Raw genomic sequence first — 144,179 nt, forward strand, 5'->3', positions numbered from 1 at the left:
AATCAAGTCCAAGGTGTTAGACAGCCAAGCTAGTTCCTTTACTTGTTCTAATAGATTATGTATGTTTCAATGAGGTAGTTATGTAAATTTGAGGTTAGAAAGCTTGCAATGTAAAGACATCTGAGGAATTCTTCCAATTAGGGTAAAACATTTTCATTGTAATATCTACAGTGGTGGATAGCTGGTCAGAAATGGGCCCTTACATACCTGATCATTATGAATGAGGATTGAATACAATTCTATTTGGTAACTTAGCTTGCATGCTTCATTTCTGCTCCTGATTAAATGGTAAAGTATCTCTATTTACAGAGACTACTACCACCAACTTGTCATTTCCAATTTATCTTAATTATATATCTTCTAAATTCCCATTACTCCCTTCCAGTTTTTTTGTCTGCAGCAGTTTTCAGTCAACTGTTGGGTAAAGGCCTCTTCAGAGCTGCAATGCCTTAGACACTGGCTGAATCCAAATGTTGTCACAAAATACTTTATCACAGACAACTTTTCTGTAATTAATCACAACCTGCAAAAGGTTTCTTGGTTATCTTTAAGTGGTTTCCCTTTCCATATTAAATGCACTACTTCATGAACTTTCCAACATATCCCATCATGGGATTTCTACTGATAGAGTCTGAAGTCAACATCCCATATTCTGAATACAACAGTGACAGGTGCTATAGAAAACAGAGGTAAATAGATTAATTTTACTGTCCGAGCAAGGGGCTAGATAAATTACCAGGTTAACTCATTTTCAACTAATGTCAAAGCAGGATTTAATCTGTTCATCCCTTAGGATGCTAAATTAATGTTTAAGATTTAAGAAATTTGCTTTAGATCTCCGAAATAACCTCAAAGCACTTCAGTTCTCATGCTATAGCAGGCAATGACAGATGGATTTATAGTCCGATCAGCATTATGCCATCTGGCAAATGCAGCAGATGCTTTTCTCTCTCCTTCTCCAGTTGTGTACTTTGAAAACAAAACCAGATATAGTTGAGGTAGGTTACAAAGCAGTCAGCTTGATCACAATAAAATCTTTGCTGTAAAAAGGAAACACTATCACCATCTCTCAATATATTTATTATAACTTAGAAAAGTGTCAAGTAAAAGCAGAATGTTTTATGATAATGGTTTAAAACTCATGGCAATCTCGCCTGTCTTTGGGTTAAAATGTATAGCGTACGTGATAGCACTAGGGAGGTCTGTCAGAGTTTCTGGTTCAAGTGCAGAACTGAAGAAATAGACAGCTTGCTTGCAGTGGGGATTCCATTTGCAACTGCCCTGTAGAAAAAAAGAAAAAATAGTGCACGACTCCAAGACACTAAGCAGTAATACCCTGATACTCTTAAAAATAAGAGAAAAACAATTCTTGTCACCAGTCTAAACACACAGATCAACATTAACCATTCTCTCACCTTTGATTACATCCCTGTCAACTCTTACAGGAGTGATATATTATCCATTTCCCCCACTGCAACATTTTGTATTGCACAGTGCAATGTGAAAAAGAAAACAATCTGGTCACAGCACACTTAGGGTGCGATGAAGTTAGTGAATATTTATTGTTCTTTTCCCTCAAATGTTTTGCTTTTACTGAATTAGGCAGAGCAAGAAGAATTAATCATAACTTCAAACTACAGATGGGTCTGAGCTGTGAATTTTAGCTCCAGAACTACAGGAGTGTTTGGATTTGGTTCAGACCTCTCTGTTTAAACTACTTTTTTCGCATCTAAATAGACAATTCTACTTACATAGTACTACAATGAAGTGTAATGAACAACTAAATCTAATAAAAAGCAGCACCAAGTAAGAGAGAACCAAGACTGTGTGTCCAGGAGAGGTGGGTATTTCACTGTTGTAAGTCTATAAACCTTTTCCTTCCTCTCAAAGAATACAGGTTAAATGAAATTAAGAAAATACCTTTTCATCTGAAATCTGCACAAGTCCTGTGCTCACTGAGATATCAGCAGTCAGATGATATTCCATCCATAGAACTGCTCCATGGCTCTTCCCAGCCCTTGAAAGAAATAAGTAAATTGATTCTTTTCTGATAACTTTATAGAACACTTGTACCTAAAACAATGTCTCTATTTTTTGTGAACACAGTATTTGTGTTTTATGGTATTCACCCAATCAGTTGCCTGGGGAGGAGCTGAGGAGCTGAATAGGTCAGTCATGGATGGCAACTGTATAACCAATTGCTGACCTGTAAGTCTGACAAAATGCAGGGAAACGATATTGGAGCAGGCCATGAGTGTGTGTGTTTGGGTCCGTGATAATTAAAAATGCGTTCCAGGTTAGTAGGCAACAAGGCACACATTGACAGGGAATCCTCCTCCTCCTGCCTGGAAGGTTGGGTGGGAACGGGTTTCCTCTGCCTTCATACCACATCATTTCCCCCTTTTTTTCTGAATCCTACAGATGCCTTTACCACATCTGCTGTTTCACTTCACCCACCTCCTGCTCCACAAAGCTTGGCTGGAAGAGATAAATACAGGACCAAGTCTGCATTCTATTTTCCACCGAGCCCCCTAGTGCCTCAGGGGCAATCTCTGGCAGTATGGCTACACAAATCATGCTGCCAGGGAACACAGCTGGTGCTGAAGCACAGGGAACGCACACGGAACACACATAGATGAGTCTGGCCTCTCATGGATCTCCATGATCCACAAATAACTCCCAAGTACCTGCCAGCTTTGGGGGAAGACTTTACGATCTATTCTGTAAGGTGGGGACAAACCTCATCCTTGCAATAAAATGAGAATTCCTCTCCTATCAGGGGATCCTCGGAGTCTTCTCTACCAGAGCTCCGTCCTGTGAGTTTTACCACAAGAAGGAATGATCTGGGCCACATAAGTACCCATAAAGTGTGTATCACACAGAGAAAGCCAAGTTACAGACATTTATGTTAGCATGACACAGTTTTGCCTTTAAATTTGAAGAATAGAAGTCCTGAAGTAATGGAAGTTCAAACCAAGTTTTCTTACTTACAAGTTTTTTGCACTAGTTACACAGTATTTCAGAATTATAGCCTACACTGCAGAACTATTTGAAGTTACTTCAATTTTAGAGACATGTGGCTATGAAAAGCCAGTTGGAATTAGCTCAAAATACACGCTGCATATAAATAATATTTAAGTAAATGTGAACTAGCTACCTACAAAAATTGATAATTACAGCAAAGAATGTTATATACTTACACCTAGTAAAATGAAACCACCATAATTTGGAAGATAAACTATGTGCTGGTTCAGAAAGAACTGATCAACCACAGAACAGATGGTTATATTTGGAAAGGGGAAATAAACACCCAGATCTTGGTCTGGTTGACCTAACCTATAAATTAATTCAATCAAACGATTAATATTTAACTTATGGTAACATACTCTATACCCGTTTGCTCATATCCTCCTCCTTAATAACAGTGCTATTTTTAAAATACAAGTCCTTTTTCCAAGAAATGATGTACCTCTAATCTCTGTCCCAATTCCCTTTTACTTCAGCTGACAACTGACAGATCGCTACCCACGAAGGTAAGTAAAGCCTGGGTTTGAGGGTAGGCAGCAAGAAGTTACAGTGGGGTGTAGTTCTGAGTTTCTGAGACTTTTGCAACTTTGGGTCACACGTTTAATACTTACCTGTAGTAATGTATAAAGTGTTTGAGTGCAAGCAAAGGAAAAACTCATTATGCTTTTCTTAGACAATAATTCTCACCTTAACAGATTTACAGAGCCATCTGTGCTGAGAGTTTGTTGTGGTACAGTCAGTCTGAAGTCAAATGTCATAACCTCTTGGGGGTCAGACAGTGATTTGCAAGGGTATTCCCACAATGGGTGAGGCTCTGCCTCTTTGGACTCCCTAAAATTCAGAGAATTCTGAGGAAAGAGAAAAAGCCTGGTAAAGACAATCAAGTTTGCATCTGAAAAGCACACTCCTTAATCAGTTATGCTGGGTATAATGTATGATGTGGTTTGTGTGCCTCCTAGCTAGACTACAACAACATAGATAAGCATGAAGACATCAGCCCTTCGAAGATTCCAGCTAGTATACAGAACGCTGCATAAGTCTCATCAGCAACACAGACTATTGCAAAAACATCAAACCTGTTCTTCCTTCTCTAGACTTGCTTCCCATAGAATATCAAGTTAAGTTTATGTCTGTCCCTATCTTCAAGGCTCTCAATGGCCTGGCTCAGGTTGTCTAAAAGATCACCTAAAGCTCCAGCATGAGGACTGTGGTCAATAACTCTGGTCCTCAAGCACAACAGAACTTCCAATCATAAGGGTAAAGCTTATTTTATACAGGAAGCAGAGATTTCTGAGCTTTCTTGGGTGCCAGTCTGAGGTTGTGGAACCAGCTCCCATTACAAACCTCATCACTTTCTGTCCCAAAAGCAAGGTACACTTCTTTGACCTGCATTCTCTAGCACTCACATTCCCTAGCAGCATTTCCATAAAAGTTTTAAAATGTAGCATTCCAAGACTCCATTGCACACACAATTCTCCCCTGGGAAGAGGATAAGAGAAAGAATGACCCACACATTGGTTGCCCCAACTTTTTTGTTAACTGTAAAATCTGTATTAGAAGAACCTTCCTTCCTATTCACTATACTTCATAAGAGTATTGCCAAGTTACTTATACATTCATTTAGTTTCATGAAAACTCTGCTCTTGATAGAAAGATAAAGCAACTACTGGGACCTACCTACAGAAACGCTCTCATTTAACAGCTATCGCTCCACTGCAGATGAAGTGTCTCTATAACCGGTCACGTTAGAGAGGTCTTTCAGAAATGCTTGAAAATGACCATACACAATTTTTGCAATAAAGCTGATTAGTCCTCAGGCTTTCCAAGCTCACCTCGTTACTGGTAATGGGACATGCCAGTAAAGTTGGTGTCAAAGGATTAACCACTACTAGCCACGACCGCCAGTAAAGTTGGTGTCAAAGGATTAACCACTACTAGCCACGTCTCATCGCTGGTTCTTGGAAAGCGTCTGAGTCTAAGTAACTGCACTGATTACAAGGGTGTGAGGAAAAGAAGTTAATAAAACTATTGCTAGATGATTTGATTTCCAGCATAAAACGCAATTAACTTTGAGAATACATTTTCTAATCCCTATTTTGAATCAACAAAGACTATGTTTTCTGAATGCTTGAAGACAGCAAAACAGCTTTGTCCGATCAAAAAGAAATACAAGGCTAAAAATCAAGAAAGGATTTCCCCCCCCAGGAATTACGTTATGTCTAACTGAGAATACCTCTGACATCACTTTAGGATGAAACAATGTTCTGTGTGTCACATGCACAGATGTAAAACACACATTATTCACTCATATCTTCCACTAAATTACAGCTCTTTTTCCTTGTAAAGTTAAAACTTAGCTATAATGTCACATTTTGCCTAAAGACTTTAGATGATCCCTCACTTACCTTAATCATGTCATCCATAATGTGAACATCAAACCCTTCACAGGTACCACATGGGCTTCGAATTCGCCACAAGTCCTAAGGAGGGAAAACAAGTATTCCTTTTAGGGAAGAATTTTAATTGTGAACCAAGCTCTTAACTATATACTGCAGCCAGTTGAAAAAGATAGGAAAAGTATTTTTTTTTTAAAATGTTTTCAGGCCAGTTGAATCAGGGGATTAATAATGGGACATATCACCTTCAATCTTTAGGTCGTAGGACAGAATACAGATCCCGTTCAGGAGCAACCTAAGGTTTTTACTATCTTAGTTTGTTGGCTTTTGTTAAAGAATTGGTCTCAGTTCAGTTTCCAGAGGACAAATGCCTAAATCACAAGGGGTATCTTTTTGCTGCCTAGACACAAAGGGCATGTAGACTGTTATCCTTTCAGCGGTGGATCCTCCAGGTTGAGAGGCATGCTTATGGTTCAGTGTGGAAACTCTGCATTTCTTCCACCTATGCTGTTCCATCACTGTGGATTAATACGAGACTTCAGTTATCTGGCACTTTTCAATTTATTTTTTTCCTGTAATTCTTACATAAAGACTGACAATTTAAAGTGCTGTAACACCTCCATTCAAAACTTTTTAGGGGTCTGCAAATGAAAAAAGGTTGAAAACCACTGATATAGACAAGCAGTTTTGCTAAATGAAAGAACATTTCTCTGGAGAATGTGTATTTTAGTTTTATTGTTGTAGCATAGGACTTCATTTTCATTCTTGCTTCCTATTTATTTGCTATTCAGCTATATCCTGATAAGACAAACCAAACTGAGTTTATTGAAGATAAATAAATTCTACATTAATCATATTTTGTTAACCCAAAGTATTCCAGCCTCTGAAATCAACCCACCTATATGCATCTATGAAGTGAACTTTTTTTTCCCCTTCAGCTAGACTTTTTCCATTCATGATCAACAGGAAGAAACAAACTTTTCTTAAACCACATGGTCCAAATGCCTGTCACATGAGTATTTTGGTTCATGTTTAATAACCAGAGCTACATTAATGCTAAGGCAACACTAGAATCAAAAGTTGAAGCCACTGAGAACTGGAGGGCTCCACAAGTGAACATTTTTTACTGAGTTTTCTTTTTCTGGCTGTAAAGTTTGTTGCACTATTCCAGTCACAATCATACCAAGATCATCTACAAAATTACCTATTCTAGCTGGTTGAATGCATTTGGACTAAAAAAAAAAAAAAAAATTTGTGGCAGATCTAGTTTCAAAACACTTGCCTGAAAGTTCAGAGCAGCATCTATACATTTCACCCAGGAATAAGTACACCTTAGTACCTATCCTGGATGCACTGTGAGATTACTAAAATCAGGTTTTTAAGGAAATGCATATAGTGTGTAGTAGTGTTCCTAAATGACACTGTCATCTAAAATAAACCAATATATCAATTCTATTTCTACAGCATGGAATCTGTATTACAATGATTAAGAATGATAAGCAATCCTTTTAATACAAGTCAAAATGCTACCATACAGATGAATACAAAATTATCCTGCCCGCATACTCTACCTTGCCTACTGGAAATCAGGAGGCAAGGAAAGAGGGTATACCGAAGTCAAATATTTTGGACAAGTAGACAGGGGAGTGAAACAGGTTTCTGGTAAGGTGCACTGGTCCCAAATAACAAGTTGGCTGCAGGAAAAGTGTTTTGTTTATGTAGTGGATGTTTGAAGAATTTGGGATTAATGCTCTATAAGAGATTTTTGCATATCCATTAACAGTTTTGTTTCAGAACTAAAAAAATGCTACTGTCACTAAAGGCATGGGTGTTTTTATAGTTCATTGAACTTTTATCACTGTTCAGAGCATAAAATAATAAAACACTACCTCTAAATGCACATACTAGAAACTTAACAGAGCAGATAATCAAATTGCTCAAAATATGATGTTATAGTCACAAAAATGATAATATTGCCATTGCTTTAAAACAGCGGGTGTGGCAGTTGTGCAATCCTAGAATCATAGAATATCAGGGTTGGAAGGGCCCTCAGGAGGTCATCTAGTCCAACCCCTTGCTCAAAGCAGGACCAATCCCCAGACAGATTTTTGCCCCAAATGGCCCCCTTAAGGATTAAACTCACAACCCTGGGTTTAGCAGGCCAATGCTCAAACCACTGAGCTAGCCCTCCCCAATCCTGCATGCATATCCACAACCATTCCTTCTGATGTAGGCCCTATTGAACGCTTACACAGGATGAAGCTTGAACCCCATCTTGTATCTAATAATATGGGAATGACATTTTGAGAGATGTGGCATTAATCAGATTAGAGTATGGCTCTAAATCATTAAAACCTGCATTTCTCAGATATTATGCCTTCGATAAGGCAAGATGCAGTTTGTCAATGGAATAAAAATTATCTTTTGACAATAAATGCAGCATGGTCAAACTAAACCTCTGTTTGTAATTTACCATACTACTAAGAAACCACAGAACTAGAAGCACAGGTATAGTTCTGAATCTGGTCCCCTAAGACTACATCTTACACTGCAAAGAAAAAACCCCAGTTACCGAGTGACAGCCAACTCGGGCTCACAGGGTTGTTTCATTGCTGTGTAGACTTCCAGGCTTCAGCTCTGGGACCCTCCCACCCCACAGAAAGTCTACACAGCAATGGAATAGCCCAGCGAGCCCAAGTCGGCTGGCATTGGCCAGCTGCGGGTTTTCTTTGCTGTGCAGACATATCCTCACAGACCAAAAGCTGACCAATTATGGAGCCTTTGTAGTAAATAAATCCTATTGTACTCTCTAGAATCTTGAGTTCTTCAGTCAAAAAATGTACATCTTCCACTCAGGTTGGGAGAAAAAGCATTTAAAATACCTGGGATTAAAATATTCAAAATAGATTTGTGTTTCAGAAGGAAAGGCCGATATATTAAAGCCATCAGCTACAGAATCTTTCATACAAGATGTATAGGCAAGGCTCTAAATGAAGGATGTAGGCATTATTACCTTCTCAAGCAATTACCTGCAGTTTTGCTAGCTTCGCTCTCTCTTCCCCCAATAGATTTCTTTAGAAATCTGAACTGTTTTATGGTTCCTCAAAATGGACATTAGACCACCTTTGGATGTCTGGTGAGTTTATTTTACCCATCATATAGTTCTTTGTACTCTGCATTATGAACATATATCAATATTCCCCTGGATATCTGAACACCACCACCCACTGAAGCCATGAAATTATTGTAAAGCAGCCTTTGTTATGTCATCTGCTTCTTTGCTTATTAATGTCACATTTTCCTGCGGCAGACTCCAAAACCTGATCTCAAAAGTCCTTCCGAGTTGGGGCTCTCTTTCTTTCTTCCTCACCATACTTCTCCCTCCAGTCCATTATAGTTCTTACCATAAGGGTTACCAATCCTAAAATAATTGTAATTGTAGGCTCAGACAGACATTTGGTGACAAAATCAGATTAAAAAAAACGAAGATTGGTCTTCAATGGCACAGTGAATGCAGAGATAACTGCCACTAAAATCACCTAACAGAACGTTCTGGGAACATGTCAGTGTTACAGATGAGTTGCTTCTGTACCTCATTCTTTTTCAAATTGAACTTATCTGAAGAAATGCCAAAGTTTCATAATATCCCTAACTAAAATCTGTCTTACAGCATGCATGCTGTGTACTGAAATGTTTCTGAACCTTTAAACATAACACAAATTGGGCACACGGTGCTTTGATGAAAAACGCACACTCAGACAAGCCATTACAGATGTAAGTGTTTAGTCTTCCACAGCATGATTAGCCCTTATCCTACACATCAGGTCTATTACTTCAAAGAGTAGCATTACTTCAGAAACATTGCAAACTGTTCTGTATTCTCAGAGCAGCCTAGACAGGAAGAGTAATAAGGTCCTAGGAACAAAGAACAAACACCCCTGATCATCAAAACAAAGCTGAACAGTCATTTTAGAGGTCCATGTTATCAGATGCTACAGGAAATCTGAAAGCATGAAGACCTCTACAAAACGTGAGTGCTAGTTGCACAAAGTCTTTCCAGAATTCACAAAGAACTTTTACAACTCATTATTATAACAGACAACACATAGTATCAACTGTGGATTTGCCTCATTATTTCTTCAAAGAGGAATGAGGTGGGGGGAATATGCAAGGCTCTGTGAACTGCATATAAATTTTGTCATGTTATTACTAGCCTCTCCCTTTCTTGTGGCAGGATTCTATCACTCAGACAGAGGCAGAGTTATTTCCTATGAAGGATTTTACTAGCTATAGTGCTCTCAAAATTTCCCTTCAGCAACAGTTATTGGAAGACAGCAGCTCTTATTGTATCTAATGGGTCAATGAACAGGTAGTATTTCAGTTCAATGGTCATCTATTTACAAGACTGTTGTGCCAATCTTTAGTGGAGGAGCAAACTCACCAGTTTCAGAAAGACTCATTTTATTCCCATTTATTGCTATAAACAGTTAGCTCATCAATGTTTCTGCTCACACCAGGTCTTATTCACTGAATTTCTACTTTACACAGAAGGTCACAGTTATGCCATGAGCCAGATAAAGACTGTTCTAAATTATGCTGAATGCATCAAAAGCTAGGGTAATTATGAAGCATCTCTAACCAGCCTTCTATCCAATAACCTTTAGTACATTTGAAAGGATTTAGATCAATAAGTGGAACAAATAATTTAGTGCAATTCTCTGGAATGGTGGTAAATTTCCCCCCTTTTATGACATTTGTCTTTTGGGCTTTAGATTGCTCTGGATCTTCTAGGGTTATTCAACAGGGTCAAGTATTAAGAAATGTATGCTTAACCTTTTCTTTAACTGCAGTCATCACTTAGGTTATATTTTATATAAAAACTGACCAAAGAAAGGCCTACAGAACAAATGGTTTCTGCTCTCCATTCATGTTGCAGGAAGAAAAGGCGAAAATCAGCACACTCTCTGAGGGAGGGGAGAAGAACCCCACTACTATCTTTAGCACCCTAAGATTTGTTAAATTACAGAGCTTTCTTGTACAATGAAATTTATTCAAAGCAGCTTAAATTTTCATAAGTGACTATGATTGTTGGTGCTTCAGTTTTTGAGTGTTCAACTTGACACATCATACAAGGGCCCAATTTTCAGAGGGTAGGAGCTCATCACTTTGTGAGAATCAGGCCTTTTCAATAAGTCTTGAGCTGGGCATCCAAAAATTAAGGCACCCAAAATCACTAGGAAAATTTAGGCCATGTCTATTTTAAAGCCATGCAGATACAGAATTCTAAACTAAGTAAATATTCTAACATCATGGGTTTCACTGTACATGAAAAAATATCCAAGGAATATTTACAGTATTAGTTGATTACCAAAACAAATTTGCTGCTTGACACACTTTGTTTAATCAAAAACAGACTTATGTTTCCAAAGCAGACAGCTTAGCAATACCAGTCAGGTTACATGGACCTGCCCTTCATGGATTTGTTCTCAGGAAGAAGAGCTAAACATCAAATGGCTGGATATGAAGATGAGTGTACAAGAAGTTTAAGGAGACCATCCTGCTCTAGATATGTATTTAACTGCCACTGCCAGCAAAGGGAGCTGTGCGCGCTTGTGTGTAACGAAGGAAGATATAACCCTAAGTCTGCAATGTTCTACTGTGCACCTTTATTCTTAATGGAAGAAAACTCATTTATCTATTGTTCTGTTTTGTGAGAGTGCAACACATTAATGTTTTGTAATGTTATATTTTATAACACACTATATTTGATATGACACACACTAAACAGCTCTCAACAGCTTGTCTTTCCCAGGATAAGAAACTTTTTATATGATGGAGACAAAGGCAACACTGATTAATAGCTATGGAAAGATTAAGGATCAATACAGATTATTTACACATACAAAAGACATTATACATTTTTAATGAACTACAGATGTCTTGTCTGAATGGCTTTTCTACCCTCACTATGAGTGATAGGTAAGTTTGGCTAGAGATGTACAGGGAGGTAAATACACACGTGTTGTAAAACAGGGACTAATCCCAGGTCTCCCAAGTCCTAGGTAAGTGCAAAAACCTGGACCATCCTTCCTCTGGTCTACTGTAAAGCAAATCCACATGATGATCATGCATCTCCTCATTTGATCAACTTGAAAAAGAAGTCACTTTTCTCTAAGTTCTTTTAAAAACCTATTGTGGTTACAAAGCAACACCTATGATTCCTAAAATAGAAATGGGAGAGGAGCTAGTACATAAGATAATTATTAAGATGTGGTCCATGAGATGAAAAGGTTGAGATTCACCCCTCCACTAGAATGTTGCAAACTTAACATTAAAAATTACTATAAGTTGCTGTAGCTTGCCCAGTCTTATAATTGAAAAGTGTCATTTATAGTTTAACTTACAGTTTTTCAGAACACAGCACTTATTGGCAAAACAATTTTGATTTATTTCCAATAGTTTCTCTTCACTCTACAGATCAATTTAAAAATATTCACACCCTTTAATTGTAAAAAAAAAACCCCTTCAGTTTCAAAGTGACTGAGAATCTTGGTTTCTGCTGTGCAGAGGGAATGAAAAAAATAGCAGTGTTTCAGTTGTTGAATGGTCTTTAAAAAATGCAGTCTTCCATTCTGAAGTGCTTTTAATTCTCTGAAGCACAGCTCCTAACGAATGTGTAAACCAGTGTGTGCCACGCAGACTGCTAAAAACTTAATTGGTTCTGCCAATAAAAAATAAGTTCAGGTCAAGATAAGGACTGAAATGACAACACACTACCTTCAATCTGAGATGTCAAATTGCTCTCATTGTGCTCTGTTGTGATGCTGAAAATACAAGGTGCTCAGATATGATAAACCTGAAATGTAAAATACTGTTGAAGAGAGCCAATTTGGTTCAGTTTTGACTATGTAAATATAAACTGCATAATTCCAACCATCTCACCTTGAACTCCACGACCATCATGTAAAGGGAAGCAGACTGTGGCAGGACAGTGACACCATTTGTGAGGTGGGCTGCCACCGCTGTCCTAGCATACAGAAAGTAGAGGTTGTGCCATGGTAACAGGCTTGTAGTGAAAAACGGTTCTCCAATGAGGACTGAGACCTTGACAAAAAGGAAAGGCAAAGGCATTTTAAAAAAAGAATAAAGACTCAAATAAGCAAGCAATTTACAGAACTCCTAACTTGTCATATTGCAATGTTAGTACATAAAGCATTCCAAAAGCGAGGCTCCCTTTTTCTACTGCATATTCTGTACTGCAGAATAGACAAGTGTATCTGTTTTTTAGAATTCACTGGCAAACAAAGGTATTTTCCTATAATACTAAGTGTGAGGCAAATGTAATTATGATTAGATGTGAAGAGTTTTGTAACTGAATTCTGATAATCTGTAGTATTTGAATTTAAGAATGTGAGCAAGCAACACTTCTAGACAGTCAGTCTTTGACCCTGGGTTCAGGATATTTAACTGTTCCACGTAGAGCTCATCCACATATAAAAGTTGTGCCACTTTGGCTTTAACTTATCCCCTAGTGTGTATGCAGTTCTACTGATACAGATGTGCTAATACAAGTATAGCTTATTCTCATGCAAGTATAATGTACCTTTATACCAGCAGAACTACGGCCTTGCTAGGGGTTGGTTGTACAACTCTTGTGGTTAAAAATAAATCAGCACACTAACCAACAGTTAGTATTACCATAACACCTAGGAGCCCTGCTCATGGATCAAGATCCCATTGTGCTAGATCCTGTACAAACACAGAACAAAGAGCTGGTTCCTGACACAAAGAGCTTAGAACTTATGTATAAAACACGAGATGATGATGATGAATACTGACAGGTGGAGAACCACAAGGAAACAATGAGACAATACTGGTCAGCATGAGAGGCAGTGGTCTCAGCACATCAGTCGCTTAACCAGTGTCAAGTTTTTTATGGTCATCATGGCAAAGGAAAATTTTAAAGGAGGGTTCTGAAGGGGGATGAGGTAGCGTTGCAGGTGTTTACGGGAAGCTCCTTCCAAAAATGAGAGGCAGCGTGGGAGAAAATACAAAGGTGCTTGTTTAGAAATGTAACAAGTGAGTGATGGAGGCTGGCATCATGGGCCAATCAGAGGCAGGAGTCAACTTCTCAACAGTGAATAATAGAGGATAGGTAAAGTGGGGATAGGCCATGAAGGGTCTTGAAAATGAAGACAAGTAGCTTAAGTTTGATGAAAAGGACAAGGGGGAACCGGTAGAGGGATATAAAGTGGGCATGGCACGGTGAAAACAACAGGTTAGGAAAATGATCTTTGCAGATACATTCTGAAGGGATATGAGTGAAGACCAGGCCTCATTTATTTTCCAGTGGGACAGAATCTGGACTAAATACTCACTGTTACACCACAGACATGAAGAGAATGGACAGACAGCTTTGGCTTTAACAGAATTGATTGGAGCTATTCTATCCCAATAGAAAGGAAAGGTACTTTTCAGTCTGTTTATTATAAGTGTTTTTAGTGCCAAAACAGGACAAGTGTTACTTACCTTTTTATCTTCCAAATCAGAAGCAGTCAGTAATTCAGGACGTTTCTCTATTATTTTAATTTTATCTCCTACATGGTTGGCTTTAAATATCTTAAAGAGAAAAGTAAGTCATTTATACTTTTTCCTTTAGTACAACTTTGAGTGTTTCATATTTTGGACTTTAGAATAAGCTACTATTTTAAACAACGTTCTGAAGATGGAAACCACCATCTGGAAGGTAAATTCATAAACCCAAACTAATTAGTGGTTCTTCTCACCATGTGAGCGTTCAGTAAACAAATACCAGAATATTGAAAACCTTTATTTGATATTCACAAGGGAAAATACTTTTGAAATATATATAATTTTATTTTAGTTAAGTAATGATACATCTACAGATACCTTGTTTCTGGGCATGAGTGATTAAAATTTAAGTAAAAACTATGCCACGCTAGATCAAACCACTGATATATCACATCAGTTATCTGGCCTTTGTCATGGCCTATACCTGATATTTCACTAAGACAGGAGTCAACAGACAACACTGCACCAGACTTCAGTAAGTGTTCGGTTTGTGTGGCATATGTTTATGTTGGAGACATCCTGCTGTTAATAGAAGAATCACTATATGTCTACCGCACTGTTATTTTTATATATATCTATACATATACACACTTTTGTTTAATGATCAGAATTGTATTTTGTTACCAGAACACTACATCATGGCATCACCATTAGTTTCTCATTTTTAACGTTGGAATCACAGAACTGGAAGGGACCTTGAGAGGTCATCTAGTCCAGTCCCCTGCACAGTATTTTCTAGACCATTCCTGACAGGTGTTTGTCTAACCTGCTCTTAAAAATCTCCAATGATGGAGATTCCACAACCTCCCTAGGCAATTTATTCCAGTGCTTAACCACCCTGACAGGTAGGAAGTTTTTCCTAATGTCCAACCTAAACCTCCTTTGCTGCAATTTAAACCCATTGCTTCTTGTCCTATCCTCAAAGGATAAATGAGAATCCCATACCTGGACACCACCACAGAAAACTATATTTCTTTAACACAGACACTGCAGTCTGGAAACTTTGCAAATGTGAATGGTTTCCTACGTTTTTCACAAAGTCAGAGACTTACATTTCTCAGGATCTGAGTCAGCAAGGAGATACTAGCTAGGGTTAAGGACCATATCAACACTTCATGCTTCCGGGATTAAATCGATCTCTATTAGTTATTAGGATGAGATCTTCATGTGGGGGCAGATTATCCTCCAACTACCTACTGCAGGGTTTCTTGCACCTTACTTTGAAGCATCTGGTGCTGGCCAATGTCAGAGGCAGGATACTGGACTAAGGGTTGGATCGAATATAGCAATTCCAATGGTCCCAGTGTTAACTGGAGTCACAGGCATAAACCTCAGTACAGAGATGACATTATCCCCAAATTTCTTTTCCTTATAGTGCCTCACAACCTTGAAGAGCTTATGTGAATACTGATAGCTCTTTCCATATATACCACAAACATACTGCAATACATATGAGATGCTACTATACTAGAATAATCTGCTTTATTATTAAAGGAACCTAAGCATCAGATATCAGAGGTCAATAAATCAACTGTATAAATTTTTAGACTTACTGACATCACCTGAATTCTCTTAGCCATAAGAACGGGCATACTGGGTCAGACCAAAGGTCCATCTAGTCCAATATCCTGTCTTCCGACAGTGGCCAATGCAGGTGCCCCAGAGGGAATGAACAGAACAGGTAATTATCAAATGATCCATCCTGTCGCCCATTGCCAGCTTCTGGCAAACAGAGGCTAGGGACACCATCCCTGCCCATCCTGGCTAATAGCCATTGATGGATCTATCCTCCATGAATTTATCTAGTTCTTTTTTGAACCCTGTTATAGTCTTGGCCTCCCCAACATCGTCTGGCAAAGAGTTCTACAGGTTGACTATGCGTTGGATCATGGATGAGTACAGAATGCATGGATTAATAGTCCTCCTTATACATCAAAGCCCTTTTCAAAAGTAGATGATAATAGCCACATTTTACAGAAAAAGAAACAGAGAAAGTGACTTGCCACGGTCACACAGCAAGCCAGCATCAGAGTTGGGAACAGAAACCCATCTCTCAATTCACTGGATCATACTGCCTCATCTCCTAATGTAGTAGTGCACCCGATTCTGTGAAATTCCACTCCCATTAGAATCAATCAGAATAGAGGGCGCTTATCACCTCTAAGGAGGCACTCACCCTTTTGCAGAGCCAAGGACATTAATTGCATACTGTGACCTCAGTAGAGCATTGTGGATATCATGATGAGTCCAATCACCTCACCAGGTGATTCTTTGTAGGTCATCTGACCTCTCACAGCTACAGATGGTCTAGCTCCAAAGTATCAATAATACTGCTGCCAAACACATTATTTGGTTTTGGAGGACAGATTGTTTTTGGAGTGAGGGGGATGGAGGAAAAAGATGGTCAGTTAGACACAGCTTTTGCTCAGTATGTCAGTTTTGTAACACCTGACAATTTTATTCTCACGGTTTCTACAGGAAGGGGACATTTTGAACACTGACTACTAGAAAATCTGAAGGCAAATTCAACAGACTCGAATGACTGATGCTACTTTGGTATATTACACAATTTTTCCAAGGAAGTCTTGTCAAATTGGATGATCAAATATGTTAAAGTGAATTTCATCCCTGGATTGCCGATGCACTCATGACCATCGTTATTTATCTGGCATGCCTTGTGTGCTGGACTTCATGAGACTGTGAAACCTATAGGGAGTCCACTTATTTGTTTAAGTAAAAGGATTAACTACTCACTTTCTCCATGAGACAATGGGATACTGCAGAGTTCTCTACTGTAAACACCTAGAGAGAAAACTGTACAATCAATCACACTGGCTTAATCACTCAAAATGCATTAAAATGACTTCATACCTATTCAGTGTTATGGTTTTGTGGCATGCTCATAAATATCCAAGTGAACTACACATGTTCATTTTTAGCTCATGACAGCAATATATATTTCCCTTTTGTCACATTGTCTCTACAGAATACGATTACTGCAGAACTACAAGTTAAACTTTGCTTGCACAGCTGTAAAAGGAACAAAATTTTACTGTAGAACACTGATATTTGTTCTAGTCTTTCCCACAGGAAAATCTATCTTATTTTCTTAAAATTAAATTGCAACAGAACTTCATTAATCCAAACTCTGGTTAATTGCAAATCCAAAAATCCACACTACATAGATTTCAGAATTTGCAGTTTATTGAAGCACCGACTACCAAGGTTCTGCTACAGTTGGGGTTGGGAAGGTCAGATCACACTGCCTGTGGGACAATAGATGTGTCATTATGTCAACTCCTGGTCCCACTCCAGTACTTAATGACCACCTGAAACAGGGGTAGGGCACTTACAACTGGCCATAATGCCAGTGCTCCACCCCCACTGGGTCTCACTCCTTGAGTGTGGCTTAATGGGATCCTACTGTACTAGTTGGAAATACCACTGAAATGCACTACAGCATACACACCTTTTGACTTATGGGCGCCCAGTCTAGACTTAGTCAACATTTTCCTATATTTGACATCTCATTAGTTCTCATTTTTTCTTCTTTAGAGCTTGTTATTAAGTTATAAGTGTTCTCCAAGTCTGGTGCACTTGGGAGATCTTTTCATGTGTTTAAGTATTTCAAAGGAAATGAAGCATATACCCATCCACCTGCCATGCCCAGAGGACAGCTTTACTTCACTTTGCATATCAAATTTGGACGAAATTGCCACCTGAATCCTCCATAGTTATACCACTGCTTCCATTAATAGTCATGACTGAAGAAGACACCCAACTGGACACTTCTACTCCTCAGAAGACCCTTGCTAAAAGCCTCCAGAACACCAAGATGAGTTTCTCACAAATGGAAGATAGGTGCAGCAGCCACACACCAGCCTGTTGTCAGCCCAGGATGAGTCACAAATGAAGCGATGTGCATAGCTGAATAACACCAGATCATGTGTGTAATTTGGGCTTTGAGAAGTCGTGGAGAATGGTTGCCAGCCACTTAACTCACTGAGTAGTGCAGCCATCATTTTTCTGCCAGACAAAAGCAAAATACTTGCATTCGCCTACTGAAGGACTTGTTTTGCCAGAGACCTGTGCCTAAATGGCAAAACAATATTGAATACTTTCTCTCTCACTGCATCTTTTATGATTGTTAGTTTAGGCATCAATTAGCAATAGCATGCAGCTGTGAGAATGTCTGAGCACCTAGGGCAAACCCAAGTGTTCAATATGTGTTAACTAGAGACACCAAAGTACTATTGAAGAGGGAACATTTCCTTCCTCAATCAGGGGATTACTTTTTAGAGCACAATTTTCAGAAACTACCTTAGAGACTGAAATTAATCACTGTTCATTTTTGGGTCATCATCCTTGCTGTTGATTACAAACCATTTAACTAAGTTAATTTCAACAGTTGCAAGGAAAAGTGCTGGCAATCTGGGTGTTTTGGAATCATGAGCTAGTTAGTTTATTGAAGAGTCACTGGAATAGGCTACCACATGGTTATGCTTAGGCTTAGGCTTGTCACTAGACTAGAATTTAACCTGTCAAAATCTCAGGTACAGTCAAGTAGGGTGATATAGTGGAGACTATATTGTTGTGACTGATTAGGGACTCTGCAGTTTTATTATGCACAGTCTTTTTACACTTACACTGTAGATGTGCATTTCTTAAACACTGCCCAATTATCAACTCTACAGAGCTGCATTATCTATTTTCCTCCACTAATTCACTCTCATACTTACAGATTAGTGAAGGTATTAAAAGCTTAAGTAAAAAAAACCCTTAAAAAAAAAAGAGTGAGAGAAATGGTTTGGGCCTCAATCCACACACAGGTGGATATCACAAATGGATCATCTAGCAAATAGCATAAGAAACTCATACCTGGGGCGATGAGATGTGCCCAGGAATTACATAACAAGTTCCCAGCTATTCAGTCTCAGAGTGAAGTATGTTTTAATTTGAATGACCCTGTCAGAAAATGAAACTAGTGGCATCACAACAGCCCAATTGTGGCTGGGGAGAGGAACTGGGTGAGGGAAGGGGAATGGATGTGCAACATGTAGGTAACATACATAAAATACTTTGAGTACTGGGTGCATCTCACAGTTACACTCACTCCATTTCTCACTAGAGGATAAGCCTAATCCCACCCCAGAATAGCATAGGAATGGTAAGCAACAAAAGGAGAAAGTTACCTACTCTTCTTACAGTGAAATGAACATTAACAGCAAGAGGGGTAATTCAGAAAGGAACCAATGAGGAAGCGCAGGACACAGCTGGAGCCTTTGGCTACAGTTTGGGTTATAAGTAACCAAAAAATGGCAGCTGTTCCTGCTGTCTAATGTAGAGTTTGGCTGTCACATACAGCTGAAGTTCACCTCCTCTGCTGATCTAGTGGACTGGACCTGAATATTACTAAAAAGCAACACTGAAATGTTCCAAAGGACTGAAAACATCTGTCTAAAAAATAAAGACCAGAAAACCCAACTGGAAGCAGTGAAGCATTATACCCGCTCTGCTCCAAGATACTGAGCCAGCAGAGGAAGCAGGCTGCCATCACTGATGCAGAGGCAAATACTGTCTTTTTCCAGCACCTGCAGAAAATAAGACAAGTTGTCAGCATTAGTCTTATTCCAGATTAAAAAGTTTTCAGATAGAATTTCTACACTTGCTTGTTTGTTGAAACTTAGCCAAAATTTAACACATTCCTCTAAGACGATAGGGATTTGGGGAGCTAAAAACCAAACCAAGAAATATCATCTGCAAGAGTTTTTTCCAAGCAGAAATTCAGAATATAAGATTTTAACAGAGGAGTACCAGAAGTGTTTATATCACCCCCAAAGTAGGTTGCAGAGAACTTACTACTCATCACACATGTACAAAACTCATGTTTTAGTTTCCTCTTGCAGTTACTAAAAGCCTGTCTGTGTCTCTTAGTGACTACTCTCAATAGCAGGGACTCTTTCATAAATAAATTACAGAACTAGAATGGTTTCACATTTATAAGTCTTGTGGATATCTGCAGTTCAAAATAATTTGATACTAGATATTTCATGACTAAGTCTGATTTAGTGTTTCTAGCTCAGACAAAATGCAGTGTGCATTGTGAACAAACCTAGCACATACTCCCTTCGGAAAGGAACATGAACCACCCAGTAGTAATCTATTGGAATGGAAAGATGCACATGGACACCCTGGTGGAGAGAGCAAGAGAGAGAAAGAGTTGATGTCACCATGAGTGGTGGAAGAACCGCACTCACTGTCATCAGAGCCTGGATGTACTGGTTTGTTCGATTCTGATCATTTAGCTCTCCAAAGCGTGGCCTGTTCCAAAGCAGATGAGCCTGACAGCTACAAAGAGGACTCCCAACATAAGCATCTTTTTTGTCCTCTTCATTTCTAAAATAGAATATGAAAAACCTTGTATGCAGTGTTGTTGTAGCTGTGTCAGTCCCAGAATATTAGAGACATGGTGGGTGAGCTAATACCTTTAACTGGTGAGAGAGACAAGCTTTCAAGCTTATAGCTCTGTGTAAGTTCGAAAGCTTGTCTCTCACACCAACAGAAGTTGGTCCAATAAAAGGTATTACCTCACCCACCTTGTTTCTCATGAAAAACATTGACTAGAGTATCAAATTATATGCTGTTCCAAATCAGTGAATATGTGTGTTCTAACCAATGAACATATGAAATACAGATTACAGATGGCAGTTTACTAGACATGCTTTCCTGAGGATTTTTAAATCTGTCTCTGTATTTTTGCATCCAATGTTATCAAGCTTTTAACTGGCCTTCATTTTTAAAAGAATGAGCAACCTACTGACTTCTATGGAAGAGACCAGGTGCTCAGAACTTGTGAAAAAAATCAGGCTGCTAGTTTAGGTGCCTAAATATGGAAAAAGAAGTCTAATTTTAGGCACCTGTTTTTAAAAATCTTGTCCCCTGTTGTCATTATAACTTAAATACTGAGTGAGTTCCTCTATCTTCACGATGAGGTTGATGGTCTTGCCAAATTGTGTGGGATTGACATTAGCTGTTTTCATGCTCTCTTCATGATTTACTTGACTTTCTAAACTTATTGTAAGAATTATAAATTATAAGGTCAGAAGGAACAACTGTGATCATCTAGTGTGACCTCCTATATGACAGAGGCCATAGGACTTCTCCGAATTCATTACTGTTTGAATGATTGAGCTACACAGGGTCCTGTTAGGAATTGAGAAGTGTCCAAGGACACTCTTGTTCCTGTTACAGAACACTGAAGACAGACATGCTAAGTACCAGAGACAAGGCAGGGTCCCTTAGAAACTCAAATTGTGCTCTAGCTACTGCGCATATTTTTTTACTCCAGTCCCACCAAGTGGCTTTCTGTTATTTGCTAGCATGTTTACCCTACACCATAATTTAAGTGATATTGCTATACATAAATAGGGAATCTATGATGGTGGTGAGGAACCTACAAATTCAACCCTTGACTTTGAGACCTGGCAAAGTAAGTAATGACTTTAGTTTCTTGCCTTCATCCTTCCCCAAAATACCCAAGCTTTTGGGTAGCAGCACAGACCCATAACTTCACATGATTAGTTTGAGCACCAGCTCCTCTCCCTCACATCTATAGTTACCTGGCCTTCTGGAGCTTATACCACACGGAATATTCATCACGGTATGCAGTCAGGTACACATTCTCACCCTGAAGAACTGGCTCCTCATTTGGAAGAAAATATACACACTGCATCCAATGATCTCTCCACTGGAAAGGTTTGAACAACAAAAACCCAGGTATTTGTTTGTAAGTAATTAAAAGTGATCTTCATTCAACAACAAATACTCCAGTTTGGTCCAAAGAGAAGTTATCCCAGTTCTAGTAAGCATTGGCAGGACTTTGCAATACCAGCCAGTAAATGAATGAGTGTGGCAAACACTGTTCTATTTCAATAGCACTGAGAAAGAGGTGGATGCTGTAAATGCAAATGCAGTAAGCAAATGCTTACACAGAAGATGTCTTATGCCAAATGGAATGGATGTCAGCCAATAAGCTTGCTGGATAGCTAACCATTATTCTTTAAGTAAAAAAAAAAACCAAAAAACAAAAAACCAACCCCAAAAGCCATAAAATAACACTTATAAAGTGCAAGAGAGAGCTACCCTTCTCCCACCCCCACGGCAACATACACTAGCCCAGTGGTTTTCAAACTTTTTTTCTGGCGACCCAGTTGAAGAAAAGTGTTGATGCCCGCGACCCAATGGAGCTGGGGATGAGGAGTTTGGGGCATGGGAGGGGCTCAGGGCTGGGGCAGAGGGTTTGGGTGCATGGGTGAGACCAGGAATGAGCAGTTCAGGGTGTGGGAGTACAGGGCTCTGGGCTGGGAGTACAGGCTCTGGGGTGGGGCTGGGGATGAGGGGCTTGGGGTGCAGGAAGGGGCTCTGGATTTGGGCAGGGGCTCAGGCAGGGGATTGGGGCATGGGCTTACCTCGGATGGCTAAGGCAGGCCTCCTGCCTGTCCTGGCACCGCGGACTGCGGTGCTCCAGAAGCGACCAGCAGCAGGTCCGGCTCCTAGGCAGAGGCGCGCAAGTGGCTCAGTGTGGCTCTCGCCCGCAGGCACCCCCTACCCCCAGCTCCCATTGGCCGGGAGTGTGGAGCTGGTGCTCAGGGCGGGGACAGCACGTGGAGCCCCATGGGCCCCAGCCTAGGAGCCGGACCTGACACTGGCCACTTCCGGGGTGCAGCACAGTGTCAAAACAGGTAGGAACTAGCCTGCCTTAGCCGGGCAGCATCGCCGACGGGACTTTTAATGGCCCACCGACTTTTAATGGCCCAGTCGGTGGTGCTGACCAGAACCGCTGCGACCCAGTGCCTGGGTCGCAACCCACAGTTTGAAAACCACTGCATTGTCCAGATAATGAAACCAATTGCACCACATTTTGTCATTTTGGAAATCTTCTGAAAAGGCTGTTTCAGACAACGTTTGGGTTTCAAAAATCCCTATGGAACATTGCCAGGCTTCTAAGATTGCTTTTTAACTTTCATTCCAGGTAGCTGTTTTCATTAGCCTTTTTCCCTCCATTATTGTCAGTTTGTCTATTGTCTTAATAGTAAATGTATTCCTAGAAAAGCAAGTCTGTGCTCCAATAGTGATTAATACAAATATAACTTCAACCCAATACTGGCGTATAAACTCACTACTATAACCTTAGCTAACATTATCCCTTAAAGATTTAGTACAAAGATTACGCTACAAACCCAAAACACAGGTGAATAATCCCCATCCTGGTTATAATACTATAACTAAGAAAATAAGTCATTTCAGAAAGCCTTATTTCATGGAAGCAAGAATCAAGTACCAAGAATTATAACTGAAAGGAGAGATGAATTTCTAATACTTTATATTACAAAAGTGAAGGTGGTCTTAAAATAGGTTGGTTTCTTGGTTAACATACATTTAATATGAATGTATTTAGAATCTTGCAATAAATGGAGTGCTAGTCAAGTTACTACACTTCAAGAGCCACCTGCTCAAGCACGTCACCACACCCATGTCATTGAAATAAAGAACATTACATGCCTTTATTTAAAATAATTAATTGGATGGTGGAAATTTACCAAGACCGTACCTGGACATCATTAGAGGTGGGTTGTACCCAGTATGGTGCCATAGTACATTTTATCATCCCAGAGGGGTCCATGTCAACATCCCACCAGGAGAGGATCACTTGTGCCATGCCGGATTTTATGGGCTCCAACTTCACTGTGTAATAGGTTGAGGAGCTGTTTACTTGCTTACTGAAATCCACACTGCACAGAGAAGCATCAATTGTACTCAAATATATTTTAAATGACATATATTCATTCAGATAGTTATGCAACCTTAAGAGTGTTTGTTTTGGGAAATGCAGCAAGTAGAAGAATAAATATGGGGAGAGGAGGGTTTAAGTAACATTATACAAATGGGACTGAGACAGTTTAAAAGCTGTAAAAATCGTTACACTGAAATCAAATCATACACTAAATTTCAGCAACAGAAAGAAAATAAAATGGCTTGTCAAAAATGTCACCTAAGTATTATTCAAATGTTCAATGTCAGCCCCCCCCAAACTTCGCTTGCCATCAGCTACTTCAGCTGAATAATCTGGGTTTTTTTGGAAGGCGTAACAAAGATTTTATTTAGTTTTACTACTACTAAGTCTGTCCCTCACCTGAACATAGTCACAACATCGCTGAGGACAGTGAAGTCACTCCGAGGCACCTGGTTTAGCTGGATATCATAGACCGAAGGAACACCAGGACAGTTCTCTATTTCTGAAGGGAAGACAATAATTTTCTCATCATCTTCTGCTTGGACGTGAACAGGAAATAGCTTGTTCCAGGACCACATTCTTTTGGATTCCACTAACTGGGCATATACTCTTGCCCTGTGCGGCACTGCCTCACATCCTTCCTAAGCATTTAAAAACAAAGAGTAAATGCATTCAACAAAGCTGAGTTACTAACATGCAAGGAAAATAAAATAACTTATTTTAAAATGTAGTCCAATGTAAGGGAAAAGGTGGACTAAGCACAGGATTGGTAGCCAGGATTTCTTAAACTCTCATTACTTCCTTCTTAAACCTTCCTTTTGGAGGCTTAGCCTTCAGTTTTCGGTCTGCTTCCCCACCTGTAAAACAGAACTAACGCACATCCCTACCTCATAGGAGTAGAGTTGCCAACCCTTCAGGATTGTCCGGGAGTCTCCAGGAATTAAAGATTATTATGTCATGTGATGAAATCTCCAGGAATTCGTCCAACCAAAGTTGGCAACCCTACACAGGGGTGCTGTGAGGCTTAATGAGCTAATTTTTGTAAAGTAAATACTAATGCTATTCTATGTCTAAAACAACAGACATTGTTGCCAAGCTTCAACTACATTCATGTCTTTATTCTCATACTGAAGGTATCAGATCTACCTTAACTTTTGAAGGCAAATAACCACTAAGCTATAATCATCAATATAAAACTTACAATTGCAATGAGTGCAGGGGAGAAAAATAATGACTCAAAATAAATGACAAATGTTTGTGACAAATTATTTACCTAGTTAGAAATTAATGCAGCCGACTGGTTCAGTAATATAACATACCAGGCCAAATTCAATCCTCATGCAACGCCACAGAAGACAAAGGAATTACACCAGGGATGAATTCAGCACACTATCTACAACCATTTTCTTACCTGTACAAGATATTTGTGGGCATGTTCATAGGATGGCAAAGCCCCTTCTCCTATCAGCTCTGTATCAAATAGTTCTGTTATCAGGATGTTTGCACGACACTGCATGTCTCCGTCTAAAAAAATAAGTTAATACAATGACAGCCTGTGTTATCTTAGAGACTGTATGGCCCTCCTACAAGGTGAAGCACTGAGAATATAAATCATGCAAAAGCTCATTTCTATAGTGATGTTCATCTATCCATTGGGATGCTTAAACATTAGAGTCAAGTAATTTCTCTTCGGGGGTCACACAATTCAAATGAAAAGTTCTGCTTTGTATTTCAGGTTTCCCGAACACATTCCAGATTAAATGCATTTTTTTTTTAAATTAAGCTAAATTTTAAAAAGTTACACAGAGTGTCTCCTGGCAGTTTTGAAATACTTTAGTTAACACTTGTTTTTTTTATTTGAGTTCTTCTCACCTGGCCCAACTGTGACTTCAGTGGAGTGCTTGTTGATTACCTTGATCTTGTCACTAAAGCCATTTTTCTCCACTATCTTCACTGCAGCAATAGCCATAGGCGTGAAGACCTTGAAATTATATCAAGAATGCAACATGTTTATAGGATTAACATCAGCATCTAATTACCACCACAAAATGAGTCTATTAACTAAACCTTGTTAAAGAAAATCCTTTATTTTAACCATACTTAGTCCTGTGAAAGTGTAGTACACTGTGGGAGTATTATTTTCTAAGGGTAAAATTCACCACCATGCACAGTAGCAGCATGAATCCTATGCACCATTTACACTTTCAAAACAGGGTAGAAGTGGAACATCAGAAGTTCACCTGCCTCTCTGTAGAGAAGTGAATTTCCCCTGTATGAAAAACCCACTGTATAAGTTAACACCCACTGTGGCAGTCACGCCAACTTTTCTAAGCTTTCAAAAGTGTGAGGAAGCTGTGTCGAGAAACTTTAAACAACAACATCTAAACTAAACTTCAGTTTACAAATGAGAAGTTCCTCACATGAGACCTCCCCAAGACCTAACTGAACTGGGAACCAAAATAAGACGGACACTGAAACAAAGATGTCGGTCTTGTTAAAATTTGCACCTAGCAACAGTGTTAACAGTGGCAAAATACACTGCTCTCCCTATCGACAGCTGCCATGGGAACATTTATTTTTTATTCCTGCCAGAATGTCAGCGTGAAGACAGGGATGGAAAAAACAGCAGCTGCAGCACATCACTGGGCTAAAAACGAATGTGCTTAATACACACAGATACTGTTTTAAAACAACAGTATCAATCTTTCTAACTAATTGCTATACTATAAAAGACTTTGTACTGGGAACTTTTAAATATCTGGTCTGGCTGTAGAACCCGATTGTTTAGGATTAGTCACCAGTTTTGGATCTGATCCATCATTTTCAGAGCAGGTTAATGTGCGCCTAGTTTGCGACATTAAACAAACTAAAAGGGCTGCTCCTGCTAAATTAGGTTAAGCAAATGCAAAACTTTTGGAGCTACTTAAAATTACTGAGCACTATTCCCAAATTGTGGTCTGCAGGCCACGAGTGATCTGTGGAGAGCTGGCTGGTTACATGGTGTTTCCAGCTGCTAACTTGCATCAAGAGACATTAAATATGCATTAAATAGGTTAAGAACATAAGAGCAGCCATACTGGGTCAGACCAAAGGTCCACCTAGCCCAGTATCCTATCTTCCGACAGTGGCTAATGCCAGGTGCCCCAGAGGGAATGAACAGAACAGGTAATTATCAAGTGATCCATCCCTATCGCCCGTTCCCAGCTTCTGGCAAACAGAGGCTAGGGACACCATCCCTGCCTATCCTGGCTAACAGCCACTGATGGAACTATTCTCCGTGAACTTATCTAGTTCTTTTTTGAACCCTGTTATAGTCTTGACCTTCACAACATCCTCTGACAAAGAGTTCCACAGACTGGCTATGCATTGTGTGAAAAAATATTTCCTTTTGTTTGTTTTAAAACTTCTGCCTATTAATTTCATTTAGTGACCCCTAGTTCATGTGTTATGAGGAGTAAATAACACTTCCTAATTGACTTTCTCCACACCAGTGATGATTTTATAGTCCTCAAGCATATCCCCCCCCTTAGTCATCTCTTTTCCAAGCTGAAAAGTCCGTCTTATTAATCTCTCCTCATACGGAAGCCGTTCCATACCTCTAATAATTTTTGTTGCCCTTTTCTGAATCTTTTCCAATTCCAATATATCTTTTTTGAGATGGGGCGACCACATCTGCATGCAGTATTCACGATGTGTGCGTACCCTGGATTTATATAGAGGCAATATGATATTTTCTGTCTTATTATCTATTCCCTTTTTAATGATTTCCAACATTCTGTTCACTTTTTTTGACTGCCGCTGCACATTGAGTGGATGTTTTCAGAGAACTATCCACAATGACTCCAAGATCTCTTTCTTGAATGGTAACAGCTAATTTATACCCCATCATTTTATATGTATAGTTGGGATTATGTTTTCCAATGTGAATTACTTTGCATTTATCAACACCGAATTTCATCTACCATTTTGTTGTCCAGTCCCCCAGTTTTGAGAGATCCTTTTGTAGCTCTTTGCAGTCTGCCTGGGACTTAACTATCTTGAGTAGTTTTGTGTCATCTGCAAATTTTTACACCTCACTGTTTAACCCTTTTTCCAGATCATTTATGACTACGTTGCATAAGACTGGGCCCAGTACAGACCCCTGGGGGACACCACTATTTACCTCTCTCCATTCTGAAAACTGACCATTTATTCCTACCCTTTGTTTCCTATCTTTTAACCAGTTACTGATCCATGAGAGGACTTTCCTTCTTATCCCATGACAGCTTACTTTGCTTAAGAGACTTTGGTGAGGGACCTTGTCAAAGGCTTTCTGAAAATCTAAGTACACTATATCCACTGGATCCCCCTTGTCCACATGTTTGTTGACCCCCTCAAAGAATTCCATAGGTTGGTGAGGCATGATTTCCCTTTACAAAAACCATGTTGACTCTTCCCCAACAAATTATATTCATCTATGTGTCTGACAATTCTGTTCTTTACTATAGTTTCAATCAATTTTCCCAGTACTGAAGTCAGGCTTGCCGGCCTGTAATTGCCGGGATCACCTCTGGAGCCCTTTTTTAAAATTGGCGTCACATTAGCTATGCGCCAGTCATTTGATACAGAAGCTGATTTAAATGATAGGTTACAGACTACAGTTAGTAGTTCTTCAATTTCACATTTGAGTTCCTTCAGAACTCTTGGATGAATACCATCTGGTCCTGGTGACTTATTACTGTTTAGTTTATCAATTTGTTCCAAAACCTCCTCTAATGACACCTCAATCTGGGACAACTCAGATTTGTCACCTAAAAATAATGGCTCAGCTTTGAGAATCTCCCTCACATCCTCAGCTGTGAAGACTGATGCAAAGAATTCATTTAGTTTCTCCACAATGGCCTTATCGCCCTTGAGTGCTCCTTTAGCATCTTGATCGTCCAGTGGTCCCACTGGTTGTTTAGCCGGCTTCCTGCTCCTGATGTACTTAAAAAATTTTTTGATATTACTTTTTGAGTCTTTGGCTAGCTGTTCTTCAAAGTATTTTTTGGCCTTCCTAATTATATTTTTACACTTCACTTGCCAGAGTTTATGTTCCTTTTTATTTTCCTAACTAGGATTTAACTTCCACTTTTTAAAGGATGCCTTTTTCGTCTCTCAAGGCTTCTTTTACTTTGTTGTTTAGCCACGGTGGCTTTTTTTGATTCTCTTACTATGTTTTTTAATTTGGGGGTATACATTTAAGTTGAGCCTCTATTATAGTGTCTTTAAAAAGTTTCCATGCAACTTGCAGGGATTTCACTTTTGGCACTGTACCTTTTAACTTCTGTTTAACTAACTTCCTCATTTTTATGTAGTATAACTGAACTCAAAAAAGAATTAGGTAAGTTTATGGTCCATCAATGGTTATTAGCCAAGGTGGTCAGGAACACAACCCCGTGCTCTGGATGTCCCTAAACCTCTGACTGCCAGAAGCTGGGACTGTACGACCGGGGATGGATCACTGGATAATTGCCCTGTTCTGTTCATTCCCTCTGAAACATCTGGCACTGGCCACTGTTGGAAGACTGGATACTAGGGTAGATGGACCACTGGTCTGACCCAGTGTGGCCATTCTTATGTTCTATGCAATCACAAATAGATGGGGAAAAGGTACATATAGCAGTCTCTCTATTAAGATGTGGTGCACAAAATGAAAAAACTTGAGAACTCCTGGTCCAAGAGAAAATGAAACTTAAGAAAAGCCACAATGTGGTTTGAGAGTACTAGCATTTTTCTGAACAACATTCATTAAATCCTCCATGCCACGTATCAGTCACAAGGAATACAGAAAATACAGTACAAGAAACCTAATTTCCAACTATTCTAACTAAGATTTTTCTGTCAAGTTTAGAAAAAATTGTCCATCTAGAGAAAATTAAAACTAATTTCTATACATTCTCTTTCCATATGGTCTACTTCCTCCACCCACACCCCTATAGGTTATATTATAAAAGCTACCTTCAGACAACATGACACACAATGGCTAATGCACCCACACTACTCATTTTGTAGAAGGAACTACTGGACTGCGGCTCTAAAAGCCATATTATGCATTCACTCCTACCTACATACTGGGCCACTTCCATCTCTTGAACAGCAGGTATATGTACTGTCAATGAGGAATTGCTCACCTCAATGGCATAGCAGAAGTCTGCACCTGCTGTAACTGCCATCATGGACAGGAGTCCGGTGCCAGTCCCAATGTCTAGAACAATTGCTTTCTCACTCCTTTCTTTCACTCTGCTCACTGCAGCACGGATGCCCTGGTAATACTTCAGATTCTGTAAGAGAGACAGACCAAGATCAGCCACCCCAATGGAATTCTCTTATACCGTCAACTCTTGAGCAGAGGTCCTGCAGTCTCACTCCTTGGGAGTTTGTAGATACACCTCTACCCCGATATAACGTGACCCAATATAACACGAATTCGGATATAATGCGGTAAAGCAGTGCTCCAGGGGGGCGGGGCTGCACACTCCGGTGGATCAAAGCAAGTTCGATATAACGCGGTTTCACCTATAACGCGGTAAGATTTTTTGGCTCCCAAGGACAGCGTTATATCGAGGTAGAGGTGCATCTGCTTTTGCCTTCGTGGGGGAACAGTTAAACACCTAGGATCTAAACTGAATAAAGCACCTCAAAATGCAAGCAGGCAAAATTACTGACAAGACTATAATGATTTATAAGCATAGCGCTAAACTTTGAGCAAAAAGGTTCCTGGAAACCTGTTTGGAAAAGATAAGAATATGATGATTTTAGGGCATGTTGTTCTCCATAACTTTTCTACTCAAAAAATAAAGGATATGTTAATGAATATTTTAGGATGATCCAGGTATACTGAGTTATGATATTAAATATGAAGAAAATTGCTGACAATAAGGGTTATGTTTTATTAGTTTAATGTTGAGTTCTATTGATGTTATGTTAACAATTTATAACAACATAGAATGGAGAATGAAAAACAAATTATGAAAGTTTGGGTAAATGTATAATTGAGTATGTTTAATGATAAATAAGGTTGACTGGAGGAAAGCTAATGAATACGTGACATGGAAAGGTATACAAAAGCATTCACAAGGGCCCAAGTTGGAGAGTACTGGTGCAGAAACTGAGGCAACTATCATGAAGTGTAGAAGAGCTTCCTGGTACTCCGGTATTTGGAAACTTGGGCTCCTTCCTGTTCTGTCATATATATGTATGATGAGAAATGCTAACTCATAATGATTCTGCCTGAAAATAAATAAAGGTGAAAACTGGTTGAGCCCAAATTGATAGACTCATGCCTCACTTTCCCACATTACACTTCAAAATATAATAAAGATCAGTAGAAAGAAGTGTTCATCTGAACAACATCTGTTCCATTTACAATTGATCTACAATTAAAATAAGTTATCTGGAACTACACTGCTGCCAACTAAACCAAACAAATGAAAGCTTCCTTTGGTGATTACTACCAAATATTTTCCTTTTTTTGACAGAGAAATTTACAGTGCCAGCCACAAACTGTCCCTGACAACACCGGTGCTATATATTCCTGTTGTAGCTCATTCATTTGGGTTAGTGCACTACAATACTGTGTAGATGTGCTGGGCAGATTTAGCAACTGGCACTGCATTTTACCCAACATTAAAATATTAGAGCCTTGACAAATATTCAATACTAAAAAGGAAAGATCAGGTTTGCTCTTCGGGGACAGAAATGGGAAGGAGCTTAGGGTTAGTGGCCCATTCAGGGTGCAATATAAAACCCCATTCTAGTCCATATGATAGTAAGACTAGGGAATATGTACAAAATGCTTTCAAGTGGTGTAGCATAAGCTAGCTCTTAGCTAACAGCTCCAGTGATTTACAAAGCAGCCATTCTGTGATTTTACCACAAAGCCTGCAAAACAGATAAAATTCAAACTCTGTCATGCATTTCATTTTGTATAAATGTTAGTCGTATAACTAACTACGACAACTGGCTGCATATTCTTTGCTTCTTTATAATATCAGCTGGTATAAAGGCAAGTTTCTTTGTCATTTATTTTTAATGCAATATAACATGAGTGATAATTACATGGAAGACAAATTTGAAAGCTCTTTCTTCCTTGGCAGATGGAAGTGTTTTGGATGGGTTTATTTTCTGTACTAAGGGATGAATTTCCATTCCCAAGGTGAAAATTGAGGCAACAGATACAGACTGAAACTAACTTTCCTGCCTAACAGACAGAAGAACCTGAACCATGAGAACTTACTTAATTAGCAAAAACTAGATAATTCAGGGTGTTTTTAGTAGCCCCGTGCCCTATTCAGTACTCCTTATGTAGGCAAAACTCCAGCTGAAGTTATGGAGTTTTGCCCCAAGTTTAGAGGGATGATTATGTCTCTTGACTGTTTGAGTTGATGCGGAATGGCCATTTTCCTTCTTTTTGGAGTCTTACATTTCACAGAAAATGTGTACGCTGACGTTCGGACAGCTCCGTTGCAGGATTTTTCATTTCGATGACATCCCACAGATGTATCTTGCACCTACTATTTTACAAGAGGGAACCTGACCACTGTCTAGACTGTGGCAATCTCAGTATGACATTTGGTCTATATGTACTATTTTGGTATGGAAACGTGATAGTAATATTTACCATCATTAACAACATACATAACAAAAATAAAAAAAACACCCTATGCAAGGAAGGTTGAAACACCAAGATATACATTTAAGCAGAAATAAGCTCTTCCTACTCAAGACCTCTAATCCTCAGTACATATTGAAAACTATAAATATTGTTTAGTCAGGTTCCTGACTTGCGCCCCATTCCTCCAAAGACTTATGCTCATAAGATTAATACCACTAAAGTCAATGGGCCTACTCATGCTTAAAGTCTTTCCAGGATCAGGGCCTCAATGTTTTCACTCTGTTAGTTCACATCCATCTGTATCAGGAAAAATGGTTTTGATGCTGATAAATAAACAAAGCTTCAGCTGAATTAGGCAAACTTATTAATAGTTCTATAGTAGTTTGTGTAGGAGTATCAGCTGAGACATTCTGCTGAAGATATTATTAAGCAGGCTGGGTACATTTTAAGCAAGAAACATAAACTACTCAGATAATTTTATACTTTAGATTTTTGTAGAACGGAATTTTAACAGAAAGATGAAAACTGCATAATTTCCCCTAAAGGATCCACAATGCCTGGCCAGAGACCACTATAATTACTTTGAGAGGTTGTTGTGAAACAAGTGTGTGTAATTCAAGCTTGTAAAATTTCCTTATTTTATGTTGGAGAAAGTTTATGACTAACAGCTGGCAGTTTGTGAAAAGATAGTGTGTGCACTTAAAGTATATTGTTTAAGCAATGAATTTTGCAGAACTGTATTCGTCAACATCTTTGATTAATAGAATTATACAAACTAATCTGCAGGAGCAGGATTTCAGCTTACATGGCCGACAGCAATCCTCCCCCTATAAAAATTCCTACAACACAAGTAAACTAGTTCACAACAGAAAGAAACTAAAACACTGCCTAACCAGTCCAATCTTTTATAAAAATGGAAACCTTTGAACTGTCTTTTTTTTTTTAAATAATGCTCCTGTAAATTTACAGTCTACAAATGACACCACTAGCTTGTAAAATACTCTGCTAAAAACATTTCCCACTGAACAGAATGGAAATCTATATTTACAAATTAGAAGTTTTTCCATATACGAGAACAAACCCAGGTGACACAAAAAAGGCAGAGTTCACAGAGGCCTTGTCTAGACTAGGATAGATGTGTGATGTCAAGAATGTTATTAGAAGACTAAGACACATCATCTTTAACATGAGCTAAACTGGCAGAATTAAAGCCTAAGGGCAAGTCTAACTCTAGACGTGGAACATATTAAAGTATACACTGCTTTACTAAACTGGTTAGTTAAACCATTGATGTGTTCTAGCATCACACCTCTAAATCCTAGTCCAGGTAAGACCTGAGTGGCAAAAGTCTTCAAACCAGGCCTGTTGATTAATCGCAGGTAATTCATGCGATTAACGCAGTTTTAATCACACTGTTAAATAGAATACCAATTGAAATTTATTAAATATTTTTGATTTTTCTACATTTTCAAATATGTTGATTGAAATTACAACACAGAATACAGGGCTCACTTTATATTATTATTTTTACTACAAATATTTGCACTGTAAAAATGATAAACAAAAGAAATCATAGTTTTCAATTCCCCTCATACAAGTACCATAATGCAATCTCTTTATTGTGAAAGTGCAATTTACAAATGTAGATTTTGTTATATGACTGCACTGAAAAACAAAACAATGTAAAACTTTAGAACCTACAAGTCCACTCAGTCCTACTTCTTATTCAGCCAATCACTAAGACAAACAAGTTTGTTTACATTTACAGGAGATAATGCTGCCCTTTTCTTATTTACAATGTCACCTGAAAGTGAGAACAGGCATTCGTATGGCACTTTTGTAGCCGGCATTGCATGGTATTTACGTGCCATATATTCTATACATTCGTATGTCTCTTCATGCTTCGGCTACCATTCCAGAGGACATGCTTCCATGCTGATGACGCGCGTTAAAAAAATATCTGTTATTTAAATTTTGACTGAACTCCTTGGGGGGGGGGGGGGGGGGAACAGTATGTCTCCTGCTCTGTTTTACCCCCATTCTGCCATATATTTCATGTTACAACAGTCTCGGATGATGACCCAGCGCATATTGTTCATGCAGATTTCACTGTAGATTTGACAAAATGCAAAGAAGGTACCAATGTGAGATTTCTAAAGATAGCTACAGGACTCGACCAAGGTTTAAGAATCTGAAGTGCCTTCCAAAATCTGAGAGGGATGAGGTGTGAAGCATACTTTCAGAAGTCTTAAAAGAGCAACACTCCGATGCAGAAACTACAGAACCCAAACCTCCGAAAAAGTAAATCAACCTTCTGCTGGTGGCATCTGACTCAGATGATGAAAATGAACATGCATCGGTCTGCACTGCTTTGGATCGTTATCAAGCAGAACCTGTCATCAGCATGGATGCATGTCCTCTGGAATGGTGGTTGAAGCATGAAGGGATATATGAATCTTTAGCACATCTGGCACATAAATATCTTGCAACGCCAGCTACAACAGTGCCATGAGAACACCTGTTCTCACTTTCAGGTGACATTGTAAACAAGAAGAAAGCAGCATTATCTCCTGCAAATGTAAACAAACTTGTTTTTCTGAGTGACTTGCTGAACAAGAAATAGGACTGAATGGACTTGTAGGCTCTAACGCAGTGGTGGGCAACCTGCGGCCCGCGGACCACACGCGGCCTGTCAGGGTAATCCGCTGGCGGGCCGCCCGCAGCTCCCAGTGGCCGCAGTTCACCGTTCCCGGCCAACGGGAGTTGCAGAAAGCGGCACAGGCTGCAGGGATGTGCTGGATGCCACTTCCCACAGCTCCCATTGGCCGAGAATAGCGAACCGCGTCCACTGGGGAGCTGCGGGCAGGCATGCAGATTTAAACAAACTGTCTGGCGGCCCGCCAACAGATTCGGCCCGTGGGTCGCAGGTTGCCCACCACTGTTCCAAAGTTTTAGATTGTTTTATTTTTGAATGCAGTTTTTTTTGTACCTAATTCACATTTGTAAGTTCAACTTTCATTATAAAAAGATTGCATTACAGTACTTGAATGAGGTGAATTGAAAAATACTATTTCTTTTGTTTTTTACAGCACAAATATTTGTTGTGTATATATATATATATATATATACACATATATATATATATATATATATATATATACACACACACACACACACACACAAATATAAGTGAGCACTGTACACTTTGGGTTCTGTGTTGCAATTGAAATCAATATATTTTAAAATGTAGAAAACTTCCAAAATATTTAAATAAATGGTATTCTATTATTGTCTAACAGTGCGATTGAGATTAATTTTTTAATTGCGCAATTAATCATGATTAATTTTTTTAATCACTTGACAGCCCTTCTTCAAACCACTGTAACCTTGGAAGGGGGGGGGGGGGGAGAAACCCAAAACAGAGGGCTGTTACCACCTCCCAAATCAAGTTTTACCTTGGTAGGATACTCAAGATTTTGTTCACCCTTACAATTTGATCAAAGGCCATGAAGGGCTTTTGATGTAAATAAAATAAGATTCCTGACCCTGAAAATGGATCTCAAGCCTATGCAACAACTTCAGAACTTTACTCCTCAGACCAAAAGTCAGAAGTTCAACAAGTAGGACATGGGTCATTATCCAATAGTTCTTCCTAGAAATCAGAAGCGTCATACCACATTTCACAACAAAATCAAGTTGATGCAGTCCCAGGAACTTGGAATCCATTTGGAACCGCAGCTTCTCTTCTGTTCTACTCACTGTAGAGTCCTACTAGTGATTATTTTTTTAAATTCAAGCTTGTACTCTAACTCAAAGCTTTAAAACCTGTGGTACTGTCACACAAAACATTACCATGACCATCCACTGCTGTTTCCAAAGCTTCAATGTCATTCTCCTCCTCTGTGATCTTAAACCACTGGTCTCATCAGTGGAATTCACTGAAGCCTGCATCACATATAATTCCTTGCCAATATCCACAGAGGTATTTTTTGATTAAATCACACTTCGGGAGAGAGTTTACAGCTCTGTAAAGCCAGATGCAGATGGGCATAATTCCTAGCTAGAGGCAGAGTTTGACAGCCCATTCTGATCTATTGCCATCTACAAAAAAACCATCTTAAAATTAATTAAAGGAATCAAATTGCAAAGAGAAAATAATACATAAACTACTGAGTTATGAAACATCCCTGAATTTTGGCTTGTGAACTAATTTTTTTGGTGGGGTCGAATAGCTAAAAGGGAAAGAAAGGACAGAGTACTGATGATCCAGCACTTTGAAACAGCAGTTCATACCTCTCAGAGACATGATTTCACGGGCTCTGCAAACTCAGGCGGACATTGCTGTATGGGTTACACTCATATCACATCTTGGAGGTTTTCTTTGCAACCATACCAGCTAGACGGTTTTTAAAATTAAATCAAACTTTGATAACAATTGAGAAGTCTGTGTGCCTCCTTTACTAATCTATCACATGCCCACCCAAAGGAGAGGAAGGTGTAAGACACAGCACACCCTTTAGGGAGCACTGGGTTAAATATTCAAAACACCACCTGCAAGTTAGTTTGCCTTAGTAGAAAACCGGGTTTCAGAAATTCCAATTTTGGAAGTGGCTAAATTTCCAGAGGATGGAAGACCCATGAGATGAACATGGAAAGCTGAATGATCTGGCCTGTGTGTCTAGTTTCTCAGGGAATCTTCAACATTATCCATTTGGCAATTATGCATTTTCTTGTTCTTAACTGCATAATCCATGGGAGCCTCATGTATTCTCAATCCCACAACCACAGAATTTCCTGCAGAACCCCCAACTTGCTGCAGAAGTATGCTCCAGAATTTAAGCTTTTATAGATGCAGAATGATCTTCTAACATCAACTGAGATTAGCTGATTCAGTTTCTTCCTGAGCCTGCAAATAGTTCTGAGAAGTATAAACTGACTTTGTTAACTTTAATGAGAGTGTTAATTCTGAAAGTGAATGATGACGACATCACTACTTCACTATTTCACTTCTGAGCATTGCATCACAAACCTCCAGCAAAATGCTCATCTCAAAAATCCAGACCACTTTCTATTACTTCTTAGGTACTAAAGCTCCAAATAATCCCTGAGGTGTCAAGACCTCCAGCTTCGTCCTTAACTTCTCTAACACATTTTCAAATCAAAATACTGCAGCATATGAATATTAAAGGGAAACACAGAAGAAACTGAATGCAACATCAAATAAACTAACAAAGGGGACACTGCATTGATTCTATTAGGAAAAGGCTACACTACCACACTACATTGCCGCTGTAATGCATCTGGTGAAGATGCATTATGCTGACGGGAGAGCGCTCTCCCACCAGGATAATTATTCCACCTTCGCAAGAGGCGGAAACTATGTCAGTGGGAGAGCGTCTCCCGCCGACACAGCCTGGTGTGAATACCATGTTAAGTCGGGGGGGAGGGATAGCTCAGTGGTTTGAGCATTGGCCTGCTAAACCCAGGGTTGTGAGTTCAATCCTTGAGGGGGCCACTTGGGGATCTGGGGCAAAATCAGTACTTGGTCCTGCTAATGAAGGCAGGGGGCTGGACTTGAAGACCTTTCAAGGTCCCTTCCAGTTCTAGGAGATGGGATATCTCCATTAATTATTATTATTAAGTCAATGTAACTTACGTCGCTCGGGGAGAGGGGGAGGAGGGGTGTGTGTGTGTCTCATTTTCACTCCCCTGAGCAACGCAAGTTACATCGACTTGAGCGGTAGAGTAGACCAGCCCTGAGTCCTACATTCCTCACATTTTTAATTTATCTGAGATTGCCAAGGAAACTTCCAGTGTACTGTACTGAATACTACAGACGTCAGGTCAAGTTTGCTGCAGAGTCCGCAACGTGTACTTATGGTATTTATTAGAATAAAGAAACTGCCTTCCTCACATCTTACATTGTCTGCTCATTGCAGCGAGGTATTTACATCAGTGTATGTAAATGGGAACTGAACGGAAAGGCGTCCCCAAGCATGCGGAACATATGTACTCCACTTCTCTGCACACAGAGCCAAAATGTGTTGCAACAGACCAAAATAAATAGGCTTGATGTTAATATAACATATACAAACAAGAGAACTACCTAAATCGAATCTTCATTTTATTCTTAAATACTCAATGGTATTCATAGGCCAACATGTTTATTATTGGTAGGCCAAGTACAGTACATTGGCCCCAGGACCTACAGAACAATCCTGTATGAATAATACGTTTTAGGGCTTCTGGTAACAGGTGTGAATCTAGAGTACAATTTAAGTGTTGACTGGGTCTCCTTGGAATCATATCTACTACATTCATATCTTGTCCATTAAATCTGTTGCAGAAGTGATGCATTTTTTCCATTACAAGTGAATTACTGTATGTCACTATATTAAGAAACAGAAATTCCTGCCAAAATTTTGGCTTATTTGCGTTCATTGCTTTGAGAGAGTCTGAGCATACTCAGATTAATGCTAGGAAGATAAAGCAAAGTGCTGAAAGGCCATCTGTCCAACTGTAGTACACCTTATACAGAAGAGAGTGAACGAAATAGTGTATTTCAATTAAAAAAACATTGTAATTTTTAAGGCTTCCTTGCATACGATTTGCTAAGCTTTTACAAATAGCCTGTGTTTCTCTTACTGTCTGGATTTAACAGGGTCAGCTCTATCCTTTACCACAATCAAGCTGCATCTACACTACAGAGACTACACCAGAATAATTCATTAGCATAGACGCAACCTATTCTTCCGTCGACATAGCTGCAGTGGGGTTAGGTCAGCATAGCTATGTTGGTCAGAGATGTGGTTTTTTTCACATCCCTGATCAATGTAGCTATGTTGACCTAACTTTTAAGTGTAGACCAAGCCTCAGTTCTGCTGTGGCAATTTTGACATAATTAGAGTACAGCTATTTAACGGCTTTGTCCCACCATCTCCCTCTAAATCTTGGTATTGGAGTGCTGTTACCACTATAGGCATGTGTGACGTTATGAGTGTAATATGGAAGATGACAGGGCCAGAAAGAGTTAATTAACTCACCGACTGACCTGACCCATGGGTGAACTGTAGAAACTGGTTAGGAAGATATGTAAATGAATAGAGCTTTGAAATGCAAGTCTGCATTGTTAGAGATCTCAAGGGTAGATGTTTGCTCAGGTCTTGTGATGTAAGAAAACAAGTCTTGTCTATTGCTATAACTTTAATTCAAAGATCAAAAAAGGAATATTAACATTTATGATGATACTCGAGTGAAATAGTATTATTGTCTATATGTCTCTTTGAAGGTTGTGGTAACCTGTATCTGAACTGTTTAATGGATAGATTACCCTGTGCTAATTGCCAGGATGTTTGAGAGAAGGAGAATTAAGCCTATTGTTTTCTCAGGCCGAAAGGCTGCTGGAAATGTATAAGAACCCTGGGACATGATCCTACTGCATCTCAGATCTGCTTTGGGTTTCAAGAGGGGGAAACCTTAAGCCATAAGGATTGAGATCCCCAGTCACCGACTGGAGCCACCCTGAATATGGACATTGGACTATAACCTATAGACTATTTCTAAAAGGACTTTTGTCAACTACAAGCTCACCTCTGCTATGTATCTGAACCTCAAGAATTGAAATCAAGTCTGTATGTATATTGATCTTTTAACCAACTCTTTCTCTTTTCTTTTTTTAAATAAATTTTAGCTTAGTTAATAAGAAGTGGCTATTAGCGTGTATTTTGGGTAAGATCTAAGTTATAATTAGACCTGGGTATGTGGCTGATCCTTTGGGATTGGAAGAACCTTTTCTTTTATATGATGAAGTAAGATTTTCAGTAATCATCATCATATCTGAAAGGTGTGTCTGGACGGAGGCCTGAGGCTTGGTACTTTAAGGGAACTGCGTTGTTTGGACTTCTCAGTAACCAGTGAGGTACTACAGGAGCTGTTTTGTGCTGGCTTGGTAAACCTAAGTATTGGAATATCCACCAGCTTTTGGGGTTTGTCTGCCCCGTTTTGTTTGCAGATCACCCTAATTGAGTGACCTCAGCTGGCTCCCACGGGCAGCACCGTCACAGCATGCTCCCGGAATACATACAGTAGATAATCATAAGAATCACTTAGGAGACTATTCACCCATAGATGGAGCAGAAAGATCTCCAATCCTTTAAGGCATTTTTTTTAAGTCCTCAACTTATTTGAAGACATTTGTATTCGCCTCAACTTCTCCCTTAGCATAAACTGGAAGATTTAAGAACACAGCATAAGTGGAGGAGAATAAAAAGAACTTAGTTACAGCCACATGTAGGCAGACAAGGCTAGATGGAATTACTGCAGAAACTGAATTTTATAAGATGAGTCTAAAGTGCCCTCTGAAGGTATGACAGAAAATTACAAGTCTAAAATCAACATAACCAAAAAGCAGCTCCTCCTTTACTTTCCTGTCAAGAGAAGAGGTGACCCGTGCCTGCTGATAGGTGGGTGGGGGGAGGAAAGGGGAGTGAGGGCAGCGGCTTCAGCTGCATTACTGAGCATGCTCAGTCCATGTGAGCATGCTCAGTACAAGCCAAGCAGCAAATCTGCAGGTTGGCCGACCCTGCCCCCCCCCCCCGCCCCTTTCAGTATTTTCCCTTCAAGAGTTGAGAGCATCACTATTACTCATACAAAAGCATTTTTCTTCATTCTCTGCTCCTTAACATCAGTTCTTGCAGAAGAAACAGTGTTTCCATCTATCCTAACAAAATGTTTAGAAAAGTTCCCCACTATCGCTATATTAGCAACACTGGGAGCCCTGGAAGCAGTGGCTCATTGGATGCCAGTACAATTTTTAACACTGTTAATTAGATGTTAGCTAGCCCACCATGGTCAGGCTTGCATGGATATCATTGCAGGATTGGGGCCTGTGACCCAAGAACCCCTTAATGCCAACTGGCAGGGGGGTTATAAGAATATCCTGATTCTGGCTCACCAAAGAATGTCCATGTGAGATCATAAATGAAAGTGAAGGTCAGGTTAGTGGTTGTTAATATCGTTGGGAAATGTATGTACAGAGACTACATATGGAATTATGTATTACTCCTGGGGGCATTCTGCACCAAAAAAATAAAAATTCCGCAAAATTCTGAAAATTGTATTTGTCAAATACATGTGGAGACTCCAGCATGGCATTCGGGAGCAGAGGCCACTGGCTGCACAGATGTGAGTGATAACAGGCGCTCCAGGTGTGGGAAAGCAGGCTCAGCAAGCCAGGACCAAGTGTGGAGAGGTTTAGTGTGGGGGGGATCCAGGTGTGGATTGAGAGGGTTCTGTGTGAGGCAATCTGGGTTCGGGCAGCTCAGTGGAGGATCCGAGTGTGGGGGGCATCTGGGTGCAACGGTAATGGGACTCTGCAGGGGGGTCCAAGTGACGGTGGTAGGGGCTCAGTGGGGGGCGGTGACTGGGAAGGATAGAGCTCGGCAGGGGGGTCTGGGTGAGGGGAGCTCAATGGGGGGAGTCCAGATGCTGGGGGAGTGGGGCTCAGTGGGGTGGGGATCCAGGGGCAGCTGGTTGAGGCTCGGTGGGGTGGGGATCAAAGTGCTGGTGGCTCATCAGGGTGGTCCAGGTGCAGGGGGAGAGGGGCTCAGCGGGGAGGGTTCTGGGTGTGGGTGTGTGTGTGGAGAGGCTTGGTGGAACGGTCTGGGTATGAGGGATCTGGATGCACGGGGGTTGGGCGGATGGGAGAGCATCTCCCCATACTGTGATCCCTCCCACTGCAGCTGAAGAGCAATGGGTGCAGGAAGCGGGGGGTGAGGTGGAGGGGAGATAGGGGAAGAGTTTGCAGAGCTTCCTGCAGCCTGGGGATAAATCTTGGGGTGGATCTGACCCAGCCCTGGATGCCATGCAGGGGAATACGAAGTCCCATTCTCCCCAGCCCAGCCAGGACTAGCTGAGCCCGGCACAGGGTAGAAGCCACCAGCCAAGTATCCCCCAGCCCCGCCCTCTACCCCACTGTGATTTACCTGTGCGGGCTGCCCTAGGCACCCAAAACATACTGCCGGGAGGGTCACATGACCGCTCTTGTGGCTTCCCTTTCCTTCCCCATCAGAAAGTCATTTTTCTGCGGGGAAGCAAGGAAATCTGCACGGGACATGAATTCTGCGCATGCACAGTGGTGCAGAATTCTCCCAGGAGTAACAAGCAAGTCTTCCTCACACTGGAGGCAGGAGGTTAACAAGGTGGCTCAGAGTCCTCGGTACCCCAAGAATCATCACTGGGTCTTAGAAAATTCAGGTAGCAAAATTCTTCATCTTCCAGAGGAACCTGTACAATCATGGAGTGGGAGCTGCTGAGGGGAAGGGAACACTACATTTTTTCACCATTCAAGTTACTTTCTATACTCACTCTGTCTTTGTCATGCAGCATGTCTGCATAGCATGATCTGAAAATAAAATAGAATTTACAGATCAAAACACTGCATATTAACAATCACAATATAAATTTGTTAGCAGATATAAGAATCATCACTGTGAAGCAATTATTCCTAGTGAGTGAGTAAGTTACTGTGACACAGTGATTTGTCCATTTAAGAGGCTGTTTGATTCCCCACCCCTAGCCTCAAGAATTCAGGTCACTTTATGGTTCTGGGTTTTCCCATTTTGAGTGGCATGAGTATATGAATTAATGGGCTATGAATTAAGTGTTACATGTAGTACAATCTTTTGTTTTTTCTGTTAATTCTTGCAGTATACTCTATCTTGAGAATTCTTAGAAAAATCAGTACAGAGCAAATACAGGTTTCAGAGTAGCAAATACATGCACCTATGGGTGAGTTACTGTCAACAACTACTAATGACAGAGAATGTCAGATGCAATCGGTTAGTAATTAGGAACTAGGGAAAGAAAACTGTCCTCTTTTTATAGACAGCTCTATAGAAAGGGAGTACTAACCACAGAGGACTGGTTTGGAGCTGGCTAGTAAGTCAAAATCCTCATGCTATTTAAAGTGGTACTGATAATAGAGAGTGATTTTATAACTCTCTCTCTCTCTCTCGCACATACATAATCACTCAGGTTATTATCAGTACCAATGTAAATACTATGAGGATCTTAACATACCCGCCACTGTATTCCCCCTTCCCCCCCACCACACACACTTCCCCCAACCTGAGGAGGACAAATAAATGCATGTTTTTTTTAATTTGTCTGATTTGAACACTATTTTAAAAAAACCAATAAGCTGACCCAGTCTTTTGATCTCTTTGATCATTACTTTCAACTACTAAAAGGTTGTTACAAGAATATGATCAATGAGAAACCATTATGGCTGGGATTTTCAGAGGAGCTTGAGAGTCAGATACTTAACTCCCACTACATTTTGATAGGATTCAGACACTTATTTCACTTCAGTGCCTATCAAAATCCCAGCCTAGATAATCATCCATTAATAAAGGAAATGCTTGGGTGAAGCTACTTCAATTAGTATTTTTACAACGTTCCACTTGATATAAGTTAAGATACAGGTGAACTTAGCCTAAATGACTGTCTAAATAATGTTATTAATCCCAGGCTCCACAGGCTTTTTCTGTAAAGGTAAATTTAAGTAATATCTTAATTTCAAATTATTCTTGTTTTAACTAGTGATGCAGAAAGCCTGCTTAGAAAAGTGTTTCCACCCTCCCCTCTACTCACTTATAAAAGATACACACAATTTATTTGAAACTCTGTTATCTTCACATTGCATTCATTTTTTTACATTTCATTAATCTGCATCTAAGGAGAGTGTCAAGTGTTTTCTCCCATCATACCTTGCAATCTCCTGATGGTAGTCATAGTTCTCATCTTCCGCTAACCATTCCACAGAACCTGTGGTTGGATTGGCCCTTCCACAGAAGACCTTCATAGTTTGTATTCTTTGTGTATTGTGAAGACAGTTTTATGGAGCTGGCTTCAATTCAAATAATTGCAAATTTTTGTCCTGTTATCAGAAACCTGTTTAAACAAAATACAAGTTATGTTATGACATATACTAACTCCTCCTCCTCCCTGTTTTATAGGCTTCATTCCTAAGTATCTCATTAGTAAGGCAGCGAGTCTTTAATGGAGATCATGGAAGTCACGGATCCCATGACTTTCTGGGACATCCGTGACTTCTGCAGCAGCAGGTGCAGCTGACAATAAGGCCGCCCGAGCAGCTGATCCCAGAGCAGCAGTCCGGGAGTAGTGGCGGGTCCCTGGGCTGCCCCCAGCCACAGCAGTGGTGGCGTGCCAGAGCTCCCCACAGAGCAGCAGTAGCATTGCCGGCGCGCCCCACCCCCCTCATCCCCAGCACCTACGATTTAGTCAGAGGTATTTATGTTACAAGTCATGGACAGGTCACATGCCCTGATTTTTTTGTTTATTGCCCGAGACCTGTCCATGACTTTTACTAAAAATACCCATGACTAAATTGTAGTCTTACTCATTAGTAGCCTCCTTGCTCTTCCACCTTTTGCTTTATTCTATTACATTCTTGACACTTGTAACTTTCTCCTAATCCTTATATGCCATCTTCTCATTTATGATTACTCACTATGATGCACTTGGGGGGGAGGGATAGCTCAGTGGTTTGAGCATTGGCCTGCTAAACCCAGGGTTGTGAGTTCAATCCTTGAGGGGGCCACGTAGGGATCTGGGGCAAAATCAGTACTTGGTCCTGCTAGTGAAGGCAGGGGGCTGGACTCGATGACCTTTCAAGGTCCCTTCCAGTTCTAGGAGATAGGATATCTCACTTCTTCTGTGAACACTACCAATATGACAATCCAGAAGAGGAATAAAAAGGCTAGAAATAAAAAGGCTAGTAATAAAAGGCTATTTCTAACCTCTGTGAAGTATGCCCCTCATTCACTGTATGATGTCTTGTAATATTTCTTTATCTAATTCAGGGGTCGGCAAACTTTCAGAAGTGGTGTGCCGAATCTTCATTTATTCACTCTAATTTAAGGTTTTGCGTGCCTGTAATACATTTTAACGTTTTTAGAAGGTCTCTTTCTATAAGTCTTCAATATATAACTAAACTATTGTTGTATGTAAAGTAAATAAGGTTTTTAAAATGTTTAAGAAGCTTCATTTAAAATTAAATTAAAATGCAGAGCCCCCGGACTGGTGGCCAGGACCCGGGCAGTGTGAGTGCCACTGAAAATCAGCTCGCGTGCCGCCTTTGGCACAGGTGCCATAGGTTGCCTACCCTGATCTAATTCAAAGAATTCTTTAAAGCAGGATCTTGTCTTTTCTTCTGCTTTTTTTTTTTTACAAAGATGGAGCACAACAAATATATATATAACCTATAAAAACATGTATATGGAGAAAAAATTAGTAATTTGACACATAAGGTGAAGAGCAACATACTGTGCAAAAGGAAAATGGTTAGTCCTGACTCCTGATGGCCAGAGATTAAAGAAAATATACAAGGACTTGTAAACAGATGAGACCATTTAACCTCCAGTAGGGGATTCTTTCAAGACATGGCATTTATTCTATTCTGTATAGGTTCTTATAGTAGGCACATCACTGTAGTGTCTTGAGCACCTTCCAGATGAGCATTAAGCAATGTGACTACACTTCTGTAGTGTGTTGTTTGTTGTCTATACAATAACTGAAGAGAGATCAACGCACAAGTTCAACAATTTTGATAATATATCAAAAAGTCAATACCCTTTTTGTAACTGATCTATGGAAAACCATAAGTGGTTTCTTACGATGCATGTTTTGCGGAACTGTTTCGTAGAGCTTGCTACACTATCTGCAAATAAGATGTTAAATAAACACCAAGTTGAGCATTAAAAACAACCCTAGACATCCATTTCAACTCCTCTTTTAATTATCAAGTTTATGTTTTAAAGAACTCAACCCAAATCTCTGCGTGTATCATTTTTGAAAGACACAGAAACAGCAGCCGTGACAAACTCCGCTTGGTCACAGAACAGACAGAGAGGGAAATGGCAACAACAAAAAATCCCACTGACAGGCAACACAGCCTCAGTATCGCAGGGCTCAGGCATGCACAGGTGCTGCAGAGCAATTCAAAGCCTACCTACTTCTCATGTAACACTTTCCGCCCCCAGATCGCCAGGCCCTTGGCACAGAAAAGCGCCAGACCTGTACTGGGCTGGGGCCCAGTGGCGTTGCTCCGGCTTTGAGCAGGGGGTGGGACTAGATGACCTCCTGAGGTCTCTTCCAGCCCGGACACTCTGTGAGTCTGTGGACTTGGCAGCTGACTGGGACGCTCACGGGCAGAAACGGGGGGAGGGGCCCCACCTCAAGGCCTGGAAGATGGTGGTAGGAGCCCGATGGCTATAAGTGGTCCTAGGACAAGAGCCGGGCGCTGCCCGTTCCCGGGAGCAGGGAGGACCCGGGGACGCGTTACCGGCCCGGGGACCTGCACGGGCGGAGGCCCCGCCTTGCGACGGCGCAGGGAGCCAAGGGCAGAGCCCAACTGCGGCCCAACCCAGCCGACGGGCCGGCTCCCCGAGCCGAGCCCCGCCCCTCAGGGCCAGCGCCGCATGGCGGGGCGGCCGATCCTTACCGCCCTGTCAGGCGCGGGAACAGCAGGCCACCATCTTCCCAGACTGCATTGCGAAAAAAAAAACCGCACGCGACCGGAGAGGGGCGGGACTTCTAGTCCGGACCTTGCCCAATAGGGGGCGGGTTAGTGCATAATAAAAAGCTCCGCCCCCAGTAGTTAGAGGGCGGGGCCTAGCGCTGTCCGCGGCGGGTCTCTCTCCCAGCATGCTGTGCGGCCCGGGGGCCGGCATGGAGCGCACGGCGGTGCTGCGTGTGAAGCGGAAGCGCGGCGGGTCGGAGCCGGCCGAGGCCCTGGTGATCGCCTGCAAGCGGCAGCGCACCGAGCCGGGCCCCGCGCCCCCCCGCGACCCGGTGGAGAAGAACCTCTTCAAGCTGGTGGCCACCGTGCCCTCGCAGGTACCGCAGGGCCGGACCCAGCGCCGGGGTTCCTGTCTGCTCCGCCCGTCCGCCCCCCGCGGGCTCTGCGGGGCCTCCCCCAGCCCAGAGCGGGCTCCGTCCCTGAGATGCTCTGTGGGGAGCCCGGCCCTTGCCCACCCTCTGGGTTAGCGGGAGCCTCCAGGCTGGGCCAGTCTGCCTGACCCCCAGAGACCAGCCTGGTAGCGAATGGGCTTTGATGATAACCATTAAACACTTCCTGTCTAACCAGGGCTCTCCTGTTGGGGCACCGGACACCCCTTTGTCCTGCCCATTAAGTTCCTCTGGGTGATGACTAGGGTGATCGGACAGCAAGTATGAAAAATCGGGACAGGGGGTGGGGGTTAATAGGCGCCTATATAACACAAAGCCCCATGTATCAGGACTGTCCCTATAAAATCGGGACATCTGGTCACCCTAGTGATGCCGCTGTTCAGTCATTTAATGGTCTGCCATGTTAGCACCTACAAACAAAGCCCAGAAGAGGGGGTGGTTTCATATTGAAAACTAGTCAACCTCAAAAAGTGAATTCGATGTTGCTTTGGGTCCTCCACCTGCCTCAAAGCCCCCCTACTCATTTTAATGTTTTTTCTTCATAATTCTATTTTAAATGCATTTCTTCCCCCCATTGTCGCCTGTAAATCCTGTGCAAATACAGAGAAACGTACTGACGAGTCCTCTCTCACCTGAGAGAGGTGGTAAGGGTCCAGTGTAAAGGACTAAAATATTTGAGTCTTTCCTGGAGGGATTGACCCAATGAGTAGTGATGGGGAAGCTGTACGTCCACACTACTTGTGGACTCCCACCAAGATCAGTTCTCTCTCTGGTACTTTTTGACATCTATATACAGCCATTAGGTGAACTAGTCAGACAACATGGACTCAGATTTCCGCAGTATGTAGATGACACACAGTTCAGCCTATCCTTCCCAACATATGACCACCAAGATGGCCCAGGACTTGGATGAGCTCAGCTCTTGAATGGAAAAATAGCTGGCTAAATGAGCAAGACAGAAGTTATGCTGGTGGACAGAGGAAAGCATCTTGAAGAGTTCACAGCCATGGTGTGGTCTCATTTGATTGAAGGTATACACCCACAATTGGTCAGGTCAGTGCATAGTTTAGAAGGGCTCTTTAATTCCTCGCTGAAATGGTCATGTAGCAGTGTCCATGAGTAACACTTTATCTCCTGTGCGTGGGTGATTGTCTCATCCTGGTGCACGATGACCTCAGTTATCATGCCTTCATCACCTCTCACCTGGACTACAGCAATGCTTTGTACCTGGCCCCGAAGTCTTCAGTGCTTAGGAAATTCCAACTACTACAGAATGCTGTAGCATGTCTCCTCAGCAACACAGGCTACCACAAGTATATTGGCCCTCTCCTCTGCTCTCTATGCTAGCTTCTCCTAGAACTTCAAATAAGGGCTAGGACCTTGACTTAATTTTTAAAGTACTTCATGGCCTGGGCCCAGGATACATAAAAGACCAACTGAAACTCTGGGATGAAGACAGTGTTTGACAGCGTCACTCCTCTGGCACAATGGAACTCCCTGCAATGAGGGTAAAGCTCATCTGTGCAGAAGACAGAACTTTCTTGGGGACTAGCCTGAGACTGTGGAATGAAGTCCCCCAAGTACAAGGACCATCACAAACCTCACCACCTTCCACTTCAAGCATGTTTTTTGACCTTGTCTTCTCTAACACATGCATAGTAATAACTTTATATTCCAAACAACCCACCGTACCATAACAAGACACTCCACAGCGCACACTTCTCCCGAGTGGTGGATAAGAGAACAAACAGGACATATTCGTCATGTTGGTTAATGCGCTGCTGGAAGACATGCAGATACAATGATGTGTGGTATAAGAACCTATATAGAATAGAAATAGATTACTTTGTTCATTTGACAACAAGCTAAACAACCAGTAGTACATTTTTTTGACTTGCATCTTAGTTTACTCCAATCTTGGTAATTACTTGTAACAATAATAGGCACAAATTAAGCACTGGAATGGGTTACCTAGGGAGGTGCTGGAATCTCCTTCCTTAGAGGTTTTTAAGATCAGGCTTGACAAAGCCCTGGCTGGAATGATTTAGTTAGGAATTGGTTCTGCTTTGAGCAGAGGGTTGGACTGGCTGACCTCCTTAGGTCCCTTCCAACCCTGATATTCTATGATTCAAAGCTCTTTCAGGAAGGAGGGTGATTCTGTTTTAAGTCGGTGGTTTGACTTTTTTTCCCCCCCTTTCTCTCTCTGTCCAGAATGAGCCTGTTCAGAAGTATGTACAAGAAGCTATTACTCGAGATAAAGCAGCAGAGATTCTGCGACCCTCTTTAGGAAGCACTCAAAGAATAATTCAGGACCTTCGCTCCTCCAAGCAGGTGAAGAGGCAGGAAAACCGGTACCGCATAATAACCAGCCATCGGCCAAACTGTGCTGAAAGAGAAACAATTGTGCTTGACACAAATGGCGCGGAGACAAATGAGGGTGCCAAACTGGACCCTGAAGCAAAAAAAGACACTTCACAACAAGGAAGCACTGCTACTTATGGTAGTTCAAGTTATTTGGGGGAATTCCAGTTGTTTGATGTAGTACAAGAGGAGGAAGTAGAGAGAGACCCCAATATCACTGCAGTAGACACACAGGTTGGTATTGAGACTTCTGCACTACTGACTAGACAAATTAAATTCCATTTTGGTGCAGTAAAATTGCATAGGTGGGCATGCTGGATGTTTGCCAGTGATTTTGAATCTATACTGTTTAGACAATATAAAGGCTTTTAATTACACACTTAATAGCTGGAGGATTAAACCTAGCCTGAGCAAAATATAAAAGATACTGGTGAGGTGGGTCTTACTACGTAAGTCCTAGTGAGAAGTGCAGCCTCCTGGAACAACCTCTATGGCAGAGGTGGGCAAACTACGGGCCGCGGGACCGTCCTGCCCGGCCCTTGAGCTCCCGGTTGGGGAGGCTAGCCCCTGGCCCCTCCCCTGCTGTCCCTGCTCCCCCGCATCCTCAGCTCGCCGTGCCGTCAGCACACTGGGCGGTGGGGCTGCGAGCTCCTGCCCTGGTGCTCTGCGCGGCGGCGTAGTTGGCTCCAGCCAGGCGGCGCGGCTGCCAGTCCTGGTGCTCTGAGTGGCATGGTTGGGGGTGGGGAGTGGGGGGGTTTGGATAAGGGGCAGGGGATTCTGGGGGGCAGTCAGGGGACCGGCATGGGAGTCCCAGGGGGCCTGTCGGGGGCAGAGGTGTGGATAGGGAGCGGGGCAGTCAGGAGACAGGGAGCGGGGGGGGGAGGAAGGGGTTGGATGGGGGTGGGATCTCGGTGGAGGGCGGTTAGGGGAGGGGGCGGTCAGGGGACAAGGAGCGGGGGGGGGCAGATGGGCGGGGGGCAGGCTGTTTGGGGAGGCACAGCCTTCCCTACCTGGCCCTCCATACAGTTTTGGACCCACGATGTGGCCCTCAGGCCAAAAAGTTTGCCCACCCCTGCTCTGTGGGGTAGGGGAGGGTGCATGGATTTCTACTAGTGTCTTCTCTGTGCCCTAGGTGGGGGTTTAATCTCTCAAATAAGCCTCTGGCTAATAGATGTATAAAACACAAAGCTTCACCCTATTTAGTTGCTAGAAAGGAGAAGCTGTGTGTGCATGTCCCCAACCCTTCAGAATTCCCTGTCACCTGCAAAGAAGGCTGGTGGAGAGAAGAGGCCTCTGCTTCTTTGACTGAGCTTCCCCCTTCTGAATAACCCCAACACCTGCTTCTACAGATGCTCATAGTTCCCTCAAGCAGCAGCAAAGTGAGATTGATATGGTACTTCAGGACTTTGTTATTTTTAAATAGCAGCTGTGAAACCAGTCTGAGCCTTCTTATTTTAACTCTGCTGCTTGACAAGTCTGAGCAGCAGTAGGGGCATGGATTCTTCCTGTAGACTTAGAACACTATCTGTTTGTTTAGTTCACACTTGGAAGATTATTTTAGCAACTCTGACTAGAAATATTCCAATTTTTCTGAAATTAATGCTTTAGGCTGCTGTGCTTGACACTCTTCTCACTGAGTAGAGCTTTTTGAGCTCTACATGGTTTTAGTGTGCTGTGTTTATTTTTCTAATCTTGCAATCATCTTGCACCCATATTTTTAGTTGCAAGAATCTCTGCTCAGTTTCTGGTGGAATTCTAAGTGTGACGAAGTTGTCTGTTTCCCATGGTTGCTCTATGTACAGCACATTACGAATCTTCTAAACTCTTTCATGACTGTGGCAGGTCACAGAATATTGTGCTTTTGTGGGGTGGGAGGAGGGTGATATTGAAGGAAGCATTGTATTATAGCATATATGAGAATAAACCCATTCAGCATTTCCATTACCAATGGATCACAGCTCTGAGAAAACGAAAACCTTTCCATGTTGGGGAGAGAAGTAAACATCAGTGTGGGCAAGGAAAATGTGGTAACTGGAAAAACATTGTTTTTAAATCCATTCTACTTCCATCAGTAAAAATTGAGCAACTCCAGCTGAAAATGCTGCATCTTGATAAACAGCTGGCAGCTCAGTGCAATAATACATTGTTTTTGATTCTGAAACATTCCCATTCTAGAATGAGTGCTTGTCCAAATGACTTGTTTATCCATACACAGCATTCAATAATTGTACAACACAGCACTCAAAGTGCATGTTAGCTTCTTTTTAAAAACAAAAACATTCTGTTCAGATTAGACTACTTGCAGCTATTGCCCAACTCCAAATAAACATTGCCCATTCCCCTCAGTCAGCTTCAATCTCTTCCCCCTAATAAGCATGAGGAAAGCAAGGTGGGAAGGAGTAGTGGCTCTCAAAATGTGACTCAGCAGGATTTGCTTTTAGGAAATAGGAACTATAATGTGCAGTCAAAATCCCAGCTTGTGCTAGATACGGTCTCATCTACTTACTTGTTTTGTTCTTGTGTGTGTTTGAGATTGGACCTCAATTCAGTCTTCAGGAGCAGTAATAGCGGCACCTCTACCTCTACAAAAAGGTAGAGATGCAATCTGCTCAATTTATTTCTTTTCTCAAATACAGAAATGCTTTTAATATGGAAATATCATTAATGGTTTGGAAATGAGGCTCCACAAATCAGCTTTGTCCTTCTCTGTTGCATTTAAAAGCTCCTTTTGAATTAGAACTTAAAGATTTTTAAAATGCATAGCAGTGCTACCTGACACTGGGACTGACCAAACAGAGGTAGAATTATGGCACTACAGAAGCCCAATAGCGTTGTTACTAATAAATCTTAATTGTGAGGTGTCTAGGCAAAAAAAAAAAAATTCAAACCAGGCCAGCGTTTGCTTCATTCTCCATTTCCCTCTCCACTTTAATTTTTTCCCTTTCTGTAGAGGTTAGGATGAGAGAGACCGTCTTACTGGTTTTCCTATTCTCACCTCAGAATTGACTAAATAGTTCAGAAAGCACTTGAACTTGATGGGTGGAATTTCTCTCAAGCACCTGTTCCAGCAAGGGGAGAGTTTGTGCCAACCTAAATGGAATTGAAACAGTGGGCCTGCCAAAGCCAACAATTTGCAAATGATTCTGGCTATGGGAAAGAATCTGCCGGAAAGTTTTTTCTCCTGTGAATGTGGAACACAGAAACAATAGGGGCAGACTCAGCGGGTCCAGCAGCCTTTTCCTGTCTTTTGGACTTGTTCATTGGTCTCATATTTACAGGGGAAAACAATCTAAACTTTTGTGTAGTGTCATTTTTTTACCTATACATAACTGCACAATTCTACTACAACAGATGTTACTGTAATAGAACAGTGTCATACTGTCCAAAATATTTAACTATTCACCTTAAGCATCTGTATCCACTTGCACAACTATATGTATTAAATCCTATCTGAGGCAGACAAACCTTTGTAGTGTATTAACCATTTATTTAAAGAGTAATGTGTAAATTAGTGATCTAAGTTTTGATTATAGATTTCATGAATAAAACTGCATTTTCTTAGAAGCAGCTACCATCTTTGCAAGGTGAACTCTGGATATTTCCACTTTTTCCCCAGCAATAAAGATATAAGAATAAGACAGCATAACTGCTGGTGATCCACATTTTGAGGGGGGTGTATATATAATTTTTCCATTACTAATATGAATTTGTACATGGATGGTGGTAGTTCAGAGTGGATTATATTTTAGCCATAGAACACATCCTTATATTGTGTACAGAAATATCAATAACACAGATGAGGTTTATAGTGAACATATTAACATTTCCGTTGTAAAATACCAATTTTTAGTTGTATGTACCTTGTGCATAATTTTAGTGCTAAGATTCTTTAATATAAAATCTGTTCAGGATCAGGTTTCTTTGAGGAACAGCCTGTGCTTTTTTTTTTTTAAAGATAAAAACAAATACGCTGATCTAATATTTTGTCTTTTAACTGAAAGCAATGAGTTTTCAAATGCTTGAAAACTCTGCCTTCAACTTGCAAATGTCCAAATCACAAAGAATAAACTGGGAGCGTTTTTCATGTCAGAATGAGAAAACAAGGGGTGGACAGTGTGCCCTTGGAGCCTGTTTCTGATTATTATTTTGGGGGGGAGGTGGTTAATAGCTGCATAGATGTGAATTTAAGGCCCAAAACTTTGGAGGGGAAAGCTTTTTGAAATATTAACATGAAATTGCTTTGCAAATAAATTAAGATTTCTTGTGAGTATGGAAAACCCACCAACTTTGAACACGTGAAACCCTGAAATGGAAATTGACATCTGTTTTTGTTCTGAATGATGCAAAAAACAAACAATTCTGTTTAATATTAAGGGCTATCAGTGACACATGAGTTGATAAAGGGGGAGAGCTGATTAGAATATCTCAATAACTAAAGTTTTTATGCAGAGTGTATAGCACTGGTCTTGACCTAACAGAAACAGTCCTTGGATCCTTTTCACAAATAACGCCCTGTGCTAAAACATACATACACACTTTCAGAATTACCCATGAATAAACCAGACAAAAGACACAAGACAAGATGACTTTCCAACCCATCCAGTTTACTGTGAAGCTGATGTACTAACTCATGTTTCACCTTTAATCCGTTATCTGCTTACACAGCAAAGTAGCAGTTGCTTTCGTTTACAGCTGCCTCTAGCCTTTATTTTTAAAATGCTGTAGGAGGAAAATCACACCAGTGCTACTGCTTCTCTCTAGAGAAGACCGACCATGGCTTAACTTTCTGAGGGGGAGACTGTAGACCTTGATATAACGCTGTCCTGGGGAGCCAAAAAATCGTACCGCGTTATAGGTGAAACCGCATTATATCGAACTTGCTTTGATCCGCCGGAGCGCGCAGCCCCGCCCCCCCCGGAGCGCTGCTTTACCACGTTATATCCGAATTCGTGTTATATCGGGTCGTGTTATATCGGGGTAGAGGTGTATTTGAATTTCTTCAGGCTACAGTCGTTATTTATGGGTGATATGGAGTCTGAGTTACAGCTATATGCAAATCTTCCTGCCTAACAAATGTATGTATGAAGAGCCCTCCAGCCAAAAACAGAAAAAAACACTAATGAAATTGCTCCCTAAAATAAAATGCTAAAACTGACTGGAAACTGTTTAGTTGGTATGTGGGCCTCTGAACTACTGATGTAGATTCACTTTTCAGTGGGTTGACATCTGCCAGCAGTACACTTGGAAATGCCCATTTAAATCAGTATTTCCATTTCTAGGTTGAGGTGTTCTAAATGGACAGATTGGTGAGCTGAGCAAAATGGGTGGATTTTCTATTTAGTGTTCAATGTTTCATTTTCAAACATAAGCTGAAAGTCTCAAATTCTATTATTAAAAACTGCTGTGAACACATATCCATTAACTATACAGAAAATGTTTGGGTTATGGAAAGGCTCTCCAGTGCACCCCATCCCCCTCCCAGATAAAGTCACACTGCAGTTTATTTGGAGCATCAGCAATCTAAAGCTTTCAATAGTAAAACTTTTTAAATAACTTGCAAAATGTTTTTACTTTGCCCTATTTGGGGCATTAAGGATAAATGTTTTAGTTGTAGGTCACTTAAACTCGCTATGTGTGACTTCAATGAAATATTGGTGGTGGTTTTTTTGATAACAGAAAACTGATGATCCAGAAGTGATTCTTTGCAATGCAGTAGAAATGATCCGTGAACGTTTAACTGTATCTGAGAATGATAAAGGATTAGAACACCATGGGAAGGAAGATGATTATGTTTATGATATTTACTACATGGAAACATCGACTCCTGGCTGGATCCAGAACATCCTCTCTGTGCAGCCTTACACACAGGAATATGAACTGGTAAGGACGAGGAAATCAAAAACCAGACTTTATGTAGTAATGAAAGAAGCTAATGGAAACAAACATGCTTCAATTACATTGTCCTAGTCTGAAAATCATGACCATGCAAAATGGCATTTTGTAGCTCAATGACTTTTGTATCAAATGTGCTTTTTCTAACTACCAGTCTTGCAAACTCAACCTGGGTTCTTGCCATATTGGCAGGGAAAATTATGCCCAACATAACACACCTATGTAACTCCCATTGTCTTCATTGTGTTTGCACAGGTGTAACTGACTGGAACTTGGTAAACAATGCACAAGGAAGAAAAGAATCTGGGTCATTCATACTTCAGTTGTGTGGGTCTCCAGGACTAACAGTAGTCACACTTGCTTCTTGTTGATGAGCAGCTATGCCTACACAAAAGGTGGCACAAAGAGGGCCAAAATAAGGTTGCATAGGCAGCCTTATTTCTGGCATTTGCTAATTTGAGTACTTAACTTAAACTATTAAGGTTTCAGTCAAGTTTTGTGCATTATATATAATGAGAGAACAACTGTGCTTCAGTTGTGATGTGATTTCATATTTCAACAGTAGGCGCTGGTAAGAAGCTTTCTTTCATTGCATATCCTCTGATCCATTTGTTCCCTTTGCCAAAATTAAACACTGCTTTATCACTTTTCACTTCAAATAGCTAACTTTCCTCAAAACTACTACTCATTCAACCATTGAAGTACAACTGGAGTGGGTGGAATTAATTTTGCAATTTCAGCAGTGCCCAAAATAGGTAATGGTGCAACCACATCAGTGTTGTTCTATTAGGATAGTTTTATTTCCTTAACACAGTACTAAACTTATTGCATGCACTAACAACATAAGTTATGCCAGACCTGAACAGACTGTGGTCTGCCCATTGAGGCTACAATACATCATTTTAACTCTTGGTGTCACTGTACCTAAGTATCACTAGTGAATATTTTTTTTCTTCCTCCTCTTACGCTATGTAGACTGATGGAGAAATCATTTAATTTTTCTGTGACTCTTTTCCTCCTCTGAACAGTCCTTTCCCTATTGACATGCAGGTAGATGATGGTCATATTTCTGAAGAAATATATGATGATGAAGATGATGAGAACAATGAGAATAATTGGCGTAATGACTATCCTGATGAAGATGAGTTCCTTCCTGAGGAAGATGAAGACGGAGAAGGAAAAGATGGAGGTATTTCATTGTCAGTACTACCTGCCCTTCTGCCCATTTAGGGGATGAGGCTTAAATCTTCTGATGGTGTTCGCTTTTGCTAGCTATAATGTCACAATCTAAAGTGGAATCATTACTGAATGGGGATGTTCATGGGGAATGGGAGGGTTCATTAAATTGGAGACTTCAAAGGTAGTCTTGAATGATTTGTTCCACAACTATCAGTGGATGATAGGAATAAACTGTTCCTCATTTTCACGCATCTCACACTTGAACAAGTACATCTCTACCTCGCTATAACGCTGTCCTTGGGAGCCAAAAAATCTTACCGCGTTATAGGTGAAACTGCGTTATATCGAACTTGCTTTGATCCACCGGAGTGTGCAGCCCCACCCCCCCGGAGCACTGCTTTACCGCGTTCTATCCGAATTCGTGTTATATCGGGTCGCGTTATATCGAGGTAGAGGTGTATTGGCAAGTAGAACTTAAACTTCTCAATTCCTTTTTAAGTCTTTCAGTGTTGTGAAAGCCCATTAGAAATGAGGTGATGGAGACTTCTGCAAACCCTTCTTTCCATGAAAAAATCTTAGGGAACAAAGGGAAAATACTTCTACCTGGCCCCTTTATGCCATATGGAGTAAACTTCATTAGTGGATTCTCATTTGATGTTTGTCTTAAATGGATGAACTCATCTTTATTGGCTGACTGAAGAATTTCTTCATTAGTTAAACCAGCTTGATAAGGATTTCTATCAAGAGTTGCACTATAAGGCATATGAGGTTTGGAGACTAATTCAGTTCCTAACTCTTGCCACCGATCTTGGGCAAATCCTGTTTTTCTATTATTAAAATGGAGACTTCTTAGCTACATTGAAACCCTCAGTTAAAAGATGCTATATGTGCAAAGTTAGCATCACTGCCTTGAAAAGGAGTACAACTGAAAACTCATCTGATGCAAAACTTGTAATTCTTTGGCAGTGGGAAGCTCTTGCATTACCATATAAAGTTAAGTATTTAATAGTTCCTGAATCATAACTGATCTTTAACTACAAAGAGATTTTAACATGCAGTTTGAAGCATTTAATGTTTTCTCTCTAGAATCTGATGGGAGCATCAGTGATGAAGATGGCAGGGGTATCAGGAGCAGAACATCGGTCAAATACCACTGTGATATTCTGCAGGAGTTTGAATATGATGGGGTCCAGGACTTAGATTCTGATTAACACTAAATAATCTGAATACTAGCATACTGCCAGCAAAGTATTCTTGACCTCCCTCCAAAAGTCCAGAAAATTACTGCTGCTTTTGGTAGCTCTTTATGGAAATGTTAAGGTGAGACCTCAAAGAATGGAAAAGCATTTCCTTCTGGTAAAACATAGTTTCCCACTGTTGTACAAAATGCCACATTTTAAAAGGAAGCTGTCCTTGTCCATCTGTTTGATCTGTCGAATTGATACAGTATTTAATTATATACATTAAGCCTGAAGTGGCGATTTCCTACCCTGAGCCATTGGGAAAGTAGAAGTCTGTAAAAATTGAACTTTCTGGCATGAAGTTCACTTAAAAAATAATTTTGTACTTAAAATCCAGGAAGCGTCTGCCATTTCAAGTTGGTAGTATTTAACTCCATGAGTGAGTGTTAAGTAAAGCAAGTCATTCATAATGTGACTTTTTATCCAGTAGCAAACTTGTTTGAGTGAAAGCTTCATTTTCTAATTTGAGTATTACAAATGATGGCAAGTAGAGAAGCAATCTTGGCTTTAAGAAAAAGAGCTGCATTACTATCCTAAGAGCTGCTTTCTCTGTATACATGAAAAGAATGGTCAATCTCTAGACATGTCCTAGGGCTTTTTGGCTGGACACCTTTTCCTTTGTATCACTGAAATAGAGTAATGTAAAGTATTTATGCACTTAAATTTGTAAATAAAAATTTGTTTTTAAATTATTTTGCTGTAAATAGCCATTTCTTTAAAAAAACTTGGATTCTACCCCTTAACTGAGCTAAAAGTTTCAAAATGCTGAAATGTAAGCCTTCTGCAATTAGTAGCTCTAATGGGGACATCAACTTCTATACAAAGCTACAATAAAGTCATCTTTGTATAAATCAAAACCTCAGATTGTAGGCCTCAGCTGATTAGTATACACACCTGCTTTCATCTTCTGCTCCTCCAACTCTGTCTTCTGTTCTCTTAACTTCGAATGGTAGATCTGTGCAGTAGAGTGTTTATTTTGTAAAGAAGAAAGTGGTTGGGAAACCCATCTCTTGAACATATAAAGGCGCTTTAGGACATTAGCTTTTCCTAACCTTAATAGTATAATACAATACTATCACAAGAACCATGCTAAGTGGTTAGAGGGACTCAGTTTAATTAGTTTTAAGTTACTTTAGTTTGCCATCATCACAGCTGTGGCTTTATTTTTTTTTATTTTTTTTTTTTAACATTATACTTACTTTCCTAAGCTATTGGACAGACTATTTTGGGGCAACTGTTGTGGTAGCTGGTGCCTATATTGCAGTAGCCCTTTCCCTTCCCACCTGGGATAAGGGGATTTATGTAAAACTCATCACTGTCTCAGGGTTGTTATGGCCTTCTCATATCAGACATTCCCATTGCTGCAGCCTCCACCTTCTGGATTTTAATGGTAAAGTGCTAATAGGGCAGAATTGTCAGGGCACTCAAAAATGGTACTTGAAAGCGAGGAAGAAGCAAATACAGTTTTGTGGCTATTTCCCTTGCACTAGTAGCTAATAGGACAGCAGTGACTGTACTGACAGCAAAGCAACTTTTAGAGAGAAGGTGGGTGATCTTTTATTGGACCAACTGTTGGTGAGAGACAACCTTTTGAGCTTACACAGCTCTTCAGACCTGTGTGTAAACAAGCTTTTCTCTCACCAAACAGAAGTTGGTCCCATAAAAGATACTACCTCACCCACCTTGTCTCTAATATCCTGGGACTGACATGGATACAACATTGCATACAAACCTACTTCTGTCAATATCAAACTGAAATACAGGTTTTTGTGGTGTACAACTCGTGAAGATTGGCCACAAACATCAACTAGCATTCTCTGCTAAAGCTCTAGTGAAGTTACACTAAAGCAATGCCAGGGACTGAATCGGAGACAAAAAAATAGAGTTCAATAAATCACTCAAAGCAATTACGACTTGTGTGAGTGAGGTTAATGTCTTTAAAATAAGAACTTTGAGTGATTTATTGAACTCTATTCTTTGTCCCCTGATTCAGTCACTGGCATTCTACAATCCAGAGTAGTTAGGCAGCTAGTGGGGTAGCAACGGGTGCAGCATGCATGTCCGTGGTCTAGCAATGTTTGCTAAGCCAAATCTATAGTGAGTGTCAGCTATGATTTTTGGGAGAGCTGGCTTGAGGATTAGCACTATAGTTACTTTTTAGGCCGTGAAAATTTGAGAACTCAACCTCAGTTTGTGGAATTTGGAGGTCAGCATGATTTTTGGCCATTATCTAAAACTAGGAAAAGGACTTATTGCCATTGTATATAAGACTTCTGAAAATGCAACTGTGGTCTAGGATTAAATAATACTAAAGTCTCAACTCTCATCTTACAAGTCTGCCTCAAAAAACTCATTTTCCTTTCCTACCTTTGAACACTGCCTGCTAATAATCCACTCCTACTCTTTTCCCCCACTCCCATCATCCTTCCTCTCAGTATTTCCATAGCATTACTACTCCCCCCCCCCCCCCTTGCATTTAAGTACAGGAGAGCCTATGCAGTGGCTAATAGGACACTGATTAATTTAAAATCACTTAATGAAAATCATTGCATTTATCAGAATTTCTAGCTTATAGCATTGACTGTGAGGAGCACTTAATTCCCATCACTGGAAAGGACTTTCTCATAGTGGAATTTATGAGACTGTATTTTTTCATTTAAAGTTCAAGCCTATCCTAAGCCCTCAAAGAAACTATGCACAAAGTTCTTAATAAAACCACAGTGTGTTGAAGAGCCTTTGAACTGCCTGTTATAATCCTTTAAACAAATCTCAAACTTTAAATGTATGGAATTTGTCATAATAGTACATTGGATTGTAATAAGCCACAGCAAGATTTAAGTGTTAAATGCCACTTTTTATTAAATGGTAAGGAAAAGGTTTGAGGTTTAAATCAACTCCTGGACTGGACTTTGCTTCAATTTACTAGGAATAAGATGGTAAATTAAATGTACTGCTTTCTAAACCTAGCAAAAGCCTGCAAGTTTACATAATAAAACCACATTTGAGACAAGGTAGAAGTTATGGCATGCTTAAAATAAGTGCCAGAGAACTAAATACCTCTGATGTTGTTTTAAAATATAGTTAGAGATTTTAGATTCCAAAAGAAAGAGCCTTTCAAGTCAGCGTGCGATGGGATTTATTTTAAACCTCACTCTTCAGCTACAGAGAAATAAATTAGCATGGAATAGAAAGTAACTAAGATTGCAAGGTTCCAGTTTACCTAGTTTAAAAAAAAATAGCCTAATCTTTTAAATAAGAAGTTGAGATATAGATAGTATAAAAAATTTAACAAGATTGCAAAACAGGGTCATCCCACCATGCCACACAGAAGGCAGGATACAAGACCCATTTTTGCAGCTGTATTTCATCTTAATTTAGCTATAGTTGCAACAAAATTGGTTTTATAGTACACCTCTACCCCAATAAAACGCTGTCCTCGGAAGCCAAAAAATCTTATCGTGTTATAGGTGAAGCCGCATTATATCGAACTTGCTTTGATCCGCCGGAGCGCGCAGCCCTGCCCACCCAGAGCGCTGCTTTACTGCATTATATCCGAATTCGTGTTATATCGGGTCGCGTTATATCAGGGTAGAGGTGTATCTGAATCTCTCAAGCACAGGCAAATAAGCAGACGTATTCATATTGCACCACAGGACTATAGTTTGCTGTCCCGCTAATCATTTCAAATTTTGAACCTCTAAAAACAAATGATACCCAGGTGTTTCAGCTCTCAACTTAAGTGTTATATTTACAATATTGTCTAACATTGGTATGTAAAGTGACTAGGAGCAGACCCAGCAAGAAGGTATGATTAGAAGAACCTCAGTATCTTGAAGGTGATTTGATCTTTACTTCAGTAGTACAATTATTTCCAGCATTTATTACTAACTGTTGAGGTGAACTAATAGCACATCAGATCAAGAATGTATTTCCCCTTTCCCCACAATGTTTCTCACAGTTGAATGCTATGTACAAATAGATTTCTCTTCTGTGCCCGTCACTATTATCCATCTAAATTTTCAAACTGAGATGACAGCCACGGTATTACATATTAGTTCTACTATAAAGTCTTTATAATATGTAAAAGTACTGCCTCTGGTGAACAGTATTGAAAATCAGAAACTAGAATTTCTGGTCTCTTTGCTGTAACAGTGCTTGTAAACTCATTTAAGAAACAATTAAATATGGAAGCTTTAAAGTTTTTGCCTCTTAAGAATTTTACTTTTTGGGGTTCTATTTGAACCAGTTAGAAACAAATCAATCACCACCACAAAACAGGTAACAATCCATAGGTAAATGTTAACATTTTAATCAAGTCTAAGTTTTTTTTCTGTGAAAAGGCAATTTGGAGCATGTGAAAGGTGCAGAACAAAACAGCTTTGGAGATTGGAGTTCTCTCTCTGCAGACCCCACCACTTTTCACTGAAATGATAGTTTCTAGAGGAGAAAGGGTAGATCAATCTTTATATGCCGATTCAATCTGCTGCAACTGCCAATGATGAATGTTTGTTATGGATGCTTGTCTACTGGGATAAGGGGCAGATTCCCAAGCAAGTCACTTCACATAGGCCCCTGAGCATCCATCAGATACGAAAGGCTTTTGGTCACTTCTGACTTGGAGTAGTTTTGAATTGTACTTAAAATGATTCATTATTCTGCTACCTAGTTCTCCAAAGTACGTTTAATTTGATCACTCAGCTCTACTATTATAGAATCTGTTTCCCCTCTTACTACTTAAATTCCATTTCTATGAGATTTTCCATTGGCCTCAAACTATAATGAATAGTTCAGACTCTGTTTCCATGTCTGAAGTTACTGGTTAATGATTACCCATAATAATGTGAATTGACAGTACTTTAACTACAGACCATGGCAGGGAGTATGATGCACCCAAGCATCCCTCTTCAGTAATAGCTGGTATATCTGTTCCTGGCTCCAATGGTTCTTCAGTTGCCCCATATTCCCTGTTGATCCTCTTCTGTTTCTGTTAGTAACTTTTGCTTGGTTCTCTGCTGTTTTTGGAACTGCTTTAAATTTTTAGTTAGATTTGGTCTCTAATTTCTTATCTTCACTGTCCATCTCTGTCAAAACACTGTAACAAAGCACCTGGGTGGCTCGAGTGATATCACCTGCATAGGAAATTGAAGATAAACCAAGTGAATATCCAAGTATTATCATCAAAGCAGCAAATTATTTAAACAGAACTTTAAGCCAACTGGACTACATATAGATCAGTGAAAGTTAGTCTTGAAGTGTGTTCAGTTATATTTTCTTTAAAATATACACAAAGAGGATACATTTGCAACACAAGGTAAAGTTCCATTGTTGGTCGAGTCTGGGTTTTTTTTTTTTTTTAAACAAACCAACAATATGTTTAAAAGATGCCCTAATAGTTTTTTCTCCCAGGCACCCTGTAGGGTATACAATACACTGAAATTTGTTTTCCCTGCTAAAAGAGACTGATAAGGCTTACAAAGCAAAAGCTCCAAATAGGGTGTGGGGGAAGGGAGAAGGGCTTCTGTATACATTTAAGAAATTGATAAGGTTTGATAATTGATCCATGCACTGACTGATGAAGCCATGTAAGCTATTTCATTTAACGGTGGATTTATGAACAACCCCTGTGGGAACTTTTACCGAACTGTAAAAAACAAAGCAGTAGGCTGCAAGAGAAGATTGAGTAATCCTTAACTGGACAATTCAACAAAGGGATACTGGCAGGCAAAGCTCCAGAGAACATTTCCCCCCCCCCCCCCCCCCCAGCTTTGCATAGCATACACATTACATATTTTCAAGCAGCTGATCAAGCTCCAACTAAAGTGAAGCAAGACAACATGTTTGCTTGAGTCCAGAAAGATTTAGTGATTTTAGAATTACAGCCAGCCTGGCTTTCGGATTTAGATTTTTCAATGTGATACAAATATAATGAGACTGATAGATGCTATAAAATATACACTAAAAGAAATGTAAAATACAGAAAAATAATGATTTTTTCCCCCCAATCACTGCCATTCAGCTCGTGTGATCACTCACACGAATTTAAAATTTATTGTAAATATCTTCATTCAAGTCTAGCAAATAGTGAAATCTCCCAATCTACATGCGCTTACCTAAGATGTTGTTGATAAATGGAGGCCTTCTGGAAATGGGCAAGTAGACTCCAATGAAGTAGACTGGAATTCCAGATATAGCAATGCCAATTCCAATCAACGAATTAATGGTGTCACTATATAGAGGCACCACCACCAGAAATACTGAGCATACACAGAAAGCTATTGGGAAAAATAGGCTCAGCTGTAGAAAAGGAGAAAAAAAGATTAGGACATTCTTGGAATGTTTTTGTATATCAACAGTTACATGCATTCCGATAAAAGTTGCAATTACAGAAAATTGCATTCCTAATACGTAACATTTTTCCAAATCAAGTTTTTAATTCCCATACACACAACAGCACGGGGTGGACTTGTATTTGGCTAGTTAGAAACATGTTAAGTGGATACAAGGACGACACTCTATACAGCAGAACCACAGAACAGAAGCTAAGATTCACATGTGCAATAGTGTAAGATTATAACTATGCAATGTTGAAAGAAGCTTTTCACTGCAGCAGAGTGGCTTTTAGACAAATCCACTGCACTGAGACATTGCCCTTCAGGAGTCAAGAATGGCATGGTTTGTTTAATGAAGTGCATCAAACTTTACCAGAGAAAGGTGCTAAAGGAATTACGAATTCAGACATACCACAACAGCTCCAAATATTGCCTTGGTAGCAAAGGTGCTACCAGCATGATTAATTTGCCCTCCCTAACTTTCACACAATAGTGCTGGGACTAAGGAGGAGGGGAAGAGAGAGAGAGAGAGCCATAATCCATTGACCTATAATCCAAAGAGCAAGCGTAGCTCCTGTTTTCAACCACATGAACCATTTTTCAGATGGCAGAAGGATGGACTAGTGACTGAACTGAAAAAATGAAGAGGAATATCAGTCAGTCATTTTCACCTAGTAGTTGAGCCAGTCTGCTAGAGCAGGAATATTTACTGAGCACTTGACAGCAACGCATGGCATTTTACAAAAATTAAGACATGGCTTGTGCCCTGAGAGTTTACAATCTAACACTTCAGACAGAACGCATATGGGTTCAAATTTCAGACAGTGCTGTAGGATGTACTGGGGTAGGGGATCAATCTTAAAAAAACTAATTCTGCTTACATTAATTCATTAATTTGTACCTTGAGAGGCCTGGGTCGATCTGGTTCCTTCCAGCGGAGGTATAATTGCCCAGCTATTGATAGTCCCACAAAAAACCAGTAACTGAAACTGAAGTAGTTAATAAGCTGGAAGACATCTTCTACAGTCAGATAAATGAGGGCCATAGTACACTGTTGGGAAAGAACATGAGTACCATGAAGAACTATAAGTGATACATAGGTTTTTCAAGTTATTTTTTTGCTTTGTACATTTAATGTCATCTTTCATGCCTGAGTGCTTTATATGATTATATACTTACAAACCTCACCCTTACAGAAATGGACTTTTTGGGAGGAAACAGTTATTTCTGATTATTCCTAGAGATGGGATTTTACTGAGATTTCCCAAGGTGGTGGGGGACACAAGGATGATGTTTCTTGCAATTCACCGGAATGTTTCTTGCAAAGACGGAAGTGAATAAAGTGCTGAATTTAGCACCAAAGTCCAGCTACCTAGCTACTGTCAAAGATACTTACAGTGGCAAAATACATTAAGCAAGTTTACCAGAGCATAAAGGCGTTCATAAACAGCTGGATTTTTACTATACATAGTTCAATCATATCCTGACGACTAAATAGCCTGAATGTATTATCTATTTGATTTGCTAACAAGTCAAAGAAAATTTAAGATGGATCTTAGACTAGCTTGAGTCTTACCTTGTGCATGAGAAATGGAAGTCTGCAAACAACTGCACCCAACAGCAACAAAGCCAAAGTATTCAGTCACTTTATTCCTGTTCCAGTTTTCTTTATATTTAGAGACTTTGTAGTTTGACTTACATTAAGAATTTTTAGGAATTATCAACCTAATTCAACTCCAGAGACTAATTAATTGTTAATTCATACAAGTGAAAGATCATTTAATGTAATATACAATACAGACCTTATCTGTCAATGAACTCCAACCCAAGTACAAAAAAATCCATTTTGGATCTATTTCATATCCCAAACACTTTCAAACAGCTTAAAAGCAGCAGCAGCAACTTACATTGAAGAGTAGTGTTGGTACAGGTGTGAACCTCCCTATATGGATCATGGACAATAGATCAGGGAGATGACCTTCCCGGGATCCTACAAAAAATAGCCTGTAAAGGACACAACAACAAGTAAATCTTTTTAACCTTTAAACATAGTATTTAAACAGGAAAACAAGAAAATTAAGTTATTAACTCCACAAGAAAACTGGAGAATAATCCAATTCTTGACCACGGGCATGAAACAATGTGGTTGATTACCTAGTATACAACATTTATTATACCTTACAATGTATTGTTCATATTGCTATGCAGTCACATTTTGCGAGTGAGGGGGGGGGGAAATGGGACAGACCTGTGATATGGAATATACAAACTAAAGTCTATTGAGGACAGTTATTTTATTGTGATATTCTTTAATGGCACGGACATTAAAAGTGTTCATTTATTTTATGTGTGATAAACTAAATTGGCCAAGAGTGCTTATGAACATCTTTTATTATTATTATTATATGGAGATATACCTATCTCATAGAACTGGAAGGGACCCTGAAAGGTCATCAAGTCCAGTCCCCTGCCTTCACTAGCAGGACCAAGTACTGATTTTGCAAGATCTTAAAACAGAACCAAAATGTGTATTACCTAGATGATGCTAAAATTGATGCATTAAGACCACCAAAACATGAAACAGCTACAGCAACAGGAACTGTCCAACTGAAAATGCCGAACACCTGGTCAGCAAATGTCTAATGAATGAAGACAAGGGAAAAAATTAAAATTTTTGCAATGGCAGGACATAAATAGAACAGTAAAATTAAACCTGTTTTAATAATATTTGTGTGAGAAAAAAACAGCATTTAACACATACATTAGTAATCTTCCACAGAGCTGTATAAATTGACAGCCATTCCTTTCACCTATTTTAGTTATAACATCAACACAAAATGAAGCTCACGTCAGGCAATTTAGTTTGGGTTTACTGCTCAGTGAACCCAAGAAGTCTTTTCTTTAAGCAATTCACAAAGAATTATGCTCATAAATCTAAAACAGATTTCGAAGTTGCTTTGGTTTCTCTGGCTTACCCCATAATATGCTGTGTGATACACCTGAATTATAAAAAGTCAGTATAACAGAGTCGCTTCCAGAGCAACAAATAAATAGGTCTCCAAGGGGAAAAACCTACAATCTAAGATCCAGTTAGGGAGGTGATATTTCAGAAGGCAAAGCACAACTGAGGAAACTTCTCCCCAAAACCCTCCATCACATGAGCATTTCTATAAAGTTATTGTTCTCGGAGCCAGTCTATAATCCTTATTTTTCTTTTCCCTTCTACTCCCTCCCCCTATCCCCAAACCAGCACATTCTGTCCCCTAGGCAGCCCTTCCCCGTCTTTGAACCGCAGGGGCTTTGGTCCTACAACACTGTAGCTGCAGAGCAGCTGGTGTTCTGTTAGCCAGCATCAACTTCCTCACTGCTGATGCTGCCAGACTACTTACATGCCATTGCAGAGATCGCCAGTACCAGTGACTCTAGAGCAAGGTGGCTAGGCGCACAGGATTTCTTAGTAGGTGAATGAGCAAAAGCCTCCAGAGGCCAATGCTCTGGAAACTATCATGCAAATGTTTAATAGCAGAATTTACTAGAGAGCGCGTTGGATAACGTTCTGTTCAGCATAATCTATTTCTCCCAGGTGAAGGAAATAGGATAGAATCTCTTAGAATATCAGGTCTCAAAATGTTAAAAAAAATCAAGTGGTTTAATATATAATGAAAGACAATTGCTTAGATACAGTAGTTTCTCTCCCCCCACCTGGGCCCTGTACCTTTAACTTTTCTCTTTTGGGGTATGTGCTAGGGGATGGAAGGGGAGCTATGCCCTCCCCCCCCAAAAAAAATTCCCTTATCCTCGCAGAGTTGTGTTCAGCTGGGGGGGAAGAAAGCCTTCATTGCAAATATGGAAGCTATCAATTAGGGCTGTTGATTCATCGCAGTTAACTCACACGATTAACTCAAAAAAACTAATCACGATTAAAAAAATTAATCGCAGTTTTAATCGCACTGTTAAACAATAGAATACCAATTGAAATGTATTATATTTTGGATGTTCTTCTACATTTTCATATATATTGTATTCTGTGTTGTAATTAAAATCAAAGCGTATATTATTTTTGATTACAAATATTTGCACTGTAAAAATGATAAACAAAAGAAATAGTATTTTTCAATTCACTTCGTACAAGTACTGTAGTGCAATCTCTTTGTCGTGAAAGTGCAATTTACCAATTTAGATTTTTTTTTTGTTACATAACTGCACTCAAAAACAAAACAATGTAAAACTTCAGAGCCTACAAGTCCACTCAGTCCTACTTTTTGTTCAGCCAATCGCTAAGACAAACAAGTTTGTTTACATTTACAGGATATAGTACTGCCATCTTCTTATTTATAATGTCACCAAAAAGTGAGAACAGGCATTTACATGGCACGTTTGTAGCCGGCATTGCAAGGTATTTACGTGCCAGATATGCTAAACATTCATATGCCTCTTCATGCTTTGGCCACCATTCCAGAGGACATGCTTCCATGCTGATGACGCCCGTTAAAAAAATAATGCGTTAATTAAATTTGTGACTGAACTCCCTGGGGGAGAATTGTATGTCCCCTGCTGTTTTACCCACATTCTGCCATATATTTCATGTTATAGCAGTCTCAGATTATGACCCAGCATATTTTGTTCATTTTAAGAACACTTTGACTGCAGATTTCACAAAATACAAAGAAGGTACCAATGTGAGATTTCTAAACATAGCTACAATACTCGACCCAAGGTTTAAGAATCTGAAGTGCCTTCCAAAATCTGAGAGGGACAAGTTGTGCAGCATGCTTTCAGAAGTCTTAAAAGAGCAATAATCTGATGCGGAAACTACAGAACCCGAAACACCAAAAAAGAAAATCAACCTTCTGTTGGTGGCATCAGACTCAAGATAATGAAAATGAACATGCGTTGGTCCGCATTGCTTTGGATTGTTATTGAGCAGAACCCGTCATCAGCATGGACACGTGTCCCCTGGAATGGTAGTTGAAGCATGAAGGGACATATGAATCTTTAGCACATCTGGCACATAAATATCTTGTGACACTGGCTACAACAGTGCCGTGAGAACGCCTGTTCTCACTTTCAGGTGACATTGTAAACAAGAAGCGGGCAGCATTATCTCCTGCAAATGTAAACAAACTTGTTTGTCTGAGTGATTGGCTGAACAAGAAGGACTGAGTGGACTTGTAGGCCCTAAAGTTTTACACTGTTTTGTTTTTGAGTGCAGTTTTTTTGTACATAAATCTACATTTGTAAATTCAACTTTCATGATAAAGAGATTGCACTACAGTACTTCTATTAGGTGAATTGAAACAAACAATTTCTTTTGTTTTTTTACAGTGCAAATACTTGTAATCAAAAATAAATATAAAGTGAGCACTGTATACTTTGTATTCTGTGTTGTAATTGAAATCAATATATTTGAAAATGTAGATAACATCCAAATATATTTAAATAAATGGTATTTTATTATTTTTTAACAATGCAATTAATCGCAATAAATTTTTTTAATCGCTTGACAGTCCTACTATCAATTATTTCTTTGCTGAATTTTATCAAATGGCATGTTACTTCTATTATACCATTTTCTGGAGCCAAACTAGTAGTGATGGCAGCAGCTGCTTAGTGTCTTGCATTAAATCAATCAATTGCTGCACTAAATCATTCTACATCATTTACAGGCTGCGAATTGCATACTTTTTTTATATCTATAAAGGAAGAAACAGCTAGTTAGTATCCAAGTGACATTCACAGCACACAAGTAGTTGCAGGAGATATCAAGCTTCTTTGTTGTACATACAGTAGGTATTTTATATTTCTGTATTTGCATAGTACATACGTAGGTGTACATGGTCATCTAAACATTTCCAGTAATTCCTCCCCCAATTTTTTCTTAGCTTTCTTCTTCTTCAGCCTCAAGAGCAAAATACCAAATGGCAAGAGCTGCAAAAATTAGTCCCTGCTTCCTGCGTGTTTTCTGTCTTTTCAGTCATAAATATTCATTTTCAGGCCAACAGTGAACCACCAGCTGTTAGTATTTTGACCCCCACAATACACCCTTTTCAGATGGCTTTTCACTCATGAAACTATGGACTAAGCAGGTCACTCAAAATGGGTAAATATTCAACACTGCACTTTGTTCATAGTGTACAAAGACATCTGGAGTTAAAGGTGGCCTGAAATATTTCTAATTGGCTTCTCCTCAACCACCACCTAAAGCAACACAGAATGCTTCGTTTCCTATCTTCCTCAGATGGCTCTAGACGCAAGTGATATCACACCATGGCCAAGGTATGTGCAGTTTAAAGAAATGTCACGAGGCCCAAGTTGGGCAAAATCTGAACTAGAGTTTCAGGTTTATTTTTCTTGTGAAAGGAAAGAAAAAAACCCTAAAAGTTTTCATGTGACTTAAATCCTTCAGCTACCAAAAACAGATCATTTTATAAACACAAAACAAAGCTTGCCTATCCTCGAGTACCCTGTCCAAACTTCTAGACAGCAAAGTGCTTTCTCCAGGATTTAAGTAGTCCAGCTAGTTTAAGGAGTCTGGTGGCACCTTAAAGACTAACAGATTTATTTGGGCATAAGCTTTCGTGGGTAAAAACCTCACTTCGGATGCATAGCGTGAAAGTTACAGATGCAGGCATTTTATAGAGCTCTCCATGTGTCAGTATATAATGCCTGCATCTGTAACTTTCACGCTATGCATCCAAAGAAGTGAGGTTTTTACCCACGAAAGCTTATGCCCAAATAAATCTGTTAGTCTTTAAGGTGCCACCAGACTCCTTGTTGTTTTTGTAGATACAGACTAACACGGCTACCCCCTGATACTTGACAGCTAGTTTAAGGATCTGAACTTAATTCTGCTTACAGCATGTGATGACCTGCAGTATAAACCAGAATGTATTCCATCTCTATGTAACTCTCAGCAAATTTAATTGCGCATCAGCACAGGGGAATGAATTTCTTGATGTGATGTGCCAATGCAAAAATGTATTCATGCTTACAGAAATCTGCACCAACAGGTTAAAAGCTACTCGGGGCATTACTACATGGTGGTGTAATACATTCTCTGGAGGTGTGATTTCTAAAATGCACTAACATGCTGGACTTGAATTGGTCCATACAAACTTTGCTGGTAGTAGTACTACATTAAAACACACTAGGGGACCTTTAGTGTATACCAGAAAGGTCTTAATACACAGCAACTTAGCGTGCTTTAAAAATCACACCCCCTTACAGCACGTTATCCCACTGTGTAGACAAGCCCTTAGTCAACTGTGTAGGTAAACTGAAAGTTGCCTTTCCTTCTTAAGTCTCCAGAAAAATTGTACACAGTGGCATAATTCCCTCATTATTAAGCAACTACAGAGGAAAAAGTGAAGGCAAAAAAAGATGACATTTGCTTCTTTAAATGGTCAGATTAAATATAAACTATTGCGCCGAGGCTCTAAAGAAAAAAATTTAACTTGACACCTCTTGCTCCTTCATATTACCCCACTTGTTAAAAAGTTCACCAAGATTATTCTTTGTAAAGAGCCCTCAGTTCAAAATACAGAAATCCAGGCTTTATTCTGTACTGTTTGTGTCTATAACTGCTTTGATTTTTAATGGGGCCCTTTTTTGCATTTTCATCATTTTATTTTTACCTTTTCCAAATAAATCCTAATTAAGGTTTCCTTTGTCAGCAAAAGATGGCTAACATGAACAGATTTAATTCACCAGAAGGGGCAAATAGTAAAGTCAGGACAAAAGCCAATCAATAAAACTTGTAGGAAATGTGTAAGAAAACTTAGATAATGTATTAAGGTGAACTTCAGAGTTCTCTCACTGCTTCCATGAGGGTGGAGAGAGAGACAGAGGATTCTGGCCTTAAAAAGGGAAAAAAACAGACTTCCAAATGTGAGCAATGAAAACTGACCATTGCAAGGACTCACCATATAGATTTCGTATTGTCCAGCCTCTGGCTCTCCCCTGTCAACAAGGTTCCCTCTGTGTGGGAAGTACAAGTGCAAAGCTGAAGCTAATGTCACTAAAGGCAACATTAATAGGACTACAAAAACAACAAGGAGTCTGGTGGCACCTTAAAGACTAACAGATTTATTTGGGCATAAGTTTTCGTGGGTAAAAACCTCACTTCTTCAGATGCATAGAGTGAAAGTTACAGATGCAGGCATTATATACTGACACATGGAGAGCAGGGAGTTACTTCGCAAGTGGAGAACCAGTGTTGACAGGGCCAATTCAATCAGGGTGGATGTAGTCTACTCCCAATAATAGATGAGGAGGTGTCAATTCCAGGAGAGGAAAAGCTGCTTCTGTAATGAGCCAGCCACTCCCAGTCTGATTGAATTGGCCCTGTCAACACTGGTTCTCCACTTGCGAAGTAACTCCCTGCTCTCCATGTGTCAGTTTATAATGCCTGCACCTGTAACTTTCACTCTATGCATCTGAAGAACTGAGGTTTTTACCCACGAAAGCTTATGCCCAAATAAATCTGTTAGTCTTTAAGGTGCCACCAGACTCCTTGTTGTTTTTGTAGATACAGACTAACACGGCTACCCCCTGATAATTAATAGGGCTGCAGCTATCTGCTGTCTCAGATTGGGGCTTTTTGCAAAGAGTGGTTTGTCCTCTTGCTGTCATCCAGAGACCCTAAGGCACAGAGCTGTCTGCAGAGGTCACTCTTGCATAGGAACATGCAACATTGGCTCTATATCTCCCCACCTACTTCATTTGGAATTTTCTGCCCTAAATTATTTGCTCCTTTCCTTCTTCGCCTCACAGAATGAACATACAGTATGTAGACAAGAAATCCTCCATACTGAAACAGATCATGGCCCTGTAAAAAAGCAGTAGCATACAGGATGTCCACAAAGACTATACCCTTCAAAAGAAGAGAACTGCCTTTCTCTAAAGCCAGAAGTATGATACCATATGCAAAGAAAGCAAAACTATTTTGGAATTTACATAATCCAGCCTCACAGAAGCTGTCATGAAAGTCTGCCAACTCAGGAGGGTAAGTCTACTTATCTGTACTTTACAATGATTGATCAAAATAATTGTAAATTTTTCCTTATCCAATAGACTACCTATTGCTTGTCCATCAAAAAAGTCCTCGAGGAAAGGAGAATTATGCAAAGCTGATAATAGTCCATTATATCAGATCATAAAAATGAGCGGGAGGAAACAGAAGAGGATAAATAAAGGAACTGAATAGTGCAAAAATCTGACTGCAAAAACTGGAGGCTATCAAGTATAACAATAGCTTGATACCATAGGAATAACATTCTCCAGCCTGGATTGCCCAATTCAAATTGACTGGTGATTCCAGTGGGTATCTTTCTTGGTCTGCAAACATCCTACACATGGAGTATTGTAAACTTATAGGTGCCTCTTTTGTATCATCAGATCCATATGCCTACTGGAATTAAGGCAAAGGCAGCTCAGAGAAATCAGGTCTCCCAAGGAAGAACATGATGGCTGATGATCAAATAATGAAGTAATTTTGAAAGATTCTTCAGAACAAATAAGCTGCGTCAACAGATGAAAATTCCTACAGACAACTGTTGCAATAGAAGAATAAGAAATCTGGTCTCCAAAGTTGAGCAATCCAAAGACCAAATTGAAATTAAGAGATTCCAAAATTTAAATCTGATGAAGGACATGATAAAAAACCTACACACCAGTGCACAACTAACTGTGGAACTCTCGTCCACAAGATGTCACGGAGGCAAAAAGCTTCCTAGTAGATTAGAGAGACATGATGGGTGAGGTAATATCTTTTATTGGATCAACTTCTGTTGGAGAGAGAGAGAGACAAGCTTTCAAGCTTACAAAGAGCTCTTCAGTTCTTGGAAAACTTACTCAGAGTGTCACAGCTAAATACAAGATGGAACAGATTGTTTAGCATAAGTAGTTAACACATATTTCAAGGGACCATTCAAGATGAAGTGGCCTGTTAATATAGGTGATTTGACATTTATATGGATGATTAACAGCTAGAGTTACATTAGCTAGAGTTACAGAGATAGATGATAAATTTATAAATGTAAATTCATACATTAGGATGTAAGTTAACCAACTGCAGTTAGGAAGAAATCCCCTTTCCCTCCCACCAAATAGGTAGGTTGTCTGACCATTATGGATTTTCCATCTTCTACTGAAGCATCTAGTCTCGGCCAGTATAGGAGACAGCATACTGAATTAGGTGGACCATTGGTTCTATCTGGTAAGTCAAATTCTATTCTTGTAAGAAGGAATTAACAATGTTTCATACAGCTGAACAGACAGAAATCACATTTAAAGTGTGACAGGTTTTACATACTCAAGTCTGGAAAAAGCTCAGGCAAAGGTAATATAGTATCACTGTGTCAGATAAAATAGATTCAACATATACTAGATAAGGTTTTGAGGCTCATAAAATGAAACAGTACAATGAATAATCTGGCTCATAAAACCAGGCAGTCAATTATTTTCTGTAAAACCTCACTTGCTCAGTCTCGGAAAGAAGTAAAGAGTAATCTGGTGAAGATGCTACTCTTCAATATATTACCGCCCTAAGAAACGCTTTATAGCACTGTATTCAAGGGTGGGGAAAGTTATGATGCTCTTAGAAGGGAGAAACTGAGAGGTCTGGTGTTCACTTTAAGTGGGAGGGAACCGTTGTGTCATAATTTAAGAACTCTTAAGAAGTTCAGTTTGCTCTGCATATCTTCCACAAGATATTTCAGCCAAATTAAGTTCTTCAAGGTTCTCAGTCACCTGAACTTTCTGGTTAAATTTTTATTTCCAGTGGTGCAAATTCAACAGACAAAGCATAGATGAAGAGCACCTATCAAATGTGTTTTCTGATTCCATAGTTGCAGTGGATAAGTCTGCCTGGTTTCTTTGTTACTTCCAAGACAAAATGCACTTTTTAGTTCATAAATTCATGTTTATAAAATCATCTTTCACTTCCACAGGAAGACTCAATTTCTTACAACTTTTGTCGTAAATTATTCTGTAAACCAGCCGATATCATCTTCAAGGTTGTGCTATATTTTCCTTTGACAAACGATAAAAGAATCCCTACACAGTTACTCATGGCAGTAAAATTTTATGGAGGTGCAACAAAACCGGCCACATGAAAAAAACATTATATTTGTATTGTACAGGGGTTTGGAGGGGGGGGCAGAGAAATACTAGAACAGGAATCAAAAACAACAACATCAAGTGCAATGGCATGAGAAAAAGGATTAGAGACTGTTTTCCATTATAGGCATGATTACTTGTATGACAACGTATCCTCGATTAGTAAATGAGTCATGGAGCTCTCATCTGAGAGCTGACCAACTCCATTTTACCTACCACTGCTTCTGGTGAATGTTCAAGTTCATTTTTACAGACATGTGAAGCAGTAGTGACAAGGGAAAGAATGGAGCATTTGACGGAATATGCAGAGGGTGACAGAAGGGCCTACCTGGAGACAGCTATTACAGAAGCATTTAGTCCGCCATAACAGGAGAAAGCCAACATTATGGGGATGGTCCATTGCATAAATCTCAGGGTTTCTTCTGAGAAAGTCTGAAGAGCAAGAAGCATTAAGATTAAATCATCATCCTCATTATGATCTGACAAGTCCTGAACTAGAACTGTTTCTATAGCCAGAAAACAGTAAAAGGAATAAATGGATTATAAATCACTTCCGTTATGGACAATGCCTCCCTCCCAAATATCATACTATATATAGACACACCCGTATTTGTTCCCCTCACTAGCAACCTTAATTCTGAACTTTGTTTTAAGACCACCTTAATGAAAGTACAGAAGCCAGGAGCTTCCAGCTGTGCATTTTACAGCTGAATTGCTAGCATTTTTTTCTGACTGAAGTGTTATGACAAATTAATCCCAGAAGAATGATCACAAAATTAAACACTCAAAAAAATCTACTTTGTTAAACAACACAAAAGCCCAATTTACTAAATTTATTTTTCCTGCAGCGAGAAAGTTAGTTTGGCTTCTTGACTTTAACAGCTGGACTCAACATCTGAACAAGATTTGCAAGACTACTACTTTGCCCCCTGAAATGCTGAAATAATAGTTCTGTACAAACAGTTCTATTTAAAGAAGTCTGACTGGAAGCAGAGAAAACTCCCCCAATAAAATGTTGCCACAAAACAAAATTCACAGGGTAGTTCCTTGTTTTAAGATCTGACCCATGTTCAGTAAGCGAGGGTTGCAGGAAGATAAGAGAGTCCTACATTTATTTTAGGAATGTCAACACAAGGACTTTGTCTTCACAACATTCAGTTTGCATTGTAACAAGATGACAAAGATCACCAGACATTGACAGTGCAACGAATCATGATGCAACACTAACAGTTACAAAACACCACTGTCCTAAAAGGATAATTGTAAATAGATGTCAGCCTTTCCTGAATTCAGAACTCATGCGAAACTAAAGACCAAAGATGATATTTTGCATAAGACTGAAAACTTATGCAGTGCCAGTTTGTGTAGCTCATTTCAGGTTTGTCTCACACATGAGTGAGCTCTTCCAGGTTCCATTTATACAGGTTCTTATATTGCTCTCAGCACTGTTGAATCTGAGCACCTTTCCATAATACATTAAGTAACTAACATCTCCCCTGTGGGTTTGTTCTTGCTCATTCTCTCCCCAGAGAGAGAAAAGTGGGTGCAGTGTAGCATTTTGTTTTGGATTCCCCCTGTCAGCCTAGGTCTGTGCACTGTAGGGCAAAGGCAGGGAACAGAAAAATCTGGCGTGAGAACATAGAACAGTTTTCCCCCTTTTAGCTTCCTGACCTTTGAGAATTGTTTCCTAAAGGAAATAAGGAAACTGACTCATGGTAACCTCATTTGCAAGTAGGAAAGCTGCACGTGCAAAAGACCCAAACAAAACAAAATTGCTGAGTGCGTAAAATTCTGTGCCACTCACAGAAAGCTTGTTTGTCTAAAGAAAAACACTGGGTGAGGTCTGTTCAGTTTGATCAAATAAATTCAAGTGACCTGCGCTAAAGTAGTGACTACATCAACTGGAAATGTAATGGGGTACTCTAATTTCTGGTGGTGCAATAGAAAGCAGTTTGTCAGGTTGTGCTATGTTTTTAAAGTGTCTTTCCACTCTGCTTTCAGTGATAATCCTGCTGGCTGGTCCCCACTGCAACCCACATTGCTCCCCTTAAATCATTTGAGATGGAAAATAACTCCTCCCTTTTCCCAGGGACAGAAGGTGCTGCTGCAGTGCAAGGTACAGGGTGGAATCTTTTCTTCATCTTTCAACCACTCAATTAGATCTTAAATAACCGAAATCATGCATGGCATATAGTCCACTGCATGGATATGCTCTTCTGGATATACCCCAGCCTCTTTGGCCGGATCTACACTAAAAAAATTGCATACCCACTTTCCAACAGTGCAGCTACTCAAATCAGAAATTCATGACAGTGGTGAAAATGTTTGTGCTTAATCTGCACTAGAGTTTACACTGCTCCTAATCCTAGTGTAGGAGCTGCAACAAGGCTGGAAATGGGTACAAATTCTGCAGAATAGGCAAGGACAAAATGTGTTCCCTTAAAATTACACTAACAAGCCAATCCTTCTCCCCAGATCTGACTCAACCCCTTGATCTCACACCTCCTGTTCGGTGTGTCTACACTCACACACTTTGTAGCTATAAAGCACCACAAGTGCAGCTTCAGTGGAAGCTGTAACAGACAGGGACTAGGTTTGAGGAATGTGGTAAAGATAGATGCCTGAATCCCATCTATACTATAGTTTCCATGACTGTTTACACTGGTGAAGCTGCACAGGCAGTGAATTACCTCTCAAAAGTTTGCAAGTATAAATGCAATCTTCAAGGGCTAAAGTAACAGTAATATTTCTATTTACACAGCCCCAAAGGTGTGCTAGTGATTTCCGTGCTGAAAATGAGAAGAGATGAGGGACCTACCAATTAACAAGTAAGAACTGGTAAAAAGATCCATAATTCAAATTGAGTGAACTCTTTCAATATGCCTATATCCAACAATCAATGTTGCATATCAAAGAAATTCCAATCAGGTTTTAAGTCAGAAAAGTACAAGATTCATAAGCAGATAAGCAACCCTTTTAAAAATACTCTTAGCAAAATAGCTTTTGTTCTCCAAATGTATTACTTCCATATATTCCACTGAGAGATCATGTGCTCTGCACTGTGCGACAGGAACTCATTTCAGAGAATCTCACCACTGGGAAGGCATGTGCATGTGCCTCTGTTCATGGATTTTAGAACCAACATTGTAAGTCCCCAACTGTCCCTCAGTTCTTCTCTAACTTCAGGCACATACTTTAACTCTCCAAAGTAGAGGAGAGAAAGGAGAATCATCTGAATCTGCAGAGGCAATACATTTGGAGAACAACTTGAGTCAGTAAGCAACCTCTTCTTCATGACACTGTTTCTGCAGATACTCACAGTTAGACTAGAAAATAGTGGCAAGCCTCAGCAAGAAGGCAGAGTATGAATAACTGAAATGATAGTGAAAACACTGCTCTCCTGAACGGCAATCTAGTCTGATCTGACTCAGTATTGGGAAACGAGAGAATATGCTTTGTGAAGGCATGAATAAAACTTCAGGTAGCAGCATTGCAAATCTCAACAACCAGCACATGACAAATAGATACTGCAGAAGTTATTACTCCCCTGGTGAAAAGGGCTGCAGGTCCTTCAGCATACTGTATCTGAAAGCAGCGACCCATTACTGCCTCTAATGATAAGTTCTTAAATTAACAGGTGCAGAAGAAGATGCCTTCCTCACAAACTGGTCTTTTTGGAAGATATCAACACAACCAAAGAAAGTGGGTTGGATGCTAGCTTTCAAAGTCAATCAGGCTCCCAGTTTTCCACTGCAAGAGAAGCTGGCAGTGACAGGCTTAAACACCCAAGAACAGTAATAGCCAAATGCAGAAGATGGGCCTAGAAAAGCAGTCACAATGGAAAGGTAACTTCAGAAATTGTAAACCCAAAAGGATAACTGCTAGCATACACAGCCTTTCCCTTCTGGAGCCTCCCCCAGATCCATGTTCCCATTTAATATGAGGTAAAGGCAGCTCTGAGAAAAGCACGTCTATTCCAGGGATCTCAGCACAGTGGTTATATGCCCCATCAACCTTGGACTCATAGGACCAGACGAAAAGATTCTGCATAAGTGAACATCTTCACTCTCCCACATCCAAGGGGAAGGCCATATGGCTCCTGGAAAGAGGAGAGGGCAAAGGACTGTTTTGTTTACTTTGCAAATTATTGTTGCCCTGGAAGGGAAATACTGACTTGAAGGAGGGGAGGGAAAATCCCTAAACTACCCAAGCATGGAAGAAAACTGAGGAACTGATGTTTGTCATCTGAGCCATGGCCACACCTAGCAAAGATGTAGTAAACTGAAATGCTTACAGCCACTATGCTTCCTTTTCTTAGAAGCAGACACAGCACCCCAAATTCTTAGAGGACCTGGCTGTTCTACTCACAAGCAAGAACCCAAAGACTCTCTAATGGATGCAATAACTTCTACAGCTGGGCTCAAACCCAAAGAGCCATCCAGCACCATCCAACTATTCAGACCTGTTAGATCAAAGGACTTCTTGGGCACAACTACATAACTAATAACTACATAGCCATATCCCTAACCTGACCTCTTTCCCCCATCTGTCAAATCAGAAAGAATCTAACCATTAGACAGAGTCCAAATCACAAAAATAAGGAAAAATCTAAGTACAAACATACTACTAGATAAATACGTACAACTAAAATATTATACTACCTAACCCAATTCTGATACAGGGAGAGTACTGGATTCTGCATCCAAGGAGCAGTTGGATGGTTTTTTAATACCTCTGAAATAGATTCCATCACTACATGGCAGTGGGGATCTGCAGTGTCATGAAAGAGAAAGCCAAGTATATGCTTAGAATTATGAAGTCAGATAAGACCCTGAACCTGGAATAAGATGCTGGCCATATACTGAATGGAAAGATGTTATGACTTCCTAGTACATTTCCCCCCTTCTACAGCAGAGTCCCAAATAAATTGGTAGAAACTAAAACACTCTAAAAATTAGAGATTTACTGGCAGGGAAAGGTGACATAGAAGTTCACAACCACTGTCTAAAAGGTGCATGGGTGCTGCTGCACCCCCTGGCTTGAAGTAGTAAAAACAACCCAAATATATGGTTTCCGCCTTCAGCACCCCCACTATAAAAATTGTTCCAGCACCCCTGAAAAGGTGTGCTCATTCTGTAGAGTAATAATTAGTGTGTATACGTAAAAATGAAGAGTAGCAAGGACTCTAGTACATAATTGAAGTTGAAATGGAAGACCGGAGTTGAAACCATATCTCTGACAGTTTGCAAGCAACTTTTGACAAATGAAGTGTATTTAGGATTGGCAAACTCCCTGGAGAAAAACTGCAGAGCTAGAAATCTCAAAAAAAATCTTATATCAGGGATTAGGATGGGGAGAAAGGACAAATTTGCCAGACACTAACACAAGGACTAAGCCTAGTAACCAGAGGCTGACGGCATATACGAAAGGAGGAATGCTTCATCAATTAGGTCTAAAGCTATACTCTGCTGAAGCCACTCCTTCAGCTCCCAGTTACTGAGAAGAGCAAGTATGGTGGATTCCCACACCAAGATGCTATGTCTGGATCCAGCCTCTGGCTAGTATGTGTCAGATTTGAAGCCCTCCCATTCCAGCTTTGGCTGCTGAAAAGGGAAACTGGTCTTTTTTCCTTCACCCCAAAGCCTCCTGACTGACGACAATGGGGAAAGCGACTCTATTCCCAGCTTCAATGTTTCAGGGCCTTCTCCCCCCCCCCCGTGAACAGCACCAATGCCTACCTTGGATACTGTTCACAAAGTTCGTAAGTAGTGGCAGAGTGAGATGAACATTAGCAGTTTCGCGGCTGCCCTGTATACATCACTGCATATGCTTAGGATAACTTCAGCCTTTTACCCCAGCGTCAAAACTTTCCTTTGTCTACAGTGTGTCCTAATGTGCAATGCATTAGAAAGGAAACCCTAACCTACATTCAATAAATCACTGTGTCAAGATCCACTAAATCAAATATAGATGAGTAGAAATGGAAACTACTTAGTGGTTGCTTTTGAAAAGAAATACTGTGAAAATAGAATTAGAATCCAACTTCCAAGTCATAATTAGAAGACACTGTACCATTTTACACGCCAATGGGGGCTGCAGGAAGCGGCACGGGCCGGGCCACCTCTTCCTGCAGCCCCCATTGGCCTGGAACGGCAAGCCCCAGCCAGTGGGAGCTGCGATCGGCCAAACCTGCGGACACTGTAGGTAAACAAACCGGCCCGGCCCGCCAGCAGCAGGCCACGTGCCAAAGTTTGCCGATCCTGGATATAGAGGATATATTGTATCTGTAAGACATTATATATGGAGAATAGGTGAATTACTGAATAAAACTTAGGGTACTTTAAAAAAAAAAACCCACACAAATGAGCATCCAATCCTCCAAATTCAAGATTTTTTTTCCAATTCTGTACTTCTGTTTTACAGGAGAATTGTAGGAATTGATGCAATTTTAGTAGGGCTAGGAAACAATGAGTGATAAAACTTAGTTAGAGAGAGAAGTACAAATATTAGCATGGCTAAATTGCAACATCTCTATTTGCAAACAGATAACAAAGCTACTTCACATTGAAGACAGATTAATTAGTGGCTCAGTACAACATTTTTCAAACACATTTCAAGTTATTAAAGACTATAGCATAAGAATGACTAAGAACATGCTAAGTATTAATGATTCCTATTATTATTCTTTAAATACCTCAAGGAGCATACACCTAGTCAGAATCTTTGCAAAATATGCCAGTGGCTTGGATTAGGTGCTGGTTTTAAATAAGATTGTTATTAAGTTAAAAGAGCGTACACAGTATGCTCATTCACAATATTTGTGTTTAAGACTAGATTTAAGTATTTATGATAAATTATTCAATTGGTCTCCCCTTCTAGATTTAGGGGAAATATACATGGCACAGGAAGGGACATGAGTAACCAGGGACTTTACCTACAATGTTAACAAGTAGTAAATCTATCCCTAAAATATGAAGTTTTGGCAATACAGCAGTATGGTATATTTGACTTACCACCGCCACAGCATCACTAGAAAGAACAGCATTAATATCCAGCACCGTATAGTAAGCTATGTTGGTCAAAATATAGATAACCGTCACAATGGGCATAGAAACTGCAATAGCCAGTGGCAGATTCCTGATGAGACAAAAACAGCAAATAGGCTTGGGAAAATTCTAGGTTTTTAAAAAAAGATTTCAACAGATATCAATATTTATTTTTAAGTATTTTTAAACTGTTTATCTATTTACATGTCTACAGTTGTGCAAAATTATGGGTTAATTTTTTTTCCCTATTATAAAATAGATTTAAATTTTCACAGTTGCAGAAAATTATGGGGGAAAATCAGACAATAATTACACTAAAAACAGATTCAAAAAGTTAACGCTTTATCACCGTTAAAACACAAACTGTCAACATCACATGTCAAAGTAATATCCTTAAATGAAACTCTAATAAGGTCTAAGTAGCATTTTTCTTACTTTGCCTATCTGTCAATGTCAGATATCAATGGAAATATCTAAGTTATTTCCAGCTAGAATAAGCAGAAACATTTATCAAATGTAATCAAACTGAATGCAAGCTCTTCCTCTTTCAAAAATCTGTCAAAACAAAACAAAGTTTTGAAAAAATTGTCACTCGTTCAGGGTGGCAAAGCCAGCAAACTGGATCAATTCTTAGAGAGTGACAAACTCCAAGTCAGCCTCTTGCATTTGTTGGATTTAATATTTTAAAGAGTCATTTACCTTTTAAAAAATAATTTAGCATAGAGTAAGGATTTTTTCATTACTGACTTAATGACACTAAAAAGGGATTCAACACCATTACGATGTCATCACTATCATAAAGTCAAATTGCTGTGGCAAAATGTCAGTGCAATACAAAAGTAATTAAAAACTCTTTAACTAACAGACCATGATTCTTGGGACTGTTCTCCTAGATAGTGACTAATGCAACACTCATGGTTCAAAGATCTGAGCATCGTACTGGTTAGTGGCTGAGATCCATCCAGAGAGCAATTACTTACTTCAAATACCAGTTTAAGCTACAGTTTAATGATGTGAAACAAGAACAAAAGGAAAGTACCAGCTCCACAGAGAAGAAAGGAGAGAAAATGGGGAATATATTATAACTACATTCTTCTCAGCAATAGCAATAATTTTCATTGCACCAAAGATTAACCAATATAATTATATCCCACCACACTCTTGGAGAACAAGGAACAGAAGGATCATTCCTGAAATATATATTACTAATAGACATTTAGTAACAATCTAGTACCCCAGTGTGATGGGGCGGCTGAAGAAGGGTTAAAGCAGCCTTGCGCAGGCTGCGCAGAACCCAGCCAATTAGAAGAGGGCTTTTTGAGCCAGCCAATAGGGAGAAGGCTTAGTGGAGCAGCCAATCAGGGTCAGGCTGGCCCATATAAGAAGGGCTGCTGAGCAGAACAGAGGCAGTCTTTGCTGGGAGGGCAAGGGAGGAGGACTGGCTGCCCTGTAGGAGGGTTGAGAGAGAGAGCACCACGGACAGAGCAATGCTGGGCAGGTCAGGGGAGCAAGAGGGAGCTCTAACCTGATGGCTGCCAGACTGAGGCCCTGATACAAGGGCGGAGAAGGTGCTAGGGCTGCGGGGAAGTGGCCCAGGGAAACAGATGGTGGAGTAGGAGGAGGGGCAGTACATGGCTGCTGGCTATAGAGTCCCTGGTCCGGGACCCGGAGTAGCGGGTGGGCCCGGGTCCTCCTCCACTTGCCACCCCACTTGCCACCAAGGGGAGTGGCCAGTGCATGCAATGCAGTTTGCCACTGAGTTGAGTGGCTAGACCAGAGACTGCAGTTTGCCACCGAGGCGAGTGGCTGGACTGAGCACTGTCAGGTCCCCCCAAACGGGGGAGAAAACTGAGTGGGGCACAGCCGGAGGGCTGTGTCCAGAAGGACATGCCGCGGGCCGGGGAGCAACATGGGTGCTAGAGGTGGAGGCGAGAATGACAACAGACGAGACACTACTAGATGAGGGCGTGCTGGTGAAACGAGAGCTAATTCCCAGGACGGCCAGCAGGAGGCACTTTGGTGGTGAGGCCTGCCCCATTACACCCTGGCAGGAAATGGAAAACAGAGAGATGAGATGCCTTTAAAAAAAAAAAAAATCGAACACAAAACTACAGAGGGGTATTCATCTTCTCCCATTAATCCCCTAAAAACTCTATGAATGCAGAAGGTGGAAGAATCAGGGTATTTTCAAAACTAGAAAGAACCTTCAAGTCCAAACCTCAATGTCTGATACAACTTTAAGCCCAAATTCTTTGACAAGAGAATGTAAAATACTGTATGTGGCTTCCCTGTGAGTATCCTAAATATTAATCAGAGGTTGCATACTATCTCTCACATGACTGCCTTCCTACACCTTGACCTGAAATTCACAAAGGCATGGCTAAAAGGGAATGCTAGAATAGGAAAAATTATCTGCATACCTGAAAATTTCCATTGTGCAAGTAATAAGGTCCACAGATCCATTACCATGAGTACTTCAGCCTGCGTTCAGACCTGTCATTCCCTAGCATCAGATGAATGCACCACCTCCTGAAATTCCCTCCATCTGAGAAATTCCACAGCCAAGATAATTCAAAGCTACTTTTTTAATTAGAGATTGTGTTAAATATACTTTGAGGAAATACACAAATTTCTCCTACGGCAGTGCATGGTATATTCTACCTAATCACAACAAACCCAAATACTGGGCTGTCAGTTTCCATCTGTATTGTGGATGATCCATTTGTCTCCAGAGTGAGCTGAATCTGTGCATCTTATTACACAGAAAGATAATTTTCAGCTAAGCACAGACACATTTTTCTATTCTTCTTCATGCTAAAGTCTACAAATTAGAGCTGTTGATTAATCGCAGTTAACTCATGCAATTAACTCAAAAAAACTAATCACGATTAAAAAAAATAATCGCAATTAATCGCAGTTTTAATCGCACTGTTAAACAATAGAATACCAATTGAAATTTATTATATTTTGGATGTTTTTCTTCATTTTCATATATATTGATTTCAATTACAACACAGAATACAAGGTGTATATTTTTTATTACAAATATTTGCACTGTAAAATGATAAACAAAAGAAATAGTATTTTTCAATTCACCTCATACAAGTACTGTAGTACAATCTTTGTTGTGGAAGTGCAACTTACAAATGTATATTTTTTTGTTACATAACTGCACTCAAAAACAAAACAATGTAAAACTTCAGAGCCCACAAGTCCATTCAGTCCTACTTCTTGTTCAGCCAATCGCTAAGACAAACAAGTTTGTTTACATTTACAGGAGATAATGCTGCCTGCTTCTTATTTACAATGTCACCAGAAAGTGAGAACAGGTATTTGCATGGCACTTTTGTAGCCAGCATTGCAAGGTATTTACGTGCCAGATTAGCTAAACATTCATATGCCCCTTCATGCTTCGGCCACCGACATGCTTCCATGTTGATGATGCTCGTTAAAAAAAAATGCATTAATTAAATTTGTGACTGAACTCCTTGGGGAAGAATTTTATGTTCCCTGCTCTGTTTTACCTGCATTGTGCCATATATTTCATATTATAGCAGTCTGGGATTATGACCCAGCACATGTTGTTCATTTTAAGAACACTTTCACTGCAGATTTTACAAAACGCAAAGAAAGTACCAATGTGAGATTTCTAAGATGAACTGTCCCAGTCTTTAATCTCTCCTCATACAGAAGCTGTTTCATATCTGGCAAGCAATGGAAAAGTTGGCCAGACAGTGAGGGACCCTGATAAGCTTTACAAGATATCATTCCCCACCTCATGCTCCAAGTCGTGACACAGAGGCTGCAGGTCACTTTATTTACTGTTTCCAGCTGCAGAGAAGCTGATCACCAGCCCACCAAACTGACTTACCATAGACTCATAGACTTTAAGGTCAGAAGGGACCATTATGATCATCTAGTCTGACCTCCCGCATGATGCAGGCCACAAAAGCTGACCCACCCAATCCTGGAATAATTCTCTCCCTTGACTCAGCTGTTGAAGTCCCCAAATCATGATTTAAAGACTTCAAGTCGCAGAGAATCCTCCAGCAAGCGACCCCTGCCCCATGCTGCGGAGGAAGGCGAAAAACCTCCAGGGCCTCTGCCAATCTACCCTGGAGGAAAATTCCTTCCCGACCCCAAATATGGCGATCAGCTGAACCCCGAGCATGCGAGCAAGATTCTCCAGCCAGACCCTCCGGAAAAAAGTTATCTGTAGTAACTTTTAATATCCCATCATTGACCATTGTTACTAATTTCCAGCGATGGCACGTTATTGACCTATTGACTAAAATCACAAATGAGATATTTCTGCGTGTAGGAGCCACTCTGCTAATCCAACTTTGCCAAATGTGTTTTGATGTTCATCTCCCCTTTAGTGGGTAGTACACACAGACAGAAGACTCCACCCAGGATGGGAGAATCTCTCTCCAGAGTAGGGTTGATTGTGTTCTTCCCAGTTATCAATCAGAGATGTTGATTGACACGACCTCTAAACAGATCTGTTACCAATGGAAGGAGCAGTGCTCTGAGACATCAGTGAATTATTATGTTTCAGCTGGTGGATGCTTTGCTCTCTTTCTAGTACCCATTCTCTGAACTAAATCAGGGAATGGTACAAAAAACACCCCAAAACCAACAACCCTAATTCTCTGCATTCACCAGTTGTGGGAGCAAATAATATACAATGGGAAGTAGATCTCTAGCTCTCATGCTCATCCCATGAATGAGATAGGGCAAGATGCAGGAGGAGTACCCAGAATTAGTGGATAGGTATCATATCCACTATAGATTTTTGATCTGTGTTACCACTTGTTTTCCATTATGGCAATCCTCTATTACAAGTCTTCTGAGATGAGACCTTTTCCCTGATGCTATTTATCATCTGTCCGAGCCTATAACTGACTTCCTTAGTGTCGTGCATTTCTTGAATCCAAGATACTCCAGAAACCGTACCACTCTGTTTGTTTCAGCTTCCTCTCTCTACAGAACCCCAGTCAGAAAAACAGTCCAGAAAGAGAAGCAAATTTCCTTTTTCCCTAAAGCCTATACTATTGCTATCCTGGAGAGACCCTGAGAACACATGTAAGACGGTAATGGGTGAAGTTGGGGAAAGAAAAAAAGGCTGCCATCCATCTGCAAAACATAAGAACTGTCCAAGGACCTAAAATGGGACTGTCCTCAAAGAGGTTAGTCTTATTTGTCTCTCCTCCCCAACATGGACCCCTTCTGGGTGTCTCAAGAGAGATCTGGGAGTCAACAATGGGCTCCCATAAGCTCGACCCCTTTGTTGCATGGGATCCACGTGGGGCAGATGGGTCTGTTTCCCCTGGAGGTCTCAGCATAGGATATGAATAAGGGTCCCTGGGGGGGATGTTATAGAGGTGGCAGCAGAGGGTGAGAGTTGGGCCCAAATACCCCTTACTGCATTCTGGTATTGGTAGGGTCCATGTTGTGTCCAGTACCCTCCACCTGACCTGAGGGGTAGGAGAGATTCAGTTCTGCAGTCAGAGGTATGGCTGCCAGTGTGATCTATATAGGGATTTAGGCATGATCCTCCATTTGGCATGCTGTCTTTCTGGCTTCACTGCCCCTCATGTAGATAGGGGAAGAGAGGATGCTTGCCACCGGAGCCTGTTCTTTTCCATTTCTATGTGCCTCCTTTCCTGCCAGGAGAGGGGGCTGAGGCAATCCAGTCTGGCCTTGGCTGTATTTTGCCCAGCAGAGTTAGCCTCTCTAATCCAACCTGGCTCCTTTCCTGCCCAGGGAAAGTTAATAGCGGTGACCTTGCCTGGGCTAAGCTGCGAAGGACGTTGCATTCTGCCCACACAACTGGACCAAGCTCCCCAGTGAGACAGGCCTTTCATTTTGCCTTTTCCTCAGCTTAGCTCTGCTGCTAAAGCCTGCAGGGGCACCAGCCACTGCAAACACCTCAGAAGGGGAAGCAGAGCTGAGGGGAGTTTCCCCAAAAATCAAATGCAGTTCTAGGACATGGCTGGGAATTAGACAGACACAGAGTGACAGAGATTCAAACAATTCAAAATTAAGAATTTTCATCAGAAAAGCTCTGCAGCCAGGTGGTCTGGTTGAACCTGCCCAGCACCATGGAAGCGGGGTGGGGGTGGGGGGGAGAAATGGAGGAAGGACATTCTCCTGTTGCCATTGACCGAGAGGTCTGGTTCTGCCCCCTAACTGCAAGCAGCCTGAAGTACCCATTGTAATGGATCTGTGGACCTTAGCACGAAGAAGAAATGCAGACATGTCACCTAATGAAACAAAAAAGCTGGAATGGCTCTTCAAGGGCATTAATCTTCAAAAAAAAAAAAAAAAAAAAAAGCCCAGGGACCTTTTCACATGTAATTGTGGACTAGAACTTTCACAGCACAAGCATGAGACAGGATGATTATGGAAAAATTCTACCATACTCTGAAAGGAACTTCAGGAGACCAAAACACCTCCTTATTCTTTTGAGCATTAGTATAATATGGGCAACTAGAATTTGAAGCTTGCTTTATGAGTGAGAGTCACTGCCAGGAATAAAGCCTGCTGCATTAGAAACTTGAGCTTATGAATAACAAATAGATGTAAATGTTAATTAAATTAAATGTTCCTAGCAGAAAGCTTGTTTTTACATGAAATCCAATAGAAAAAAGTTACTTAACTGTTAATACAGCAGAATATTATCTTTAAGAGGAAGGTGGAAAGATATTGCAATAGCACTCAAAAGGGAGTTTTTAAAATAAATGTTCTCTGCCAACAGATGCAGAAAGACAAGATGACTAACGTACACACAGTGTTAAATCTCTTATAGGTAGGTGTACACCACTCACTAGCAAAGTGGTTAAAAAGAGACATTGTCAACCTGAAATCTAGTCAGTTAAAAGAGATGGTTGCTAATTGTCATTTTGCAACAACAATTCTTAAAGGAAATTCTCCTTTGCTCTGTGAAAGCTCAAACAGGGCAAACTGACTAATAATGCATAAAGCAAGCCAGCTGGGGAAAAAAGGAAACCTCTCTCTCTCTCTCTCTCATCTTTCAGCTATAGCAATCTTAGCTGTTACATGTAATAGGTAAAAATTGTCAGACAGATGTGAATTTTACATTAACCATTTCTGTTTAAAGACTGAGCTACACAATTAACTGACTTGTCAGGTGCACATTTGCAGCATTCACCTGTGCGTGGGGATTATGTTTTGAGACTTTGAAACTGTCATGGCAATTGCACAGATAAAAACATTGTGTGCACCATTTACACTGCAATATTACAGTCTATTTGTAAAGAACTATCCATGATACGTAACAGCAAAGTAACGATTGCTAATCAACTAGTATGCCGTAGTCATCAGGGCTTCCTTACTTTTAAAGTGTTTCAGCCTTTAATAAACCTTACGCTTAATAATCCTGTGTTGGTGATCCAGTATAAAGTTGTGAGAGTTGTGTGTCCATACAGAGTAGTTCTACCATAATCAAATTCCTTGTCAGCTCAGAACACATTTCAGTGAAAAATAGTCACTACCTTAGTGACTTAAGAACTGTCCAAGTTTAATGAAATAACATCCTTATTAAAAAAAATGGATCCTTTACCTTTCTGGGTTTTTTATTTCTTCTGTTACAAAATTAAGGGTATCCCAGCCTGAGTAAGAGAACAGAGCAGAATACAGTGCAAGAGAAATGTCTCCTAGGTCCCAAGAAGATCCCTCAAAGGAGTTCTGAAAGTGTCCTGAATGTCCTGTGTGTTGGGGGAGAAATACATATATACATTATTGTATGACAGTAAGTAAAAATGTTTTTTAGTTTGATATACAAAATTGCAAAACAAGCCAAGGACTAGGAATTTTGACATTCCTTCAAGATCACTCACTGACCCATCCTTCCATTCTGCCTATTATAGCCTTGAGAATAAGCAGGGCACTTAATTTTATAAAAATTCGACTCTATGGAGAACTCAGAAAGCATTATTATTATGCAATAAATACCTGACCTGTTCACAGTAACAGCAGAGACAGAACTGAGGGACAGTGAAGTACAGGCTTGTAACCCAAAATACAGTTCAATCATCGTTGTAACAGCATTGGCAGTATCCTTTCGGCTCAAGCCAATGTATACAAATGAAATGGTACAATTCTATGGGTCATACCATCTCTGAAATTCTGAACCACTTTGTTTGTGTGTGTCAAAACTAAGCCTTTGGGGGGCGGGGGGGTTGGTAGGCAGGGATTACTCTTTACAAAATGCACGCAGATTCATAAAATCAGTCATTTATCCAAATGGATAAATACCTGTATTTAAATTTTGTTAAAGTTCTGATTTATTTGATGAGTTATAGTTACTTCATAGGTCCAGACTACTATCCATTACATTGTAAACATTTAAGTGCATACAAAAAGATGTGATGAGTCAATGAATATGTGCATATTAAGAGGTAGGCCAATTTAGTTTAAGTATCAAAAGGGCCAAATTGATAGCAATTAAGGGAACGTAAAAATGTAATTAAATAACAGTTGGGAGAAAATCTTCCCAAGTACACTTAAGTCTTGTGTGCTATCAATACTGTTGCGACTAATATAATTTACGTCACTCTTCAACTTGGAGTGATTTTTTTCCAACATGTGCTGACATTGTCAGCACAGTGGCAATACAATAGCAATATAAACAGTTTATAATATTGACTACAGGAAGGCGAGTTACTATCTTGTACATTCCAATGCCCAAATATATAGCTATAGTTCTAAACACCTTGTACTTTTTACAGCAATAGGCTGCTATTTGTAGGGTGGGAAAGCAGTTTATAAGGCATTGCCAAGGTTGACCAGCCCAAATATTTGAGTCCTTTAATGTGTCACTGCACCTCTGTCCTCCTCAGTATCTTGGATGACACTGAGGAAGATGGAGCAACAGCCAAGTTAGGAGCAGGGAAGAAGGTAGGCAGCATCCAGGATGTCAGTGGTAAACATATTAAGGTCAATGGAGCAGCTGATGGTGCAGAGGTGTTTTGTACTGAAGAAGTGACACACTGTGCTCATATAGGCACGTTCTGTTCCATACCAGTCCAAGAATAAGGAAAAAACATGGGTTACAGTCCCTCAACAATGACTTCACTCTAAACACACAAAGTATAATTTGGGCTAAAGACACATTTTTCATATAATTTAAAATTGGGTTGTGTACTTTTTTAAGCCAATAAAGAAAGCTTCCAAAATACACAGGAGTAAAACTCAAAAAAAAGTTTGATGGAAAACATCTTTAAACTAAAATATTACGACTAATAAGAAAAAGAACCAGCAATAAACTATTTAATGCTGAACAATAAAGAAGAGAAGTCAGGAACTAAGTAAGCTGGGCTGATACTCCTTCTATAGATGCAGTACAGTCACCTTCAGAGGCACACATCTAAGTGTATAGCTCCTTTTAAATGGCTTTGAGTCCGTTCAGCTTCACAGACAAATATCTGTGAAGGCATACTTCTGAAGAGAAGTATTGCAATTGTACAGTTTTGTGTAACTGCACATTTTATCCAAAATCCAGATGACAAAAAGCTTAGATTGAGGTTCACTGAACCTAACAATATGATTTGTTTACTAGTCGGAGAGATCATCTTTCTCTATTCATACCGTATTTTGCAAGTTCTGCATGTTGCTGCTTGCTCTTTCATTCCACTAACCATTCCAAACCAGAGGGTGTAAAATTGCTTAGGTGTGTTAGGCCAATTCAAGTATGATCTTCATTCACAACATTGGCCAAGTTGTTAATATCTGGATGGATATGTTGGACCTTATTGCTTAATAGAGATATCTGGTATTACATAAATATAAATTTAACATTACGGATTAATTTAAAAATACTGTTTTGCAGCTACTATGGATATTCCTAATGAAAACCAAACTGATTATTCCCCAGCCTTATTGATACATACCAACCTTTAATTAGTTTTATAAGCTTACCCTGGCATAGTTTAACAATTCCTGTTATGATGATGACAATAAGGGCAATGACTTTAGCATACGTGAATACATCCTGCACCCTTGTTCCCCATTTAACATAGGCACAATTTATAAATGTTAGAAGACCTAGGAGACAAAAAAGGAAGTTATGCATGATCTTTGTTAAGCACAGATTTTAATTACTGTCCATGTCAGTGTATAGATGCTAAATTTAAACTATGCTAAAATAAGCTTAAGAGCCTGGGAAAATTAAACTAAGCAATGTTTACTGGTACTCACAACATACTGTCTTACTATTATGCATTGCTTAATTTATGACAAAAGAACAAGAGTGGGGAACATCAATTCTAAAGACATATTGGATTCTTTTTGCCAAGGACAGGAAGAAAGACCCTCCACCACATGTCAGACCTGCTGGGCCTGTTCCCATTTTCCTGGTTTTACCCCTCACTCTTGTGGCCCCGTTCTGCAACTATCATTCAAGCCAAAGGCCGCAGAGAATGTCCTCTCATTTTATCTTTTACAATAATGTTCTGGGTCACCTCAAAACTCCTTTAGACAGATGTAAAAAATGGTAAGTTAATTATTTTGCCCTTTTCTTGGTAGCTTGAAGATTAGTTCAACATCCAAGATAATTTCACAGGTTTTATAGTCTTTAAAATATGAAATTTGGAAAGCCAACAGTTGAAAAAGACAAGGTTAGAACAGATCTGACCAATTAGCAGGGTAAGCTCCACAGATAAGGCAACATTTGACTGATAGGAAATTGTTTTAATTAAAACTGGTGTTAGTGTGATGAAAATGGAAATAAGGAGTCATCTTGGGGAACACAAATTCACATTCCTTTATAACAGTACTTTAAGATTGGTTCTTCAAAGAGTTGAGCCCCTCTGGCTATAGACAATGTATTCTTTTACTTAAATTATGTAGAGATTACCATTTTATTTTCCTTCAGCATTAGCTATTCTCAGACTGCTCAACTCTAGATGATACTTTACAACATAAAGGCACATAATATTTGGACCACATTAAGTAATGTTGTCTAACCTGAGGATATTTCCCAAATAGCTCAGTAATAGCCCTATTTGACAACTTTAAAATAATTTGAAAACATTCAGTTCTGTCTCTTTGGGAATACACTCTCCCCCACCCCCGCCCCCGGTGAAATTAAAGGAAGATTTCTAATCTCACAAGTATTCCAGCTAATTGTGGCTGGCTAAGCAGCAGTTCTGCAGAAAAGGACCTGGAGATTACAGTGGACGAGAAGCTGGATATGAGTCAGCAGTGTGCCCTTGTTGCCAAGAAGGCCAATGGCATATTGGGCTGTATTAGTAGGAGCATTGCCAGCAGATTGAGGGAAGTGATTATTCCCCTCTACTCGGCACTGGTGAGGCCACACCTGGAGTACTGCGTCCAGTTTTGGTCCCCCCACTACAGAAGGGATGTGCACAAATTGGAGAGAGTCCAGTGGAGGGCAATGAAAATGATTAGGGGGCTGGGGCACATGACTTACGAGGAGAAGTTGATGGAACTGGGGTTATTTAGTCTTCAGAAGAGAAGAGTGAGGGGAGAATTGATAACAGCCTTCAACTACCTGAAGGGGGGTTCCAAAGAGGATGGAGCTCAGCTGTTCTCAGTGGTGGCAGATGACTGAACAAGGAGCAATGGTCTCAAGTTGCAGTGGGGGAGGTCTAGGTTGGATATTAGGAAACACTATTTCACTAGGAGGGTGGTGAAGCACTGGAATGGGTTACCTAGGGAGGTGGTGGAATCTCCATCCTTAGGCCTGGTCTACACTAACCCCCAAATTCGAACTAAGGTACGCAACTTCAGCTACGTGAATAACGTAGCTGAAGTCGACATACCTTAGTTCGAACTTACCGCGGTTCAGACACGGTCCACACGCGGCAGGCAGGCTCCCCGTCGACTCCGCGGTACTCCTCTCGCCGAGCTGGAATACCGCAGTCGACGGCGAGCGCTTCTGGGATCGATTTATCGCGTCCAGACCAGACGCGATAAATCGAACCCGGAACTTCGATTGCCAGCTGTCGAACTACCGCGGTAGTGTAGACCTGGCCTTAAAGGTTTTTAAGGCCCGGCTTGACAAAGCCCTGGCTGGGATGATTTAGTGGGTTTTGGTCCTGCTTTGAGTAGGGGATTGGATAGATGACCTCCTGAGGTCTCTTCCAACCCTAATCATCCATGATTCTATGACTTTAGAATTGCTCATGTAACCAAATTTATCAGATCATCTCTCCTCTGATTGCTGTTGCTAGCACTACACTCAACAGTTCGCAGTATTGCTCTATTCTTGTGTTCATTTTTTCCTCAAATATTTTAAAATATTAAACAGCTCCTTCCCCCATCCTAAGTACCATCTGAATATTCAGGAATTATCTAACTGTATCTTCATTGTTTTTCTACAATTCAGATTAATTTTTGCACTATCCAGATTATAATTAATCTATTTCAATCCTGCATTTTAGGCACTTCCCCAGATGCAGATATTTGCACTAGCAAACAATATATGGTTAGTGAAATTCAATTGTATTTTACTAAGCTTTCTTACTGAAAAAACATGGTATTATAAGGGTATCTTAAACAATGTAGTCACATTGATTGATAAAGTGATGTAGTGGCAAACCAAAACTAACTAATATACAATGCAATTTTCTGGAATAAAGTTCCTTCTCTTATATAGGTTAAAGCTTGGTTAAAGAGCTACAACCCAACAAGGAAAAAAAGGGGGGCAGCACATGGAGATAGGAATGTACTTAGTCCAGTTACCCCATGGAAGAATAATAATTCAAAAATAATAAAAAACAAGGGTAATGATCCCATACAAGTGTGAGACTTGTGAACTTGAAAAGTTGGCAACTGAAAAGGATGAACCACATTTCCTTCAACTTGTCAAGACTGGGAAAAACAGAAGTATCAAATTTCGAAAACCATGACTCTAGCAGCTCCTGAGAAAGACTCAGGGGAAAACAACTGGCATCAGATCTGCCTTCCAACATAAACAAACAGCTGTTTTTGTTACTCTATAATAAACAATACTTATGTGAACAGGATTTTTTATTCTAGCCAACAGTTTTTAGGTAGTGATTTTCCATATGCAAATGATTTTTTATGAAAAATTTTCCTATTGCAAAGATGTTAGAACATTTGGTCTCTGTTTTCATGACAATTTGATTGTGAAGTGCTGTCCTATCTCTGGAGTTTAAAAAATCTAATTAAGAATCTGGACAAATCAAACCATTTCATTTTTAGACTATGCTTTTTTCTGGTTACTAAGAGTATGTCTACACTTACCTTGGATCGACACTGCGGCAATCGATCCACTGAGGGTCGATTTAGCGGGTCTAGTGAACACCCGCTAAATCGACTGCAGATTGCTCTTCTGTCGACTCCGGTACTCCACCAGAACGAGAAGCGTAAGGTAAGTCGACGGGAGAGTTTCTCCCATCGACCCAACGCAGTGTAGACAATGCAATAAGTCGACCTAAGCTATGTCGACTCCAGGTATGTTATTCACGTAGCTGGAGTTGCGTAACTTAGGTTGACTTAACCCTGCAGTGTAGACCTGCCCTAAGATTACTTCTATCAATTTTGTTGCAGCTGTTGTCAATTTGCTAGCTTATATTGATAGCATTGTAAAGTGTGCCTGTGCATTTTGAGATAATATCCCATGATAGTAAAGATTTCAGAAGTGAGTGGTAAAGTGTCACAACATTTGGAATTTTCAGGAAACAGATGATCTTGCAGTATATCAGCTAGTAAACGATTTGTATTTGTTACTATGTATATTGGAAAACAAAATCTCCATTTTTGCACAGAAACTATCCCCAACAATGTTCAAACACACTGCTTATGTTGGTTTTCCTTAACAAGTTAGTACCCTTCACAGATTTTATTTGATTCTCAATTTTAGGTTGCAAGCTGCTGCCAAGTAGCAAGGGAGGACTTCTGTAGTGACAGAGCTACACATAAAAGTAGTGTAGTGGGGTGAGTCCTAGCAAGGAAGTCAAGTGGTTGAGGGCAGGATTTTAAAGTACACAACTGATTTCTAAAACAAAGCTTTTCTGCAAAGGTTTCGCCCTGCTGCCATAACCACAAAGGAGACTGATTTATGAAATTACCTCTCCTTCTCCAAGATAGACACATGTTAATATCTAATGCTAGGTTAATCAAGCATGAATGCCATAGGCTCTTCAGCCAAAAACAATGTGTCTGTTTTTCTCTCATTTCTGTCTTTAACGTAAGAACAGTTATACTGGACCAGACCAATGATCCACATAGCCCAGTATCCAGTCTTCCAACAATAGCCAGTGGCAGATGCTTCAGAGGAACAGAACATGGCAATTTACCAAGTGATCCATCTCCTGTCATCCAGTCCCAGCTTCTTGCAGGGAGAGGTTTAGGGAAACTCAATACATGGGGCTGCATCCATGACCATCTTGGCTCATAGTCATTGATGGATCTATCCTTCATCAACTTATCTAATTCTTATTGAACCAAGTTATACTTTTGGCCTTTACATCATCCCTGGGCAATAAGTTCCACAGGGAGAACGTAGGTTGTGTGATCTACTTTCTTTTGTTTTGTTTGTTTTGTTTGTTTCTTTTGTTTGTTTTAAATCTGCTACCTATTAATTTCATTGGGTGACCCTTGGTTTGTGTGTTATGTGAATGGGTAAATAACACTTCCTTATTCACTTTCTCCAGATCATTCATGATTTTATAGACCTCTATCATATCTCTCCCCTTAGTCGTCTCTTTTCTAAGCTGATCAGTCCCAGTCTTTTTAATCTCTCCTCCAATGGAAGCTCTTCTTTACCACTTAGAATGTTTGTTGCCCTTTTCCAATTGTAATATATCTTTTTGAGATGGGGAGATCAGAACTGCATACTAAGTATTCAAGGTGGGGTCTTACCATGGATTTATATAGTGGCATTGTGATATTTTCTTTCTTATCTATCCCTTTCCTAATGGTTCCCAACATTGTTAGTTATTTTGTCTGCTGCTGCACCAGAGCAGACGTCTTTAGAGAACAAGGACTCCAAGATCTCTTTCTTTCTTGAGTGGTAACTGCTAATTTAGACCCCATCATTTTGTACGTATAGTTGGGATTTATTTTTTCCAATGTGCATTATGTTGCATTTACCAACACTGAATTTCATCTGCCATTGTGTTGCCCAGTCATTCCGTTTGGTAAGATCCCTTTGTAACTCTTCGCAATCAGTTTGGACTCAACTATCTTGAATAATTTTGTATCATCTGAAAATTTTGCCACCTCACACCCTTTCCAGATTATTTATGAATATGCTGAACACCCTAAATTGTTGGCAGACCTTGCTATTTACCTCTCTCCATTATGAAAATAGACTGTTTCCTATCTTTTAACCAGTTACTGATCCATGAGATCAGTTTCCTTATTGTACAAAAGGGGATTTTCAACTATCAGAGCCTTATAAAAAACATGTAATTTACAATCGTAGGCACGAAAGGTATTTTCTCATCTGTATGAGAAGGAAAGATTAGTGAAACTTTACTAACCTACCCATGGTGGATAAACATTTTTTTTTTTTAATCAAAAAGTTGGATTTTTAAATTTAAATTTGAAGTCACTGGCTAAGTACTAAACCAGCTTTTGACAGCAATAGCCTCTTCTGCAGGCGCTGAGAGAATATTTTCTTCATTTAAACCAGTTCAGTTGAATAACTAGAGTTCAATCAAAGTTGAGAAACTGTTTGGAAGTTGAAAAAGCTTGTTTTTCACTTCCAAATCTATAAATAAAAACAATGAGGATGAGATCTACTTGTTCTAAAATCTTGAAGGACCTGGTGACCAGAAACAATCAGTCCAATTCATTATGTACAGCTAATACTTTGTTTTATTAAATAGTTTTAAATAAGAAAAATAATCACAGCATATTTCTCGTGTATCCACCACACTTCAGATAATTTTATTTAATAACAATTTGAAAATGCTGATTTTGTGCATTTTTAATTTAATGTCAATGTCTTCTAAATGCAGCTAGACACAAATCACAAACAATTGATCACTCTGTAATAAATAAATGTCATTCATCTAAAAAAAGTGTAAAAATTAAGAATCGGAATAAATGTATATTAAGATATAGAATTGCAATAAGTTAGAAAAAAGTACCAAAATTAGTATAAATTTAGTATTAATAAAGACTATATTTAGTTGCAAAACACCATGTTTTAACAGTTATACCAATCAACAAGAATCAATTTTTCTTTAGGAAAAGAACTGAAAAGTACAAATGCAAAACAAGATTAAAAATCCATTATTTTAATCAAGGTTCCCTGTTTACGGATTTAAATAATTATAGAAACCACCTTGATTTAAATCAATTCACCCAGCACCCAACTAAAAAAAGAAAAAAAAAAAAAGTTACTTGAGTCCCAAAAGATAGGCCTCTGTCAATAAAGCTATTCCCTGAAAGTGAAGTTTATAAGTGAATAGTGTGTGTTTGAAAGCACACAAGGTTTCTAATAAGAAATTGAGTTTTCTGGAAGTCATGGAGGGAGGCAGAGACACACAGAGAAAATTACATAAACCTAGCGTTTCTGTTTAAAGATGCCACTGCTAAATTCTGCCAGCCATAATTAAAAATTCCTCCAAGAAGAATTAGGACTTGAGCTAAATTTTAGCTAAGAGTGAAAGATCTTGCCTTTAAGATGTCAAAATATCCTTGTCATGCAAATCCAATCTATGTTGATTACCTGGAAACCATTTCCTTTCCTTACTCTAACTCAGGCATCGGCAACCTTTGGCATGCGGCTCGCCAGGGTAAGCATCCTGGCGGGCCGGGCCGGTTTGTTTACCTGCCGCGTATGCAGATTCGGCCGATCGCAGCTCCCACTGGCCACAGTTCGCTGCTCCAGGCCAATGGGGGCGGCGGCCAACACATCCCTCGGCCCGTGCCACTTCCCGCCGCCCCCATTGGCCTGGAGCGGCAAACCGCGGCCAGTGGGAGCCGCAATCGGCCGAACCTGCGGACGCGGCAGGTAAACAAACCGGCCTGGCCCGCCAGGGTGCTTACCCTGGCGAGCCGCGTTCCAAAGGTTGCCGATCCCTGCTCTAACTCAAACCATTCTAGATTCAGAATGCTACAGTTCTGGAATCTAAACAGGACTATATGTAATAGATGTTCACGGTCAAGATAATAATCGTATTAGTTGTCACATAATACTTACATATACAGGCAGCTGCGATGAGACGACAGGCAACATAAGGAGGCTCACAAGAAGGGAAGACAGGCTGCACAATGTAGTTAGCAAAGGTTATTGCAATAACTGCCTGACTAGTTGGCTCAACAATTAATAATGAGGTCCATAAGCGAATAAAAGCAATAAAGCTCCCAAAGGCCTCCAAGATATATGCATAGCTGGCTCCTGACTTGGTAATAGTGGTTCCCAGTTCAGCATAGCAGAGTGCTCCAAACACTGAAAAAATCCCCCCGATTGCCCAGATTATTAGCGACAATCCATAGGAGGCACTGTAGATGAGAACTCCTTTAGGTGAGACAAAGATACCCGAACCAATCATGTTGCCTACAATGAGGCTGATTCCATTAAGCAAAGAGATTTCTTTCTTCAGCTGCATTGTTTCTTTGTTTCTTTCATACATTTCACAGCTGTCACTTGAATCTGGCTTGCCCGCTTCCTTGATGGGAGAGTATTCAGCCAGTGAGTTATGAGCCACTGTACCATTTGCCCTTTCTTCCATTGTGGAATTGTTGTGTATTCTCTATAACATCAATCCCAATCTAAAACAAAATTACAGACAGCTAAAAATTAATAACATCAATAACTTTTTGTCTAACCCGTCACATCAATTCTTCTTTCTACTTGGAGCATAGGACTGACTTGTGTAACCTCCTCTTGTGTAATATCCCTCTTTTGCTACCTTGTGCTATGTGATTTTGAATAAGGGTAAATCTTTGGATGGTAAAACATGACATTTGAACAAGTGACAGTCTCAAAATATCTTGGAAGAAAAAGGTGAAAAGAAAAATACATGGTGCTGATTTGCAAGGGGGGAAGTTGTGGGGAAGCACAGAGCAGAGAAAATTCAAAGGTCATTGACACCTGTCAGTTGAATTGAAAAGATCAAAAGGGGCAATGGAGGTGTATAAGGAAAGAGAAAGCGTAGTACGAGAAAGAATAGAAGGTGGAAGTCGTGAAGATGACAGGTTTATTGCAATATAAAAAAAACCATATTTCAATAAGTTTCATTCTTTCCTCTTCCATAACTAATTGTTTTTAAAAGCACCCAAGAATACAGAAGTGGAAAAAGTGTGGATAAAGTTTCTGAATGGTTCACATTTATTTTCCGGGACTTCAGAGTTGAACATCTTACATCTCAAGTCTCCAGAGGATCTTACCCTCCCTCCTTCTTATAAAGGATCACTGCTGGCCTTAACACTTAGACATAAGATGATACCAATATCAACAATTCTGAAATACAGACACAATATAGAAGTTTAGAGATGAAACAATCTGATTAAATACAAATGGATTTTTAATTTGCATTGACACTAGCTTTCATTCAAAATCTAACTTCTGATTGGATTATCAGAAGTTTCATAAGAGCGAGCCTACACCTTTCCTAAAAATGTGCTATCATTTTCGTATGTCTTTGCCAAGCACTAAATCCTGAGTGCACATTTCAGGGGCCTACTGCAGAGCAGAAAGATGCAAGTCTGGGTGAGATTTGGCAAAGCAGTTGCTCTAGCAGAGAAAGCAACTAGTTTATCTTGGATTATATTTTCTTTATAACAGAAATTTAATTAGGGGTATTTCATTCCAAAATTAAACTTTTTATCTTGAAATTGATCCTGGCACTAACCTAGTAAAGAGGGAAAAGGCACATACAAAGTATTTATGGTCTGATTTTCAGTAGGTCCTACATATAATTATGCACACAATTCAGATATTTGTGCCTGAAATTAATTAATAGATGCATCTACCTGGGCATACAAGTATAAACACACTTGTCCATGTATTTATGGTAATTTGCACTCACTTTTTGTTCATGCAGTTATAGATCCTTCCTTTTGAAAAAAAATCAAATCCTTACTTTGTTATATTGTCAACATTATATTCTAAAATGTAAGTTAATTAAAACATTCTGAGCTAATATACTTAGAACATATTCTTACTCTTTCAAGCCATTTTAAATATTTTAAACCAAATAAATATGTAACCTACACGGAAATGGAATGTAAGCCATTTACTAGAATGGAATATAGCCCATTCACATTATGTCCAGTATGAGCCTTCTATCTCTTTGCATAAAAGAAAAAAAAAAAGAAAAATTCAGTAAGTATACAAAAATAGTATTATTTACATAAATTAAAATATTGACTGCATTTGAAAGACTATTATATTATCAAATAGGTCTGCTGTATCATTGCAAATCCTCCCTTAAGGCTTTTTTAAAGATTTAAAATATTTGTTTAAAATGTTAAACTTTTATTCTGTCAGAGCAAACAGTAATGGCATAATACAGTCAAACTCAGTCATATTTGGAAAAGTCATCCCACACAGAAACATCTGTATGACAGAATATACCATCACAAGTAAAAGAAAAGAGCTTCAGGAAAAAAAATTATTAAAAAAAAAAAAAAAAGGATTTATTCTCCCCAAATGTTAAGGGTTCTGAAAGGTTCAGGATTTCCCTCTTTCCCCATAGTTATCTGGCATTTATTTTCAGAGGAAAAAAGCCCAACCAGAAAATAGATCATGGAAAATTTGCTCCAATATAGCCATACACTCACAGCATGGTAGAACATAGCCTCTTCCCTCACTGAAACCTAGGAAGGGGAGGCAAAGCTAGGTCTGTTTATTTCCTTTTAGCAGGGAGTGAGAAAGAGTCTAAGGCCCTAAATCATACCAGCTCTTCTACATTCCTGTCAGTGCTGTAAAAACTATTTGGCGAGACGATGTTGACATTCAAGGATGTTATTTGCTAGTGAAGATATAGGTAAAAGCTTTCCTGATTGAGAGAGCCTACCGAGTCTTGAGGAGCTAATTCTACTTTAATTATAAAGCACTATGGAGGTGGATTTGTTTAGTCTAAGTAACTTCATGTATGCTAGTTTAATAAGCAGTCCTATATTTGGAAAACTTCTCTATCCTCTTTTATCCCACCAAGAAGCCCAGCTCACTGGAGAAATGACTAGCTGATGCCAAGCTTAAAGTAAGTTTCTGAGGGAATTCACATACACATAGCAAGAACTTCCATCACAACAATAATCAACATCAGTAGTCTCTTTTGACAGCCAAGTCAGTACAAACTAAAATTTCATACAGATAATGACTTGTTTAAACCGGTCTATATACTATACACTGAAATGTAAATACAATATTTATATTTCAATTGATTTATTTTGTAATTATATGGAAAAATGAGAAAGTAAGCAATTTTTCAGTAACAGGACACTGTGACACTTTTGTATTTTTATGTCTGATTTCGTAAGCACATAGTTTTTAAGTGAGGTGAAACTTGGGGTATGCAAAACAAATCAGACTCCTGAAAGGGGTACAATAGTCTGCAAAGGTTGAGAGGCACTGCTCTAACTCAATGAGGATACTGAAACCATTGCTAGGACATCTAAATGCTATTTTGAAAATATTGGGTATTTATTCTTAGTTTTGTATAGTCAAGTTATAAAATAGTACAATATTTTAAAGCCCCCATTTACATTAAGAAACAAGATATGTGCAGCAAGAACTCATCTTAAACACAATTTCAGGAAATATTTGCAGTGTTTAAGGTATTCTTACACTGGCCAGTATAACTGCTTCTATTGAAACAGCTTTCAAAACATGGCCTGTTTCATTGTGTAGACAGAGTCTTAGTGACTCAACAAACATTTTGATGAACTTATTCACACACAAAACCTAATCCTGCGGAAAGATAGTGGATTTAGACTTTCTGTACCAACTCAGAACAAAAGCCACACAAGTTTATGTTCAAATGCTAATCCCAGAGACATATTTAAATAGCTGGAAACCCCTGGTCCAGCCACAGTTCAAATCCCTTCACTTGCCCTTGCCACCACCACAAACTTAAGCTCCTTGCCTACAAGATCCTACACAACTTAGCTTCTCTGTTTTTATCTATTACCATGCTCTGCCTTGCTCAAGACAACTGCCACAATGTCCTCTCACTCTAGTCTACATTTTCCCATATAGCCCTTTATGTGGAGAATCTCACATTGACAGTCTGCTCCCCATCTTCAAGCCCCTCCTGAAGTCACAATTGTAAGTGTTTACTAAATGGTAAATATTGCAGAAAATGTGGTATTAATACATGCACATAACAGTTCACTCAGTGAGATACAAGCTATCCTCTAGTCTTATTTTATACTGTCAGTTATGACCGGCAGACCTTCAGGGCAGGGACTGCTTGTTTGTCTATATAAATATCTAGAATGCTACAGATAGTGTCTCTACAAACACTACACCTAATCTTAACTGGCACCAAACTTATCAGTCTCCATGTAACCAAAGAGGAAGAGTGTAGAATATGGAAAAATATTAGTGAACAAAACTGAAGCTGTGTCAAAGTTAGAAAAACACATACTGAGAACTGAAAATATTTACTAAAACCCAGGTTTCTGCCCGAGGCCATTATTAGGCAGAGAAAATAGAAGGCTGTGAGAGAAGGAGGAGACAAAGGTGCAGTGAGGTGTTTTCTAGTGCATAACAATTCCAGGTTCATACTCCCCAGCATGCCCATTTAGCTCCAAGCCATATACCACCAGCATGTCAGTGGCACAATGTTGTTTTATTGCTGAATGTTATTACTCTCAAATGACCTTCTAATAATACCTTTAAAATCACTTTGGTATCCTAAAGGCCACCAAGCAGGATACCTCAGTGGGAACCCCAGACATGGAATTTTATTTCCTACAGAATTTTAAGAGGCTGGATGTAAGGAAATATTTAAAAGTAAGGAGTAAGATCTTTCCCCAGTGGAAGTCTATTTGTGTGGCTCCTGCTTTATAGATAAATCCATGGTAGTTTACAACATATTACAACACTACCAAAAGACCCATGAACTTCAGTTAACTACAATTCAAAGAAAGGTTAGGGGATGCTAACATTAAGTCCCCTGGGGTCAGGATCCCTAACTCTCTTCCAGAGCCGGGATGGGAGCCACTTCCTCTTCTCTCTCTCCGGAGGTGGATTGGGTTACTGCGCCTGACCAGTCACTGTTAGATCCTTCCGCAGCCGATGCCTCCCTCCCCGCCCAGGTATGCAATTAGCGCTGTTAAAAAATTAACACGTTAATTTTGTCTTCAGTTAATCACAGGCATTAACAGTGATTAATTGACAACCCTAGTTGAAACTATGGTAAAGAACGGAATTATCAGACACTGATGAACGCAATATGGTGGGGAAGAGTCAACATGGTTTCTGCAAAGGGAAATCATGCCTCACCGATCTATTAGAATTTTTTGAGGGGGTCAACAAACAGGTGGATAAGAGTGATCCAGTGAATATAATGTACTTGGACTTCCAGAAAGCTTTGACAAGGTCCCTCACCAAAGGCTCTTAAGCAGTCATGGGATAAGAGGGAAGGTCCTCTCATGGATCAGTAACTGGTAAAACATAGGAAACAAAAGGCAGGAATAAATGGTCAGTCTTCCTAATGGAGAGAAGTAAAGTGCCGGGTTCCCCAAGGATCGGAAATGGGACCAGTGTTGTTCAACATAGACATAAATGGTCTGGAAAAAGGGGTAAAACAGCAAGGTGGCAAAGTTTGCAGACTATATAAAATCACTCAAGATACTTCAATCTGAAGCAGACCGCAAAGAGTTACAAAGGGATCTCACCAAACTGAGTGACCAGGCAACAAAAATCCCAACTACTCATAGAAAAGAGAAAGATGTTGGAGTCATCGTGGACAGTTCTCTGAAAACATCTGCCCAATTTGCAGCGGCAGTCAAAAAAGCTAACAGAATGTTAGGAACCATTAGGAAAGGGATAGATAATAAGACAGAAAGTATCATAATGTCACTATATAAATCCATGGTATGCTCACATCTTGAATATTGCATGCAGATCTGGTCGCCCTATCTCAAAAAAGCTATATTGGAATTGGAAAAGGTACAGAAAAGGGCAACAAAAATGATTGGGGTATGGTACAGCTTCCAAATGAGGAGAGATTAATAAAGCTGGGACTTTTCAACTTGGAAAAGAGATGACTAATGGGGGATATGATAGAGGTCTATAAAATCATGAATGGTGGGGAGAAAATGTTTTTTACCCATTCACATAACACACAAACCAGGGGTCACCCAATGAAATTAATGTGCAGCAGGTTTAAAACAAAGATAAGGAAGCACTTCTTCAGACAACGCACAGTCAACCTGTAGAACTCATTGCCAGGGGATCCTGTGAAGGCCAAAAATATAACTGGGTTCAAAAAGAATTAAATAAATTGATGGAGGATAGGTCCATCAATGGCTATTAGCCATTCTCTGGGTGTCCCTAAATCTGACTGCCAGAAGCTGGGACTGGACATCAGGGAATCGATAACTTGATAAATTGCCCTGTTCTGTTCCCTCCCTCAGAGGCATCTGGCACCAGCCACCGTCAGAAGAAAGGATACTGAGCTACATGGACCATTGGTCTGACCCAGTATGACCATTCTTATGTTCTTAAGCATGACATCTTTCTGTACAATCTAGTTTTTGCATGTTTTTTTCCACATAAAATTGGAAGACACTGAAGACACTGCAAGTTCACTATATAAGAAAATGGAAGGAAGAGGAACAGTTCTCAAACTGTGATTCAGGACCCCCAAAGTGGGTCATGACCCCATTTTAATGGGATTGCTCAGGCCCGACGTTAGACTTGCTCAGGCCCAGGGTTGAAGCCAAAGCCCGAGCCCCACTGCCCAGGACTGAAGCCGGCTGTGGGGCTCAGGCTTCAGCCCTGGGCCGTGGGGCTCAGGTTACAGCCCTTCCCCGCCCCACCATCTAGGGCTGATGCCCTCAGGCTTTGGCTCCACCCCCCTTGCCTGGTATGGTGAGGCTCAGGCTTGGGCTCAGGCTTCGGTCCCACCCCTCAGGGTCATGTAGGGTGACCAGATGTCCCAATTTTATAGGGACAGTCCCGATTTTGGGGTCTTTTTCTTGTATAGGCTCCTATTACCCCCCACCCCATCCCAATTTTTCACGCTTGCTGTCTGGTCACCCTAGGGTCATGTCGTAATTTTTGTTGTCAGAAGGGGGTTGCAGTGCAATGAATTTTGAGAACTGCTGTATTAGAATGTTAAAAACATTAGTGGAGGAAGGTTTTTAGCTGGATCCTGGGCTGATGGATTCTTCTTAAAAGTGGGGGGGGGGGGCAAGAGGTTCCACCCACTCTGTGGCCCCCACCCCTTCCCCTGAGGCTCCACCCCCAAGCCAAGCCAGAATCCAGAGCCCAGCTGGGGAGCCTGGATCCCTCCACCTGCCTACGGTGTGGGGGTCCAAGAGCAGCCACCAGCCTGTGTCCCCACTCCCTGGACCCACCCATCCAGGGCAGGTGGAGGGTCCGCGGCTCCCCACAGCTGCCCACATGGCTTCCAGCCTGGCCAGGGCCTCGGGGGCCGAAGAGCCACAGCCAGGCCATGGCAAGAGCTGCCTGGGCAGCTGTGGGGAGCCACGGACCCTCCATCTGCCTTGGGCGGGGACACAGGCTGGGGGCTGCTCTTACCCTCCCCCCCTCCCCCGCCAGCAGGTGGAGGGTCCAGGGCTTCACAGCTGCCTGGGCTCTCTAGGCTACTCTTACCCCGGTCGGGCTCCAGTTTCCGGCCTGGCCAGGCGGCGGGGCCTCAGGGGGAAGAGGAGGGGCAGGGGGCCAGGCCCATCCACTTTCTAGCACATGTTTACTACTGGGGGAATTCTGTGCCAAAGTATTAAAAATTCTGAGCACAAATTCTGCAAAATTCTGCATAGTTTATTTGTCAAAATAACACAATATAATCACACCAGTTTCAATTATTTTGGTAATTTATTTCAAAATACCTGGCAGCAAGTACATCTGTAACAATAGACAATAAAAAAGATTCAATAAATGTTTTTTGACAAATAGATTCCTTACTAGGCATATTAATACAGAACTCTGAATAATAATTCATTTAAACTACAATACAGAACCGTATTTCCCGTACCACTCAGAAGCAGTGCAAAGGCTTGCGTGAGTCAGGGGTAACGAAGGAGCTGAGGGAAGTAATTGCTGGGAAGGATCCTGGATGTGAATTTGGAGAGTTATTGGGTGTGGGTTGGAGAAGTTTGGAACAGGTTTTTTGGGGGGATGGGGAGAGATTGTTAGGGAGCCTCCCCCAAGTGGACCCTGGCTGACCGCTAGCCTCTACCATTCAGTCAGGCACATCTGCCTCTGTCCCCATGTGTCCCTGCACTCCCTCCTCCTGTCCCCATGTGTCCCTCAACCCCCACTCAGACACCCCCATGTGTCCCTGTGCACCCACTCAACCAACCCCCTTTCCCCCATGTGTCCCTGCACCACCACTCAGCAAGCCCTCTCCCCCCATCCCCAGGTGGCCCTGCACCCCCCTGTGGGCCCTGCGCCTCCATTCCCATTCAGCCCCTGCCCCAGTCTGTCCTCCCCCAATAGCCCTTATGAACCCCAGTCTGTGACTCCCCCAGCAGCCCCATGTGCCCCACGCTATCTGTACCCCCCATATCTTCCACCAGCAGGACGCTTCTAGGAAGGCAGCCTCTTCTCTTCCCTATTGGCAGCTGGGACTGACCCAGGAGTAGCTGTTCTGTTCTAGCACCACATAGCCCCTGGTGGGTAAAAGGCGTAACTGCAGCAACTTTCCAGCAGAAGTTATTTTTTGTGGGGGGGTGGGGGAGAATTCTGCTCAGCACAGGAATTCTGCCCATGCACCGTAGCACAAAGTTCCCCCAGGAGTAACATGTTGCAAGACTGGTTTACAAGTTTTCCACATCTTTACACCATTTTAGAAACCTGTCAAAACTAGCTAACGGCAGCAGTCTTACCAAAATCCAACAGAATAATATGAATTTTGAGTTTTTAAACAAAGTCCCTCTAAAGTGACAAGCCAAAAAAAAGTTAGGAAAATGTCCCATAAGTGAGTACTTTTTTGAATCCTTTTATATTCCACTTTTCTCATTTGATTTGCCTCAAATTTACCAGAAAAAAAAAATCCTGACATAAGAGCATACAAGTAAAATTTCTGGTAGATTGGTTTAATTACAGTGGAATTGGGGATTGAGGTGTGTAAAGCATCTTTAAAAAGACCAATTTTTGGAAGAATGCTAGTTTTCTATTCTAAAATAATGCAGGAGTAAAAAGGTTTGAGGCAATACTAAGGTCCATTAAAAGCAGATTTTTTTACAACTATCTTCGATATGCAATTAATTTCAGGTTATTATATAAACGGTGTGCTACCAAACTGGATTTTTAAAAAAAGTCAGTTAATAAAAATCCAATTGTCCTTTCTATCAAGGTTCTGATAACAGCATTCATCACCCTTGTTATATGCGTGCAGTCAAACAGAACAACCCATATGGTTAAAGCAGTGGTTCCCAAACTTTAACAACCTGTGAACCCCTTTCACTAAAATGTCAAGTCTCGCGAACCCCCTCCTAAAAATGAATATTTCCAGGAATTTTCTCCTTTACCTGAGTATAAATTAGAAGAGCAGTGATCTTGGAAGTATAATATTTTTAATGACATGCTTATTACACACTCTTTATTATTAATTATTATTTATCATTACAGTATTTTTATTACATTATGAAAATGGCAACACTCTTCCAAGATCTCACTTTCATAGCTTGTATCACTTTGAATAAGTCTGTTATAAGACAAGGCTCCTATGTTTCATCAAGGAATATCAGATGTGAAACAGCATGAAGGTATTTAAGAAGCCAACTCAAAGAGTTCCTCCTACACAAGCATTCAGGTCTTGAGCAGTCCAGGCAAACAACGCACGTTACAACAAAGCTTAAACTTGTTCTTCATAATAATTTTAAAAACAATACTAGGTGCCTATTTAATTTTAAAACCAGCAAAAAATATCCACCATCCTTTCCATTTCTTATAAGGAGTCTTGAAGTTTAAATCTCCTCAGTGTGATAGATGTGCTTGCTTTGATCTGCTTAGCTCTTGGAAGTCCAGGAGCTCCGGGCTGCTGGCCCCGGGCTGCCCGGGGTCCCTAGGGACAACTCTGTCCGCCATTAGGGAATTTTTTCCTGAGAACCCTCTGTAACATTTTGCGAACCCCAGTTTGGGAACCACTGGGCTAAAGGGAAGACAAATTTTAACTTCAATAAGCATAAGAAAGACATAATGGTAGTTTCATAACTAAAATGGCTGGGAATCTACACACAGACTTATTACTGGTTGTGACACACCAGAAAATTATAATGCCTGGTAACTGCATTAGAGGAAGAACCATATCTACAGACATTCACTGTAATTTGAGTCCTTTCAGGACCACAGCAACAGGGTTACGTCTATGAGCTTCACCTCAATTCTCTGAAAGATCTTTGTCGCATCTCTCCTTACTAATAATCAGAAGTTGCAAGAGATTTGAGATGTTCTGAAGGGAAGCCAACTGAAGCTATGTCTACAATGTGCACTTTATAATGGTGCGGCTGTGCCGCTACAGCCATGCCGTTGTAAGGCGTACAGTGTAGCTGCTCTTTGTCACTGGGAGAAAGCTCGCCCAACAACAAAATAAAACCACCCCCAACGAGAAGTGGTAGTTTTGTCGGCAGGAGAGCGTCCACACCAGCATTTTTTGTTGTTAAAACTTTTGTCTTAACAAAAGTGCAGTATAGATAAGGGCTAAGTGCTGTAACACCCTGAGTACAGTAGAGGGTCCCTTAAATTGACCAACTCTGTGTTCCGCATTTTAAGGAGACCTAAAATTCTTCAATTTCAGTTTAAAAAAATAAATCAGACTTAAAGGCACTTAAGAGTCTGCTAAGCTCCAGAGAGCAGGGGATGGGTCTTACCCATTTGTGTAATTGTAAATACTTACAGGGATATAACATGCCTACTTACAGATCCCCAAGACTACCACAGGCCTCTCACCCCATACGTTAAACCTGCTATAGATACACATGGCTGAGAGCCCAAGCAGACGCTGACAAGCTCTCAGAAATAATGAATAAATAAATAAGAATAAGAATAAAAACTCCAGCACGTGCTCTCGGAGGAGTCATCTGGAGGTGCCTGTAAGCTGGCTAAGCTCTGAACGAAGCACTTGTCCAGCCACAGAGCCGCCAAACCTGCAGCACCGGAGCAAGGCGTCAGCGACCCAGCAAAGCTCATATGGGGGAAAGGGGGGGAGGTGATGGTCTCTGAAGCGCAGGACTGGGAGCCGGATTTTCCTCTCCTTCCTCAGCGCCTCGCCCCGCAGCTACAAGAGGGGAGGGTGGGCGGCGGGTTCCTCGCGGCTGCGGGGGATGCGCTGCCCGATACCGGCATGGGGGGGGGGGGTCCCGCGCGCCTCGTTACACAGGGGGCGCTGGCAGGAGACGGCCGCGGAACCTGAACCGACCCAGCCAGACTCCCGCAGCCCCCCGGGAGCCCGGCCACAGCGCTGCGGCATGGGCTGGCTCCCTCAGCCCGTCTCACCGGCGCTCCCCGCCCCGGCCCTAGCCCTCGGCCCCTTCCCTGAGGAGAGTTTCACCCCCCGTCCCTCCCCTCCCCTCCCGGGGCCCGGCTCCCGCAGCAGCCCCCGTTACCTCTCCTGCTCCCCGCCGTTACCGCCCCGCTCGCCGCAGCTCGGGGGATGCTCGCAGCCCGCCCGGCCTCTGCTGAGCGGCACGTGATGCCCGGCCCGCTCCGCCCTGAGGAGGGGGGGCGCTCAGGCACCGCCTCCCGCCCTTGCGCCGGGCCCCTCACCTCAGCCATGGCGGGCGAGGCTGAGCCCCCCCCCCCCCACTTCCCCGGGTGTGTCCAACGCTCCCCACGGGCGATTGGCGACCCCCTCCCCCCAAGGGCAGCCTGCCCCTCTGTGGGGAGCGGAACTCGCCCGCTCTGGGGACGGGGACTCCGCACTCCCGCCCCCCCGTGGCTGTGGGACGGGCTTGCCTCAGCGCCAGGCGGGGTAAAGCCGCCCCCACAAAGGTAGGGAAGGGGGGGTGCCTGATTTCCCCTCCCCCGGGTGTGTAAGCGATCGCCTGAGGGCTCCAGAGAGTGTCCACCGCTGTCGGGGGAACCCTAGACGTCGGATGGAGGACGGGAGCTCCCTGGAGGATTTAGGCCAGTGCCCTACCCAAAGGCAGGACTAAGTGTTATCTAGACGGTGGTTCCCCTCAGAGGTATGCAGCCCCCTGGGGCTACGCAGAGGTCATCCAGGGGGTACATCAGCGCCTGGAGATATTGGCCTCATTTTACAACAGGCTAGAGCCCTGCAGCAGGACTGGGAATCTCCTGGGTCCCAACGGACCTGCTGCCATAATAGGGGGAGCAGGATAAAAATTCAACAAACAAAGGAGGAAACGGGCATTGTGGGAGAGGAACGGGATTAAAAAAAAAATAGGCCTTGTGCGCCAACATGAACGCCTCGGCCAGCAGCCACCGCTCGCCGGCTACCCACCTTTAAAGGCAGCACCGCCACCAGCAGCAGCACATTAGGGTGGCACTACCAAACCATGCAACTCTTATTTCTGCACTGCTGCTGGCCGTAGCACTGCCTTTGGCTGTCTAGCTCTGCAAAGGGTACAGTAGTTTGGAGAGGTTGAAAACCACTGCTCTAGACCATCCTGGACAGGTGTTTGTATTTGGGTAAATCTCTCCCACCTCCTCCAGGAGGTAGATAAAGGAGACTTCGAGTATTTGTGGCATCAAAACAGCAGCCTGTGCAGATATTGCACACACAGCAGTTAAAGAATCTGCTAGGGCATATGTGAGGTATATTATGATACTTCTGTGCATGAGTGTACCTTGGACCACAGAGGTTTACATCCAGGTGGGCGAATTCATCCCTGTTTTCCCCCCACTGCAATTAAAACAGGAGTCTAGCCACTGGTTTCTTTGACTGTTTCCTAGGAGAAGTCCAGGAAAGCCAGACACACCAAGGTCCTGCAGAACTGCTGATTAAGGTAAATGGCCTGGCACGATGTTTTAGTAAATGAGATTGCCCTCTTTTGCTGTGGATGGCAGGGAAGAGAAGAGTGGTAGGTGGATGAAGGTTTACAAGCTGGTAATGTGGGGTAGGGGTTATGCAGGTTCCTTACATGTTCTTCCCTTAAATAAGTCACTGATTGTAGAATGTCTGTTCCATGGAACTTCAGACTACCCCTCTTGCTCTTGGGGTTTCCCATTACCAGCCCTTGTGCTGTTACCAGCTAGGTAGAAGGAAGGCGAGCCTCTATCTAACCTTGTTGAGAAAGTAGCAGAGGACCTCAGGAGCTAGGGTGGTCATGCTCTGTCTGACTTTTAAAATCATCTGATCCATCCCTCTGCCAAAACATGGTCCCTTTCTTACATGAGTCACAGGGTGTTTATTGACCAGAGTGTACTGGCTCAGGAATGTGAGGCTCATTAACACAAAGCCTAAAATTTATGCTGCCTTAAGCAAAGCGGAAAAATAGTACAGTATGCCTTGCCCCAGCCACACACCTGAGCCCAATCCTGCTACCAGTGAACATAATGAGAGTTTAACTATTGATTTCCCAGGAAGCGATATTGTTTAATTCTTAGCACCTCCACCCCACCCCCATTATAGCTCTACTGTTTTAGTGTGCCTTCACTTTCAGAAAAATCATTAGAGTCTGCAGTGACTGCTACCACCCCATCTCCAGATGTAACCACATACTGCTTTATGTTGTATTTGGAGTAAGTGTAAAATGAGGTGAAGTTTTGGGGTTGGGTTTTTTTAGGAGATGGCTGTAATAAAAATTTAACCAGAGATGTAAGCGAGAAGCTTCTGAGCCATTATGCAGTACTTTATCTGCAAGGTGTATCATTTCTATCCTGCTGAACATTACATCATCAGAATAACTCCCATTAGTTAATCATACCCTGAGGGAGTGGCCTTTGTCCTAGCAGTTTTGGAAAACTATTTGTGACATTAATTAAAGGATGAATGTAAAGAATTACAGGGATCGTAGTTATTACCATACAGTAATAATAAACAATTGATTTGCACTCCTGTCCTGCTGCTGTTACATATTGAACCAACTTGACAAGACATACTGCCTCTTAAAACCAGTGTAGAAATATTAGGTGGAATTCAGACAGTTCCTCCTAATGTTTAAACCCTCCCATGACTTCTCATTCTCCAGACATGTTGAGCCCTCTGAAATGATGCAGCACAAATAGTGGTAATTCAGGCTTCCCTCCCTGCCCGCATGCCTTACCATTGTTTCCTAAACATGTTCAATGGCAAATGAACTCAAGTCATACTGAAGGGTTATCAGATGGTAACAACTTTTAAGTATCAGAGGGGTAGCCGTGTTAGTCTGAATCTGTAAAAAGCATTACTTGCATCTGAAGAAGTGAGGTTCTTACCCACGAAAGCTTATGCTCCCAATACTTCTGTTAGTCTTAAAGGTGCCACAGGACCCTCTGTTGCTTTTAACAACTTTTAGTCACTACTGATTAACTTGCTGCTTTCTGTCATGCCAGAACACTATCTCCTGTACACAGATGTTTTATTGCTGTCCCCTTAGTAACTAACAGAAGGTGGTTGTATGTAGGAAGGAGAGCTGGGGGTAGATATAAAGTCTTGCTGGAGTACCTGGCTAGCTGTGTAATAAACTGCATTAATCAGAGACGTTATTCAGTCCCCAGCATTCTGGGCTCATGACATTTCAGGTAATTAGAGCATTGCACCATTAGAGCTAAAAGGGTAGACAGATTGTTCTGCTCATGCTGGAGATATAGAGGATGAAATTTCATTTTATGACCTCAGAAGAGATTCCTTATAGAATATACCAGCAAGATACTTTCAGAACCCAGAGAAGGAGTTCATAGATAAACCCTAAACACTTGTCATATGGAGGGCTTGGGATAAGAAGCTACAATTATTGCTCAGTAATGTGTGTCAAGAGCAGTCCCATAGAGGTACTCAATTTAAAAACACATATTACAAAGCATAGTTCTTAAGTACATCGGAAGCAGGAAGCCTGCTAAACAACCAGTGGGGCCACAGGAAGATCGGGATGGTAAAGGAGCACTCAAGAAAGATAAGGCCATTGCAGAGAAACTAAATGAATTCTTTGCATCGGTCTTCATGTCTGATGTGAGGTAGATGTTCTATATCCATCTGTAGGATGGATATGGGCATAGGCACAGTAAGTCACTTCTCCAGTGTCACTCATAGGCAGAGCCTCTAGTCCAGGGGTGGCCAACCTGTGGCTCCGGAGCCACATGCAGCTCTTCAGAAGTTAATATGCGGCTCTTTGTATAGGCACCGACTCCAGGGCTGGAGCTATAGGTGCCAACTTTCCAATGTGCCTGGGGGTGCTCACTGCTCAACCCCTGGCTCTGCCCCCACTCCACCCCTTCCCACACCCTCCCCTGAGCCTGCCGTGCCCTCACTCCTCCTCCTTCTCCCTCAGAGCCTCCTGCACACCGCTAAACAGCTGATAGGGAGGGAGGGGGAGGGAGGCGCTGATCGGCGGGGCTGCCAGTGGGTGGGAGGCGCTGTGGGCGGGGAGCTGATGGGGGGCTGCTGACGTATTACTGTGGCTCTTTGGCAATGTACATTGGTAAATTCTGCCTCCTTCTCAGGCTCAGGTTGGCCACCCCTGCTCGAGTCCTTACTGCGGGTACCCTTCTTTGAACGCTAGAGAAGGCTACCCTGGCCCTGATCTTACAAACATCACATATAAGTAAGCTTACAGACTTGAATAGTTTAACAGAACCTATCATTTTTAACAGTAATTAACTGTTGGAACATTTACCAAGGGTCATGATAGATTCTACATCACTATGTCATTGTGAATTTTAAAATCAGGACTGGATGTTTTTCTAAAAGATATGCTCTAGGAATTATTATAGGGAAGTTCTATAGCCTGCATTATACAGGGGGTCAGACTAGATGATCACGATGGTCTCTTCTGACCTTGGAATCTATAAGTTAGTATTTCCAGGACTTGGAATTGCAAATTACATCTGTTCAGGATGTAATTTGCAGTCTGCTCTGTTAAGAATTTATAGTTTTGCCAAGACAAAATAATAGTGCCATAAGCAAGCTCAAATATAACTTGCTAACAAAATAACAGCTAGGAATATAAAGAATATTGATTGGATATATGAGTATTTTAAAATACACATTTTCTCTAGGAAAAAGGTGTTGTTATAATGCAAGTTAGCTCATACATGACAAAATCATAGCAAAAGATAAGGCAGTTTGTAGTTTTTGCATGACTTAGCAAGTCAAATTAAAGACTATGGAGAAGCCTAGAATTTTCTTCACGCAGCCTTTACCACATATTAGTTAACACAAGGTAAGAGCACACCTTTGTCTCCTCCCCTCCACTCCCCTTCCCCCCAGTGAAGATAATGCCAAACAGGGTGTAGGGCGGTTCAGCTGGGGATCTTCCCCCTCCGGGGCAGCGGGGAGCCAGACCGCCTCGCTACTTTGGTCAGGTGTGTCGGGGAATTAGCTTGGCTGTGCGGCAAACAGTCAGCAGCTCCGCAATGGTTCGGGCGGTGATACTCCGCTGCGGTACCGCCTCCAGGAAATGGGTAGCATAATCTACTAGGACCAACACATACTGAAATCCCGCGGTGCTTTTCGGGAGGGGCCCCACCAGGTCCATTGCCACGTGTTCGAAGGGCGTTTCGACTATGGGCATGGGGACCAACGGGGCCCTGGGTGTCCGCGGGGGTGCGGCTAGCTGGCACTCTGGGCAGGAGTTACAATAGTTCCTTACTTCCTGATGCACGCCGGGCCAGAAGGAGTGTGTCAGTATCCGGGCTAGCGTCTTCTTGTGGCCCAAGTGCCCGGCTGCAGGGATGTCGTGGGCGAGTTTCATTACTGCCCGCTGGTGACATCGAGGCATGAGTAGTTGGCTCTGGGGTTCTCCAGTGCGCAGGTCCCGTTCTACCCGATAGAGCCGATCCTGTCGCAGTTCGAAGTGTGGCCACTGCTTCGCCCGGTGCGGGTCAATTATGGCCCCATCGACTCTGGCTAGTTGCTTGTAAGCGTGACTGAGGGTGGGGTCTGCCCTTTGGTCACGACAAATGTCAGTGTGAAGCAGGGGTTCAGCAGCAGCTTCTGGAGGGGAATCCTCAGGCTCTTCTTTCAGTCCGTTGGGGTCTGGCGCCTCCTCGCCCTCTGACTGGGTCTCAGGGAGGCTCCCTTCCAGTACTGGGTTAGTTGCGGGCCTCTCGTCGGCATTGGAGCGGAGGACTTCCGGGAAGTCTGGCCAGTCCCGCCCCAGGATCACCGGGTAGGCGAGCCAAGGAGCCAGGCCGACCACCGATTGCGTGACCCCATCCACGGTCAGTCGGGCTTGGGCACTGGGTAGGGTTGTACGTCGCCGTGAATGCATTGTAGACGGATCGTCCCCAGGCAAGGGGCAGCCTGGAGGCCTAGGCTTTGGCGAACCAGTGTCTGGCCGCAGCCTGAGTCAATTAGGGCCAAGGTTGGGCAATCCCCGACAACCACTGGCACCGTAATCTTGGCGGCTTGTGGGCTTCAGGTGCGGGCTTCTCCCGTGCAGACCTGGCTGAAGCTGCAATCCATCTCGGTGCAGTCTCACTGTAAATGGCCATATTTCCCACAGGAAAAACAGGGTCTGATATCCGAGTGCCCAGGCCGGGACAGTGTTCCCGCCTGGCCCCTGGGAGGGCTTCGGTTGGTCCCTGGGACATCTGGTCGAGGTACCGGGGCTTGTCGAACTGGGACCTTGGCAGGTTGGGGTCAGGGCTCCAGGCCCTGTGACGGATTTTGTGGTTCGCTCCGGGTAGCCCCCCTTTTCTCTGAGTTAGGGCGCTCCGGTCCTGGCGGGGCAGCTCGAGTGATCGGTCCCACTGGTGCTTCGGCGGCGAGGAAATCCTCCATGAGTGTGATGGCAGCAGTTAAGGTCGTAGGCCGATGGCAGAGGACCCAGGCCCTCCCTCGCGATGGGAGTATATGGACAAATTGCTCCAAAATAATTTGTTCAACGAGCTCATCCGGGGTTCGCCTTTCGGGTTGTAGCCACCGCTTGCAGACTTCCCTCAACTCTTGGGCCACCGTCTGGGGTCAGGCCCCCGTAGGGTAGACCAAGCTCCGAAACCACTGTCGGAAAGTCTCCGGGTTAACGTCCAAGGCATCTAAGATTGCCACCTTTACCCGGGTGTAGTCCCGAGCCGCATCCGTGGACAGGCCCCGATATACGGTTTGGGCGGTCCCGGTCAGATATGGGGCCAAAATAGCAGCCCATTGGTCTTGGGCTCAGCCTGCGACTAACGCCACCCTTTCAAAAGTTACCAGAAATGCTTCTGGGTCGTAGTTGGGGCCCATCTTTGTCAACCGGATGGGAGGGGCCAGGCTGGGGCTCCTCAGGACGGGGCAGCAAGGTCGCCAACTGCTGCAGGTATTGCTGCTGGTGGTCCCGGTTCTGACGTCCCAGCTCCAAAATCAGCTGTTGCTGTTGGATCCCGAGCTGCTGGACCAGCTGCTGCTGCTGCTGGAGCTGGGCGGCGGCCTGCTGCTGCTGGAGCTGGGCAGCGGCCTGCTGCTGCTGTTGGCTTTCGGCTAGGAACTTAATAAACTTGTCCATATCCATGGTCGATCGGGCACGCTCCACCGCAGATCCCTTCTCTCAAGGATCGGGGGATCAGTGCCCACATTCTCCACCACGTGTAGGGCGGTTCGGCCGGGGCTTGTCCCCCTCCGGGGCGGCGGGGAGCCAGACCGCCTCGCTACTTTGGTCAGATGTGTCGGGGAATTAGCTTGGCTGTGCGGCAAACAGTCAGCAGCTCCGGCCCTCTGGCGGGGGCAGAAGAAACAGTTCAATAGTAGCAAGCCCCGGCCCTAGATCACGGCGGGCAATAAACAGTCAGTAGCGCTGGCCCTCAGGCAGGGGCTGAGCAAACAGTTCAATATAACAAGCCCAGGCCCTGGGTCAGGGCAGACAACAAACAGTCAGTAGCGCCGGCCCTCAGGCAGGGGCTGAGCAAACAGGTTCAATATTAGCAGACCCAGGTCCTGGGTCAGGGCAGGGCAACAAACAGTCAGTAGCTCAGGCCCTCAGGCAGGGGCTGAGCACACAGGTTCAATATTAGCAGACCCAGGTCCTGGGTCAGGGCAGGGCAACAAACAGTCAGTAGCTCAGGACCTCAGGCAGGGGCTGAGCAAACAGGTTCAAAAGCAAACCCCAGGCTCCTGGCTCTGAGCAACCGGGGAGAGGGGGAGACTGCCACCTGCGAGGTGGGTGGCGGGGGGGACGCAGGCCCACCCACTCCACTGCGTCCTAGCCCGGGGCCCTAGCAGCGGCAGAAGACCCGCTACTGTGTCAGTGGGGATCCTGACCACAGCACACTGTGGCTTTGGCAATGTTGCAGCCAGACTCGGGTCGGCTGCCCCTGGGCTACTTCCTAGTATTCTTGCCAGAGATTTGTCACTGGGGCTCATAAATATGCTTTGGGAGAGAGAATGTATTACCTATGGAATGGACCAGATTTGCCCAAATGGCAGATTTTCCAATTTCTAATGGGACTCCTTCCTTGTAAGATGTTCACACCAACCTCACCACCTCAAACCATACAACCTGAGCTCAGTGCACTACTATCCTTACATTCTGCATAGCTTTCAGGAGAGCAATGGAAATATTTCAAGCTAATGATTTTACAAATTTAAGTGCTTTTGTCACTATTTTGGGTTAAAGTTATGAATGGCTTTTTAAAAATAGGAAAATAAATTCGTATATTCTCCCTCAGTGCTTCACATGCTTTTCTGGAACAAGGGTTTAATTTTGGATTATTGGGAAAATTTTGGGGTACTCTTTCCTAATACATGGGCAGCACATCACTGGTGTTGCAGTTGCTATCCTGTCCATAAGTATTTATGTTTCATACCCTGATTTAGAAACAAAGAATCATTCTTGTTAGGCAATTGAAGGGCCTGCTGTTGCTTGCTCTGCTTTGCTAAGATGCATATAAAGATAATTATTCTTACTGTTTACCCATGTTCCCCAGTGCTTCATTTGTGGAACAATATTCTACACAAAACAAAGCAACTTTTGTGCCAACAACAGAGACTTTTTTTTTTTTTAGGTAAGTAGGAGGTTGGAATATTAGGTGTGGTAGAGTGTTGCAACAGAATCTTAACAAGAGCATGTGTATGCCCACTTCAGGTAAGCATGAGTGTAAGCACCATACAACAGACAAAATGTATGCAATGTTGAGGGGGGAGATAAAAAAATGCAGTTGAAGATTTAAAAAAATAAATGTCTACATTTGGGCTTCTAAATCTATATTTAAGCACTTAAATAAGTTGTCTGATTATTCCAAAGTACTGAGCAGCCAGCAACTTCCTTTATTCGGATGCTTTGGAGGCTAATTTTAGGCCCTTATACTGAAAATCTTGGTGTCACTCACTAGTCTGCAAAAGTTCATAGAGGTGAAATAAACTCTCCCATCCCAGCTTCCTTTCTCATTTCTCACCCATTTGCCTCGGTTATCTTTCAAGTAACATTTTACTTGTTATTGCCTGACATTGTCCTTTTACCCATTTTTGTCCACAGTCACAGGGTAGCTGGTCTCTGTGGACAGACACAGCCAGGCTCCCCTGGAAATTCAGCTAATTAAAGAGGGCTGGGCTACACCTGGGCCTACAAAGGGCTGCTAGCGGGCATCTGAAGGAAGGACTGAGACAGGCTGAACCCTGTACTGGCAGAGGAAGCTGTACTGGAGTGGAGCTAACTTCTGTGGCAGTCCCTAGAGCAAGAGGCCAGGGAAACAGCCCTGTGTCTGCTGCTCCAATTGGGGAGTAGAGCTGAGTGAAGCTGGAAGGCTGCCAGAGATCCCTGGAAGAGGTGGCCCTGAAGCCTGGGACCAAGAACTGGGTTAAGACATAGTTTTCTGTTAATTTCCTAACCTCAGTTATGAAAAATAACCCTCCTTGACAGACTGGGCATGGCAGCGTATGCTTTGGAGCTGGGGAGAAGTGATGGCCCTGGTGACATCAACACTAATCAGTAATTACCGGTTTGTTGATACACACAACTCGCGCGTGAGTCCAGTTTCTACTTCTTCAACTCTATCTATGCTGTAGAGCTGAGCTGGGGAATGACATCTTCCAAAGGCTGGACACAATTTCCAAATGATACCAAGAAAACCTTGAGTGTTATGGGTTTGGTAAACCTTGTTGAAACTGGTGGTTGTAACAACCAACCTACATTTGCGATAAATGTAAGATGCCCTTAAGCCCATTTATGGAACAAAGTAGCTGAAATAATAGGAGCACTGTCCAAAACAAAAGCACATGGAAGACTGGTCAGAAACAGACCCATGTCGGTGGAGAGGTTTCACTGGGTAATGTTTTAGGAGAAGTGTGTGTATGAGAAAAATAGGAAGAACACCAGAGAAGCTGATAGAGAAGCAGCAGAAATCCAATGACACAGCCATCGGGAACATAGCCCTGAGAAAAGCCTAGAGAGACCTTTGGAACTAAGTGCTGGCAGGAAAGGGGCTTGAAACACTGAGCAAAGAAGCTGTCACCTGCTGTTTTACTCCTGTTGTGTTAATGGGAATAGGAGTATGTACATCCTTTGTAAATAGTATTACATCAGAGAAATACCTGACTCCAATATCAATTTCTCCCCTAACTCAAACAACATACTAGCCTGAATTTTGGCTAACTGCTTGGGCCAAAAAGGTAAGGGAAGGAAAGCAACCAATTTGCCAGTGTAATCTATTCCTTTTAAATCCTTCTGGGCAATGTCCAAGGTCTTTTTTTTTCTTTTATTGTCTACTATTAGGTTCTTTATTGGACATTTTGTGCAGTGTTTGTGGTTTCTTTAATCTGCCTTTGGGACTTATTTGTGCAAATTGATCACTTGTAATTTTGATTGTTTTAAGGGTAGTTGTCTTTATTATGGAGACACCTAAAATTAACTACATTTAATGAACAATATTAAACCCAGGGGTGGCTCTATGTATTTTGCCGCCCCAAGCACGGCAGTCAGGCAGCCTTCAGTGGCATGCCTGCGGGAGGTCTGCTGGTAACTCGGATTCGGCAGCATGCCTGTGGGAGGTCCGCCGGTCCCGCGCCTTCGGCGGACCCGCCGCCGAATTGCCGCCAAAACCGCGGGACCGGCGGACCTCCCGCAGGCATGCCGCCGAAGGCTGCCTGACTGCCGCCCTCACAGCCTTGATGCGCTGGTGCCTGGAGCCACCCCTGATTAAACCACATCCTTGGCTGGTGTAAATTGGTATAGCTAAGCTGATTTAAACCCATTGAGGATCTAGCCCATCTCCAGTGTAAAGAGAGAACACAAGCATAACTTCCTGGAAAACAATATAGCAGTTAAAGCCTCTGTTTCACCAGAACTTATAAAAGAGCAGGGATTTGTACAGATAGTGTTTACTTATCCTTGTCTGAGTCAAAGGCTGATGTACTAGGTTGGGGTCAGAAGAATTCTCACAATTGTTTTGAAAAATGTCCTATTTGCCCACAGTTAAAACAAAAGGAATCCGTGACTTCCAAAGACAACTGTGACTTCACCCCCGGGCGGCTGGGAGCTGCAGGATCCTGCCGCCTCCCGCAGCGGCAGGGAGCTGTGAGGGAGCTGAGGCGATGGGCCCCCAAGCTCCCAGCCCCCATGGGCAGCAGGGGTACCCAGCTGTCACTGGCATGGTGATCCCTGCAGCTCCACACCAGCCACGACGGCAGGGGGGTCCCCGCAGCTCCCTGGCCACCGCAGCGGGGCAGGGGGACCCCCGCAGCTCCCTTGCTGCCGGAGCAAGGCAGGGAGACCCCAGCAGCTCCCTTGCAGCCATGGCAGGGCAGGGGGACCCCGGCAGCTCCCCTTCACCCCAGGAGGGGCAGGGGGAACCTTGCAGCTCCCTACCATGGCGGCAGCAGAGGGGTTCCCACAGCTCCCTGCTACTGGGGAGGGGGCAGGGGGACCCTGCAGCTCCCCTCCGCAGCGGTGGGTATTGGGACCCTGGAGCTCTGAGCTCTACTGGGTGGTGGGGGCCTCGGAGTTCCCAGCCACCCTGCAGCTGCCCAGTCCCTTCCCATTTTATCATGCATATTTTTAGTAAAAGTCATGGACAGGTCACAGGCTTCTGTGAATTTTTCGTTATTGCCCCAAAATCTTAGTCTTTACTATATACACTGCATTACACATTTTTGGATTGGCTTGGTTACATGGTAGAGACTAATCCCTGTTCACATACTGTTGACGCTGGACCTACTCTTTACCTCATCTTTACATTCCTGACTTATCTTGTCCATTATCTTGTTTGTAGTAAAGAGTTCCCTGGATGTTCCTCCTTTTGTCTTGAGGGAACATTACATTCTGTCTCTTAGCTTACTGACCCATTTACTTATCTTAGCACAAATAGTTCGTTTTCAGGCTGCTAACCAATTTACCTCTCTTCTTCCAAGAAATGAGGCATCCCCCATGTTTAATTATTTATGTCAGGCCAGGCCTACAATCCTAAAGAAACTAACTACAAACTGAATATAAACAAAAGTGAAACTGACTAGTCTATACTCATTCTCAAAGCTAGGTGATATGCAAAAAGTGAGCAAAGTGCATATATAGTCTAAAGCTGAGAGTTCAAATTCTAAGTTTTAATAACCTGGGAAAGTGTGTGTTTTCACAAATATAGGATTCAATCCTGAAGACTTTTTACTTGGTTCTTACTCAGACAAAGCTCCTCTTGACTTCAAGGAGTCTTGCCTGAGCAAGGATTTGACTTGTAGTGTTTAACCCAACAGTACCCCTTTAAAACTCAAATGTGTAACTTTGTAGTATTTTGACAATCTGGAAGATTAAGTAAATTGAATTCTTTAAAACTACGTGGGGATTTGTTGCAGGCCCATGTCATGTGCCCCTGCAGTAGGTAGCACAGTCACGTGAAATGGATCCAAATTTCTGTCTCCAAGCAGACATTTTTGTTCCAACTTCTGTTCTTTGCTAACATCAAAAGGCAGTCAGCCCTAAAGTGATAATTACAGATGACTTTGCTAACTTTCTTAATGTGATTTCCGGAGCTCCCAGCACTCCATTATGGACGGTCTCCCCTTTGCTCCTTTGTCCCGCACTTGGCTTTTGATTGCTTGATGCATAGTGTCCCACTGAGCAAACCACAGTGGACTAATTAAAAACTACTTCAAGCTATGCAAGATCCTCACAAATATGAAAAGCCTTTTCAAAGCCATATGGTTGTGAAGTGCCATAAAATTAAACTTTCAAAACCAATCAAAGCTCTGTGCATATACTCCTAAGTATATTTTAGTCCAAGAAAAAAAGCTGTTACTTCTGTTGTAGGTTGCTACTAATCTTTTTTCAGTACCTGATGGCCATTACTGAATGCTACATGGAAGAGCTTTTTGAATACTGGCAATTTAATTCCATCAGATGTGATTACATATAATGACAAAACTGGAGACATTTACCCTTAAATTTACTTGATCCAGAAAATATAATTGAAGTACGGAGCCAGCATTAGTGAGTTTATATCACAGTTCAGTCAATGTGACAAGGGAAACCAAACCTCATGCCTCTGTATGTCATATGATTGCCTGTGAAGGTCAGGAAGATGTTTTTGTCTCCATACCATAATATATGTAAGCGGGGGAATGGTCCCGCTATTGTGGGGAACTTTCCTGGCTTCTGCACTACCCCGGTGAAGTGGGCTAGCGAAAGGATCTGAGTCCTCGCTCCCACTTCCTTTACCCAGAGGCCTCCCTGCCCTTGAGGACTCCCCTTCCACTCTCCTGTCTGGCAGAGTCCTCGGAACCCTGACAAGGCTGGGCTCAGGATTCCTGGGGGGCTCAACCCCCAACCCTGCTGTGGTCATCTAGGACAGGGGCTAGGGTGTCCCCACTCCGGGGTACTCTCTCTGCACTGGGTACCTCCCTGACCCACTGATCATTTCATACAATTTAAAGCAAATACAAGTTGTTTAATTAACAATTAATTTAAAAAAAGAATAAGGAAAAATGGGAAAGGTTAAAGGAAAACACATCACCCTGCTCTGTGGCAGGGAATATTACAAACAGTGTCTCTGGACATCAGGGCACTTTGCAGTCTGTTCCTTGTAGGTCCCAGGTCTCCTTCTCAGGTCCTGGCTGTGCTGCAGGGATGCTGCAGGTTGGATACTTGCAATCATAGAATCATAGAATATCAGGCTTGGAAGGGACCTCAGGAGGTCATCTAGTCCAACCCCTTGCTCAAAGCAGGACCAATTCCCAACTAAATCATCCCAGTCAGGGCTTTGTCAAGCTGGGCCTTAAAAACCTCCAAGGAAGGAGATTCCACCACCTCCCTAGGTAACGCATTCCAGTGCTTCACCACCCTCCTAGTAAAATAGTGTTTCCTAATATCCAACCTAGACCTCCCCCACTGCAACTTGAGACCATTGCTCCTTGTTCTGTCATCTGCCACCATTGAGAACAGCCGAGTTCCATCCTCTTTGGAACCCCCCTTCAGGTAGTTGTAGGCTGCTATCAAATCCCCCCTCATTCTTCTCTTCTGGAGACTAAACAATCCCAGTTCCCTCAGCCTCTCCTCATAAGTCATGCACTTCAGACCCCTAATCATTTTTGTTGCCCTCCGCTGGACTCTTTCCAATTTTTCCACATCCTTCTTGTAGTGTGGGGCCCAAAACTGGACACAGTACTCCAGATGAGGCCTCGCCAATGTCGAATAAAGGGGAACGATCACGTCCCTCGATCTGCTGGCAATGCCCCTACTTATACAGCCCAAAATGCCGTTAGCCTTCTTGGCAACAAGAGCACACTGTTGACTCATATCCAGCTTCTCATCCACTGTGACCCCTAGGTCCTTTTCTGCAGAACTGCTACCTAGCCATTCAGTCCCTAGTCTGTAGCTGTGCATGGGATTCTTCCGTCCTAAGTGCAGGACTCTGCACTTGTCCTTGTTGAACCTCATCAGGTTTCTTTTGGCCCAATCCTCTAATTTGTCTAGGTCCCTCTGTATCCGATCCCTACCCTCTAGTGTATCTACCACGCCTCCTAGTTTAGTGTCATCGGCAAACTTGCTGAGAGTGCAGTCCACTCCATCCTCCAGATCATTAATAAAGATATTAAACAAAACCGGCCCCAGGACCGACTCATGGGGCACTCCGCTTGAAACTGGCTGCCAACTAGACATGGAGCCATTGATCACTACCCGTTGAGCCCGACGATCTAGCCAGCTTTCTATCCACCTTACAGTCCATTCATCCAGCCCATACTTCTTTAACTTGGCAGCAAGAATACTGTGGGAGACCGTATCAAAAGCTTTGCTAAAGTCAAGGAATAACACATCCACTGCTTTCCCCTCATCCACAGAGCCAGTTATCTCATCATAGAAGGCAATTAGGTTAGTCAGGCACGACTTCCCCTTGGTGAATCCATGCTGACTGTTCCTGATCACTTTCCTCTCCTCTAAGTGTTTCATAGAGTGGAACACACACCTCCAGACTTTGGGTGGTGGGACCCTTCTTCCCAACGTCAGCCCCCCATCGGGTTAGGATCCCCCTCCCAGTCTGGCCTGCAAGGACCCTTGGCTAGTGGTGTCTTTCTGCGCTGGGCCCTTTGCCCAAGGTCCCCCCCTTGGCTGGCCCCAGTTGCTCACCACACCTGGCTCTGTGGCTGCAGCTCTGCTCCCAGCACAGGATCTGCTCTCCCTGGGCTGTGTCTCTGGCTCCGTGGCTGCTTTTCTAGCCCCTCTGGATCTGGCACGGCTCTGCTCCCCAGCTCAGCTTGGGCCCCTGCTTTCTCCTTAGCTCGGCCCTATTCTGTCTGACCCAGGCAATTCCAACTCACATGGAGAACGGGACCCACCCTGGCCTCCTGACTCCCTGATTAGCCTGCCCGCTCTGTCAATCAGGCTGACCTGGAGCACTGGCCTCTCCCCATTGTTCCTGGGGACTGTCGGTCTCAGGGTCCTGATTTCACATCGACCCTTCCCCTTTTAGTACTGGGAGCTAGCCAACCAAAACACCCCCACTGAATGTTAGTAAGGGGGCAACAGTTCCCTTACATATAGCATAACTGGGGAACCTTGACCTTCTCTTGAAACTTAATGGCCACCACTGGAAGCAGGAAAATAGTCTAGATGGGCCATCAGAATGATCCAGTATAACAGCCTTCGTGGTCAGAGTCCTGCAAAGTTTGGGGTGCCACTGGCTCACTTTGTAAGATCAGGACCTGTGCTCTTAAAAGCCCAGACTCTCATGGTCTTCCTTTTAGTGTTTGGCTGTTACTGAAGTGCTTTTGGAACCGTGGGGAACCTCTCTTCCCCTCTTTGGATTCAAGTTAGACAGTTCTACACTGGTGATGATTTTCTCTGTTTTCCCCAACCTGAAGCAGATACTCACCAGCAACTACACACCACACCACAGAAACTCTAACCCAGGAACCAATCCCTGTAACAAATCTCATTGCCTACTCTGTCCCCATATCTACTCTAGCGACACCATCAGAGGACCCAACCACATCAGCCACACCATCAGGGACTCGTTCACCTGCACATCTAACAATGTGATATATGCCATCATGTGCCAGCAATGCCCCTCTGCTATGTACATTGGCCAAACTGGACAGTCTCTAAGTAAAAGAATAAATGGACACAAATCGAACATCAGGAATAGTAACATACAAAAGCCAGTAGGAGAACACTTCAATCTCCCTGGACATTCTATAACAGATTTAAAAGTAGCCATACTTGAACAAAAAAACTTTAAAAACAGACTTCAAAGAGAAACTGCAGAACTAAAATTCATTTGCAAATTTAACACCATTAATTTGGGCTTGAATAGGGACTGGGAGTGGCTGGCTCACTACAAAAGCAACTTTCCCTCTCCTGGCATTGACACCTCCTCATCAATTATTGGGAGTGGACTACATCCACCCTGATTGAATTGTCAACACCTGTCAACACTGGTTCTCCACTTGTTAGGTAACTCCCTTCTCTTCATGTGTCAGTATAATAATGCCTGCATCTGTAATTTTCACTCCATGCATCTGAAGAAGTGGGTTTTTTACCCATGAAAGCTTATGCCCAAATAAATCTATTAGTCTTTAAGGTGCCACTGGACTCCTGGTTGTTTTTGTGGATACAGACTAACACGGCTACCTCCTGATACTTTTCTCTGTTTTGTTTACTTTGCCAATGTAGTTACAGTTCTACAGTTGTTGTAGTTGTCGTGCAGCTAAATTCAGTACCTATGAGATCTAGCAAACTCAGCCAAAGGCAAGACAGACGAAAAGATTTCATCTCATGTGGCCAAGCTACTCAAAAGTCACAAATTAAGACCAATTCCTGTGAGTATCACCTCCACAGCTAGCATAATTGGTACTAGTCGGTGCAATCAGTTGACACTGTCACATTCTAAGAACTGTTGTAGCTGTGTTGATCCCAAGGTATTAGACAGAGAAGGTAGGTGAGGCGTAATGTCAGAAAAATATATGGGGAGATTAAGCTCCCCTCCCTCCCAGGTGATAATTGTAGGTAATGGGCTGAACGAGAATGAGAGTTTACATTTCTGGTGCCCGATTTGAATTAATGGACTTTGGCCTCCTAGACTGCCAATCAACTACCTTTTACCAGCACTGAAAATTCATTTTCATTCGTCTTAAAACCAGACAAAGAATTAGCTACAATTGCCAGAGAGATTCCATCTTAACACATGACGGAGGGTAGCCAAGACTATTCCTCCCACTGAATTACAATAGTTCATTATCAAAGCTGAGCAGTTCAAACAAATAACTACATTATGTATTACATACAGAAAATTAAATGGCAAATGATCAAATCTTGGCCTAGATTTGTCAAGAAAAAGTCACAGGTGCTCATGTTTCATTTACTTACAGCTCAGGGTCCAAATGTCTGCTCTTCTGACATCTTTCATGTAATCTAAACCTAAATAAACAAGAGATTTCCTGCTTCAGCTATAGTTCTAAGGTGCAGAATAGAATTGCTGTTTCTTTGATGAAAAGGGCTTTATCCCGTGCTGCAAAGATCCGTGTTTGAATTTGTTTTAGGATTCATGTGATTCAGACTGGGTGGGATGAGGCAGGAGTATATGCTTGTTTTTTCAGACAACTTCCATATGTTGAAATCTTTCTTTACCCTTAAAGTCTGCTTTTTCTTACATGCGAAACTTGCATTAAAACGACACAGTCAACCTAATAACCACACTTCTGTGTGAGATCTTACCCACTAGATACAAGTAATACCTAATTAAAGAAGATTGGAGAAACATTTCTAGTTTTTTATTGGCATTTGACAACACTTCTTGTATAATCAGTTTCTCATTTTGTTCATGTAGCCCCAAGACACTGCAACAGTGAAGAGAAAGTATCTTTAAACCCCCCACAGATACATCTAATTGTAAATCTAGACAAACTGACAGAGGAGTTTGGGGCACCTGCAGACCTGAATTTACTTTTAACTAGGGCTGTCAAGTGATTAAAACAATTAATCACAATTAATCATGTGATTAAAAAAATTAATCGTGATTAAATATTTAAATACAGTAACTCCTCACTTAACGTTGTAGTTATGTTCCTGAAAAATGCTACTTTAAGCGAAATGATGTTAAGCAAATCCAGTTTCCCCATAAGAATTAATGTAAAGGGGGGGGTAGGTTCCAAGGACATTTTTTTTGCCAGACGACTATATATATATACTTATACAGTATACGACTTATATACTATATATAGTATATAGTGTGTGTCTATACTATATATAGACACACACAGTATAAGTTTTAAACAAACAATGTAATACTGTACACAGCAATGATGATTGTGACGCTTGGTTGAGGTGGTGGAGTCAGAGAGTGGAAGAGGGTGGGATATTTCTCAGGGAATGCCTTACTGCTAAATGATGAACTAGAACTCGGCTGAGCCCTCAAGGGTTAACACGTTGTTTATGTAGCCTCACACTCTACAAGGCAACACAAATGGAGGGAAGAGACACAGCATGGCAGAGAGAGACAGAGACACACACCGTGTGTGTGAGAGAGAGGGAGAGACAGAGACACACCGTTTGTGAGAGAGACACTCATTGCCCCTTTAAGTATGCTGACCCGACTATAAGTACACAGCCTTTTTAAGTAGATCAGCAAGTTGAGACAGCAGCTGCTACCAGCAAGCTCCCTCCGTCCTGAGCCCTGTTGTATCGCGCCCCCCCCCCCCCCCCGTGGAGATGGGATACAGGAGCAGGGGAGGGGGACACCCTGACATTAGCACTCCTGTTCCCCTCCCTCCCCCCACTGCACAGCAAGCAGGAGTCTCTGGGAGCAGCTCCAAGGCAGAGGGCAGGAGCAGCTCAGGGCAGTGGGGGGAGGGACAGCTGAACTGCCAGCAGGGCCGGCTCCAGGCACCAGCCTACCAAGCATGTGCTTGGGGCGGCACCTGGAGGGGGGCGGCGCTTGGGGAGAGCGGGGCCCCGGCCGGGCTCGCCGCCCTCTTCCCGGCACTCCGGCCGGTCGGGGAGAGCGGGACCGCGGCCGGGCTCACCGCCCTCCTCCCGGCGCTCCGGCCGGTCGGGGAGAGCGGGGCCGCGGCCGGGCTCTCCGACCTCCTCCCGGCTCTCCTAACGGTCGGGGAGAGCGGGGCCGGGCCGGGCTCTCTGCCCTCCTCCCGGCGCTCCAGCCGGTCGGGGAGAGCGGGGCCCCGGCCGGGGGGCGGGAGGCGACGGGAGGCTTTTTTGCCTGGGGCGGCAAAAAAGCCAGAGCCAGCCCTGACTGCCAGGCAATTGATAGCCTGCTGGGCAGCTGCCACACAGGGAACTTAGGGGGGCTGCTGGTCCACCCTGGTTCCGAGCCCCCACCAGCTAGCTCCAGTGGCTTCTCTTTCTGCAAGCAGTGGACAAAGCAGGCAGCTGCCAAACATTATAAAGGAGCATTTGCGCAACTTTAAAAGAACATGTTCTCTAATAGATCAGCAACCTAACGAAACAACGTTAACTGGGACGACGTCAAGTGAGGAGTTACTGTAATGGTATCCTATTGTTTAAATAATAGAATACCATTTATTTAAATATTTTTTATGTTTTCTACATTTTCAAATATATTGATTACAATTACAACACAGAATGCAAAGTGTACAGTGTTCACTTCATATTTATTTTTGTTTACAAATATTTGCACTCTAAAAAAACAAAAAAAAATAGTATTTTCAATTCACCTAATACAAGTACTCTAGTGCAATCTTTTTATCATGAAAGTTGAACTTACAAATGTAGAACTATGTACAAAATGAACTGCATTCAAAAATAATGTACAATTTTAGAGCCTGCAAGTCTACTCAGACCTACTTCTTATTCAGCCAATAGCTCAGACAAATAAGTTTGTTTACATTTGCAGGAGATAATGCTGCCACTTCTTGTTTACAATGTCACCTGAAAGTGAGAACATGCGTTCTCATGGCACTGTTCTGGCCAGCATCGCAAGATATTTATGTGCCAGATGCGCTCAAGATTCACATGTCCCTTCATGCTTCAATCACCATTCCAAGGGACATGTGTCCATGCCAATGAGGGGTTCTACTCGATAACAATCCAAAGCAGTGCAGACTGACACATGTTTATTTTCATTATCTGAGTCAGATGCCACCAACAGAAGGTTGATTTTCTTTTTTGATGGTTCGGGTTCTGTAGTTTTCACATCGGAGTGTTGCTTTTTTAAGACTTCTGAAAGCATTTTCCACACCTCGTCCCTCTCAGATTTTGGAAGGCACTTCAGATTCTTAAACCTTGGGTCGAGTGCTGTAGCTATCTTTAGAAATCTCACATTGGTACCTTCTTTGCAGTTTGTCAAATCTGCAGTGAAAATGTTCTTAAAATGAACAACATGTACTGAGTCATCATCTGAGACTGCTATAACATGAAATATATGGCAGAATGCGGGTAAAACATAAAATTCTCCCCCAAGGAGTTCAGTCACAAATTTAATTAATGCATTTTTTTTTAACGAGCATCATCAGCATGGAAGCATGTCCTCTGAAATGGTGGCCTAAGCATGAAGGGTCATACGAATGTTTAGCATATCTGGCACATAAATACCTTGCAATGCCAGCTACAAAAGTGACATGTAAATGCCTGTTCTTACTTTCTGGTGACATTATAACTAATAAGAGGACAGCATTATCTCCTGTAAATGTAAAAAAAATTGTTTGTCTTAGCGATTGGCTGAACAAGAAGTAGGACTGAGTGGACTTGTAGGCTCTGAAGTTTTACATTGTTTTGTTTTTGAGTGCAGTTATGTAACAAAAAAACCTACATTTGTAAGTTGCACTTTCACAACAAAGAGATTGCACTACAGTACTTGTATGATGTGAATTGAAAAATACTATTTCTTTTGTTTATCATTTTTACAGTGCAAATATTTGTAATAAAAAATAATATATACCTTGTATTCTGTGTTGTAATTGAAATCAATATATATGAAAATGTAGAAAAACATCCAAAATATTTAATAAATTTCAATTGGTATTCTATTGTTTAACAGTGCAATTAAAACTGCGATTAATCACGATAAATTTTTTTAATCGCGATTAATTGTTTTGAGTTAATCGCGTGAGTTAACTGCGATTAATCAACAGCCCTACTTTTCACCCTTTTTCCTAACTTGACAGGATTCCAAGTTCATGGCATCTGTTTAAGCAACCATTCAAAGGGCTAATTGAAAAGCTTGCTTATTAGAGATGGAGCAGAAACATTCCCAGTATGCATTTTTTTGCCAATGTGACTCAGCCTAGAGGTGGAGAGCCTAGTTCTCAGATTAGATGACAGTTCATATATAGCCTTCTCAAACTGCAATCATTCTACTGAGACAGCCACCAAAGGAGCTAATTATGCAGTTTATTTACTCATTGCTCATTATGGGCACCCGAGTCCCATCATGATAATTAGGAAGCAGGGTGGGCAGTAGAGTTTTCCTACAGTGCAATACATTCATAGGGCTAGAGTGTCGACACTAGAGGGCAGTGGCTTTTGGCACTCTGGGATAGGGTTACTTTGACTTGGGTCTATACACTGCAGTGTGGATACAAGAACCTTAGGCCTTGGCTACACTGGCGCTGTACAGCGCTGCAACTTGCTGCGCTCAGGGGTGTGAAAACGCCCCCCCGAGCGCAGCGAGTGCAGCGCTGTAAAGCGCCAGTGTAATCAGCGCCTGCAGCGCTGCACGCTCGCTCGCAGCGCTGCAAGCTACTCCCCTCGGAGAGGTGGAGTACATACAGCGCTGCGAGACAGCTCTCGCAGCGCTGACGGCGCGACTACACTTGCGCTTCACAGCGCTGCTGCGGCAGCGCTGTGAATTCCCAAGTGTAGCCAAGGCCCTAGGTTCAAGCCCAGGTCAGAAAATCCTCAAGCTATGGTTAAAATGCAGTGTGGATTCTCAAGGGTTCCCTGACATAGGTCAGCTGACTTGAGTTCCACTAACCCTAGGCTTACATTGCTGTGTAGACATACTCATAGAGCTCTTCTTCAGGTCTGGGAAAGGAACTCCCAGCATCACAGCAAAATGCAAGGTGGAATAGAGTGTTTAGTTTAGCATAAGTAATTAGCACATATTGTAAGGGACTATTCAAGACTGTAGCGGGTGGACACCCGCTCCTGCCCTGAGGGGTTGGAAAAGCCCTGCAGAGGGCTGGGGCAGGGCAAGGTAAAACCCTGTCTGATTGGGGGAAGTGGCTGCAGCTGGGCCACACTCTAATCAGAGCCCAGATGGCCTGTATAAAGAGGCTGGGAGCCAGGAGCTCAAGAGTCTCTCTCTGCCTTCAGAGAGAGAAGGGCCTGGCTGCAGGGCGCTAGACAGGGTACCTGTATTGGAGCAGGGCTGGGGAGCTCCAGGCTGTGGCCTGGTAATAGGCCAAGGGGTACTGGGGGTTGCAGAGGGCAGCCCAGGGCTAGGCCAAGGCAGCAGGTCCAAACCCAACCTTGCTGATGATGAGTGGCCTATACTGCAGTCTGCCCCAGAGAGTGGGGGCTAGTTGGTGACTGGCAGTGGCCTTATCCTGAAGTGGGGTTAGTGGGTGGGGGTTCCCCTGGGAGGGGAGACCTAGTGTGTGGGTACTGCCAGGGGGCAGCACCCAGAACAAAGGGCATCGGGGTCCTGGGAGGGACATGGGGGGGCCAGTGCAGAGGACAAGGCGGATCACCGCCCTGCAGAGGGCGCTCCAGTGGCTGGTGAGCTAATTCCCTGGAAGACTAGCAGGAGGCGCCGTAGGGGTGAGTCCCGACATCTCACAAAGACATTCTTGAAGGCTGGTGTGGCTGTGCTAACATCTTAGACCTCTTTTTGTTTCAAGACCTACAGTAGTAGTTCATTTTGTGTGTGTGTGTGTGTTTTTCCACATCTTATTACAAAATAAACAACAAACAGTAAGTTCTTAATATAAATAAATAAGCTAATATAAATCAGATTCCAGTTTGAGAGTAATACACATTTAGATTGCACATTGTTATTCCTGGAAGAACAAGGAAAAATGTTTCTACCTCTGCAGAGTTGACAAAAGATAAATTGTTAGAAGTAACTATTACAATGAATTGACCTTTGCATGAGGCCTAACATTCTGTTTTTTTTTCTGGAGTTTCCAGACTGCTGAACACTTAACTTCTTTACCTTAATGCTATATTAACTCTGAGTAAATTACAGTAACTCCTCACTTAAAGTTGTCCCAGTTAATGTTGTTTCATTGTTACGTTGCTGATCACTTTATTAGAGAACATCCTCGTTTAAAGTTGCGCAATGCTCCCTTATAACTTTGTTTGGCAGCCGCCTGCTTTGTCCACTGCTTGCAGAAAGAGCAGCCTGTTGGAGCTAGCTGGTGGGGGCTTGGAACCAGGATGGACCGGCAGCCCCCTAACAGCTCCCCGTTCCCCTAAGTTCCCTGTGCAGCAGCCGTCCAGCAGGCTATCAATTGCTAGCAGTTCAGCTGTCCCTCCCCCCACTGCCCTGTGCTGCTCCTGTCCTCTGCCTTGGAGCTGCTCCCAGGAGCCTCCTGCTTGCTGTGTGGGGGGGAGGGGGGGGAAAGAAGGGAGCTAATGTAACGTGTCCCCTCCCCCCTGCTCCTGCCCCACGCTTACCCCATCTCCATAGAGCAGGGGGGGACAGGACAGGGCTCAGGATGGAGGGAGCTTGCTGGCAGCAGCTGCTCTCTCAACTTGCTGATCTAATTAAAAAGGCAATGTACTTAGAATGGGGTCAGCATACTTAAAGGGGCAATGAGTGTCTCTCTCACACAGAAGGTGTGTCTCTGTCTACCATGCAGTCTCCCCTCCCTCCATTTGTGCTGCCTTGTAGAATGTGAAGCTACATTAACCACAATGTGTTAACCCTTGAGGGCTCAGCCAAGTGCTAGTTCATCATTTAGCAGTAAGGCATTCCCTGGGAAATATCTCACCCTCTGACTTCACCACCTCAACCAAGCTTCATAATCATCATTGCTGTGTACAGTATTACATTGTTTGTTTAAAACTTATACTGTGTGTGTGTGTAGATGTGTATATAGTCTTTTGTCTGGTGAAAAAATTTTCCCTGGAACCTAACCCCCCCCCCCCATTTATATTAATCCTTATGGGGAAATTGGATTTGCTGAACATTGTTTTGCTTAAAGTCGCATTTTTCAGGAACATAACTACAACGTTAAGTGAGGAGTTACTGTAATCCTAGATAAATTCTATGGACTAAATGGAAAATGCTAAGGTTAAAGGAAGTTTGCAACTTTGGACTTTGTGCACTGTAGAACCCCAACCTGCCTTTCCTCCCTGCTGCTGGAAACCCTTGAGCATCCATTAGTCCATCTTCCCTGCTATTGGGTCTTGAACCATGCCTTTGGCTGGGAATCAGCATAAGGGTATTGTATCAGAAGCCAAGGGCAAGCAAAAACTAGGTTGTCCAAGCATAGCTAGCTGAAGTGTGAAGTGGGTGAACCCAGGGGAGGAGGCCACACTTGGCATGCAGCAGGGTGGGAGATCTCACTTTCTGTTGAGAGAGGAGGGAGAATCTGCTTCTGTTGGAGAGAACAAGATTTAACTTGGTTTAGATTAGACTGAGTCATAGAACCAACCAAAAATTATAGTAGGTATGAAGGAAAAGATGGTTGCTACCAATTGAGCAGTGATACTCCCAATTCTGAACTAGCACACTCCCAACTAAATGCAGAGTGCAATGTTCTCCTTTCTTACCTGGAACCCTGGGTAAGTTTTTGAGTGACTAGCCCATGCTGCCACCTGTGCTGTCCTTGCTTCATTGCTGTTGTTTGAGTTAGTTAAATCAAAGCTAGCTCCGGTGTGTCAACATGTGCTGCAGTCACACCTGAGTACAGTGTAGATATACCTACAATATAATGTACCCTTTGGGTGCAACAGAATTGTATTAGTTCATAATCAACCTGCCTGTGCTCTAGAATGTTTCTTTGCAATCATAAGCCCTATGGAGAAAAGACGGAGGAAATGTTGAAAATGAGTGCTCCTTAGAACGCCTCAGGCCTCAGGCTTCTCAGAGTGAACAGGTTTTTATTCATGTAAATAACTAGCTACCATTTCATTTAATCTCTTCTTTTTGTCCATTAGGCAGGGCCTACCTGAAATCTCAGCAAAGCAAATGGCTGTATGGCTCCCCATATCTCTGAAAACTGTGATCTGACCTATTTTGGGGTGTGTGACCAAAAGGTAGGAAACAATTCACCACTAGACACCATTCCCAACCCCACCTTTCATGTTGGGACAAGGGTTGGAGGTCAGTCATCTGAACCTGATCTCTTCCCCCATCATTTTTGTCATTTTGGGATCTCACAAAGCAAAAGTCTTGGACTGGCAGGAGTCTTTTCTTAATAACACATACCAAACTTAACTAGCCAGTAAATGTACCTGGCTAGTTACACTAACTTTAATATAACACCGATAACTCATTAACTGTTTGCCTTGCAGGCCTGTCATCTAGCTTAATTTATGATGGATTGACCTTCACATTCTAGGAGACTTGTTTAACTTGGCCCCTGTCCACCCAACCACATGCTAAGCAAAATGAGTGCATTACCAGGCAAGGAACTACTTCCCCTGATAAAGAGGAAAGATGAAGTAATACTGAGGCTACCTGAGCACCTATATCACTGTTTGCTAATGTGGAAAAAATAAATAAAGGAACATAAGGGCAAGATAATAAGACTTAATTGAAGGAGAATGTAACTAATAGCTCTGTAGCACTATACACATTATTAAATAATAGTAATCCAGTATGCTAAATCTTTACAGACAATCCAGCAGAGAAGGTCTCTGCCTCAGAGATTACAGTCTAACACTCCCAATCCTGCTAAGGCTTACACACATGCTCACCTTTACTCACACAGGTTCTCCCAGTGACTACTCACATTCGTAAAACTAAGCATGTGTGTAAACATTTGCAGGAATTGAGCCTTAAATACTGCAAACCATCACTCATGTAAATAGGCTTGTTGACACCATTTGGACCAATCACGTGAGACAAGGATGCACAATTCAACATTAAGTGGCTAACATAAAAATGCACGACGTTTAGTATGTCTCACATTAGTGCTGCAATTTTTGCTTGCATTTTTTTTAGACTTATTGTCATCTGGCTTGACATATCTCTGCCTGCATTACTAGAACTTTATGATTTTTGGAGGAAGTATGTTTTACATAGGGACATAAACTGAGTGTGCACTTTTTTCCTTTAATGTTCACCAGAAGTGTGTAGGAGACAGGAAGGGAGGGGGACAACTGTATAGGTGTATTTACAGCACTATTTGTTTGGCTCTTCACTGGTTGTAGTAATTTCATAGAAGCTTGTGTTTGCCAAATTATTTGAGATAGCTAACAGTTAACTTGAGGTAAACGCCATTGTCGACAAACTACATTGGAGACCACTAGTCTGGCTAATGTACCGGCAATATAAACATAACAGGACAAGGAGCAATCCTTACTTTTTCCAGCAAAACTTAGATTTGCTAAGAATAAGATTATGAATATTATGGAGAATAATTTATTATGATCAAACCAGAGACTTTCTGGAACATTCTCTTCTCATTTAATAAGTCTAAGAAACTCAATAAAGCTTGAATAAAATTAACTATTTCTTCTTTTTATAAAATCTTATATAATTCCAGTTTTATCCTACATATCAAAATGCAAGAGACATAATCTCCTTAATGGCATTTTAGAAACATCCCTAACTTGTTTTCTGGAGTAGCTTTTTCTATTTCCTTTTGGTGATTTGCAGACCGAAATAGATTTGATACTATTTTCTTAAAATTCTAGTTGTGCTTCAGTTCTAAGCCTTATTTCTTCCAGTAGACAAAAATAAAAGATTTGATTCTGCCACACTTACTGATGCTGAGTAGTAAGTTACTATGCAAATAGACTCAGTGATTTCAGTCTTGTGGAGTAACATTTGCAATCTGTGAACCAGGGTGGCAGATTCTGACCCTAACTGTGGTAGAGTTAAATTATGAATAAAATATTTAAGAAAAAATCTATTCCACAATTTTAGGATTATTTGAACATAAGTAGACACTGTCACCAATACAACTTTTGCTTTTCATTGGGAGAACTCTATCTTAACCTCAGACTTGTGCTGTTGGGAGATCTGAATCATGACTGGTATTTTCAGCATATGTGAAATAATTTGGTTTTGAAATAGTTATCAATGATTGAAAATAATGCACTGTGCATATCTGGCACGGTGTTCCATTACTCAAGAAAAATGCACGGGGGGTGAAGATCTCTAAACATTGGTAGAAACAGGTGAAAGGCTACACTTGGCTGCATTGTTTAAAACAAACATAAGGAAGTACTTCTTCATAGAATGCACAGTCAACCTGTGAAACTTGTAGCCAGGGGATGTTGTGAAGGCCAAAAGCATAACTGAGTTCAAAGAAGAATTAGCTCATGGAGGATAGGTCCATCTATTAGCCAAGATGGTCAGGGATGCAACCCCATGCTCTGGGCATTCCTAAACCTCTGACAGCCAGAAGCTGAGACTGGGAGACGGGATGGATCACTTAATTGTTCTGTTCATTTCCCTGGAGCATCTGGCACTGGCCACTGTCAGAAGACCGGATACTGGGCTAGATGGACCATTGGTCTGACCCAGTCTGATCACTCTTATGTTCTTATTGGATTGGGTAACTGCTATCCCAGCTGTGAGTAACTTGAATCAATTTTAGAGATTTGTTAGGATTAGGGTTGCCAGGTCGAAAAGGGACCCTGGGCCGTTAAAAGTCCGGTCGGCGGCTCAGTGGAGCTAAGGCAGGCTCCCTGCCTGCCATGGCTCCGCATGGCACCAGGAAACAGCAGCATGTTCCCCTTCCGATTCCTATGCATAGGGGCAGCAGGGGCCCCAAGTGCCAGCTCTGATTGGCCGGGAACCATGGCCAATGGGAGCTGCGGGGGCAGTGCCTGTGGATGGGACAGCATGCAGAGCTGCCTGGCCGCGTCTCCACGTAGGAGCTGGAGGGGAGACATACCACTGCTTCCGGGAGCTGCTTGAGGTACCATCCGGAGCCTGCAACCCCTCCTGCATCCCAAATCCCTCATCCCTGGCCCCACACCAGAGCCCGCACCCTCCCCCCCCATGCCCCAACTCCCGGCCTGGAGCCCCCTCCCGCACCCTGAATCCTTCATTTCTGGCCCCACCCCAGAACCCACACCCCCGGCCCAGAGCCCGTACCCCCTCCCACACTCCAACCCCCTGCCTCAGCCCAGAGCCCACTCCCATACTCTGAACCCCTCAGTTTCACCCCCAGCCTGGAGTCCCCTCCTGCACCCCAAACCCCTCATCCCTGGCCCCACCCCAGAGCCCGCACCACAAGCTGGAGCCGTCACCCCCTCCTGAATCCCAACCCACTGCCTCAGCCCAGAGCCCCCTCACCTACCCTGACCTCCTCATTTCTGGCCCCACCCTGGAGCGCACACCCCCAGCCAGAGCCCTCACCTTCTCTCGCACCCCAGCCCCCTGAGCCAGCCCAGTGAAAATGAGTGAGTGAGGGTGGGGAGAGCGAGCGACAGAGGGAGGGGCTGGGACCTCGGAGGGGGGGCGGGGTAGGGGCGAGGCAAGAGTGTTTGGTTTTGTGTGAGTAGAAAGTTGGCAACCTTAGTTAGGATCCATATTATGGAGAAGCAGTAACCTGACCATAATGAGGCTGATGCTATATTATCAAGAGAAACTTGATTTGTCAACCCCAACCATAGCTTCCCCCCTGCCAAAAAAAAGGGCCAGACATAACAGCAACCCAACAACAAACTCCTATGAATTATCACATATGGTCTCATAGACTCATAGACTTTAAGGTCAGAAGGGACCAATATGGTCATCTAGTCTGACCTCCCGCATGATGCAGGCCACAAAAGCTGACCCACCCACAACAGAATCTTCCAGCCTGCGACCCCTGCCCTATGCTGCGGAGGAAGGCGAAAAACCTCCAGGGCCTCTGCCAATCTACCCTGGAGGAAAATTCCTTCCCGACCCCAAATATGGCAATCAGCAGAACCCCGAGCATACAGGCAAGATTCTACAGCCGGACCCTCATTCTACCCGCGATGGCACGTTAATGCCTAATTGACTAAAATCACGTTATCCCATCAAACCATTCCCTCCATAAACTTATCAAGCCTAATCTTGAAGCCAGAGAGGTCCTTCGCCCCCACCGTTTCCCTCGGAAGGCTGTTCCAAAATTTCACCCCTCTGACGGTCAGAAACCTTCGTCTAACTTCAAGCCTAAACTTCCCCACGGCCAGTTTATATCCATTCGTTCTCGTGTCCACATTACTACTAAGCTGAAATAATTCCTCTCCCTCCTTTGTGTTAATCCCTTTGATATATTTAAAGAGAGCAATCATATCCCCCCTCAGCCTTCTTTTGGTTAGGCTAAACAAACCGAGCTCCTCGAGTCTCCTTTCATAGGAAAGGTTTTCCATTCCTCGGATCATCCTAGTGGCCCTTCTCTGTACCCGTTCCAGTTTGAGTTCATCCTTTTTAAACATAGGAGACCAGAACTGCACACAGTACTCCAAATGAGGTCTCACCAGCGCCTTGTATAACGGAAGCAGCACCTCCCTGTCCCTACTAGAAATACCTTGCCTAACGCATCCCAAGATCGCATTAGCTTTTTTCACAGCCACGTCACATTGCCGACTCATAGTCATCCTGCGATCAACCAGGACTCCGAGGTCCTTCTCCTCCTCCGTCACTTCCAACCTATGCGTCCCTAACTTATAACTAAAAATCTGGTCCCAGGATTTATGAGTAGAATAATGTTATGAATGGAAATGACATGATTGATCTGTTTGGTTGGTGGTATGGGATGTGATTGTAGGATCATACAGCTCTATGTAAGAGTGTGACTTATATTTTTAACTATCAATTTTTGGAGGCAAGAAATGTTAGTTATAGTGTACTGGAAATACCAAAATGTGATTTTATAATCACCTATTAACTTGCTTTGGTTGAGATGATAGCATGTAAAGAAGGATTAGGAAGTGGGGAAGTGGTTGAATCCCTGTCTGCTCATTTCCGGGCTTTCTAATGTTTGGTTTTTTTGCAGAATTTTTGTAGAAAATGTAATATTTTCCTTGGTTGGTAGCTCACCTCTAAAAAATCAGCTAGAATGTTTGTTTCAATCAACATACTTTTGTTTGTGTAATTTTTGTACAGCTAATTCCAAAACACACTAAACCTCAGGTTCCTAACCTATTGGGTACTAGCAGTTTCACAGACAAGTTGCAGCAAACCTGAGCGCCAAACCTCACTTGCATGTACCATTTATGTATTTTAAAAATGGTAAATTGGCACTGAAGGGGCAGTGGGTAGTTGCTTGAAAACAAATGGCCTTTTCAATCTGAGTGTGACTGTCATATTCTCTCTTCAAAAGCTTAATGTGTCGGTCTGTTAATACTTGAATTGAGCCAAATTCTACAATAACTTAGATCCTGTGAATCTCCAAGCTAACATGTTTTGACAGAGTATAACTTGGTGCCATGTATACTAGGCTTGTTGGGTCTACGATAACAATGGCTTTTTTGAAGTATATGTAAATATTTTATCTTGAAAGTATCTACTTGATGCCTTGCCTAGTTGCACCTAGTGTGTTCTCTGCCTTATTCTATAAGAAGTTTGCTTCCATAAGGAAAATTGAAGGATGCAAAGTCACATGTTATGCACATCAACCAGGAGGCAGACGATGACAAAGGAGTTCCCTTGTGCATGAGACACTAAAGAAGTTTGCTATACCGATTCATACACTTCTACAAACTTCTTGGCCCTGATTAAATTACCTATCTCTTCAATTAGTATATCTGTTAAAATACCAGTGTCACGTAGATAACGTGCAATGAAATTCCATGTAGTTTCAACCCTTCCTAGTGTGTTCTCATATTCTACAGCTATGATAATGGTAGATGAGTTGCCTGCAACAGTATGAAAAGTTTTTTTCTGAAAGAAAAATGTCTGTTCAAGGTTTGATAATAATGTGATAATGTGTAGCTGCTTTGGGAAAAAATGTATCTTTGTGTACTATGGCATCATATAAAACTGGGAGCTGATCTGTTGACTAAGAAGTTGCTAGTTTTATACAGCTGCTTTTCAGAGTGTCCATCTTCCCGCATACAGGATATACCTTGTTAATATTTCTCTTAATTTATAACAAAGAGAATAGTAAGGTTGATTCTCCATTCTGTTCCCAGTTTTATGCTGGTATGTCTCTTTACTTCAGTTGAAATACACTGACATAAGGGAGATGAAAGGGTGGTAGTGAACGCCCAATGGCTGCATAAGTGCACATTCTGTCAAGAATGTTTAAAATTGTAGGGCCCAGTATGAACAGCACAGAATTTGGATGGGTAACCACGGCCCACTCCTGCTCCCATTACTATCAAAGCGAGTTTGTAGTTGACTTCCAGGGAGTAGCATTGGGCCTCAAGTCTGACATCAAATAAAGGATTTTCAAATTGTGAGGAACTCATCCCAAGAATAATTGAATCCAGAAATTGCCTCAGTTTGTCACAGAGAAAAGTGTGCTGTATTTTACTACTAGTGATACTTGTCACAGTTTCATGGTAACTGCACCTGTATTTTCCGCTCCGATCCACAATAATACCTAAACTTAATATAATAAGAAGTCCAAGGATATTGCAGGAAGTTGTAATATCTGTCACATCTCTCCCCTGAAGAATGGGTATAACTAGAGTGGTTTGACTGGCATCCTAGGGGAATGCATTGACTTATTTCCTGGACAGAGCAACCCCGACCCTATGGCCAAGAGAGGCCACTTTTGCCATCTCCATCTTGCATTTTCCCACCTTTACAGTCAGGCTTGCTGCCTGAATGTTGTGAAGCACTCTCCTTATGTGGATCACATGCTCTTCCCAAGTCTGACTGAAAATAGAAATATCATCTATATATACCAGGGCAAACTCCTCCATCATATCCAGTATCTAATCTACCAGCTGCTAGATGGTAGCCAGGGCCCCCTTGAGGCCAGAAGGTAGGACCAAGAACTCAGAAGAGCCCTATGGGAGTGGTAAATTCCTATTTGAGCCTAGCAGTTGAGTCCAAAAGCATCTGCCAATAATCTTCAGTGAGATCAATTGTGGTCAGGAATTGGGGGCCCCTCTCACTTTGTCTAGTGTTTCATCTGTTCTAGGCATGGTGTATGTGTCCGACACAATGATAGTATTCAGCTTTTTGTAATCCACACACAATCTAATTGACCCATCCTTCCTAGGTACTAGAGTAGCCAGGGAGGCACATGGATTACTTGACTGTTGGATCACCCCCAATTCCAGCATGCTAGTGATTTTTTTTTCTTTTTCTTCTCTCTCCATGCTCTGGGCTGCTTTCCCACTAACCCTGAACTGTGCACTTTTGATTGAAGCCTTGGCTCCCATCTCCACCCAGTGGACAACAAGTGAAGTGCATCCAGGCTTACTGGAAAATACCTGCTGATAAGCCTGCAACACCCCCTTGATCTCTGCTTGCTGTGTTTGGGTTAAGTGATCAGAGAAGGCTATAAGAACAGGAGTACTTGTGGCACCTTAGAGACTAATAAATTTATTAGAGCATAAGCTTTCGTGGGCTACAACCCACTTCTTCGGATGCATATAGAGTGAAACATATATTGAGATATATATATATATATATATATATATATACACACACACACAGAGAGCATGAACAGGTGGGAGTTGTCTTACCAACTCTGAGAGGCCAATTAAGTAAGAGGGGGAAAAAAAACTTTTGAAGTGATAATCAAGATGGCTCAGTACAGACAGTTTGATAAGAAGCAAGTGTGAAAATACTTACAAGGGGAGATCCATTACAAACATTGAATCTATCTCCCCTTGTAAGTATTTTCACACTTGCTTCTTATCAAACTGTCTGTACTGAGCCATCTTGATTATCACTTCAAAAGTTTTTTTCCCCCCTCTTAATTGGCCTCTCAGAGAG

General features: G+C 41.8%; 3 protein-coding genes across 3 annotated transcripts; 1 reads left to right on the plus strand and 2 right to left on the minus strand.

Moving 5' to 3' along the window:
• Positions 1-1,103: 1,103 nt before the first annotated feature.
• Positions 1,104-47,002, minus strand: PRMT7 (protein arginine methyltransferase 7). Its single transcript, XM_065416576.1, has 19 exons — positions 46,968-47,002; positions 45,265-45,397; positions 44,212-44,395; positions 42,809-42,845; positions 29,961-30,110; positions 25,681-25,789; positions 25,220-25,332; positions 24,208-24,449; positions 23,626-23,806; positions 21,635-21,762; positions 20,273-20,411; positions 19,523-19,606; positions 16,770-16,817; positions 13,953-14,042; positions 12,366-12,527; positions 5,433-5,507; positions 3,715-3,875; positions 1,921-2,017; positions 1,104-1,281 (listed from the first exon to the last, which is right to left on the minus strand). The coding sequence occupies exons 3-19, from the start codon at positions 44,304-44,306 to the stop codon at positions 1,120-1,122; spliced, it is 2,073 nt and encodes a 690-aa protein (XP_065272648.1). The 5' UTR covers positions 44,307-44,395; positions 45,265-45,397; positions 46,968-47,002; the 3' UTR covers positions 1,104-1,119.
• A 168-nt stretch (positions 47,003-47,170) lies between these two features.
• SLC7A6OS (solute carrier family 7 member 6 opposite strand) lies at positions 47,171-58,772 on the plus strand. The gene is made up of 5 exons (XM_065416599.1): positions 47,171-47,362; positions 49,646-50,029; positions 55,472-55,675; positions 56,738-56,876; positions 57,953-58,772. The coding sequence occupies exons 1-5, from the start codon at positions 47,171-47,173 to the stop codon at positions 58,075-58,077; spliced, it is 1,044 nt and encodes a 347-aa protein (XP_065272671.1). The 3' UTR covers positions 58,078-58,772.
• Positions 58,773-63,144: 4,372 nt separating this feature from the next.
• Positions 63,145-100,299, minus strand: SLC7A6 (solute carrier family 7 member 6). The gene is made up of 9 exons (XM_065416421.1): positions 99,768-100,299; positions 92,543-92,668; positions 90,186-90,330; positions 82,568-82,691; positions 66,972-67,075; positions 66,344-66,440; positions 65,338-65,487; positions 64,218-64,401; positions 63,145-63,236 (listed from the first exon to the last, which is right to left on the minus strand). Exons 1-9 carry the CDS (start codon positions 100,297-100,299, stop codon positions 63,145-63,147), a joined length of 1,554 nt encoding a protein of 517 aa, XP_065272493.1.
• Positions 100,300-144,179: the final 43,880 nt, after the last annotated feature.

Source organism: Emys orbicularis, chromosome 14, assembly GCF_028017835.1.
Source record: "Emys orbicularis isolate rEmyOrb1 chromosome 14, rEmyOrb1.hap1, whole genome shotgun sequence".
NCBI classification, from domain to species: domain Eukaryota; kingdom Metazoa; phylum Chordata; order Testudines; family Emydidae; genus Emys; species Emys orbicularis.

Coding starts and splice junctions, on each gene's coding strand:
- PRMT7 (XM_065416576.1), bottom strand. CDS start 44,306: ATGAAGGTCTTCTGTGGAAGGGCCAATCCAACCACAGGTTCTGTGGAA. Junction 25,790..29,960: donor ACTTCTGCTATGCCATTGAG/GTGAGCAATTCC, acceptor TATAATTTCAAG/GTCTTCACGCCTATGGCTAT. Junction 21,763..23,625: donor CCACCTCTAATGATGTCCAG/GTACGGTCTTGG, acceptor AAACCTTTCCAG/TGGAGAGATCATTGGATGCA.
- SLC7A6OS (XM_065416599.1), top strand. CDS start 47,171: ATGCTGTGCGGCCCGGGGGCCGGCATGGAGCGCACGGCGGTGCTGCGT. Junction 47,363..49,645: donor TGGCCACCGTGCCCTCGCAG/GTACCGCAGGGC, acceptor CTCTCTGTCCAG/AATGAGCCTGTTCAGAAGTA. Junction 56,877..57,952: donor CGGAGAAGGAAAAGATGGAG/GTATTTCATTGT, acceptor TTTTCTCTCTAG/AATCTGATGGGAGCATCAGT.
- SLC7A6 (XM_065416421.1), bottom strand. CDS start 100,299: ATGGAAGAAAGGGCAAATGGTACAGTGGCTCATAACTCACTGGCTGAA. Junction 90,331..92,542: donor AATTGTTAAACTATGCCAGG/GTAAGCTTATAA, acceptor CCCAACACACAG/GACATTCAGGACACTTTCAG. Junction 63,237..64,217: donor ATTTATCAACAACATCTTAG/GTAAGCGCATGT, acceptor TTTCCTATGCAG/GTGATATCACTCGAGCCACC.